The 123,452-nt window shown below is 55.8% G+C and overlaps 1 protein-coding gene across 1 annotated transcript; it reads left to right on the forward strand.

Moving 5' to 3' along the window:
* Positions 1 to 7,355: 7,355 nt before the first annotated feature.
* Positions 7,356 to 120,905, forward strand: LOC140406558 (multiple epidermal growth factor-like domains protein 8; the record flags this gene model as incomplete). Its single annotated transcript, XM_072494553.1, has 8 exons — positions 7,356 to 7,425; positions 27,969 to 28,284; positions 49,033 to 49,196; positions 49,506 to 49,712; positions 57,461 to 57,638; positions 64,528 to 64,616; positions 65,434 to 65,647; positions 120,728 to 120,905. Coding segments are annotated over exons 2-8 (1,232 nt in total), but the record flags the coding sequence as incomplete, so codon positions are not given.
* Positions 120,906 to 123,452: the final 2,547 nt, after the last annotated feature.

Consider the following 123,452-nt stretch of genomic DNA (forward strand, 5'->3'; position numbering starts at 1 on the left):
GGGGTGGAGGGGGGAGAGAGGAGGGGAGGGGAGAGAGGAGGGGGAGGGGAGAGGGAGGGGGAGGGGGAGAGGGGAGGGGGGAGGGGGAGAGGGGGGGAGGGGGGAGAGGGGAGGGGGGGAGGGGGAGAGAGGAGGGGGGTGGAGGGGGAGAGAGGAGGGGGTGGAGGGGGAGAGAGGAGGGGGGTGGAGGGGGAGAGAGGAGTGGTGGGTGGAGGGGGGGAGAGAGGAGGGGGGGTGGAGGGGGGAGAGAGGAGTGGGGTGGAGGGGGGAGAGAGGAGGGGTGGAGAGGAGGGGTGGAGAGGAGGGGTGGAGAGGGGGTACAGAGGGGGGAGAGAGGGGGGGTGGAGAGAGGGGGGTGGAGGGGGGGCGAGGGGAGGGGGGAGAGAGGGGAGAGAGGGGTGGAGGGGGGAGAGAGGGGGGGTGGAGGGGGGAAGAGAGGCGGTTGTGGGGGGAGAGAGGGGGGGAGCGAGGGGGGAGGGGGAGGGGAGAGGAGGGGGGGAAGAGGGGGGAAGAGGGGGGGAGAGGAGGGGGAAGAGGGGGGGAGAGGAGGGGGGAGAGAGGAGAGGGAGGGGGGAGAGAGGAGCGGGGTAGGGGGGAGAGGAGGGGGGAGAGAGGAGCGGGGAGGGGGGAGAGAGGGGGAGGGGGGAGAGAGGAGGGGGAGAGGTGGGGGGAGGGGGGGAGGGGAGGGGGGAGGGGGAGAGAGGAGGGGGAGGGGTGAGGGGGAGAGAGGAGGGGGGGTGGAGGGGGGAGAGAGGAGGGGGTGGAGGGGGAGAGAGGAGGGGGAGGGGGAGAGAGGAGGGGGAGGGGGGAGAGAGCAGGGGTTGGGGAGAGGGGGGAGAGAGGAGGGGGGTGGAGGGGGAGGGGGGGGGTGGAGGGGGAGGGGGGAGGGGGATGGGGGGTGGAGGGGGAGAGAGGAGGGGGGTGGAGGGGGGAGAGAGGAGTGGGGTGGAGGGGGGGAGAGAGGAGGGGTGGAGTGGGGGTACAGCGGGGGGAGAGAGGGGGGTGGAGGGGGGGAGAGAGAGGGGGGAGAGAGGGGGGTGGGGGGAGAGAGGGGGGTGGGGGGAGAGAGGGGGGTGGGGGGAGAGAGGGGGGGTGGAGGGGGGGAGAGAGGCGGTTGTGGGGGGAGAGAGGGGGGTGGAGGGGGGAGGGGGGAGAGGAGGGGGAGAGGAGAGAGGAGGGGGGAAGAGGGGGGGGGCAGGGAGCTGAGGGGGAGGGGGAGAGAGGAGGGCGGGAGGAGGGGGGAGGGTGGGAAGAGGGGGGGAGGGGGCAGGGAGCTGAGGGGGAGGGGGAGGGGGAGAGAGGAGGGCGGGAGGAGGGGGGAGCGGGAGAGAGGAGGGGGGAGAGAGGAGGGGGAGAGCGGGAGAGAGGAGGGGGAGAGGGGGAGAGAGGAGGGGGGAGAGAGGAGGAGGGGGGGGGAGAGAGGAGGAGGAGGGGGGGAGAGAGGAGGAGGAGGGGGGGAGAGAGGAGGAGGAGGGGGGGAGAGAGGAGGGGGAGTGGGGGAGAGAGGAGGGGGAGGGGGGGAGAGGGGGTGGGGGAAGAGAGGGGGTGGAGGGGGGAGAGAGGAGAGGGAGTGGGGGAGAGAGGAGGGGAGGGGGGGAGGGGGGGAGAGGGGGGTGGGGGAAGAGAGGGGGGAGGGGGAGAGAGGGGGTGGAGGGGGGAGAGAGGAGAGGGGGGAGAGAGGGGGGTGGAGGGGGAGAGTGGGGGGTGGAGGGGGAGAGTGGGGGGTGGAGGGGGAGAGAGGGGGTAGGAAGGGGGGTAGGAAGGGGGGGTAGGAAGGGGGGTAGGAAGGGGGGGTAGGGAGGGGGGAGAGAGGAGGGGGGAGGGGTGAGAGGGGAGGGGGAGAGAGGAGGAGGAGGGGAGAGAGAGGAGGGGGAGAGAGCGGGGGAGGGGAGGGAGAGGGGGGAGTGAGCGAGGGGGAGAGGGGGTGGAGGGGGAGGGGGAGAGAGGGGGGGAGGGGGACGAAGTGGGGAGGAGGGGGGAGAGGGGGGAGGGGGACGAAGTGGGGAGGGGGAGGGGGGAGAGAGGAGGGGGAGGGGGGAGAGAGGAGGGGGAGGGGGGAGAGAGGAGGGGGGAGGGGGGAGAGAGGAGGGGGAGGGGGGAGAGAGGAGGGGGAGGGGGGAGAGAGGAGGGGGAGGGGGGAGAGAGGAGGGGGAGGGGGGAGAGAGGAGGGGGGAGAGAGGAGGGGGGAGAGAGCAGGGGGAGAGGGGAGGGGGAGAGAGGAGGGGGAGGGGGGAGAGAGGAGGGGGAGGGGGGAGAGAGCAGGGAGGAGAGTGGAGGGGGAGGGGGAGGGGGGAGAGAGGACGGGGAGGGGGGTGAGAGGAGGGGGAGGGGGGAGAGAGCTGGGAGGAGGGGGAGAGAGGAGGGGGGGAGGGAGGGAATGAGGAGGGGGCGAGGGGGAGGGGAGGGTGTAGGAGGGGGAGGGGGTAGGAATGGGGAGGGGGAGAGAGGAGGGGGAGGGGGTGGGGAGGGGGAGGGGGAGAGGGAGAGAGGAGGGGGAGGGGGGAGAGAGGAGGGGGGGTGCAGGGGGGAGAGAGGAGGGGGAGAGAGGAGGGAGGGGGAGGAGGGAGAGAGGAGGGGGAGGAGGGAGAGAGGAGGGGGGACAGAGGCGGGGGAGAGAGGAGGAGGGGGCGGAGAGAGAGGGGGGAGAGAGAAGGGGGAGGGGGGAGAGAGGAGGGAGGGGGAGGGGGGGGAGAGAAGAGGGGGTGGAGTGGGAGAGGAAGGGGAGGGGGAGGGGGACAGAGGCGGGGGAGAGGGAGGGGGGAGAGAGGAGGAGGGGGCGGAGAGAGAGGGGGAGAGAGAGGGAGGGAGGGGGGGACTGGGGGAGAGGGAGGAAGGGGGAGGGAGGGAGGGGGGAGAGAGATGGGGGGAGGGGGGGAGAGAGATGGGGAGGGGGGGGGAGAGAGATGGGGGAGGGGGGGAGAGAGATGGGGGTGGAGGGGGAGAGTGGAGGGGGGTGGAGAGGGGGGAGAGAGGGGGGTGGAGAGGGGGGGCGAGGGGGGAGAGAGGGGGGTGGAGAGGGGGGAGAGAGGGGGGTGGAGGGGGAGAGAGGGGGTAGGAAGGGGGGAGGGGGGACGGGGGAGAGGGGAGGGGGGACGGGGGAGAGGGGAGGGGGAGTTGGGAGGGGGGACGGGGGAGAGGGGAGGGGAGGTGGGAGGGGGGAGAGAGAGGAGGAGGAGGGGGGGAGGGGAGGAGAGAGGAGGGGAGAGAGAGGAGGGGAGGGGGAGGGGGGAGGGAGTAAGGGGGTGGAGGGGAGAGGGAGCGGGGGAGGGGGGAGAGGGAGGAGGGGGACGAAGTGGGGAGGGGGGAGGAGGGGGGAGGGGGAGAGAGGAGGGGGGAGAGAGGAGGGGGAGAGAGGAGGGTGGGAAGAGAGGAGGGGGAGGGGGAGAGGGGAGGGGGAAGGAGGAGAGAGGGGGAGATAGGGGGGGGTGGAGGGGTGGAGGGGGTGGAGAGAGGGTGGGTGGAGGGGTGGAGGGGGGGAGAGAGGAGGGGTGGAGAGAGGAGGGTGGAGGGGGGGAGAGGAGGGGGGAGAGGAGGGGGGAGAGGAGGGGGGGAGAGGGGAGAGGGGAGAGGAGGGGGGGGAGAGGGGAGAGGGGGGGAGAGGGGGGGGAGAGGGGGGGTGAGGGGGGGGAGAGGGGAGAGGGGGGGAGAGGGGAGAGGGGGGGAGAGGGGAGAGGGGAGAGGGGGGGAGAGGTGGGGGGAGAGGGGAGAGGGGGGGAGGGGTGGGGGGAGAGGGGAGAGGGGGGGGAGAGGGGAGAGGGGGGGGAGGAGGGGGGGGAGAGGGGAGAGGGAGAGGGGGGGAGAGGGGGGGAAGAGGGGAGAGGGGGGTGGAGAGGGGGGTGTAGGGGGGGGAGGGGGGTGTAGGGGGGAGAGAGGGGAGAGAGAGGGGTGGATGGGGCGGTGAGAGTGGGAGAGAGGAGGGGGAGGGCGGTAGGGGGGAGAGGGGGAGGGGGGAGAGAGGAGGGGGAGGGGGGAGAGGGGGAGGGGGGGAGAGAGGAGGGGGAGGTGGAGGGGAGAGAGGGGGGTGGAGGGGGCGGAGGGAGGGGAGGGGGAGGGGGGAGAGAGGAGGGGGAGGGGGGAGGGCGGTGGGGGGCAGGGAGGAGGGGGAGAGAGGAGGAGAGAGAGGAGGGGGGAGGGGGGAGAGAGGAGGGCGGAGGGGGGTAGAGAGGGGGGGGAGAGGGGGGAGGAGGGAGCGGGGGGAGGGAGCGGGGGGTGGAGGGAGGGGGAGATGGGGGAGAGGGGAGGGAGAGGGAGGGGAGGGGGGAGGGGGAGAGAGGAGGAGAGGGAGGGGGGAGAGAGGAGGGGGTGTGGAGGGGGGAGAGAGGGGGGTGGAGGGGGGGTGGAGGAGGGGAGAGAGGAGGAGGGGGGAGGGAGAGGGGGGAGAGAGGAGGGGGGAGGGGAGAGAGGAGGGGGGAGGGGGGGAGAGAGGAGGGGGTAGGGGGGAGAGAGGAGGGGGAGGGGGGAGAGAGGAGGGGGAGAGAGGAGGGGGGAGGGGGGAGAGAGGAGGGGGTAGCGGGGAGAGAGGAGGGGGGAGGGGGGAGAGAGGAGGGGGAGGGGCGAGAGAGGAGGGTGGGAGGGGGAGGGGGAGAGAGGAGGGGGGAGGGGGTAGAGAGGAGGGCGGTTAGGGGGAGGGGGGAGAGAGGAGGGGGAGGGGCGAGAGAGGAGGAGGGGTTAAGGGGAGGGGGGGAGAGAGGAGGATGGGGGGGTGGAGGGGGGGAGAGAGGAGGGGGGGTGGAGGGGGGACAGAGGAGGAGGGGAAGGGGGGGGAGAGAGGAGGGGGAGGGGGGGGAGAGAGGAGGGGGAGGGGGGGGAAGAGAGGAGGGGGAGAGTCAGTGGGAAGAGTGAATCTCCTGCCGGCCAGGTAATGCCTCCAATGTTGCACAGCTTCTACTATGGCATGGGCCTCCTTTTCGACTGAGGAGTGGCGGATTTCGGAAGCAAGGAGGGTACGAGAGAAGAAGGCCACGGGTCTGCCCGCTTGATTGAGGCTGGCCGCCAGAGCTACGACGGATGCATCGCTCTCGACTTGGACCCGTTGGTCGAGAGGGTCCGTCTGCTCCATGCTAACCCCCAGTACGCCTACGTGGCATACCCCGACGGCCAACAAGACACGGTCTCCCAACGGGACCTGGCGCCCGCCGGAACCCCACGCACATTCCAGCCGCCAGTCCCACCCTCTCCTCCACCGCAGCACCTTACAGGAGGATCGGTACTTCCGCTGGCCCCGTCTAGGCCCCCCCACCCACCGACGCCCCCCGCAGGCGCTCCCTTCCCAGGTCAACCGTTTTCCCCACCAGCTGCACCAGGAGTGTCGAAGCTGCCATGGAGATCGAAGCCAGGCTCCCGGAGTCACAGATGCCCGAGCCTCCACCATAGTCACCACCGAAGCTCCGACGATCGCAGAGGACGTCCAGGGCCCCCGGTCGACTGATTGCTTCATTTTAATTGTAATCTGTAAATATAAACCATCAAATGTACATAGCTTTCAGAATTGTAAATAGTTACTAAACATTGTACGGAGGTATTACGGTAACTCCATAACGAATTATACCATGTTGCTATGTTTTGTAGTTTCAGGCCATCACCCCCGCCGGACTCTTTTAACAGGGGGTGAATGTGGTTTTATAGGTATTACGGTACCTGACAGGCTAAAGCACCATTGGTGGAAACTGTATGCTTTCTAGTGGTAGAATGTATGATAGCTCCGCCCTGATAGGCGGGGTATAAGAACCCATGCCGCCCCAGCAGCCTTCATTCTGTACCTGAGCTGCTGGTGGGGGAAACATCTAGCTTATTAAAGCCTTCAGTTGGACTACAACCTCGCTTTAGTGGTCATTGATCGTGCATCATTCAGCTATGAATGGGGCCGGGAAAAAGAGTGAGAAAGTCATTGTGATAGGGAATACTATGGTCAAGGAAACTAGAATTTCCACGGCCACAGGTGCAAATCCAAGAAGAAAAGTTGCCTGCCTCACGATGGGCAGCGATGTCACAGAGCGATGTGGAGCCTAGAGGTGGTAGAGTTTTCAAGATCATGATTAGGGTGGCACTTGCTGCTTCACAGTGCCAGAGACCCAGATTTGATTCTGGCCTTGGATGACTGTCTGTGTGGAGTTGGGCCTTCACCCTGTGTTAGTGTGGGTTTCCTCCGAGTGCTCCGGTTTCCTCCCACAATCCAAATAAGTGCAGGTTAGGTGGATTGGCCATGCTAAATTGTCTCTTAGTGTCCAAAGGTAGGTGAGATTACGGGAATAGGGTTGGGGGGGCTATGTAGGGTGCTCTTTCAGAGGGTCGGTGCAGACACAATGGGATGAATGGCCTCCCTCAACACAAGGAACTCTAGGAGGGACATAGTTAGGGTGGAGAGGTCGGAACTTTTCCCCTTAGCGGAGGGGTCAATAACTGGGGGGCATACATTTAAGGTCAGGAGCTGGAGATTTAGAGATTTGAGGAAAAGATTTTTCACCTGAACGATGGTGGGAATCTGGAACTCATTGTCTGAAAGGGTGGGAGAGATGGGAAACTTTACATTTAAGAAGCATTTAGATGAGCAGTTGAAATACCATAGCATGAAGAGTGGCACGGTGTCGCAGTGGTTAGCACTGCTGCCTTATGGCACCGAGGACCCGGGTCTGATCTCGGCCCTGGTTCACTCTGCACATGTAGATTACACATTCTCCCCGACCTGCGAGGGTCGCACCCTCACAACCTAAAGATGTACCGGTTGGTGGATTGGCCACGCTAAGTTGGTAAAATGTAAAAAACGAAACACCATGGCATGCAAGGTATGGACCAAGTGCTGTAAAATAACATTAGAATAGATGGGTGCTTGATTGCTGGCACGCACATGATGGGCCAAAGGGCCTTTCTGGATTGAGAACATGCAAAAAAGGCCCTTTGGCCCATCATGTGCATGCAGCAATCAAGCACCCCATCTATTCTAATTACTTAGTGGCAGTCATATAGATTGAGAACACGCAAATGACTCTGCCAATAAGTGTGAATGACGAGGAAAGAGCAAATCTGATGATTTGCAGAGAGCTGGCACAGGGGCGAGGTGGGGCCAGGATCTGGGCGTGCTGTTCAACTCGATGTCGACAACAACCTGAAGAGGGAAAGAACAAGATCGGGGGCAGAGCGATGAACTTGCAGAGGGCCAGCTAGCATGCGAACAATGGCCAACGGGTCTCTTGTATAACCAGGATTTGTGATGTGGATGGGTGGGAATGAATGGCTGGCCTCCAGGGGGATCCACCGCCGTCCGGTTCCTATTGGCCGCTGAGTGGATCCCTGACACCAACCAAAGGGATGGCGGATTCCTCGTTGCTCATTGGCTCAGAGGATCCGTTACCAGGCGACGGCACCTCTGACCTGCCGCCTTCGCCTCGCGAGATCCGAACAGGTCAACAAAGATGGAGTCAAACCGGAGTGAGTGAGAAAATAGAGGGGGGGGGCGGGAGAGGGAAGAGGGGACGCGGGGGGGGGGGGGGGGGGGGGAGGGAAGAGGGGACGCGGGGGGGAGGGGGGAGGGAAGAGGGTCGCGGGGGGGGGGGGGGGGAGGGAAGAGGGGACGCGGGGGGGGGGGGGGGAGGGAAGAGGGGACGCGGGGGGGGGGGGGGGAGGGAAGAGGGGACGCGGGGGGGGGGGGGAGGGAAGAGGGGACGCGGGGGGGGGGGGGAGGGAAGAGGGGACGCGGGGGGGGGGGGGAGGGAAGAGGGGACGCGGGGGGGGGGGGGGGGAGGGAAGAGGGGACGCGGGGGGGGGGGAGGGAAGAGGGGACGCGGGGGGGGGAGGGAAGAGGGGACGCGGGGGGGGGAGGGGGAGGGGACGCGGGGGGGGGGGGGGGGGAGGGAAGAGGGGACGCGGGGGGGGGGGGGGAGGGAAGAGGGACGCGGGGGGGGGGGGGGGGAGGGAAGAGGGGACGCGGGGGGGGGGGGGGGAGGGAAGAGGGGACGCGGGGGGGGGGGGGGAGGGAAGAGGGACGCGGGGGGGGGGGGGGGGAGGGAAGAGGGGACGCGGGGGGGGGGGGGGGAGGGAAGAGGGGACGCGGGGGGGGGGGGGGAGGGAAGAGGGGACGCGGGGGGGGGGGGGGGGGAGGGAAGAGGGGACGCGGGGGGGGGGAGGGAAGAGGGGACGCGGGGGGGGGGGGGAGGGAAGAGGGGGACGCGGGGGGGGGGGGGGAGGGAAGAGGGGACGCGGGGGGGGGGGGGAGGGAAGAGGGGACGCGGGGGGGGGGGGGAGGGAAGAGGGGACGCGGGGGGGGGGGGGGAGGGAAGAGGGGACGCGGGGGGGGGGGGGGAGGGAAGAGGGGACGCGGGGGGGGGGGGGGGAGGGAAGAGGGGACGCGGGGGGGGGGGGGAGGGAAGAGGGGACGCGGGGGGGGGGGGGGGAGGGAAGAGGGGACGCGGGGGGGGGGGGGGGAGGGAAGAGGGGACGCGGGGGGGGGGGGGGGGGGGAGGGAAGAGGGGACGCGGGGGGGGGGAGGGAAGAGGGGACGCGGGGGGGGGGGGGAGGGAAGAGGGGACGCGGGGGGGGGGGGGAGGGAAGAGGGGACGCGGGGGGGGGGGGGGGAGGGAAGAGGGGACGCGGGGGGGGGGGGGGGAGGGAAGAGGGGACGCGGGGGGGGGGGGGAGGGAAGAGGGGACGCGGGGGGGGGGGGGGGAGGGAAGGAGGGGACGCGGGGGGGGGGGGGGGAGGGAAGAGGGGACGCGGGGGGGGGGGAGGGAAGAGGGGACGCGGGGGGGGGGGGGGGAGGGAAGAGGGGACGCGGGGGGGGGGGAGGGAAGAGGGGACGCGGGGGGGGGGGGGAGGGAAGAGGGGACGCGGGGGGGGGGGGGGGGAGGGAAGAGGGGACGCGGGGGGGGGGGGGGAGGGAAGAGGGGACGCGGGGGGGGGGGGGGAGGGAAGAGGGGACGCGGGGGGGGGGGGGAGGGAAGAGGGACGCGGGGGGGGGGAGGGAAGAGGGGACGCGGGGGGGGGAGGGAAGAGGGGACGCGGGGGGGGGGAGGGAAGAGGGGACGCGGGGGGGGAGGGAAGAGGGGACGCGGGGTGGGGGGGGAGGGAAGAGGGGACGCGGGGGGGGGGGGGGAGGGAAGAGGGGACGCGGGGGGGGGGGGGGAGGGAAGAGGGGACGCGGGGGGGGGGGGGAGGGAAGAGGGGACGCGAGGGGGGGGGGGGGGGGGGGGGAAGAGGGGACGCGCGGGGGGGGAAGAGGGGACGCGCGGGGGGGGGGAAGAGGGGACGCGCGGGGGGGGGGGGGGGAGAGGGAAGAGGGGACGCGCGGGGGGAGGGGGAGGGGGAGGGAAGAGGGTACGCGCGGGGGGGGGGGGGGGGGGGGGGAGGGAGGGAGGAGGGAGGGAGGAGGGAAGAGGGTACGCGCGGGGGGGGGGGGGGGGGGGGGGGGAAGGGGAAGGAAGAGGGGGCGCGGGGGGGGGGGGGGGGGGAGGAGGGAAGAGGGGGGGGGAGGAGGGAAGAGGGGACGCGGGGGGGGGGGGGGAGGAGGGGGGAAGAGGGGACGCGGGGGGGGGGGGAGGAGGGAAGAGGGGACGCGGGGGGGGGAGGGAAGAGGGGACGCGGGGGGGGAGGGAAGAGGGGGGGGGGGAGGGAAGAGGGGACGCGGGGTGGGGGGAGGGAAGAGGGGACGCGGGGGGGGGGAGGGAAGAGGGGGGGGGGGAGGGAAGAGGGGACGCGGGGTGGGGGGAGGGAAGAGGGGACGCGGGGGGGGGCGGGAGAGGGAAGAGGGGACGCGGGGGGGGGCGGGAGAGGGAAGAGTGGACGCGGGGGGGGGCGGGAGAGGGAAGAGGGGACGCGGGGGGGGGCGGGAGAGGGAAGAGGGGACGCGGGGGGGGGGGGAGGGAAGAGGGGACGCGGGGGGGGGGGGGGAGGGAAGAGGGGACGCGGGGGGGGAGGGAAGAGGGGACGCGGGGGGGGGGAGGGAAGAGGGGACGCGGGGGGGGAGGGAAGAGGGGACGCGGGGGGGGGAGGGAAGAGGGGACGCGGGGGGGGGCGGGAGAGGGAAGAGGGGACGCGGGGGGGGAGCGGAGGGGGAGGGGGGGGGAGCGGAGGGGGAGGGGGGGGGAGAGGCGGAGGGGGAGGGGGGGAGAGGGGAGGGGGGGGGGAGAGGGGAGGGGGGGGAGAGGGGAGAGGGGGGGGAGAGGAGGGGGGGGGGGGAGAGGGGAGGGGGGGGGAGAGGGGAGAGGGGGGGGAGCGGGGGGGGAGAGGAGGGGGGGGGAGCGGGGGGGGGGGAGAGGCGGGGGGGGGAGAGGCGGGGGGGGGAGAGGCGGGGGGGGGAGCGGAGGGGGGGGGAGAGGAGGGGGGGAGCGGAGGGGGGGGGGAAGAGGGGACGCGGGGGGGAGGGAAGAGGGGACGCGGGGGGGAGAGGGAAGAGGGGACGCGGGGGGGGGGGGAGGGAAGAGGGGACGCGGGGGGGGGGGAGGGAAGAGGGTACGCGCGGGGGGGGGGGGAGAGGAGGAGGGAAGGAAGAGGGAAGGAAGAGGGGACGCGGGGGGGGGGGGGGGGGGAGGGGAGGGAAGAGGGGACGCGGGGGGGGGGGAGGGGAGAGGGGACGCGCGCGGGGGGGGGGGGAAAGAGGGGACGAGGGGACGCGGGGGGGGGGGAGGGAGGGAAGAGGGGGGGGGGGAGGGAGGGAAGAGGGGACGCGGGGGGGGGGGGGGGAGGGAAGAGGGGACGCGCGGGGGGGGGGGGAGGGAAGAGGGGACGCGGGGGGGAGGGAAGAGGGGACGTGGGGGGGGGGAGGGAAGAGGGGACGCGGGGGGGGGGAGGGAAGAGGGGACGCGGGGGGGGGGAGGGAAGAGGGGACGCGGGGGGGGGAGGGAAGAGGGGACGCGGGGGGGTGGGGGGGAGGGAAGAGGGGGGGGGAGGGAAGAGGGGACGCGGGGGGGAGGGAAGAGGGGACGCGGGGGGGGGAGGGAAGAGGGGGGGGGGAGGGAAGAGGGGACGCGGGGTGGGGGGAGGGACGAGGGGACGCGGGGGGGGGCGGGAGAGGGAAGAGGGGACGCGGGGGGGGGGGGGGGAGGGGGGGGGAGGGAAGAGGGGACGGGGGGAGGGAAGAGGGGACGGGGGGAGGGAAGAGGGGATGCGCGGGGGGGGGGGGGAAGAGGGGGGGGGGGGAGGGAAGAGGGGGGGGGGGGAGGGAAGAGGGGACGCGGGGGGGGGGGGAGGGAAGGGGGGGGGGAGGGAAGAGGGGACGCGGGGGGGGGAGGGAAGAGGGGACGCGGGGGGGGGGAGGGAAGAGGGGACGCGGGGGGGGGGAGGGAAGAGGGGACGGGGGGGACGGGGGGGAGGGAAGAGGGGACGCGGGGGGGGGGGAGGGAAGAGGGGACGCGGGGGGGGGGGGGGAGGGAAGAGGGGACGCGGGGGGGGGGGGGGAGGGAAGAGGGGACGCGGGGGGGGGGGAGGGAAGAGGGGACGCGGGGGGGGGGGGGAGGGAAGAGGGGACGCGGGGGGGGGGGGGAGGGAAGAGGGGACGCGGGGGGGGGGGGGGAGGGAAGAGGGGACGCGGGGGGGGGGGGAGGGAAGAGGGGACGCGGGGGGGGGGGGGGAGGGAAGAGGGGGACGCGGGGGGGGGGGAGGGAAGAGGGGACGCGGGGGGGGGGGGGGGGAGGGAAGAGGGGACGCGGGGGGGGGGGGGAAGAGGGGACGCGCGGGGGGGGGAAGAGGGGACGCGCGGGGGGGGGGGGGGGGGGGGGGAGGGAAGAGGGGACGCGCGCGGGGGGGGGGGGGGGGGGGGGGGGGGGGGGAGGGAGGGAAGAGGGGACGCGGGGGGGGGGGGGGAGGGAAGAGGGGACGCGGGGGGGGGGGGGGGGGGGGGGAGGGAAGAGGGGACGCGGGGGGGGGGGGAGGGAAGAGGGGACGCGGGGGGGGGGGAAGAGGGGACGCGGGGGGGGGGAGAGAGGGGACGGGGGAGGGAAGAGGGGACGCGGGGGGAGGGAAGAGGGGACGCGGGGGGGGGGGAGAGGGAAGAGGGGACGCGGGGGGGGGGAGAGGGAAGAGGGGACGCGGGGGGGGGGGAGGGAAGAGGGGACGCGGGGGGGGGGGAGGGAAGAGGGGACGCGGGGAGAGGGAAGAGGGGACGCGGGGGGGGGGAGGGAAGAGGGGAGGCGGGGGGGGGGGAGGGAAGAGGGGACGCGGGGGGGGGTGGAGGGAAGAGGGGACGCGGGGGGGGGGGAGGGAAGAGGGGACGCGGGGGGGGGGAGGGAAGAGGGGACGCGGGGGGGGAGGAGGGAAGAGGGGACGCGCGGGGGGGGGGGGGGGGGAGGGAAGAGGGACGGGGGGGGAGGGAAGAGGGGACGCGGGGGGGGGGGAGGGAAGAGGGGACGCGGGGGGGGGGGGGAGGGAAGAGGGGACGCGGGGGGGGAGGAGGGAAGAGGGGACGCGCGGGGGGGGGAGGGAAGAGGGGACGCGGGGGGGGGGGAGGGAAGAGGGGACGCGGGGGGGGGGAGGGAAGAGGGGACGCGGGGGGGGGGGGGAAGAGGGGACGCGCGGGGGGGGGGGAGGGAAGAGGGGACGCGGGGGGGGGGGGGAGGGAAGAGGGGATGGGGGGGGGGAGGGAAGAGGGGATGGGGGGGGGGGGGAGGGAAGTGGGGATGCGGGGGGGGGAGGGAAGAGGGGACGCGGGGGGGGGGGAGGGAAGAGGGGACGCGGGGGGGGGGGGAAGAGGGGACGCGGGGGGGGGGGGGAGGGAAGAGGGGACGCGGGGGGGGGGGGAGGGAAGAGGGGACGCGGGGGGGGGGGGGGAGAGGGAAGAGGGGACGCGCGGGGGGGGGGGGGGGAGAGAGGGAAGAGGGGACGCGGGGGGGGGGGGGGAGGGAAGAGGGGACGCGCGGGGGGGGAGGGAAGAGGGGACGCGCGCGGGGGGGGGGGGGGGGGGAGAGAGAAGAGGGGGCGCGGGGGGGGGGGGGGGGAGAGAAGAGGGGGCGCGGGGGGGGGGGGGGGGAGAAGAGGGGGCGCGGGGGGGGGAGGAGGAAGAGGGGGGGGAGGAGGGAAGAGGGGACGCGGGGGGGGGGGGGAGGAGGGAAGAGGGGACGCGGGGGGGGGGGGGGGGGAGGGAAGAGGGGACGCGCGGGGGGGGGGAGGGAAGAGGGGACGCGGGGGGGAGGGAAGAGGGGACGCGGGGGGGGGAGGGAAGAGGGGACGCGGGGGGGGGGAGGGAAGAGGGGACGCGGGGGGGTGGGGGGGAGGGAAGAGGGGGGGGGGGAGGGAAGAGGGGACGCGGGGGGGGGGGGGGGGGAGGGAAGAGGGGACGCGCGGGGGGGGGGGGGGGGGAGGGGGAGGGGGAGGGGGAGGGAAGAGGGTACGCGCGGGGGGGGGGGGGGGGGGGGGGGGGTACGCGCGGGGGGGGGGGGGGGGGGGGGGGGGGGGTGGGGGGGGGGGGGGGGGGGGGTGGGGGGGGGAGGGGAGGGGAGGGGGGGGGGGAGGGGAGAGGGGGGAGGGAAGAGGGGACACGCGCGGGGGGGGGGGGGGGGGGGGGGGGGGGAGAGAGAGGAGGGAAGAGGGGGGGGGGAGGAGGGAAGAGGGGACGCGGGGGGGGGGGGGGGGGGGAGGAGGGAAGAGGGGACGCGGGGGGGGGGGGGGGGGGGGGGAGGAGGGGACGCGCGGGGGGGAGGGAAGAGGGGACGCGGGGGGGAGGGAAGAGGGGACGCGGGGGGGGGAGGGAAGAGGGGACGCGGGGGGGGGGAGGGAAGAGGGGACGCGGGGGGGTGGGGGGGGGAGGGAAGAGGGGACGCGGGGGGGGGAGGGAAGAGGGGACGCGGGGGGGGGGAGGGAAGAGGGGACGCGGGGGGGTGGGGGGGGGGGGAGGGAAGAGGGGACGCGGGGGGGGGGAGGGAAGAGGGGACGCGGGGGGGGGAGGGAAGAGGGGGGGGAGGGAAGAGGGGACGCGGGGTGGGGGGAGGGAAGAGGGGACGCGGGGGGGGGGAGGGAAGAGGGGGGGGGAGGGAAGAGGGGACGCGGGGGTGGGGGGAGGGAAGAGGGGACGCGGGGGGGGGCGGGAGAGGGAAGAGGGGACGCGGGGGGGGGGGGCGGGAGAGGGAAGAGTGGACGCGGGGGGGGGGGGGCGGGAGAGGGAAGAGGGGACGCGGGGGGGGGGAGGGAAGAGGGGACGCGGGGGGGGAGGGAAGAGGGGACGCGGGGGGGTGGGGGGGAGGGAAGAGGGGGGGGGGGGGAGGGAAGAGGGGACGCGGGGGGGGGAGGGAAGAGGGGACGCGCGGGGGGGGGGGGAGGGGGAGGGGGAGGGAAGAGGGTACGCGCGGGGGGGGGGGGGGGGGGGGGGGGGGAGGGAGGAGGGAAGAGGGGACACGCGCGGGGGGGGGGGGGGGGGGGGGGGGGGGGGGGAGGGAAGAGGGGGGGGGGGGGGGAGGAAGAGGGGGGGGGGAGGAGGGAAGAGGGGACGCGGGGGGGGGAGGAGGGAAGAGGGGACGCGGGGGGGGGGGAGGGAAGAGGGACGCGCGGGGGGGGAGGGAAGAGGGGACGCGGGGGGGAGGGAAGAGGGGACGCGGGGGGGGGGAGGGAAGAGGGGACGCGGGGGGGGCGGAGGGAAGAGGGGACGCGGGGGGGGGGGAGGGAAGAGGGGACGCGGGGGGGGGGAGGGAAGAGGGGACGCGGGGGGGGCGGAGGGAAGAGGGGACGCGGGGGGGGGGAGGGAAGAGGGGACGCGGGGGGGGGGGAGGGAAGAGGGGGGGGAGGGAAGAGGGGGACGCGGGGTGGGGGGAGGGAAGAGGGGACGCGGGGGGGGGGAGGGAAGAGGGGGGGGGAGGGAAGAGGGGACGCGGGGTGGGGGGAGGGAAGAGGGGACGCGGGGGGGGCGGGAGAGGGAAGAGGGGACGCGGGGGGGGGGGGCGGGAGAGGGAAGAGTGGACGCGGGGGGGGGGGCGGGAGAGGGAAGAGGGGACGCGGGGGGGGCGGGAGAGGGAAGAGGGGACGCGGGGGGGGGGGCGGGAGAGGGAAGAGGGGACGCGGGGGGGGAGGGAAGAGGGGACGCGGGGGGGAGGGAAGAGGGGACGCGGGGGGGGAGGGAAGAGGGGACGCGGGGGGGGGGCGGGAGAGGGAAGAGGGGACGCGGGGGGGGGAGCGGAGGGGGAGGGGGGGGAGAGGGGGGGGGGAGAGGGGGGGGGGGAGGGGGGAGAGGGGGAGAGGGGGGGGAGCGGGGGGGGAGAGGAGGGGGGGGAGCGGGGGGGGGCGGGGGGAGAGGCGGGGGGGGAGAGGCGGGGGGGGGAGAGGCGGGGGGGGGGGGAGAGGCGGGGGGGGGAGAGGAGGGGGGGAGAGAGGAGGGGGGGGGGGAGAGGAGGGGGGAGCGGAGGGGGGGGGGAGCGGAGGGGGGGGGGGGAGAGGAGGGGGGGGGGGGAGAGGAGGGGGGAGCGGAGGGGGGGGGGGAGCGGAGGGGGGGGGGAAGAGGGGACGCGGGGGGAGGGAAGAGGGGACGCGGGGGGGGGGGAGAGGGAAGAGGGGACGCGGGGGGGGGGGGGGAGGGAAGAGGGGACGCGCGGGGGGGGGGGGGGGGTGGGGGGGGGAGAGGAGGAGGGAAGGAAGAGGGAAGGAAGAGGGGACGCGGGGGGAGGGAAGAGGGGACGCGGGGGGGGGGAGAGGGAAGAGGGGGACGCGGGGGGGGGGGAAGAGAGGGAGGAGGGGACGCGGGGGGGGGGGGAGAGAGGGAGGAGGGGACGCGGGGGGGGGGCGGGAGAGGGAAGAGGGGACGCGGGGGGGGGAGGGAAGAGGGGACGCGGGGGGGAGGGAAGAGGGGACGCGGGGGGGGGAGGGAAGAGGGGACGCGGGGGGGGGGGCGGGAGAGGGAAGAGGGGACGCGGGGGGGGAGCGGAGGGGGAGGGGAGGGGGGGGAGGGGGAGGGGGGGGAGCGGAGGGGGAGGGGGGGGGAGAGGCGGAGGGGAGGGGGGGGAGAGGGGAGGGGGGGGGAGAGGGGAGAGGGGGGGGGAGAGGGGAGAGGGGGGGGGGAGAGGGGAGAGGGGGGGGGAGAGGAGGGGGGGGGAGCGGGGGGGGAGAGGAGGGGGGAGAGGAGGGGGGGGGGAGCGGGGGTGGGGGAGAGGGGGGGGAGAGGCGGGGGGGGGAGGCGGGGGGGGAGCGGAGGGGGGGGGAGCGGGGGGGGGGGAGCGGGGGGGGGGGAGCGGAGGGGGGGGGAGGGGGGGGAGAGCGGAGGGGGGGGAGAGCGGGGGGGGGAGCGGGGGGGGGGAGCGGAGGGTGGGGGAGAGCGGAGGGGGGGGGAGAGCGGAGGGGGGGGGAGAGGAGGGGGGGGGAGAGGAGGGGGAGGGGGGGGGAGAGGAGGGGGAGGGGGGGGGAGCGGGGGGGGGGAGAGGAGGGGGAGGGGGGGGGAGAGGAGGGGGAGGGGGGGGAGAGGAGGGGGAGGGGGGGGAGAGGAGGGGGAGGGGAGGGGGGGGGAGCCGGAGGGGGGGGGGAGCAGGGGGGGGGAGAGAGAAGGGGGGGGTGCGGGGGGGGGGGAGAGAGAAGGGGGGGGGGGAGCGGGGGGGGGGGAGAGAGAAGGGGGGGAGCGGAGGGGGGGGAGGGGAGGGGAGCGGAGGGGGGGAGGGGAGCGGAGGGGGGGGAGAGGGGGGGGAGGGGAGCGGAGGGGGGGGAGAGGGGGGGAGGGGAGCGGGGGGGGGGGGAGAGAGAAGGGGGGGGAGGGAGCGGGGGGGGGAGAGAGAAGGGGGGGAGCGGCGGGGGGGGGGAGAGAGAAGGGGGGGGAGCGGAGGGGGGGGGAGAGAGAAGGGGGGGGGAGAGAGAAGGGGGGGGGAGGGGGGAGCGGGGGGGGGGAGGGAGAGAGGGGGGGAGCGGGGGGGGGGAGGGAGAGAGGGGGGGGGAGGGAGAGAGGGGGGGGGAGCGGAGGGGGGGGAGCGGAGGGGGGGGGGCGGGGGGGGAGAGAGAAGGGGGGGAGAGAGAAGGGGGGAGAAGGGGGGGGAGAGAGAAGGGGGGAGCGGGGGGGGGAGAGAGAGAGGGGGGGGGAGGGAGAGAGGAGGGGGGTGGGGGAGGGGGGGGGGAGGGAGAGAGGAGGGGAGGGGGGGAGCGGAGGGGGGGGAGAGCGGAGGGGGGGAGAGAGGTGGGGGGAGCGGAGGGGGGGGAGCGGGCGGGGAGAGAGAGAAGTGGGGGGGGAGCGAGGGGGGGAGGGAGGAGAGAGGGGGGGGGGAGGGAGAGAGGGGGGGGAGAGAGGCAGGGGGGGGGAGGGAGAGAGGGGGGGGAGGGAGAGAGAGAGGGGGGGGAGGGAGAGAGAGAGGGGGGGGGGAGGGAGAGAGGGGGGGGAGAGAGAGGGGGGGGGAGAGAGAGAGGGGGGGGGGAGAGAGAGAGGGGGGGGGAGAGAGAGAGGGGGGGGAGAGAGAGAGGGGGGGGGGAGGGAGAGAGGGGGGGGGAGCGGAGGGGGGGGAGAGGGGGGAGGGGGGGAGAGAGAGGGGGGGGAGAGAGAGGGGGGGGAGAGAGAGGGGGGGGAGAGAGAGAGGGGGGGGGGAGAGAGGGGGAGGGAGAGAGGGGGGGGAGGGAGAGGGGGGGGGGAGCGGAGGGGGGGGAGAGAGGGGGGAGGGGGGGGGAGAGAGAGGGGGGGGAGGGAGAGAGTGGGGGGGGGAGGGAGAGAGGGGGGGGAGAGAGGGGGGGGGAGCGGGGGGGGGGAGCGGAAGGGGGGGGGAGCGGAGGGGGGGGAGCGGAAGGGGGGGGGGAGCGGAAGGGGGGGAGAGAGAGGAGGGGACGGGGGGGAGAGAGAGGAGGGGACGGGGGGGGAGAGAGAGGAAGGAGGGGACGGGGGGGAGAGAGAGGAGGGGACGGGGGGGGGGAGAGGGAGGAGGGGACGGGGGGGGGGGGAGAGGGAGGAGGGGACGGGGGGGGGAGAGAGAGGAGGGGACGGGGGGGGAGAGAGAGAGAGGAGGGGGGGGGGAGAGAGAGAGAGGAGGGGGGGGGGAGAGAGAGGAGGGGACGGGGGGGGAGAGAGAGGAGGGGGGGGGGGGGGGAGAGGGAGGAGGGGACGGGGAGGGGAGAGAGAGGAGGGGACGGGGCGAGGGGAGAGAGAGGAGGGGGGGAGAGAGAGGAGGGGGGGGGGGGGAGAGAGGTCGGGGGGGAGAGAGAGGAGGGGACGGGGGGGAGGGAGAGAGAGGAGGGGGGGGGGAGAGAGAGGAGGGGACGGGGGGGGGGGAGAGAGGAGGGGACGGGGGGGGGGGAGAGAGGTCGGGGGGGGGGGAGAGAGGAGGGGACGGGGGGGGGGGGAGAGAGGATGGGGGGAGGGAAGAGAGGAGGAGACGGGGGGTGAGAGAGGAGGAGACGGGGGGGGAGAGAGGAGGAGACGGGGGGGGGAGAGAAGAGGGGACGGGGGGGGGAGAGAAGAGGGGACGGGGGGAGGGGAGAGAGGGGGGGAGAGAGGAGGGGACGGGGGGAGGGGAGAGAGTGGGGGGGAGAGAGGAGGGGGGGGGGAGAGAGGAGGGGACGGGGGGAGCGGAGAGAGGGGGGGAAGAGAGGAGGGGACGGAGGGGGGGAGAGGGAGGAGGGGACGGGGGAAGAGAGGAGGGGACGGAGGGAGGGAGAGGGAGGAGGGGACGGGGGGGAGAGGGAGGAGGGGACGGGGGGGGAGAGAGGGGGGAGAGGGAGGAGGGGACGGTGGGGGGAGAGGGAGGAGGGGACGGGGGGGGGAGAGAGGGGGGAGAGGGAGGAGGGGACGGTGGGGGGAGAGGGAGGGGGGACGGGGGGGGGGGGAGAGGAGGAGGGGACGGGGGGGGGGAGAGGGAGGAGGGGACGGGGGGAGAGGGAGGAGGGGACGGGGGGAGAGGGAGGAGGGGACGGGGGGAGAGGGAGGAGGGGACGCCGGGGGGGGGGGAGAGAGGGAGGAGGGGACGCGGGGGGGGGGGGAAGAGAGGGAGGAGGGGACGCGGGGGGGGGGGGGAGAGAGGGAGGAGGGGACGCGGGGGGGGACATAGGGAGGAGGGGACGCGGGGGAGGAGGGGACGCGGGGGGGGGGAGAGAGGGAGGAGGGGACACGCGGGGGGGGGAGAGGGAGGAGGGGACGCGGGGGGGGAGAGAGAGGGAGGAGGGGACGCGGGGAGGAGGGGACGCGGGGGGGGAGAGAGGGAGGAGGGGACACGCGGGGGGGGAGAGGGAGGAGGGGACATGCGGGGGGGGGAGAGGGAGGAGGGGACGCGAGGGGGGAGAGGGAGGAGGGGACGCGAGGGGGGGAGAGGGAGGCGGGGACGCGGGGGGGGGAGAGAGGGGAGAGGGGGGGGGAGGAGGGGGGAGAGAGGGAGGAGGGGGGGGAGGGAGGAGGGGGGGAAGAGAGGGGGAGAGAGGGAGGAGGGGGGAAGAGAGGGGGAGAGAGGGAGGAGGGGGGGAAGAGGGGGGGAGAGAGGGAGGAGGGGACGCGGGGGGGGGAGAGAGGGAGGAAGGGGACGCGGGGGGGAGAGAGGGAGGAGGGGACGCGGGGGGGGGGAGAGGGAGGAGGGGACGCGGGGGGGGGAGAGAGGGAGGAGGGGACGCGGGGGGGTGAGGGAGGAGGGGACGCGGGGGGGGAGAGAGGGAGGAGGGGACACGGGGGGGAGAGAGAGAGGAGGAGGGGACGCGGGGGGGGAGAGAGGGGACGCGGGGGGGGAGAGAGAGAGGGAGGAGGGGACGCGGGGGGGGGGAGAGAGGGAGGAGGGGACGCGGGGGGGGGAGAGAGAGGGAGGAGGGGACGAGGGGGGGGGAGAGAGGGAGGAGGGTGGGAGAGAGGGAGGAGGGGGGGGAGAGGGGGAGGGAGGGGACGAGGGGGGGGGAGAGAGGGAGGAGGTGGGAGAGAGGGAGGAGGGGGGGGAGAGGGGGAGGAGGGGGAGAGAGGGAGGAGGGTGGGAGAGGGGGAGGAGGGGGGGAGATGGAGGAGGGGACGGGGGGAGAGGGAGGAGGGGACGGGGGGAGAGGGAGGAGGGGGACGGGGGGAGAGGGAGGAGGGGACGGGGGGAGAGGGAGGAGGGGACGCCGGGGGAGAGGGAGGAGGGGACGGGGGGAGAGGGAGGAGGGGACGGGGGGAGAGGGAGGAGGGACGGGGGGAGAGGGAGGAGGGACGGGGGGAGAGGGAGGAGGGGACGGGGGGAGAGGGAGGAGGGGACGGGGGGGAGAGGGAGGAGGGACGCCGGAGGGGGGGGGGAGAGAGGGAGGAGGGGACGCGGGGGGGGGGAAGAGAGGGAGGAGGGGACGCGGGGGGGGGGGGGAGAGAGGGAGGAGGGGACGCGGGGGGGGGACATAGGGAGGAGGGGACGCGGGGGAGGAGGGGACGCGGGGGGGGGGAGAGAGGGAGGAGGGGACACGCGGGGGGGAGAGGGAGGAGGGGGACGCGGGGGGGGGAGAGAGAGGGAGGAGGGGACGCGGGGAGGAGGGGACGCGGGGGGGGAGAGAGGGAGGAGGGGACACGCGGGGGGGGAGAGGGAGGAGGGGACATGCGGGGGGGGAGAGGGAGGAGGGGACGCGAGGGTGGGGAGAGGGAGGAGGGGACGCGAGGGGGGGAGAGGGAGGCGGGGACGCGGGGGGGGGAGAGAGGGGAGAGGGGGGGGGAGGAGGGGGGGGAGAGAGGGAGGAGGGGGGGGAGGGAGGAGGGGGGGGAAGAGAGGGGGGGAGAGAGGAGGAGGGGGGGAAGAGAGGGGGGGGAGAGGGAGGAGGGGACGCGGGGGGGGGAGAGAGGGAGGAGGGGGACGCGGGGGGGGGAGAGAGGGAGGAGGGGACGCGGGGGGGGTGAGGGAGGAGGGGACGCGGGGGGGGAGAGAGGGAGGAGGGGACACGGGGGGAGAGAGAGAGGGAGGAGGGGACGCGGGGGGGGGAGAGAGGGGACGCGGGGGGGGAGAGAGGGGACGCGGGGGGGGAGAGGGGACGCGGGGGGGGGAGAGAGAGAGGGAGGAGGGGACGCGGGGGGGGGGGGGGAGAGAGGGAGGAGGGGACGCGGGGGGGGGAGAGAGAGGGAGGAGGGGACGAGGGGGGGGAGAGAGGGAGGAGGGTGGGAGAGAGGGAGGAGGGGGGGGAGAGGGGGAGGAGGGGACGAGGGGGGGGAGAGAGGGAGGAGGGTGGGAGAGAGGGAGGAGGGGGGGGAGAGGGGGAGGAGGGGGAGAGAGGGAGGAGGGTGGGAGAGAGGGAGGAGGGGGGGGAGAGGGGGAGGAGGGGGGGAGATGGAGGAGGGGACGCGGGGGGGGGGAAGAGAGGGAGGAGGGGACGCGGGGGGGGGAGAGAGGGAGGAGGGGACGCGGGGGGGGGGAGAGAGGAGGAGTGGACGCGGGGGGGGGGAGAGAGGGAGGAGGGGACGCGGGGGGGGAGAGAGTGAGGAGGGGACGCGGGGGGGGAGAGAGTGAGGAGGGGACGCGGGGGGGGGGGGGAGAGGGAGGAGGGGACGTGGGAGGAGGGGACGCGGGGGGGGGAGAGAGAGAGGGAGGAGGGGACGCGGGGGGGGGGGAGAGAGAGAGGGAGGAGGGGACGCGGGGGGGGGAGAGAGGGAGGAGGGGACGCGGGGGGGGAGAGAGTGAGGAGGGGACGCGGGGGGTAGAGAGTGAGGAGGGGACGCGGGGGGGGGGGGAGAGGGAGGAGGGGACGTGGGGAGGAGGGGACGCGGGGGGGGGGAGAGAGAGAGGGAGGAGGGGACGCGGGGGGGGGGAGAGAGAGAGGGAGGAGGGGACGCGGGGGGGGAGAGAGGGAGGAGGGGACGCGGGGGGGGGGGGGGAGAGAGGGAGGAGGGGACGCAGGGGGGGGGGGAGAGAGGGAGGAGGGGACGCGGGGGGGGGGGGAGAGAGGGAGGAGGGGACGCGGGGGAGGAGGGGACGCGGGGGGGGGAGAGAGGGAGGAGGGGACACGCGGGGGGGGAGAGGGAGGAGGGGACGCGGGGGGGGGGAGAGCGGGAGGAGGGGACCCGGGGGGGGGAGAGAGGGAGGAGGGGACACGTGGGGGGGGGAGAGGGAGGAGGGGACGCGAGGGGGGGGAGAGGGAGGGGGGGGAGAGGGAGGAGGGGACGGGGGGGGAGAGGGAGGGGGGCAGAGGGAGGGGGGGAAAAGGAAAGAGAGAGGGGGGGGAGAGAGGAGGGGGGGGAGAGAGGAGGAGGGCGGAGAGAGGAGGAGGGCGGAGAGAGGAGGAGGGCGGAGAGAGGAGGAGGTAGGGGGTGGGGGGAGAGAGAGGAGGAGGTGGGGGGTGGGGGGAGAGGGAGGAGGGGACGGGGGGGGAGGGAGGAGGGGACGGGGGGAGGGAGAGGGAGGAGGGGACGGGGGGAGAGGGAGGAGGGGACGGGGGGAGAGGGAGGAGGGGACGGGGGGGGGGAGAGGGAGGAGGGGACGGGGGGGGGGAGAGGGAGGAGGGGACGGGGGGAGAGGGAGGAGGGGACGGGGGGGAGAGGGAGGAGGGGATGGGGGGGGGAGGCAGGAGGGGATGGGGGGGGGAGAGGGAGGAGGGGACGGGGGGGAGAGGGAGGAGGGTATGGGGGGAGAGGGAGGAGGGTATGGGGGGGAGAGGGAGGAGGGGATGGGGGGGTGGAGAGGGAGGAGGGGACGGGGGGGGAGAGGGAAGAGGGGACGGGGGGGAGAGGGAGGAGGGGACGGGGGGGGGAGAGGGAGGAGAGGACGGGGGGGCGGGAGAGGGAGGAGGGGACGGGGGAGGAGGGGACGGGGAGGAGGGGACGGGGGGTAGAGGGAGGAGGGGACGGGGGGGAGAGGGAGGAGGGGACGGGGGGGGGAGGGAGGGGGGGGGAGAGGGAGGAGGGGACGGGGGGGAGAGGGAGGAGGGGACGGGGGGGGGAGAGGGAGGAGGGGACGGGGGGGGGGGGGAGGAGGGGACGGGGGGGGAGGGGGGGGAGAGGGAGGAGGGGACGGGGGAGGGAGAGAGGAGTGGGAGGGGCAGAGAGAGGAGGGGACGGGGGGGGGAGAGAGGAGGGGACGGGGGGGGTGGGAGAGGAGGGAACGGGGGGGGGAGGGAGAGAGAGGAGGGTACGGGGGGGAGGGGGGAGAGAGGAGGGGACGGGGGGGGGGAGAGAGGTCGGGGGGGAGAGAGGAGGGGACGGGGGGGCGGAGAGAGGATGGGGGGGGGAAGAGAGGAGGGGAGAGAGGAGGGGACGGGGGGGGAGAGAGGGGGGGAGGGGAGAGAGGGGGGGAGAGAGGAGGGGACGGGGGGAGGGGAGAGAGTGGGGGGGAGAGAGTGAGGGGGGGACGGGGGGAGGGGAGAGAGTGGGGGGAGAGGAGGGGACAGGGGGGGGAGGGGGGAGAGAGGAGGGGACGGGGGGAGGGGAGAGAGTGGGGGGGAGAGAGGAGGGGAGAGAGTGGGGGGGGAGAGAGGAGGGGACGGGGGGAGGGGAGAGAGGGGGGGGAAGAGAGGAGGGGACGGGGGGGGGGGAGAGTGGGGGATGAGAGGTGGGGGAAGAGAGAGGGGGGGGAAGAGAGAGGGGGGGGAAAGGAAAGAGAGAGGGGGGAGAGAGGAGGAGGGGGGAGAGAGGAGGAGGGGGGAGAGAGGAGGAGGGGGGAGAGAGGAGGGGACGGGGGGGGGAGAGAGGTCGGGGGGGAGAGAGGAGGGGACGGGGGGGGGGAGAGAGGATGGGGGGGGGAAGAGAGGAGGGGAGAGAGGAGGGGACGGGGGGGGAGAGAGGGGGGGAGAGGAGAGAGGGGGGGAGAGAGGAGGGGACGGGGGGAGGGGAGAGAGTGGGGGGGAGAGAGTGAGGGGGGGACGGGGGGAGGGGAGAGAGTGGGGGGAGAGGAGGGGACGGGGGGGGAGGGGGGGAGAGAGGAGGGGACGGGGGGAGGGGAGAGAGTGGGGGGGAGAGAGGAGGGGAGAGAGTGGGGGGGAGAGAGGAGGGGACGGGGGGAGGGGAGAGAGGGGGGGGAAGAGAGGAGGGGACGGGGGGGGAGAGTGGGGGATGAGAGAGGGGGGGAAGAGAGGGGGGGGAAGAGAGAGGGGGGGGAAAGGAAAGAGGGAGGGGGGAGAGAGGAGGAGGGGGGAGAGAGGAGGAGGGGGGTGAAGAGAAGAGGGGCGTGAAGAGAAGAGGGGGGTGAAGAGAAGAGGGGGGGGAAGAGAAGGGGGGGGGAAGAGAAGAGGGGGGGGAAGAGAGTGGGGGGGAAGAGAAGAGGGGGAGAGAGTGGGGGGGAAGAGAAGAGGGGGGGAGAGAGGAGGGGGGGGGAGGAGAGGGGTGGGAGAGGAGAGGGGTGGGAGAGGAGAGGGGTGGGAGAGGGGGTGGGAGAGGGGGGGAGAGTGGGGGGGGAAGAGAAGAGGGGAGGGGGAGAGAGGAGGGGGGGTGGGAGAGAGAGTGGGGGGGAAGAGGAGGGGGGGAAGAGGAGGGGGGCGGAAGAGGAGGGGGAGGGGGGGGAGGGGGGGGGGGTAAGAGAAGAGGGGGGGGGAGAGGAGGAGGGGTGGGGAGAGGGGGGGAGAGAGGAGGGGACGGGGGGAGGGGAGAGAGTAGGGGACGGGGGGAGGGGAGAGGGGGGGTGAGCGAGGAGGGGAGAGGGGGGGGAGAGAGGAGGGGACGGGGGGGGGAGAGAGGAGGGGACGGGGGGGGAAGAGAGGAGGGGACGGGGGGGGGGGAAGAGAGGAGGGGACGGGGGGGTGAAGAGAGAGGGGGGGAAAGAGGAGAGGGGGTAAGAGAGAGAGGGAGGGAAGAGAGGGGGGGGTGGGAGGGGGGGGAGAGAGTGGGGGGGAAGAGAGTGGGGGGGAAGAGAGTGGGGGGGAAGAGAAGAGGAGGGGGGAGGAGTGAGGGGGGGAGGAGAGGGGGGAGGAGCGGGGGTGGGAGAGGGGGGGGGTGGGAGAGAGGGGGTGTTGGGAGAGGGGGGGTTGGGAGAGGGGGAGAGGGGGGAAGAGAAGAGGGGAGGGGGAGAGAGGAGGGGGGTTGGGAGAGAGATGGGGGGGAGAGGGGTGGGGAGTGGGGGGGGAGAGGGGGGGAGGCGAGGAGGGGGGGAGGAGAGGAGGGGGGGAGAGGAGAGCGGAGGGGGGGAGAGGAGAGGAGGAGGGGGGGAGGAGAGGAGGGGGGGGCGGAAGAGGAGAGGGGGGGAAGAGGAGGGGGGAGGGAAGAGGAGAGGGGAGGGAAGAGGAGAGGAGGGGGGAGAGGGGGGGAGGGAAGAGGAGAGGAGGGGGGGGAGAGGAGGGAAGAGAGGGAGAGGAGGGGGGGAGAGGAGGGAGGGGGAGGGGGGAAGAGAGGGGGAGGGGGGGAGAGAGGAGGAGGGGGGGGGAGAGAGGGGACGGGGTGGGGGGGGAGCGACAGAGAGAGAGAGGCAGAGAGAGTGTCGTGTGAGAGTACCTTTAAGAAATGGGTGTTTATTACTGCAGTGACTGTCGCTGGCGGGCAGGGTGGAAGCAATTAAGATGATGGTCCTCCCGAGGTTCTTATTTGTATTTCAATGTCTCCCTATACTAATCACTAAGACCTTTTTTAATAAAATAGACAGGAGCATCACGAGCTTCGTGTGGGCAGGGAAAGTTCCGAGAGTAAGGAGGGGGTTCCTTCAGCGTAGTAGGGACAGAGGAGGATTGGCACTACCGAACTTGGGCGATTACTATTGGGCCGCCAATGTGGCAATGATACGTAAATGGATGATGGAGGGTGAGGGAGCGGCGTGGGAAAGACTGGAGAGAAAGTCCTGTAAAGGGACGAGTTTAGAGGCGCTGGTGACGGCGCCGCTACCGATCTCACCTAAAAAGTTTACCACGAACCCGGTGGTGGCGGCAACATTGAATATCTGGGGACAGTGGAGGCGACAGAGAGGGGTGCGGGGAGCCCTGGTGGGGTCCCCAATCAGGAACAACCATAGGTTCGCCCCAGGAAGAATGGATGGAGGATTTCAGAGCTGGTTCCAGTTGGGAATTAGGAGGGTGGGAGATTTATTTATAGATGGGACTTTTGCGAGCTTGGGAGCATTGGAGGAAAAGTATAAGTTGCCCCGGGGAAATTTCTTGAGATATATGCAGGTGAGGGCATTTACTAGACAACAGGTGAGGGAATTTCCATTGCTCCCGACACAGGGGATACAGGACAGGGTGCTTTCAGGGGTGTGGGTCGGAGAGGGCAAGGTGTCAGAGATTTACCGAGAGATGAGGGAAGAGGGGGAGGAGTCGGTGGGCGAACTAAAAGGAAAGTGGGAAGAAGAACTAGGGGAGGAGATAGAGGAGGGTATGTGGGCTGATGCCCTAAGCAGGGTAAATTCCTCTTCCTCATGCGCCAGGCTTAGCCTGATTCAATTTAAGGTGCTACATAGAGCACACATAACGGGAGCAAGATTGAGCAGGTTCTTTGGAGTGGAGGACAAATGTGGGAGGTGTGGCGGGAGCCCGGCAAACCACGCACATATGTTTTGGGCATGCCCGGCACTGGAAGGGTATTGGAAGGGAGTGACGGGAGTGATTTCGCGGGTGGTGAAGGCCCGGGTCAAACCAGGCTGGGGGTTAGCTCTATTTGGAGTTGCGGAAGAGCCGGGAGTGCAGGAGGCGAAAGAGGCCGACGTTGTGGCCTTTGCGTCCCTAGTAGCCCGGCGCAGGATCCTACTCATGTGGAAGGAGGCGAAACCCCCCGGACTGGAGGCCTGGGTAAATGATATGGCGGGGTTCATTAAACTGGAGCAGATAAAGTTTGCCCTGAGGGGATCGGCTCAAGGGTTCACCAGGCGGTGGCAGCCATTTCTCGACTACCTAGGGGAACGTTAGAGGGAAGACAGATGACCAGCAGCAGCAACCCAGGGGGAGGGGGGGGGGGGGGGGAGGGGGGGGGGTTTAGTTTAGGTCAAAGATAAAGGGGTTTTGTTACTTGTGTATTGTTTAAAATTTCTGTATTGTTATTGTTGCGTTTGCTTTGTAAGAGGGGAAAAATTGTTGTTTGGGAAAAAATTTTCAATAAAACATTTATAAAAAAAAAAAAAATTACTGCAGTGATGTCAGAGAGTGGGTGGAGCTGGGCTGTCTGTCAGCTTTTTACTTTCGCTTTCGTCTTTTTGCTGCTGAGTGGGTTTGGTTTCATTTTAGTTTTGGAGAAGGTGAAATCACAGCAGCATGTGAATGAATCTTTACATGCTTATAAATGTTCATTTGGGATTTTCAAAGTGATAGCTGCTCTCAATAGTGAATTTAAACCTGATCTTTGTGTTAAAAGGGTCTTTTGTCTTCTGGATGTTGTTTGAGAATTTATTAAGGATTACTTGGTGTTGTAGTCTTTGGGGGTGTATTTGATTTACTGGTTGCTAAGATGTTCACTGTATGTTTTAAAAAGGTTAACTTGAGTTCATAGAATAAACTTTATTTTGCTTCAAAAAAAACGTTTCCATTTCTGCTGTACCACACCTGTAGAGTGGTCTGTGTGCTCCCCATACCACAATCTATTAAAAGATGTGGGTCAGGTGAACTCCATGATACACTTTGGGTTCTCTAAAGCCTGGTGCATAACAAGAGAGATGGGCAGAGAAAGAGAGATGGGCAGAGAAAGAGAGATGGGCAGAGAGAGAGAGAGAGAGAGACGGGCAGAGAGAGTGACAGAAAGAGAGAGACAGACAGAGGGGGGAGACAGAAAGGAGAGGCAGGGAGACGGAGACACCGATTTGGAGAGGGCGGCAGGCAGGGAGGGGAAGAGGCATGGAGGGTGCAGTGAGACAGGGAGTTTGAGATGGCTGGAGTGTGACCGAGACAATGTGTGAGGCAGAGAGGAGGGAAAGCGAGGGGATCAGTTACTGTCTGGAACTTTGCACAGAGTGCATGTTGACTACTGATGTTCGTGTGAAAGGGTGTGGGAAAGGGGCTGGGAGGACTTTCAGTGTCAAACGAGCCTATTGTGCACTGTATGCATTCAGCGTGATACTACGTTACCGATGAGCTGCCCTAGGTCACGTTAGGAAATTTCCTACCTCCCAGGTCTTGGGTTTCCTTGGGCTTTGGGTGGCAATGTCCCAGGTTGTCTGGTGCAGAATGCTCACGTATACATGGCGGCTGTGTGCATGGTCAAGGGGTGTGTGGACAATGTGTGTATGTGCCAGCTGTCGCCCCCACACTCCACCACGATTAAACCTGGGTTCTTTCTGTTACAGCTTATGTTGGTGCCGACCTTTGACCCGTGCTGCCCCAGTGATTGACGGCGGTCAGTCAGCCAATTGCTTTGCAGGCTGGAAGGGCGCAGCACCCCTCACAGTGCAAAAGGCAGGATGGGCTCTGCCCCGCGGAACGAGCGGTGGAACAGGGTGAGGCTGGTGGATAGCCTGGCACTCCTGGTGCTGCTACTCTGCCCAAGAGGGCGGGCTGGCGAATGTAAAGGGCACCGGCAGCTCCTGTACCAACAGCCTGGCTATGTAACCGATGGCCCTGGCAACTATTCTGTCAATGGGAACTGTGAGTGGCTGATCCGAGGTGAGTTTCCCTGATGTACCTGTGAGAAAGGAGAACTTAATATAAGCCTACTGGCGACAATAAAGATTATTATTAACCCTGGAATGAAGTTACTGTGAAAAGCCCCTCGTCGCCACATTCCGGCGCCTGTTCGGGTACACAGAGGGGGAATTCAGAATGTCCAATTCACCTAACAGCATGTCTTTCAGGACTTGTGGGAGGAAACCGGAGCACCCGGCGGAAACCCAAGCAGACACGGGGAGAAATTGCAGACTCCACACAGACATTGACCCAAGTGGGAATCGAACCTGGGACCCTGGCACTGTGAAGGAACAATGCTAACCACTGTGCTTGCTTTATCATAAAGAACCTTTCAAAAAACTCATCCCGGCACTTCACACATCGTGGAGCGCCATTTGTACAATAGTTTCATCACCAAAGCAGGCATTTGGCCTGTCCTGTTTGCTCAATTGAGCAATTCAACTGTTCCCTGGCCTTCTCCATGTATCCCTGAACCGTCTTCCTTTTCGGACTTGCATTCATTCAATTCCCTTTCGAATGCCTCAATTGAACTAGCTGGGGCAGCGCATCACACATCCCAACCACTCGCTGGGTGAAAAACCTTTTCCTCCTGCTCTCCTGTTTTGGAACATCTCAATCTCTCAACCTTCTCGGAGGCGAAGAGTCCCAATCTATCCTCATCATCCTTGGAAACATTCCAGTCAATCTTTGCCTGGATCTCAGTTTGGGTGGATTTAGTGTTCGGTGCCAGGAGGTTGGGATACACCAGGCTGTACATAAGGTTACAGCTGAACAGAGATCTGGTTACACCCTTCTCCCCTTCTGGAGTAACCGGCTTTAGCTCTGGGTCCTGTCCTTCATAGAATCCCTACAGTGTAGAGGGAGGCAGTTTTGCCCATCAAGTCTGCACCAACCTTCCGAAACACCACCTAACGATGCTTCGCCCGACTCCCGTAACCTGAACTAACCTTTGGACAGGAAGGGGCAATTGATCATGGCCAGTTCACCTAACCTGTACATCTTTGGACTGTGGGTGGAAACCGGAGCACCTGGACAAAACCCATGTAGACAAAGAACAAAGAAATGTACAGCACAGGAACAGGCCCTTCGGCCCTCCAAGCCCGTGCCGACCATGCTGCCCGACTAAACTACAATCTTCTACACTTCCTGGGTGCGTATCCCTCTATTCCCATCCTATTCATGTATTTGTCAAGATGCCCCTTAAATGTCACTATCGTCCCTGCTTCCACCCCCCCCTCCAGTAGCGAGTTCCAGGCACCCACTACCCTCTGTGTAAAAAAAACTTGCCTCGTACATCTACTCGAAACTTTGCCCGTCTCACCTTAAACTTATGCCCCCTAGTAATTGACCCCTGTACCCTGGAGAAAAGCCTCTGACTATCCACTCTGTCTATGCCCCTCATAATTATGTGGACCTCTATCATGTCGCCCCTCAACCTCCGTCATTCCAGTGAGAACAAACCAAGTTTATTAAACCCCTCCTCAGAGCTAATGCCCTCCATACCAGGCAGCATTTTGGTAAATCACTTCTGCACCCTCTCTAAAGCCTCCACATCCTTCTGGTAGTGTGGCGACCAGAATTGAACACTATACTCCAAGTGTGGCCTAACTAAGGTTCTATACAGCTGCAACATGACTTGCCAATTCTTATACTCAATGCCCCGGCCAATGAAGGCAAGCATGCCGTATGCCTTCTTGACTACCTTCTCCACCTGTGTTGTCCCTTTCAGTGACCTGTGGACCTGTACTCCTAGATAGAACATAGAACGATACAGCGCAGTACAGGCCCTTCTGCCCACGATGTTGCACCGAAACAAAAGCCATCTAACCTACACTATGCCATTAGCATCCATATGCTTATCCAATAAACTTTTAAATGCCCTCAATGTTGGCGAGTTCCCTACTGTTGCAGGTAGGGCATTCCACGGCCTCACTACTCTTTGCGTAAAGAACCTACCTCTGACCTCTGTCCTATATCTATTACCCCTCAGTTTAAAGTTATGTCCCCTCGTGCTAGCCATTTCCATCCGCGGGAGAAGGCTCTCACTGTCCACCCTATCTAACCCCCTGATCATTTTGTATGCCTCTATTAAGTCTCCTCTTAACCTTCTCTCTAACGAAAACAACCTCAAGCCCATCAGCCTTTCCTCATAAGATTTTCCCTCCATACCAGGCAACATCCTGGTAAATCTCCTCTGCACCCGCTCCAAAGCTTCCACGTCCTTCCCATAATGCGGTGACCAGAACTGTACGCAATGCTCCAAATGCGGCCGTACCAGAGTTTTGTACAGCTGCAACATGACCTCATGACTCCGGAACTCAATCCCTCTACCAATAAAGGCCAACACTCCATAGGCCTTCTTCACAACCCTATCAACCTGGGTGGCAACTTTCAGGGATCTATGTACATGGACACCTAGATCCCTCTGCTCATCCACACTTCCAAGAACTTTACCATTAGCCAAATATTCCGCATTCCTGTTATTTCTTCCAAAGTGAATCACCTCACACTTCTCTACATTAAACTCCATTTGCCACCTCTCAGCCCACCTCTGCAGCTTATCTATGTCCCTCTGTACCCTGCTACATCCTTCCGCACTGTCGACACCACCGACTTTAGTGTCGTCTGCAAATTTACTCACCCACCCTTCTGCGCCCTCCTCTAGGTCGTTGATAAAAATGACAAACTGCAACGGCCCCAGAACAGATCCTTGTGGTACACCACTTGTAACTGAACTCCATTCTGAACATTTCCCATCAACCACCACCCTCTGTCTTTAGCTAGCCAATTTCTGATCCACCTCTCTAAATCACCCACAATCCCCAGCCTCCGTATTTTCTGCAATAGCCTACCGTTATCAAACGCTTTACTGAAATCCATATACACCACATCAACTGCTCTACCCTCGTCTACCTGTTCAGTCACCTTCTCGAAGAACTTGATAAGGTTTGTGAGGCATGACCTACCCCTCATAAAGCCATGCTGACTATCCCTGATCATATTATTCCTATCTAGATGATTATAAATCTTGTCTCTTATAATCCCCTCCAAGACTTTACCCACTACAGACGTGAGGCTCACCGGTCTATAGTTGCCGGGGTTGTATCTACTCCCCTTTTTGAACAAAGGGACCGCATTTGCTATCCTCCAGTCCTCTGGCACTATTCCTGTAGCCAATGATGACATAAAAATCAAAGCCAAAGGCCCAGCCATCTCTTCCCTGGCTTCCCAGAGAATCCTAGCAAAAATCCCATCAGGCCCTGGGGACTTATCTATTTTCAGCCTGTTCAGAATTGCCAACACCTTCCCTACGTACCTCAATGCCATCTATTCTAATAGCCTGGGTCTCAGCATTCTCCTCCACAACATTATCTTTTTCCTGAGTGAATACTGACGAAAAATATTCATTTAGTATCTCGCCTATCTCTTCAGACTCCACACACAACTTCCCATCCCTGTCCTTGACTGGCCCTACTCTTACCGTAGTCATTCTTTTATTCCTGACATACCGAGAAAGCTTTTGGGTTTTCCTTTATCCTACCTGCCAAATACTTCTCATGTCCCCTCCTTGCTCGTCTTAGCTCTCTCTTTAGATCCTTCCTCGCGAGCTTGTAATTATCAATCGCCCCAACTGAAACTTCACACCTCATCTTCACATAGGCCTCCTTCTTCTTCTTACAAGAGATTCCACTTCTTTGGTAAACCACGGTTCCCTCGCTCGATGCCTTCCTCCTTGCCTGACCGGTACATACTTATCAAGAACACGCAGTAGCTGTTCCTTGAACAAGCTCCACTTATCCAGTGTGCCCAACACTTGCAGCCTACTTCTCCAACCTATCCCCCCCAAGTCATGTCTAATGGGATCATAATTGCCCTTCCCCCAGCTATAACTCTTGCCCTGCGGTGTATACTTTTCCCTTTCCATCACTAACGTAAACGTCACCGAATTGTGGTCACTGTCCCCAAAGTGCTCTCCTACCTCCAAATCCAACACCTGGCCTGGTTCATTACCCAAAACTAAATCCAAAGTGGCCTCGCCTCTTGTTGGCCTGTCAACATATTGTGTCAGGAAACCCTCCTGCACACATTGTACAAAAAACGACCCATCTAATGTACTCGAACTATATCTTTTCCAGTCAATATTTGGAAAGTTAAAGTCTCCCATAATAACTTTTGCTCTTATCCAGAATCATCTTCGCCATCCTTTCCTCTACATCCCTAGAACTATTTGGAGGCCTATAGAAAACTCCCAACAGGGTGACCTCTCCTTTCCTGTTTCTAACCTCAGCCCATACTACCTCAGAAGAAGAGTCCCCATCTAGCATCCTCTCCGCCACCGTAATACTGCTCTTGACTAGCAGCGCCACACCTCCCCCTCTTTTGCCTCCTTCTCTGAGCTTACTAAAACACCTAAACCCCGGAACCTGCAACATCCATTCCTGTCCCTGCTCTATCCATGTCTCCGAAATGGCCACAACATCGAAGTCCCAGGTACCAACCCATGCTGCCAGTTCCCCTACCATATTTTGTATACTCAACAAAGAACAAAGAAATGTACAGCACAGGAACAGGCCCTTCGGCCCTCCAAGCCCATGCCGACCATACTTCCCGACTAAACTACAATCTTCTACACTTCCTGGGTCCGTATCCTTCTATTTCCATCCTATTCATATATTTGTCAAGATGCCCCTTAAATGTCCCTATCGTCCCTGCTTCCACTACCTCCTTCGGTAGCGAGTTCCAGGTACCCACTACCCTCTGCGTAAAAAACTTGCCTCGTACATCCACTCTAAACCTTGCCCCTCTCACCTTAAACCTATGCCCCCTAGTAATTGACCCCTCTACCCTGGGGAAAAGCATCTGACTATCCACTCTGTCTATGCCCCTCATAATTTTGTATACCTCTATCAGGTCGCCCCTCAACCTCCTTCGTTCCAGTGAGAACAAACCGAGTTTATTCAATCGCTCCTCATAGCTTATGCCCTCCATACCAGGCAACATTCTGGTAAATCTCTTCTGCACCCTCTCTAAAGCCTCCACATCCTTCTGGTAGTGTGGCGACCAGAATTGAACACTATACTCCAAGTGTGGCCTAACTAAGGTTCTATACAGCTGCAACATGACTTGCCAATTCTTATACTCAATGCCCCGGCCAATGAAGGCAAGCATGCCGTATGCCTTCTTGACTACCTTCTCCACCTGTGTTGCCCCTTTCAATGACCTGTGGACCTGTACTCCTAGATCTCTTTGACTTTCAATACTCTTGAGGGTTCTACCATTCACTGTATATTCCCTACCTGCATTAGACCTTCCAAAATGCATTACCTCACATTTGTCCGGATTAAACTCCATCTGCCATCTCTCCGTCCAAGTCTCCAGACAATCTAAATCCTGCTGTATCCTCTGACAGTCCTCATCGCTATCCGCAATTCCACCAACCTTTGTGTCGTCTGCAAACTTACTAATCAGACCAGTTACATTTTCCTCCAAATCATTTATATATACTACAAAGAGCAAAGGTCCCAGCACTGATCCCTGTGGAACACCACTGGTCACAGCCCTCCAATTAGAAAAGCATCCCTCCATTGCTACCCTCTGCCTTCTATGGCCTAGCCAGTTCTGTATCCACCTTGCCAGTTCACCCCTGATCCCGTGTGACTTCACCTTTTGTACTAGTCTACCATGAGGGACCTTGTCAAAGGCCTTACTGAAGTCCATATAGACAACATCTACTGCCCTACCTGGCATTGAAGTAGACACAGTTCAAACCACCTACCTGAACACTGGCCCCCTCCTCCGAAGTCAAATCTGTGCTCCTGACCTCTATACTCTCATTCTCCCGTACCCTAAAACTACAATCCAGGCTCCCATGCCCCTGCTGCATTAGTTTAAACCCCCCCCCCCAAAAAGAGCACTAACAAATCTCCTCCCCCCCCCAAAAGCATATTTGTGCCCCTCAGGTTCAGATGTAGACCATCCTGTCTGTAGAGGTCCCACCTTCCCCAAAAAGAGCCCCAGTTATCCAGAAATCTGAATCCCTCCTGCCTGCACCATCCCTGTAGACACGTGTTTAATTGCTCTCTCTCCCTATTCCTCATCTCATTATAACGTGGCACGGACAACAACCCAGAGATAACAACGCTGTTTGTTCTCGTTCTGAGCTTCCATCCTAGCTCCCTGAAAGCCTGCCTGACATCCTTGTCCCCTTTCCTACCTATGTCGTTAGTGCCAATGTGGACCACGACTTGGGGCTGCTCCCCCTCCCCCTTGAGGACCCGGAAAACACGATCCGATACATCACGTATCCTTGCACCTGAGAGGCAACATACCAAACGTGAGTCTCTCTCGCTCCCACAAAATCTCCTATCTGTGCCCCTGACTATCGAGTCCCCAATTACTAATGCTCTGCTCCTCTCCCCCCTTCCCTTCTGAGCAACAGGGACAGACTCCGTGCCAGAGGCCCGTACCCCATGGCTTACCCCTGGTAAGTCCCCCCCCCCCCCCCCCACAAGTATCCAAAGCGGTATACTTGTTACTCAGGGGAACGACCGCAGGGGATCCCTCCACTGACTGCTTCTTCCCAGTCCCTCTTACAGTTACCCATCTATCTCCAATCTTTGGTGTAACTAATTCCCTGAAACTGCTATCTATGACCCCCTCTGCCTCCCGAATGATCCGAAGTTCATCCAACTCCAGCTCCAGTTCCCTAACTCGGTCTTGGAGGAGCTGGAGATGGCTGCACTTCCTGCAGGTAAAATCAGCAGGGACACGAACGGCATCCCTCACCTCAAACATCCTGCAGGAGGAACATTGCACTCCCTTCCCTGCCATCCCTCTAACTTCCAACCAAGATCTGGCTAATCAGTAAATTAAAAAAAAAAGAAAAAATAATAAGATAATATGGCACTTACCTCACACCAATGGATCTTATTAGGTTAGAGGAGGAGGGTGGGTGGGAGACACTACACGTGTACTGTCTCGGGTTTCCTCTCCACCAGAATTTATTGGTTGGGAGGGGGGGGGGTGCTTCCCAGAAGTCCGCGGGTCGAAAAAAAATAAAACAGAAAAGAAGTGTTTTAATGTTTTTAAAGGAAAAATTTACCTCCCAGAAATCACTTGCGCACCGCTCCCGCCGAAATCCAATGGCCTGCTCCTCTGAAAGTAAGTGTTTTTAAAGGAGAAACTTACCTCCCAGAAATCACTTGTGCACCGCTCCCGCCGAAATCCAATGGCCTGCTCCTGTGAAAGTAAGTGTTTTTAAAGGAGAAACTTACCTCCCAGAAATCACTTATGCACCGCTCTTGCCGAAATCCAATGGCCTGCTCCTGTGAAAGTAAGTGTTTTTAAAGGAGAAACTCTCTTTTAAAGGAGATCTCTCTGACTTTCAATACTCTTGAGGGTTCTACCATTCACTGTATATAGACCAGGATACCTGCATTAGACCTTCCAAAATGCATTACCTCACATTTGTCCGGATTAAACTCCATCTGCCAGCTCTCCGCCCAAGTCTCCAAACAATCTAAATCCTGCTGTATCCTCAGACAGTCCTCATCGCTATCCGCATTCCACCAACCTTTGTGTCGTCTGCAAACTTACTAATCAGACCAGTTACATTTTCCTCCAAATCATTTATATATACTACAAACAGCAAAGGTCCCAGCACTGATACCTGCAGAACACCACTGGTCATAGCCCTCCAATTAGAAAAGCATCCTTCCATTGCTACTCTCTGCCATCTGTGACCTAGTACGAAGTCTAACAACACCAGGTTAAAGTCCAACAGGTTTGTTTCGATGTCACTAGCTTTCGGAGCGCTGCTCCTTCCTCAGGTGAATGAAGAGGTCTGTTCCAGAAACATATATATAGACAAATTCAAAGATGCCAAACAATGCTAGGAATGTGACCATTAGCAGGTGATTAAATCCTTACAGATCCAGAGATGGGGTAACCCCAGGTTAAAGAGGTGTGAATTGTATCAAGCCAGAACAGTTGGTAGGATTTCGCAGGCCAGATGGTGGGGGATGAATGTAATGCGACATGAATCCCAGGTCCCGGTTGAGGCCGCACTCATGTGTGCGGAACTTGGCTATAAGTTTCTGCTCGGCGATTCTGCGTTGTCGCGGGTCCTGAAGGCCGCCTTGGAGAACGCTTACCCGGAGATCAGAGGCTGAATGCCCTTGACTGCTGAAGTGTTCCCCGACTGGAAGGGAACATTCCTGCCTGGTGATTGTTGCGCGATGTCCGTTCATTCGTTGTCGCAGCGTCTGCATGGTCTCGCCAATGTACCACGCTTCGGGACATCCTTTCCTGCAGCGTATGAGGTAGACAACGTTGGCCGAGTCGCACGAGTATGTACCGCGTACCTGGTGGGTGGTGTTCTCACGTGTAATAGTGGTATCCATGTCGATGATCTGGCACGTCTTGCAGAGATTGCCATGACAGGGTTGTGTGGTGTCGTGGTCACTGTTCTGAAGACTGGGTAGTTTGCTGCAAACAATGGTTCGTTTGAGGTTGCGCGGTTGTTTGAAGGCAAGTAGTGGGGGTGTGGGGATGACCTTGGCAAGATGTTCATCGTCATCAATGACGTGTTGAAGGCTGTGAAGAAGATGACGTAGTTTCTCCGCTCCGGGGAAGTACTGGACGACGAAGGGTATTCTGTCGGTTGTGTCCCATGTTTGTCTTCTGAGGAGGTCGGTGCGGTTTTTCGCTGTGGCGCGTTGGAACTGTCGCTCGATGAGTCGAGTGCCATATCCTGTTCGTACGAGGGCATCTTTCAACGTCTGTAGATGTCTGTTACGCTCCTCCTCGTCTGAGCAGATCCTGTGTATACGGAGCGCTTGTCCATAGGGGATGGCTTCTTTAATGTGTTTAGGGTGGAAGCTGGAGAAGTGGAGCATCATGAGGTTATCTGTGGGTTTGCGGTAAAGCGAAGTGCTGAGGTGACCGTCCTTGATGGAGACGAGTGTGTCCAAGAATGCGACCGATTTGGGAGAGTAGTCCATGGTGAGTCTGATGGTTGGATGGAACTTATTAATGTCATCGTGTAGTTGTTTCAGTGATTCTTCGCCGTGGGTCCAAAGGAAAAAAATGTCATCGATGTATCTGGTGTATAACGTCGGTTGAAGGTCCTGTGCGGTGAGTAGGTCCTGTTCAAACTTGTGCATGAAGATGTTGGCGTACCCGGGTAAGCGTTCTCCAAGGCGGCCTTCAGGACCCGCGACAACGCAGAATCGCCGAGCAGAAACTTATAGCCAAGTTCCGCACACATGAGTGCGGCCTCAACCGGGACCTGGGATTCATGTCGCATTACATTCATCCCCCACCATCTGGCCTGCGAAATCCTACCAACTGTCCTGGCTTGATACAATTCACACCTCTTTAACCTGGGGTTACCCCATCTCTGGATCTGTAAGGATTTAATCACCTGCTAATGGTCGCATTCCTAGCATTGTGTGTCATCTTTGAATTTGTCAATATATGTGTTTCTGGAACAGACCTCTTCATTCACCTGAGGAAGGAGCAGCGCTCCGAAAGCTAGTGACATCGAAACAAACCTGTTGGACTTTAACCTGGTGTTGTAAGACTTCGTACTGTGCTCACCCCAGTCCAAAGCCGGCATCTCCACATCTATGACCTAGCCAGTTCTGTATCCACCTTGCCAGCTCACCCCTGATCCCGTGTGACTTCACCTTTTGTACTAGTCTACCATGAGGGACCTTGTCAAAGGCCTTACTGAAGTCCAGATAGACAACATCCACTACCCTACCTGCATCAATCATCTTTGTGACCTCCTCGAAAAACTCTATATCAAGTTAGTGAGACACGCCTCCCCTTCACAAAACCATGCTGCCTCTCACTAATACGTCCATTTGCTTCCAAATGGGAGTAGATCCTGTCTCGAAGAATTCTCTCCAGTAATTTCCCTACCACTGAAGTAAGGCTCACCGGCCTGTAGTTCCCTGGATTATCCTTGCTACCCTTCTTAAACAGAGGAACAACATTGGCTATTCTCCAGTCCTCCGGGACATCACCTGAAGACAGTGAGGATCCAAAGATTTCTGTCAAGGCCTCAGCAATTTCCTCTCCAGCCTCCTTCAGTATTCTGGGGTAGATCCCATCAGGCCCTGGGGACTTATCTACCTTAATATTTTTTAAGACGCCCAATACCTCGTCTTTTTGGATCTCAATGTGACCCAGGCTATCTCCACACCCTTCTCCAGACTCAACATCTACCAATTCCTTCTCTTTGGTGAATACTGATGCAAAGTATTCATTTAGTATCTCGCCCATTTCCTCTGGATCCACACATAGATTCCCTTGCCTATCCTTCAGTGGGCCAACCCTTTCCCTGGCTACCCTCTTGCTTTTTATGTACGTGTAAAAAGCCTTGGGATTTTCCTTAACCCTATTTGCCAATGACTTTTCGTGACCCCTTGTAGCCCTCCTGACTCCTTGCTTAAGTTCCTTCCTACTTTCCTTATATTCCACACAGGCTTCGTCTGTTCCCAGCCTTTTAGCCCTGACAAATGCCTCCTTTTTCTTTTTGACGACGCCTACAATATCTCTCGTTATCCAAGGTTCCCGAAAATTGCTGTATTTATCCTTCTTCCTCACAGGAACATGCCGGTCCTGAATTCCTTTCAACTGACACTTGAAAGCCTCCCACATGTCAGATGTTGATTTGCCCTCAAACATCTGCCCCCAATCTAGGTTCTTCAGTTCCCGCCTAATATTGTTATAATTAGCCTTCCCCCAATTTAGCACATTCACCCTAGGACCACTCTTATCCTTGTCCACCAGCACTTTAAAACTTACTGAATTGTGGTCACTGCTCCCGAAATGCTCCCCCACTGAAACTTCTACCACCTGGCCGGGCTCATTCCCCAATACCAGGTCCAGTACTGCCCCTTCCCTAGTTGGACTGTCTACATATTGTTTTAAGAAGCCCTCCTGGATGCTCCTTACAAACTCTGCCCCGTCTAAGCCCCTGGCACTAAGTGAGTCCCAGTCAATATTGGGGAAGTTGAAGTCTCCCATCACCACAACCCTGTTGTTTTTACTCGTTTCCAAAATCTGTCTACCTATCTGCTCCTCTATCTCCCGCTGGCTGTTGGGAGGCCTGTAGTAAACCCCAACATTGTGACTGCACCCTTCTTATTCCTGATCTCTACCCATATAGCCTCACTGCCCTCTGAGGTGTCCTCCAGTAGTACAGCTGTGATATCCTCCCTAACCAGTAGCGCAACTCCGCCACCCCTTTTACATCCCCCTCTATCCCGCCTGAAACATCTAAATCCTGGAACGTTTAGCTGCCAATCCTGCCCTTCCCTCAACCAGGTCTCTGTAATGGCAACAACATCATAGTTCCAAGTACTAATCCAAGCTCTAAGCTTTGGAGGGGAGCTGCACCTCGAAATTCCCCGGATTGATACCAGGGATAAATTACGAAGGCAGGTTGCACAATCCCAGCCTGCATTCCCTCGAGTTTAGACGGCTGAGGGGCAATCTAATCTTAAAAGGTGTTAAAACGTTTGAAGGGTTCACCGGGGTGAATTGAGGAATCCGTTCTGAAGAGCTGCTGAAGCTGGAGGTCAATTAAATCCATCAAAGCTGAGATTGATGGACTTTTTGGAAATAAAGCAGCAGTCCTGTGGTAACTGGATTGATACAGTTGGTTGGGGGTCCAGCTCCGATCTCACCTAATGAACCACAGAAAGGTTATGGGGCAGAAGGCCATTCAGTCCATCATGTCCACACCAGCCAAAAAAAAGAAAGTCGCTGCTCGTTTTAATCCCACTTTCCAGCACCTGGTCTGTGGTTTGCAAGTTCCAGCACATCAGATCTAGGTTTCTTTCAAACGAGTTGAGCATTTCAGCCTCAACCAGCAACTTAGGCAGTGAAACCGAGAAGCTCGCTACCCTCTGGGTGAAGATGTTTTTCCTCATGTCCCCACTTCTACCAATCACCTTAAGTCTGTGCCGCCTGGTATTTGACCCATCTGCTGAGGGGAAACAAGTCTTTCCTGCCTACCCTGTCTCGGACCCTCGCCATTTTGTTAACCTCAAATGGGTCACCCCTTAGCCTCCTGTTCTAAGTAAAACAATCTTTCCTCATGAGGGTAGTCATTTATTTGTTCATGGGATGTGGACTTCGCTGGTGAGTCCAGCATTTATTACCCATCTCTAATTGCCCTTTGAGAGTACCTAATTCATTTTTTCCAATTAACGGGCAATTTAGTGTGACCAATCCACCTACCCTGCACATCTTTGGGTGTGGGGGCGAAACCCAAGCAAACACTGGGAGAATGTGCAAACTCCACACGGACTGTGACCCAAAGCCGGGATCGATCCTGGGACCTCGGCGCCATGAGGCAGCAGTGCTAACCACTGTGCCACCGTGCTGCCCTGTGAGCTTTCTTCGTGAACCGCTGCAGCCCGTGTGTTGTAGGTACACCCATAGTGCTGTTCAGGAGTTCCAGGATTTTGACCCAGCCACAATGAAAAAACGGCTGATATATTTGGAGGAGAACCTCCAGGTGGTGGTGGTGTTCCTAGGTATCTGCTGCCCTTGTCCATCTAGTGGGCATGGGTTTGGAAGGTGCTGTCAAAGGGTGGCAGTGGTTCACACTGCTGCCTCACAGCGCCAGGACCCGGGTTCGATTATGACCTGGGTGACTGTGGAGTTTGCACTTTCTGCGTGGTTTCCTCCGGGTGCTCAGGTTTCCTCCCACAGATCAAAGATGTGCAGATTGGCGCATGCTAAATTGCCCCTTATGTCCAAAGTTTAGGTGGGGTTATGGGGATAGGTCTGCAGAGTTGGCTTATTTTGGATGCACTTTCAGAAGGTCGGTGTAGACTTGATGGGCCGAATGGCCACCTTCTGCAGTGTAGAGAATCTAAGCGTTCACTGGAGTTCCTGAGGGGTGTGTGCACATGCGCGCGTGCCCCTCGTAGCATCGCTCAGCATCCAGTCTATGTGCGTGTGACTGGGACAAGGGCAAAATACTTTTACATTGCTCCCTTAACATCGTGAAACTTTAACATTTTCGGAAGAGCTTTGCAGGAGCATGGTCAAACAGGTTGACACTGAGACACGGAAGGAGATGTTAGGACAGGTGACCACAATAATAGAATTCATGCAACACATTTTTGGGTGTGGGGGCTGCACGTTTATTGGGTGGGGGGGGAGGGCAGCTGTTTACTGGGTGTGGGGAATCTGGCTGTTTACTGGGTGTGGTGGGGGTGCCTGTTTACTGGGTGTGGTGGAGGGAATGGCAGTTTACTGGATATGGGTGTGGGGGATGACTTTACTGGGTGTGGCTGTTTACTGGGTGTTTGAGGGGGCTGTTTACTGGGTGTGGGGGTGCTGTTTACTGGGTGTGGGGGGGGGGCTGTTTACTGGGTGTGTGAGGGGGCTATTTACTGGGTGTGGGGAGGCTGTTTACTGGGTGTGGGCGGGCTGTTTGTTTACTGAGTATGGGGGGCTGTTTACTGGGTGTGAGGGGCTGTCTGTTTACTGGGTGTGGGGGGCTGTTTACTGGGTGTGAGGGGGTTTACTGGGTGTGGGGGGGGGCTGTTTGTTTACTGGGTGTGGGGGGGGGGTGCCTGTTTACTGGGTGTGGTGGAGGGAATGGCAGTTTACTGGATATGGGTGTGGGGGATGACTTTACTGGGTGTGGCTGTTTACTGGGTGTTTGAGGGGGCTGTTTACTGGGTGTGGGGGTGCTGTTTACTGGGTGTGTGAGGGGGCTATTTACTGGGTGTGGGGAGGCTGTTTACTGGGTGTGGGCGGGCTGTTTGTTTACTGGGTATGGGGGGCTGTTTACTGGGTGTGAGGGGCTGTCTGTTTACTGGGTGTGGGGGGCTGTTTACTGGGTGTGAGGGGGTTTACTGGGTGTGGGGGGGGCTGTTTGTTTACTGGGTGTGGGGGGGCAGTTTACTGGGTGTGCGGTGGTTTACTGGGTGTGCGGTGGTTTACTGGGTGTGGGGGGGCTGTTTCCTGGGTGTGCGGTGGTTTACTGGGTGTGCGGTGGTTTACTGGGTGTGGGGGGGCTGTTTCCTGGGTGTGGGGGGCTGTTTGTGGGGGGCTGTTTGTGTGTGGGGAAGCTGTTTACTGGGTGTGGGGCGGCTGTTTACTGGGTGTGGGGCGGCTGTTTACTGGGTGTGGGGCGGCTGTTTACTGGGTGTGGGGGGCTGTTTACTGGGTGTGGGGGGCTGTCTACTGGGTGTGGGGGGGGCTGTTTACTGGGTGTGGGGGGGCTGTTTACTGGTTGTGGGGGGGGTTCACTGGGTGTGGGGGGGCTGTTTACTGAGTGTGGGGGGCCTGTTTACTGAGTGTGGGGGGGCTGTTTGTTTACTGGGTATGGGGTGCTGTTTACTGGGTGTGGGGGGCTGTTTACTTGGTGTGAACGGGCTGTTTACTGGGTGTGAGGGCGTTTACTGGGTGTGAGGGGGCTGTTTATTTACTGGGTGTGGGGGCTGTTTACTGGGTGTGAGGGGGCTGTTTACTGGGTGTGGGGGGGCTGTTTGTTTACTGGGTGTGGGGGGCTGTTTACTGGGTGAGGGGGGCTGTTTACTGGGTGTGGGGGGGGGGTTTACTGGGTGTGGGGGGGGGGTTTACTGGGTGTGGGGGGGTTTACTGGGTGTGGGGGGGCTGTTTACGGAGTGTGGGGGGCCTGTTTACTGGGTGTGGGGGGCTGTTTGTTTACTGGGTGTGGGGGTGCTGTTTACTGGGTGTGGGGGTGCTGTTTACTGGGTGTGGGGGTGCTGTTTACTGGGTGTGGGGGGCTGTTTACTTGGTGTGAACGGGCTGTTTACTGGGTGTGAGGGCGTTTACTGGGTGTGAGGGGGCTGTTTATTTACTGGGTGTGGGGGCTGTTTACTGGGTGTGAGGGGGCTGTTTACTGGGTGTGAGGGGGCTGTTTACTGGGTGTGGGGGGGCTGTTTGTTTACTGGGTGTGGGGGGCTGTTTACTGGGTGAGGAGGGCTGTTTCCTGGGTGTGGGGGGGGTTTACTGGGTGTGGGGGGGGTTTACTGGGTGTGGGGGGGGTTTACTGGGTGTGGGGGGGGTTTACTGGGTGTGGGGGGGTTTACTGGGTGTGGGGGGGCTGTTTACGGAGTGTGGGGGGCCTGTTTACTGGGTGTGGGGGGCTGTTTGTTTACTGGGTGTGGGGGTGCTGTTTACTGGGTGTGGGGGTGCTGTTTACTGGGTGTGGGGGGCTGTTTACTTGGTGTGAACGGGCTGTTTACTGGGTGTGAGGGCGTTTACTGGGTGTGAGGGGGCTGTTTATTTACTGGGTGTGGGGGCTGTTTACTGGGTGTGAGGGGGCTGTTTACTGGGTGTGGGGGGCTGTTTACTGGGTGAGGAGGGCTGTTTACTGGGTGTGTGGGGGGGTTTACTGGGTGTGGGGGGGGTTTACTGGGTGTGGGGGGGCTGTTTACGGAGTGTGGGGGGCCTGTTTACTGGGTGTGGGGGGCTGTTTGTTTACTGGGTATGGGGGTGCTGTTTACTGGGTGTGAACGGGCTGTTTACTGGGTGTGAGGGTGTTTACTGGGTGTGAGGGGGCCGTTTTACTGGGTGTGAGGGGGGCTGTTTGTTTATTGGGTGTGGGGCTGCTGTTTACTGGGTGTGAGGGGGCTGTTTACTGGGTGTGAGGGGGCTGTTTGTTTACTGGGTGTGGGGGGCTGTTTACTGGGTGTGGGGGGGGCTGTTTACTGGTTGTGAGGGGGCTGTTTCCTGAGTGTGGGGGGGCTGTTTGTTTACTGGGTGTGGGGGGCTGTGTACTGGGTGTGGGGGGGCTGCTTACTGGGTGTGATGGGGTTTACTGGGTGTGGGGGGGCTGTTTACTGGGGGTGGGGGGGCTGTTTGGATGTGGGGGGGGGCTGTTTGGGTGTGGGGGGGCTGTTTGGGTGTGGGGGGGGCTGTTTGGGTGTGGGGGGGCTGTTTGGGTGTGGGGGGGGCTGTTTGGGTGTGGGGGGGGGCTGTTTGGGTGTGGGGGGGGGCTGTTTGGGTGTGGGGGGGGCTGTTTGGGTGTGGGGGGGCTGTTTGGGTGTGGGGGGGGCAGTTTACTGGGTGTGGGGGGGCTGTTTACTGGGTGTGGGGGGGCTGTTTACTGGGTGTGGGAGGGGCTGTCTACTGGGTGTGGGGGGGTGTTTACTGTGTGTGAGAGGGTTTACTGGGTGTGGGGGGGCTGTTTGTTTACTGGGTGTGGGGGGCTGTTTACTGGGTGTGAGGGGGTTTACTGGGTGTGGGGGGGGCTGTTTACTGGGTGCGGGGGGGCTGTTTACTGGGTGCGGGGGGGCTGTTTACTGGGTGTGGGGGGGGCTGTTTGTTTACTGGGTATGGGGTGCTGTTTACTGGGTGTGGGGGGCTGTTTACTTGGTGTGAACGGGCTGTTTACTGGGTGTGAGGGCGTTTACTGGGTGTGAGGGGGCTGTTTATTTACTGGGTGTGGGGGCTGTTTACTGGGTGTGAGGGGGCTGTTTACTGGGTGTGGGGGGGCTGTTTGTTTACTGGGTGTGGGGGGCTGTTTACTGGGTGAGGGGGGCTGTTTACTGGGTGTGGGGGGGGTGGTTTACTGGGTGTGGGGGGGGTTTACTGGGTGTGGGGGGGTTTACTGGGTGTGGGGGGGCTGTTTACGGAGTGTGGGGGGCCTGTTTACTGGGTGTGGGGGGCTGTTTGTTTACTGGGTGTGGGGGTGCTGTTTACTGGGTGTGGGGGTGCTGTTTACTGGGTGTGGGGGTGCTGTTTACTGGGTGTGGGGGGCTGTTTACTTGGTGTGAACGGGCTGTTTACTGGGTGTGAGGGCGTTTACTGGGTGTGAGGGGGCTGTTTATTTACTGGGTGTGGGGGCTGTTTACTGGGTGTGAGGGGGCTGTTTACTGGGTGTGGGGGGGCTGTTTGTTTACTGGGTGTGGGGGGCTGTTTACTGGGTGAGGAGGGCTGTTTACTGGGTGTGGGGGGGGTTTACTGGGTGTGGGGGGGGTTTACTGGGTGTGGGGGGGGTTTACTGGGTGTGGGGGGGTTTACTGGGTGTGGGGGGGCTGTTTACGGAGTGTGGGGGGCCTGTTTACTGGGTGTGGGGGGCTGTTTGTTTACTGGGTGTGGGGGTGCTGTTTACTGGGTGTGGGGGTGCTGTTTACTGGGTGTGGGGGGCTGTTTACTTGGTGTGAACGGGCTGTTTACTGGGTGTGAGGGCGTTTACTGGGTGTGAGGGGGCTGTTTATTTACTGGGTGTGGGGGCTGTTTACTGGGTGTGAGGGGGCTGTTTACTGGGTGTGGGGGGGCTGTTTGTTTACTGGGTGTGGGGGGCTGTTTACTGGGTGAGGAGGGCTGTTTACTGGGTGTGTGGGGGGGTTTACTGGGTGTGGGGGGGGTTTACTGGGTGTGGGGGGGCTGTTTACGGAGTGTGGGGGGCCTGTTTACTGGGTGTGGGGGGCTGTTTGTTTACTGGGTATGGGGGTGCTGTTTACTGGGTGTGAACGGGCTGTTTACTGGGTGTGAGGGTGTTTACTGGGTGTGAGGGGGCCGTTTTACTGGGTGTGAGGGGGGCTGTTTGTTTATTGGGTGTGGGGCTGCTGTTTACTGGGTGTGAGGGGGCTGTTTACTGGGTGTGAGGGGGCTGTTTGTTTACTGGGTGTGGGGGGCTGTTTACTGGGTGTGGGGGGGGGCTGTTTACTGGTTGTGAGGGGGCTGTTTCCTGAGTGTGGGGGGGCTGTTTGTTTACTGGGTGTGGGGGGCTGTGTACTGGGTGTGGGGGGGCTGCTTACTGGGTGTGATGGGGTTTACTGGGTGTGGGGGGGCTGTTTACTGGGGGTGGGGGGGCTGTTTGGATGTGGGGGGGGGCTGTTTGGGTGTGGGGGGGGCTGTTTGGGTGTGGGGGGGCTGTTTGGGTGTGGGGGGGCTGTTTGGGTGTGGGGGGGGCTGTTTGGGTGTGGGGGGGTGCTGTTTGGGTGTGGGGGGGGCTGTTTGGGTGTGGGGGGGGCTGTTTGGGTGTGGGGGGGCTGTTTGGGTGTGGGGGGGGCAGTTTACTGGGTGTGGGGGGGCTGTTTACTGGGTGTGGGAGGGGCTGTCTACTGGGTGTGGGGGGGTGTTTACTGTGTGTGAGAGGGTTTACTGGGTGTGGGGGGGCTGTTTGTTTACTGGGTGTGGGGGGCTGTTTACTGGGTGTGAGGGGGTTTACTGGGTGTGGGGGGGGCTGTTTACTGGGTGCGGGGGGGCTGTTTACTGGGTGCGGGGGGGCTGTTTACTGGGTGTGGGGGGGGCTGTTTGTTTACTGGGTGTGGGGGCAGTTTACTGGGTGTGAGGGGGTTTACTGGGTGTGGGGGGCTGTTTACTGGGTGTGGGGGGTTGTTTACTGGGTGTGGGGGGGCTGTTTACTGGGTGTGGGGGGGCAGTTTACTGGGTGTGGCAGGGCTGTTTACTGGGTGTGAGGTCGTTTACTGTGTGTGGGGGGGGCTGTGTGTGGGGGGGGCTGTGTGTGGGGGGGGGCTGTGTGTGGGGGGGGGCTGTGTGTGGGGGGGTCTGTGTGTGGGGGGGTCTGTTTGTGGGGGGGTCTGTTTGGGGGGGGGCTGTTTGTGGAGGGGGCTGTTTGTGGGGGGGGCTGTTTGTGTGTGGGCGAGCAGTTTGGGTGTGGGGTGGCTGTTTACTGAGTGTGAGGGGGCTGTTTACTGGGTGTGGGGGGGCAGTTTACTGGGTGTGGGGGGGCTGTTTACAGGGTAAGGGGGGGCTGTTTACAGGGTATGGGGGGCTGTTTACTGAATGTGGGTGGGCTGTTTACTGGGTGTGGGGGGTTTACTGGGTGTGGGGGGCTGTTTACTGGGTGTGGGGGCCTGTTTGTTTACTGGGTGTGGGGGTGGGCTGTTTACTGGGTGTGAGGGGGCTGCTGACTGGGTGTGGGGGGGGGGGCTGTTTGTTTACTGGGTGTGGGGGGCTGTTTACTGGGTGTGGGGGGGCTGTTTGTTTACTGGGTGTGGGGGGGGGGCTGTCTGTTTACTGGGTGTGGGGGGGGGGTTAACTGGGTGTGGAGGGGCTGTTTGTTTTCTGGGTGTGGGGGGCTGTTTACTGGGTGTGGGGGGGGCTGTCTGTTTACTGGGTGTGAGGGGGTTTACTGGGTGTGGGGGGGGCTGTTTACTGGGTGTGGGGGGGCTGTTTACTGGGTGTGGGGGGCAGTTTACTGGGTGTGGCAGGCCTGTTTACTGGGTGTGAGGTGGTTTACTGGGTGTGGGGGGGGGCTGGTTTAGGGAGGGCTGTTTGTGGGGGGAGGCTGTTTGTGGGGGGGGCTGTTTGTGGGGGGGGGCTGTCTGTGGGGGGACTGTCTGTGGGGGGGGCTGTCTGTGGGGGGGGGCTGTTTGTTGGGGGGGGCTGTTTGTTGGGGGGGGCTGTTTGTTGGGGGGGGCTGTTTGTTGGGGGGGGCTGTTTGTGGGGGGGGCTGTTTGTGGGGGGGGCTGTTTGTGGGGGGGGCTGTTTGTGGGGGGGGCTGTTTGTGGGGGGGGCTGTTTGTGGAGGGGGGCTGTTTGTGGAGGGGGGCTGTTTGTGGAGGGGGGCTGTTTGTGGAGGGGGGCTGTTTGTGGGGGCGGCTGTTTGTGGGGGGGCTGTTTACTGGGTGTGGGGGGGCTGTTTACAGGGTGTGGGGGGGCTGTTTACAGGGTGAGGGGGGGCTGTTTACAGGGTGTGGGGGGGCTTTTTACAGGGTGAGGGGGGGATGTTTACTGGGTGCAGGGGGGCTGTTTACTGGGTGTGGGTATTTTATTTACTGCTTGTGGAGGGGGCTGTTTACTAGGGTGTAGGGGGGCTGTTTACTGTGTGTGGGGGAGGCTGTTTACTGTGTGTGGGGGGGTCTGTTTACTGGGTGTGGGGGGGCTGTTTACTGGGTGTTGGGGGGGGCTGTTTACTGGGTGTGGGGGGGCTGTTTACTGGGTGTGGGGGGGCTGTTTGGATGTGGGGGTCTGTTTACAGGGTGAGGGGGGGCTGTTTACAGGGTGTGGGGGGGCTTTTTACAGGGTGAGGGGGGGATGTTTACTGGGTGCGGGGGGGCTGTTTACTGGGTGTGGGTATTTTATTTACTGCTTGTGGAGGGGGCTGTTTACTGGGGTGTAGGGGGGCTGTTTACTGTGTGTGGGGGAGGCTGTTTACTGTGTGTGGGGGGGTCTGTTTACTGGGAGTGGGGTGGCTGTTTACTGGGTGTTGGGGGGGGGCTGTTTACTGGGTGTTGGGGGGGGGCTGTTTACTGGGTGCGGGGGGGCTGTTTACTGGGTGCGGGGGGGGCTGTTTACTGGGTGCGGGGGGGGCTGTTTACTGGGTGCGGGGGTCTGTTTACTGGGTGCGGGAGGGCTGTTTACTGGGTGCGGGGGGTCTGTTTACTGGGTGCGGGGGGTCTGTTTACTGGGTGCGGGGGGTCTGTTTACTGGGTGCGGGGGGTGGCTGTTTACTGGGTGCGGGGGGGCTGTTTACTGGGTGCGGGTGGCTGTTTACTGGGTGCGGGGGGGCTGTTTACTGGGTGCGGGGGGGCTGTTTACTGGGTGCGGGTGGCTGTTTACCTGGAGTGGGGTGGGCTGTTTACTGGGTGTGGGGGGGGGGCGGGGGCGGGCTGTTTACTGGGTGTGGGGGGTGGCGGCCAGCAATGGAGCGTGGGGGCCGGCTGTTTTATGTGTGTCGTATTTTTAGTGATGACCCAGGTATTTTTCTGTGGTGTGGCAATAAGATTTTTAATGACGTTTTTGTTGATAGCCCCGAACAACAGCTTCCGCATTGTCCTGACTTTCATGTTCTTGGACACTGAGTGCACATACGACTACCTCTTCATTTATGATGGGGACTCCTACAGCAGCCCACTACTCGCAAGCCTGAGTGGGAACACACTGCCTGAGCCCATCGAAGCAAAATCGGGAAAGGTCAGTGTATACCTGGTTTTGAGATTGTCGGTCCGAGAGAGAGTGTGTGTTCGTATCTGTCTGTGCCTGAGACGTCTCGTCTGTGTGTGTGTGTGTGTGTGTGTGTGTGTGTGCGCGCTTTTGTCTGTCTGCGTTTTCCCTCCGTCTGTCTGTCCCTCCGTCCCATTGATTTGTGTGGGTGTGTGCACGCTGGCCCGCCTTTGTCGGATTCGCAGATATACGAAAGTTGCTCTGCATGTGAAGCTCTCGTGTCACTGACAGACTCTGCAACACTTGTTCCAACTTTGTTTTATCGTTGTCTCTTCTCAGATGCTCCTCCACCTGTTCAGCGATGCCAATTACAACCTGCTGGGGTTTAATGCCACGTATATCTTCACACTCTGCCCCATGGGCTGCTCTGGGCACGGGACCTGCGACCTCACTGGGGCATGCACATGTCATTGGGGTTGGAGTGGACTGGCCTGTGACATCCAGAACTGCAGTGATTATTGTGCGTCGCATGGACAGTGCATTGCGGTAAGACTCAGTTGTACCACATTTCCAAATATTAAACTACATGCCTCAGCTAGCACAATATGGCAAACATTGGGCAGTGGGTGTGCCATGGGTAAATAGCATTGCACTCTGAAATGGTGTTGGAACAATACAGAGGCTATATTTGCACCTGTAAATAAGGGTCAATTGGTGGAGAAACTGCCAGATTAATAGCAAGAGCATGAGTAAGATTGATACAGGGTATGGTGAGAGAGGGGTCAATGGAATTATTTGGGGTTAACATAGAACACAGAAAATACAGCACAGAACAGGCCCTTCGGCCCACGATGTTGTGCCGAACCTTTGTCCTAGATTAAAAATAGATTATCATTGAATTTACAGTGCAGAAGGAGGCCATTCGGCCCTTTGAGTCTGCACCGGCTCTTGGAAAGAGCACCCTACCCAAACTCAACACCTCCACCCAACACCAAGGGCAATTTGGACATTAAGGGCAATTTATCATTGGCCAATTCACCTAACCCGCACATCTTTGGACTGTGGGAGGAAACCGGAGCACCCGGAGGAAACCCACGCAGACACGGGGAGGACGTGCAGACTCCGCACAGACAATGACCCAAGCCGGAATCGAACCTGGGACCATGGATCTGTGAAGCAATTGTGCTATCCACAATGCTACCCTGCTGCCCTTAAGAACAAATAAATCTACACTATATCATTTTACCGTAATCCATGTCCCTATCCAATAGCTGCTTGAAGGTCCCTAATGTTTCCGACTCAACTACTTCCACAGGCAGTGCATTCCATGCCCCCACTACTCTCTGGGTAAAGAACCTACCTCTGATATCCCTCCTATATCTTCCACCTTTCACCTTAAATTCATGTCCCCTTGTAATGGTTTGTTCCACCCGGGGAAAAAGTCTCTGACTGTCTACTCTATCTATTCCCCTGATCATTTTATAAACCTCTATCAAGTCGCCCCTCATCCTTCTCCGCTCTAATGAGAAAAGGCCTAGCACCCTCAACCTTTCCTCGTAAGACCTACTCTCCATTCCAGGCAACATCCTGGTAAATCTTCTTTGCACCTTTTCCAGAGCTTCCACACCCTTCCTAAAATGAGGCGACCAGAACTGTACACAGTACTCCAAATGTGGCCATACCAAAGTTTTGTACAGCTGCATCATCACCTCACGGCTCTTAAATTCAAACCCTCTGTTAATGAACGCGAGCACACCATAGGCCTTCTTCACAGCTCTATCCACTTGAGTGGCAACTTTCAAAGATGTATGAACATAGACCCCAAGATCTCTCTGCTCCTCCACATTGCCAAGAACTCTACCGTTAACCCTGTATTCCGCATTCATATTTGTCCTTCCAAAATGGACAACCTCACACTTTTCAGGGTTAAATTCCATCTGCCACTTCTCAGCTCAGCTCTGCATCCTATCTATGTCTCTTTGCAGCCAACAACAGCCCTCCTTACTATCCACACCTCCACCAATCTTCGTATCGTCTGCAAATTTACTGACCCACCCTTCAACTCCCTTATCGTTAAAGAAAATCACAAACAGCAGAGGACCCAGAACTGATCCCTGTGGTACGCCACTGGTAACTGGGATCCAGGCTGAATATTTGCCATCCACCACCACTCTCTGACTTCTATCGGTTAGCCAGTTCGTTATCCAACTGGCCAAATTCCCCACTATCCCATGCCTCCTTACTTTCTGCACAAGCCTACCATGGGGAACTTTATCAAATGCCTTACTAAAATCCATGTACACTACATCCACTGCTTTACCTTCATCCACATGCTTGGTCACCTCCTCAAAGAATTCAATAAGATTTATAAGGCAAGACCTACCCCTCACAAATCCGTGCTGAGTATCCCTAATCAAGCAGTGTCTTTCCAGATGCTCCGAAATCCTATCCTTCAGTACCCTTTCCATTACTTTGCCTACCACCGAAGTAAGACTAACTGGCCTGTAATTCCCAGGGTTATCCCTAGTTCCTTTTTTGAACAGGGGCACGACATTCGCCACTCTCCAATCCCCTGGTACCACCCCTGTTGACAGTGAGGACGAAAAGATAATTGCCAACGGCTCTGCAATTTCATCTCTTGCTTCCCATAGAATCCTTGGATATATCCCGTCAGGCCCGGGGGACTTGTCTATCCTCAAGTTTTTCAAAATGCCCAACACATCTTCCTTCCTAACAAGTATTTCCTCGAGCTTACCAATCTGTTTCACACTGTCCTCTCCAACAATATCGCCCCTCTCATTTGTAAATACAGAAGAAAAGTACTCGTTCAAGACCTCTCCTATCTCTTCAGACTCAATACACAATCTCCCGCTACTGTCCTTGATCGGACCTACCCTTGCTCTAGTCATTCTCATATTTCTCACATGTGTAAAAGGCCTTGGGGTTTTCCTTGATCCTACCCGCCAAAGATTTTTCATGCCCTCTCTTCGCTCTCCTAATCCCTTTCTTCAGTTCCTTCCTGGGTATCTTGTATCCCTCCAATGCCCTGTCTGAACCTTGTTTCCTCAGCCTTACATAAGTCACCTTTTTCCTCTTAACAAGACATTCAACCTCTCTTGTCAACCATGGTTCCCTCACTCGACCATCTCTTCCCTGCCTGACAGGGACATACATATCAAGGACACGTAGCACCTGTTCCTTGAACAAGTTCCACATTTCACTTGTGTCCTTCCCTGCCAGCCTATGTTCCCAACTTATGCACTTCAATTCTTGTCTGACAACATCGTATTTACCCTTCCCCCAATTGTAAACCTTGCCCTGTAACCTATCCCTCTCCATTACGAAAGTGAAAGTCACAGAATTGTGGTCACTATCTCCAAAATGCTCCCCCACTAACAAATCTATCACTTGCCCTGGTTCATTACCCAGTACTAAATCCAATATTGCCCCTCCTCTGGTCGGACAATCTACATACTGTGTTAGAAAAGCTTCCTGGACACACTGCACAAACACCACCCCATCCAAACTATTTGATCTAAAGAGTTTCCACTCAATATTTGGGAAGTTAAAGTCGCCCATGACTACTACCCTATGACTTCTGCACCTTTCCAAAACCTAGAAAACCTCCCTCCCAGGATATTGGTGCCCCTCTGGTTCAGATGCAACCCGTCCTGCTTGTACAGTTCCCACCTTCCCCAGAATGCGCTCCAATTATCCAAATACCTGAAGCCCTCCCTCCTACACCATTCCTGCAGCCACGTGTTCAACTGCACTCTCTCCCTATTCCTAGCCTCGCTATCACGTGGCACCGGCAACAAACCAGAGATGACAACTCTGTCTGTCCTGGCTTTCAACTTCCAGCCTAACTCCCTAAACTTGTTTTACCTCCACACCCCTTTTCCTACCTATGTCGTTGGTACCAATGTGTACCACAACTTCTGGCTGCTCCCCCTCCCCCTTAAGGATCCTGAAGACACGATCCGAGACATCCCTGGCCCTGGCACCCGGGAGGCAACATACCTTCCGGGAGTCTCGCTCGCGACCACAGAATCTCCTATCTATTCCCCTAACCATTGAATCTCCTACAACTATTGCTTTTCTATTCTCCCCCCTTCCCTTCTGAGCCCCAGAGCCAGACTCAGTGCCAGAGACCTGGCCGCTAGGGCCTTCCCCCGGTAGGTCATCCCCCCCAACAGCATCCAAAACGGTATACTTGTTTTGAAGGGGAACGGCCACGAGGGATCCCTGCACTGTCTGCCTGTTTGTTTTTTTCCCCCTGACTATAACCCAGCTATTCTTGTCACTGTACCTTGGGTGTGGTTACCTCCCTGTAACTCTTCTCAATCACCCCCTCTGCCTCCCGGATGATCCGAAGTTCATCCAGCTTCAGCTCCAGTTCCCTAACACGGTCTTTGAGGAGCTGAAGTTGGGTGCACTTCCCGCAGGTATAGTCAGTGGGGACACCGGTGGTATCCCTCACCACCCACATCCTACAGGAGGAGCATGTACCTGGCCTAGCCTCCATCCCCTCTTACCTTACAGAATATAGCTGCCGTGTGGACTAACTAGATCTCCGCCCTCCGACTCTGCTCCCAATCAGCTACACTTCCTGTAAACTCCTGGCTCTCTTCGCACTCTTTGCGGGAATGTCGGAAACAAAATGAAAGGAGCACCTTACTCCCTCCTCACCTAACTCCCTCGGTCACCAAACTCTTACTATAGCACTCAAAATGCACCAAATTCAGCACTCCCTCGGTCACCAAACTCTTTACTATAGCACTCAAAATGCACCAAATTCAGCACTCCCTCGGTCACCAAACTCTTACTATAGCACTCAAAATGCACCCCCAGCACTCCCTCGGTCACCAAACTCTTACTATAGCACTCAAAATGCACCAAATTCAGCACTCCCTCGGTCACCAAACTCTTACTATAGCACTCAAAATGCACCAAATTCAGCACTCCCTCGGTCACCAAACTCTTACTATCGCACTCAAAATGCACCCCCAGCACTCCCTCGGTCACCAAACTCTTACTATAGCACTCAAAATGCACCAAATTCAGCACTCCCTCGGTCACCAAACTCTTACTATAGCACTCAAAATGCACCAAATTCAGCACTCCCTCGGTCACCAAACTCTTACTATCGCACTCAAAATACACCCCCAGCACTCCCTCGGTCACCAAACTCTTACTATAGCACTCAAAATGCACCAAATTCAGCACTCAGTGCAAACAAAGTCTGCACTGTAGGGGATCACTTTTATACTGTGAATCTAGCCTCTGAAAACCTGGCCTAATCCAATTAACTAATTAACAAGCTCCAGCTGCAAGTGCCAACAAGTAGAAGCCTGTTTAAAGCTGATTGAAAATTCACCTTCTTCTAAACCAAATAGCAACTTTTAAGTTAATTAACTAAATAAAAGAAAGACTAAACTTTAGATAAAAATGAAGCCTTATACTCCCTCGGTCACCAAACTCTCACTATCGCACTCAAAAAGCACCAAATTCAGCACTCAGGTTAGTTAGGGGATTGATACAGGCGAGAGAGTGGGACAGTGGAATTAGCTTTGGATTGAAACAGTGCTCTGGGGAGAGAGATGGGCCTTTTGATTAGGGGACGGCATGGTGGCACACTGCTGCCTCACAGCTCCAGGGTCCCGGATTCAATTCCGGCCTCGGGTGACTGTCTGTGTTGAGTTTGCACTTTCTCCCCGTGTCTGCGTGGGTTCTCTCCGGGTGCTCCGGTTTCCTCCCATAGTCCAAAGATGTGCAGGTTAGGTGGATTGGCCATGCTAAAATTGCCCCTTGTACAAAAAAGGTTAGGTGGGGTTACAGGGATAGGGTGGAGGTGTGGGTTTAAGTAGGGTGCTCTTTCCAAAGGCCTGTGCAGTCTCTATGGGCCGAATGGCCTCTTTCTGCACTGTAAATTCTATGACTCTAGTTTAGGATTGATCCAGGGCAATGAGAAGAGCTCGGCAGTGGAATTAGTTTGGGATTGATTCAGGGCTGTGGGGTGAGAGTGGGGGAGTGGGATTAGTTTGGGATTGATACAGAGCTATGAGGAGATAGAACATAGAACGATACAGCGCAGTACAGGCCCTTCGGCCCACGATGTTGCACCGAAACAAAAGCCATCTAACCTACACTATGCCATTATCATCCATATGTTTATCCAATAAACTTTTAAATGCCCTCAATGTTGGCGAGTTCACTACTGTAGCAGGTACGGCATTCCACGGCCTCGTGCCAGCCATTTCCATCCGTGGGAGAAGGCTCTCGCTGTCCACCCTATCCAACCCCCTGATCATTTTGTATGCCTCTATTAAGTCTCCTCTTAACCTTCTTCTCTCCAACGAAAACAACCTCAAGTCCATCAGCCTTTCCTCATAAGATTTTCCCTCCATACCAGGCAACATCCTGGTAAATCTCCTCTGCACCCGCTCCAAAGCCTCCACGTCCTTCCTATAATGCGGTGACCAGAACTGTACGCAATACTCCAAATGCGGCCGTACCAGAGTTCTGTACAGCTGCAACATGACCTCATGACTCCGGAACTCAATCCCTCTACCAATAAAGGCCAACACTCCATAGGCCTTCTTCACAACCCTATCAACCTGGGTGGCAACTTTCAGGGATCTATGTACATGGACACCTAGATCCCTCTGCTCATCCACACTTCCAAGAACTTTACCATTAGCCAAATATTCCGCATTCCTGTTATTCCTTCCAAAGTGAATCACCTCACACTTCTCTACATTAAACTCCATTTGCCACCTCTCAGCCCACCTCTGCAGCTTATCTATATCCCTCTGTAACCTGCTACATCCTTCCACACTATCGACAACACCACCGACTTTAGTATCGTCTGCAAATTTACTCACCCACCCTTCTGCGCCTTCCTCTAGGTCATTGATAAAAATGACAAACAGCAACGGCCCCAGAACAGATCCTTGTGGTACTCCACTTGTAACTGAACTCCATTCTGAACATTTCCCATCAAACACCACCCTCTTGTCTTCTTTCAGCTAGCCAATTTCTGATCCACATCTCTAAATCACCCTCAATCCCCAGCCTCCGGATTTTCTGCAATAGCCTACTGTGGGGAACCTTATCAAACGCTTTGCTGAAATCCATATACACCACATCAACTGCTCTACCCTCGTCTACCTGTTCAGTCACCTTCTCAAAGAACTCGATAAGGTTTGTGAGGCATGACCTACCCTTCACAAAGCCATGCTGACTATCCCTGATCATATTATTCCTATCTAGATGATTATAAATCTTGTCTCTTATAATCCCCTCCAAGACTTTACCCACTACAGACGTGAGGCTCACCGGTCTATAGTTGCCGGGGTTGTCTCTGCTCCCCTTTTTGAACAAAGGGACCACATTTGCTATCCTCCAGTCCTCTGGCACTATTCCTGTAGTCAATGATGACATAAAAATCGAAGCCAAAGGTCCAGCAATCTCTTCCCTGGCCTCCCAGAGAATCCTAGGATAAATCCCACTTATCTATTTTCAGCCTGTCCAGAATTGCCAACACCTCTTCCCTACGTACCTCAATGCCATCTATTCTATTAGCCTGGGTCTCCGCATTCTCCTCCACAACATTATCTTTTTCCTGAGTGAATACTGACGAAAAATATTCATTTAGTATCTCGCCTATCTCTTCAGACTCCACACACAACTTCACATCCCTGTCCTTGACTGGTCCTACTCTTTCCCTAGTCATTCATAGAGATTGTGGCAGTGTGATTAGTTTGGGATTGCTAGGGCAATGGGGAGAGCGCGGGGCAATGGGATTAGTTTGGGATTGCTACAGGGTTATGGGGAGAGAGCGGGGCAGTGGGATTAGTTTGGGATTGTTACAGGATTATGGGGAGAGAGCGGGACAATGGGATTCGTTTGGGATTGTTACATGGTTATGGGGAGAGAGTGGGGCAATGGGATTAGTTTGGGATTGCTACAGGCTGTGGGGAGAGAGCAGGGCAGTGGGATTGTTTCAAATTGTTACAGGGCTAGGGGAGAGCTGGGCAGTGTTAATAGTTTTGCATTAGTTTGGAGAGTGGTGCAGGGATATGGGGAGAGAGCAGGGCAGTGGATAAATTTGGGATTGGTACAGGGTTTTGGGGAGAGCAGGGCAGTGGATTAGTTTGGGATTGGTACAGGGCTTTGGGGAGAGAGCAGGGCAGTGGATTAGTTTGGGATTGATACAGGGCTATGGGGAGAGAGTGGAGCAATGGGATTATTTTTATGTGGTTCTCATATGAACAATTTTGGTCATGTTCCAGTCTCAATATTGTCAGTGCCAGCCGGGGTTCATAGGTCACAACTGTGATCTTTCGCTCAACGACAATCAAAGTGCTGGGAGCTGGTACAATGTCAGCCAATTTGATCCAGAGTTCACAGGACGCACTGCAGCTGCTGGAACATTCCTAAATACCACCAACTCACTCTACATCTTTGGCGGTAGGTTTTGCATTTCTACTTTTGCTGTCTGCATTCAGAGTTCAGCTGCCGAACTTTACTCTCCATCTGACCCCGTGCTGTACTTGCCCTGGGTGTGTTTGATGGGGGCAGTATACAGGGAGCATTATTCTGTATCTGACCGTGCTTTACCTTCCCAGGGAGTGTATGATGGGGGCAGGGTATATCATAGAATTTTTACAGTGCAGAAGGAGGCCATCGAGTCTGCAGCTCTTGGAAAGAGCACCCCACCCAAGGTTAACACCTCCACCCTATCCCCATAACCCAGTAACCTCACCCAACACCAAGGGCAATTTTGGACACTACGGGCAATTTATCATGGCCAATCCACCTAGCCTGCACATCTTTGGACTGTGGTAGGAAACCGGAGCACCCGGAGGAAACTCACGCACACACTGGGAGGATGTGCAGACTCCGCACATACAGTGACCCAAGCCGGAATCAAACCTGGGACCCTGGAGCTATGAAGCAATTGTGCTATCAACAATGCTACCGTGCTTTACTCTCTATATAACTCGGTACTGTACCTGTCCAGGGAGTGTTTAATGGGGGCAGTGTAGATGGAGCTTTACCCTGTATCTAACCCCATGCTGACCTATCCTGGGAGTGATTGATGGGGACAGTTTAGTGGGAGCTTTACTCTCTATCTAACCCTGTACTGTACCTGTCCTGGGAGTGTTCAAGGACAGTGCAGAACATAGAAATTACAGCACAGAACAGGCCATTCGGCCCATGATATTGTGTCAAACTTTTGTCCTAGATTAAGAACAAATCAATCTACACCCCAGCATTCTACCGTAATCCATGTACCTATCCAATAGCCGCTTGAAGGTCCCTGATGTTTCCGACTCAACTACTTCCACAGGCAGTGCATTCCATGCCCCCACTACTCTCTGGGTAAAGAACTTACCTCTGACATCCCCCCTATATCTTCCACCATTCACTTTAAAGTTATGTCCCCTTGTAATGGTTTGTTCCACCCGAGGAAAAAGTCTCTGACTGTCTACTCTATTTATTCCCCTGATCATCTTATAAATCTCTATCAAGCCGCCCCTCAACCTTCTCCGTTCCAATGAGAAAAGGCCTAGCACCCTCAACCTTTCCTCGTAAGACCTACTCTCCATTCCAGGCAACATCCTGGTAAATCTCCTTTGCACCTTTGCCAAAGCTTCCACATCCTTCCTAATATGAGGCGACCAAAACTGCACACAGTACTCCAAATGTGGCCTTACCAAGGTTTTGTACAGCTGCATCATCACCTCACGGCTCTTAAATTCAATCCCTCTGCTAATGAACGCTAGCACACCAGAGGCCTTCTTCACAGCTCTATCCACTTGAGTGGCAGCTTTCAAAGATGTATGAACATAGACCCCAAGATCTCTCTGCTCCTCCACATTGCCATGAACCCTACCGGTAACCCTGTATTCCGCATTCATATTTGTCCTTCCAAAATGGACAACCTCACACTTTTCAGGGTTAAACTCCATCTGCCACTTCTCAGCCCAGCTCTGCATCCTATCTATGTCTCTTTGCAGCCGACAACAGCACTCCTCACTATCCACAACTCCACCAGTCTTCGTATCGTCTGCAAATTTACTGCCCACCCTTCAACTCCCTCATCCAAGTCATTAATGAAAATCACAAACAGCCGAGGACCCAGAACTGATCCCTGCGGTACCCCACTGGTAACTGGGATCCAGGCTGAATAGTTGCCATCCACCACCACTCTCTGACTTCTATCGGTTAGCCAGTTTGTTATCCAACTGGCCAAATTCCCCACTATCCCATGCCTCCTTACTTTCTGCATAAGCCTACCATGGGGAACCTTATGGGGATTTTTCATGCCCTCTCTTTGCTCTCCTAATCCTTTTCTTCAGTTCCCTCCTGGCTATCTTGTATCCCTCCAGCACCCTGTCTGAACCTTGTTTCCTCAGCCTTACATAAGTATCCTTCTTCCTCCTAACAAGACATTCAACCTCTCTTGTCAACCATGGTTCCCTCACTCGACCATCTCTTCCCTGCCTGACAGGGACATACATATCAAGGACACGTAGTATCTGTTCCTTGAACAAGTTCCACATTTCAATTGTGTCCTTCCCTGACAGCCTATGTTCCTAACTTATGCACTTCAATTCTTGTCTGACAACATCGTATTTACCCTTCCCCCAATTGTAAACCTTGCCCTGTTGCACGCACCTATCCCTCTCCATTACTAAAGTGAAAGTCACAGAATTGTGGTCACTATCTCCAAAATGCTCCCCCACTAACAAATCTATCACTTGCCCTGGTTCATTACCAAGTACCAAATCAAATATGGCCTCCCCTTTGGTGGTACAATCTACATACTGTGTTAGAAAAGCTTCCTGGACACACTGCACAAACACCACCCCATCCAAACTATTTGATCTAAAGAGTTTCCACTCAATATTTGGGAAGTTGAAGTCACCCATCACGACTACCCTGTGACTTTGCACCTTTCCAAAATCTGTTTCCCAATCGGTTCCTACACATCTCTGCTGCTGTTGGGGGGCCTATTGAAAACTCCCAAGAAGGTGACTGCTCTCTTCCTATTTCTGACTTCAACCCATACCACCTCAGTAGGCAGATCCTCCTCGAACTGCCTTTCTGCAGCTGTTATACTATCTCTAATTAACAATGCCACCACCCTCCCTAATCTTCTTGAACATCGGGATATGGGGATAGGGTGGAGGTGTTGACCTTGGGTAGGGTGCTCTTTCCAAGAGCCGGTGCAGACTCGATGGTCTTCTACACTAAATTCTATGAAATTCTACCTTAGTTACTGGGCTACAAATCCGGTTCCCATTCCCCTGCCAAATTAGTTTAAACCCTCCCGAAGCGTAATAGAAAACCTCCCTCCCAAAATATTGGTGCCCCTCTGGTTCGGATGCAACCCGTCCTCCTTGTACAGGTCCCACCTTCCCTAGAATGCGCTCCAATTATCCAAATACCTGAAGCCCTCCCTCCTACACCATTCCTGCAGCCACGTGTTCAACTGCACTCTCTCCCTATTCCTAGCCTCGCTATCACGTGGCACCGGCAACAAATCAGAGATGACAACTCTGTCTGTCCCGGCTTTTAACTTCCAGCCTAACTCCCTAAACTCGTTTATTACATCCACACCCCTTTTCCTACCTACGTCGTTGGTACCAATGTGCACCACGACTTCTGGCTGCTCCCCCTCCCCCTTAAGGATCCTGAAGACACGATACGAGACGTCATGGACCCTGGCACCCGGGAGTCAACAAACCATGCGAGAGTGCCCACAGAACCGCCTGTCTGTACTTCTAACTATTGAGTCCCCTATAACTAGTGCTCTCCTAGTCTCCCCCCTTCCCTTCTGAGCCCCAGAGCCAGACCTCGTGCCAGAGACCCGGTCACTGCAGCCTACCCCTGCTAGGTAATCCCCCCAACAGTATCCAAAGGGGTATACTTATTGTTGAGAGGAACGACCACAGGGGATCCCTGCACTGACTGCTTCCTCCTCTTCCCACCTCTAACTGTGACCCAGCTACCTTTGTTCTCAGGTATAACTATGTCCCTGTAGCTTCTATCTATCACCCCCTCAGCTTCCCGAATGATCCTCAGTTCATCCAGCTCCAGCTCCAGTTCCCTAACACGATCTGTGAGGAGTTGGAGTTGGCTGCACTTCCCGCTGATGAAGTCAGCAAGGACACCGGTGGTCTCCCTTACCTCGAACATTCTGCAGGAGGGTCATTCCACTGCCCTAGCTGCCATCACCTCTACTTCGTCTCCCAGTAATAAAGAAAGAAAAGAAAAGTAAATAGCTTACCTGCTCACAGCACTGAGTCTTTTTTTTTAGGTTAGAGGAGGAGGGAGGGTGGGAGACGCTACACGTGTAGTGTCTCGGGTTTCCTCACCGTTCAAATTTATTGGGTAATGCAACCTTCCCAGGTCTCCCCACGGCCGACTTCCGGTTTCCTGCTCCGAAAAAGTAAGTTAAAAATCAAAAACTCGGCTTACCTTCCAGCTCTCCCTTCCAGCTCTCCCCTCCAAAAATCACTCCCCTCTCTGCCCGCTCCGCTGGAAGAATGAGGCCGAAACCTCGGAAGTAAGTGCCTTTTTAAAGAAAATACAAACCTTCCCAGGTCTCCCCACGGCCGACTTCCGCTTTCCTGCTCCGAAAAAGTAAGTTTAAAAATTAAAAACCCAGCTTACCTTCCAGCTCTCCCCTCCAAAAATCGCTCCCCTCTCTGCCCGCTCCGCTGGAAGAATGAGAGAGCTTTACTCTGTATCTAACCCTGTGCTGCACCTGTCCTGGGAGTGTTCAATGTGGACAGTGTAGATGGAGCTTTACTCTCTATCTAACCCCGTGCTGTACCTGTCCTGGGAGTGTTTGATGGGGATAGTGTAGATAGAGATTTACTCTGTATCTAACCCCGTGCTGTACCTGTCATGGGAGTGTTTGATGGGGACAGTGTAGATAGAGATTTACTCTGTATCTAACCCTGTGCTGTACCTGTTCTGGGAGTGTTTGATGGGGACAGTGTAGAGAGAACTTTACTCTGTATCTAACGCTGTACTGTACCTGCCCTGGGTGTGTTTGCTGGGGACAGTGTGGAGGGAGCTTGGTGGGGAGGGTGAAGGCTGATTTGCTGAGGTGGGACAATCTCATTCTGTCTAGGGGGGTAGGCAGGCTGATCTCCTCATTTATTTGGGCGGGGAAGGTGGCTAGGATTAAGAATGTGATACTGCAGAGGGGATAGCCTCCCAAATTTGTTGTATTATTATTGGGCGGCAAATACAGAAAAGGTTCGGGGTTGGAGCAGGGAGGAGGGGGCTTTATGAGTGAGGATGAAGGCGGGCTCTTACAGGGGGTGGAGTTCCGGACGCAGGCAATGGCACCGCTCCCTGTGGCCCCAGTGAAGTATATGGTAAGTCTGGTAGTGTTACAAAGGACAAAGAAATGTACAGCACAGGAACAGGCTCTTCGGCCCTCCAAGCCCGTGCCGACCATGCTGCCTGACTAAACTACAATCTTCTACACTTCCTGGGTCCGTATCCCTCTATTCCCATCCTATTCATGTATTTGTCAAGATGCCCCTTAAATGTTAGCCATGTTGACGATGTAGAGGCAGTTTAGACAGCATTTTCGGTTGGAAGCTGGGTCGAGGGCGATGCCGATTAGGGAGAATCATGGGTTTGAGCCGGGGAGGATGGATGCAAGGTTTTGGGGGATGGGAAGAGAGAGGGATTAAGGAAATAAAGGATTTGTTTCTGGGAGGGTGATTTGGTAGTTTGGAGGAGTTGGGCAAGAAGTTTGGGCTGTTGCGAGGCAAACGTTTTCGATAGATGCAGGTGTGGGTCTTTGCGAGGAAGGGCCTCCGGACCTTCCCGATAGCGCCTGCCACCTCGTTGCTGGAGGCGGTGCTGTCAAGGGGGGTTTGGGGAAGAGGTTGCCTTACCGATTTATGGGAGGATTTTGGAGAAGGACGGAGTGTCCATGGAGGGGATTAAGGTAAAGTGGGAGGAAGAGTTGGGCGTGGTGCTGGAGATGCTGCGGATGGTAAATGCCTCAACTTTGTGCTCGAGGCTAATACAGCGGAAGGCAGTGTAAAGGGCTCACTTCACAAAGTCTAGGATGAGCCGGCTGTTTGAGGGGGTGGAGGGTGTCTGTTGAGGTTTGTTCATCATGCATTTCCAGCAGTTGGTTACCTTTGAGGGGAGTGGGCTGGGTGGGGTGGTTTTGTATTGTGAAACTGTTGAAGATTTGTTGAATAAAAATACTTTATAAAAAAAAAAGCATTTGGCAAAACTGCAAACTACGGACAGACCTGGCTACTCCCATTAACTGCACATCTGTATCCCACTAAGATGTCCCATGACCTGCTTGGCTTGGTCCCTCATAAAATGTCTAGTCTACAAGGAATCTCCTGCAATGAAAACAATATCCCATTAGCCAACTGTGTGTAAATAAGTTAATGGTTAGAATGAATGATTATCTCACCTTTTACAACTCCTTAATTACACCTTTAGTAGACTCACTGCCACTTCACATTCCTGCCACAAATATCAAATATAATATATAACAATGTCTATGTTCATCACATAATTGCAAAAATATAAATTTGTGTTGGAGTCGTAGATTGGTCGCTGGGATGAGAGGTTCTACGATGACAGTCTGAATAAATTGGGTTTATATTCTCTGCCTTCAGAAGAATGAGAGGCAATCTCATTGAAACCTACAAGATTCTGCAGGGGGTTTGACAGGACGGCCACATTGTTTCCGCTGGTTAGTGAATCTAGAACACAGACTCAGGATAAGGGGAGGAAGGGGGCATCATTTAGGATGGAGATGAGGAGAAATGACTTCAGCCAAAATGTTGCGGATCTTTGGAATTTTCTACCTCCGAGTCCTTGTCATATCATAGATGTGATGAGAGGCATGGATAGAGTGGATATCCAGAGACTTCCCTCGGGCACAAATGGCTGTCACGAGGGGACATAATTTTAAGGTGATTGGAGGAAGGTATAGGGGAGATGTCAGAGGTAGGTTCTTTACACAGAGAGTGGTGGGTGTGTGGAATGCACTGCCTGCAGAGGTGGTGGAGTCAGAGTCATTAGGGATATTTAAGCGACTCTTGAACAGGCAGATGGACAGCATTAAATTAAAGGGGTGTAGGTTAGGTTGATCTTAGATTAGGATAAGGGCCGGCTCAACATCGTGGGCTGAAGGGCCTGTAATGTGCTGTATATGAAATGCTGGGGGATAGACAGATTTTTGATCCATCAGGGAGGGTGGCAGGCAAGTGGAGTTGAAGCCGTATTGAATGGTGCGGCAGGTGTCTACAACTGCTCCTATTTCCTGTCTTCCTTTCTGTACACTTTGCAGGGTTTGATCTGAATGATGTTCTCGGCGATCTTATTCGATACAACTTCACGAGTAATCAGTGGCATCGGAGTTCACTCAGCCCCTCTCCGGTAAGCAGCAGCCTACCCCATAATTTTGAGGCAGCGTCTGTCCCTTCAGTGTCTGGGCACCTCCGCTGCCCCCCTCGGTGCCTGGGACTCCTCCGCTGCCCCCGTGTGTCCGGGACACCTCCGCTGCCCCCCCTCTGTGTCCAGGACACCTCCGCTGCCCCCCTCTGTGTCCCGGACACCTCCGCTGCCCCCCTCTGTGTCCCGGACACCTCCGCTGCCCCCCTCTGTGTCCCGGACACCTCCGCTGCCCCCCTCTGTGTCCCGGACACCTCCGCTGCCCCCCTCTGTGTCCCGGACACCTCCGCTGCCCCCCACTGTGTCCCGGACACCTCCGCTGCCCCCCACTGTGTCCCGGACACCTCCGCTGCCCCCCTCTGTGTCCCGGACACCTCCGCTGCCCCCCTCTGTGTCCCGGACACCTCCGCTGCCCCCCTCTGTGTCCCGGACACCTCCGCTGCCCACCTCTGTGTCCCGGACACCTCCGCTGCCCCCCTCTGTGTCCCGGACACCTCCGCTGCCCCCCTCTGTTTCCCGGACACCTCCGCTGCCCCCCACTGTGTCCCGGACACCTCCGCTGCCCCCCTCTGTGTCCCGGACACCTCCGCTGCCCCCCTCTGTGTCCCGGACACCTCCGCTGCCCCCCTCTGTGTCCCGGACACCTCCGCTGCCCCCTCTGTGTCCCGGTCACCTCCGCTGCCCCCCTCGGTGTCTTGGACACGTCCGCTGAGAGACCTGACTCCTCTCCTCGCTACATTCTCCCTGCCCCTTGTGGTGTTGCTAGTCTGTGTGTTCAACTGCTTTTGCGTTCTGTTTTCAGGCTGGCCGACACTCTCACACTGTTGTTGAGTGGAAAGGACGGATGCTGCTATTTGGTGGCCAGCTGGCAAATGGCTCCCTGGCCAATGATATCTGGCTGTATGACCCACTAGCCGAGAGCTGGAAGCTGCTATCAGCAGCCAATTCACAGTGCCCACCGGGTTTGGCGGCACACACCGCTACTGTGGTGGAACAGTACCTCTATGTACATGGAGGTGAGTGTGTGTGGGGGGAGATTGGTCTGATCAGTGAGGTGTGGATGTGTCGTATCGATCAGTGAGGTATGTGTGTGATCGATCAAAGAGGTGTGTGTGATTGATCAGTGAGGTGTGCGTGTGATGGATCAGTAAGGTGTGCGTGTGTCGATCAGGTGAGGTGTGTGTGTGATCGATCAGTGAGGTGTGTGTGATCGATCAGTGAGGTGTGTGTGATCGATCAGTGAGGTGTGTGTGATCGATCAGTGAGGTGTGTGTGATCGATCAGTGAGGTGTGTGTGATCGATCAGTGAGGTGTGTGTGTGATCGATCAGTGAGGTGTGTGTGATCGATCAGTGAGGTGTGTGTGTGATCGATCAGTTAGGTGTGTGTGATCAGTGAAGTGTGTGTGATCGGTCAGTGAGATGTGTGTGTGTGATCGGTCAGTGAGGTGTGTGTGATCGATCAGTGAGGTGTGTGTGTGATCGATCAGTTAGGTGTGTGTGTGATCGATCAGTTAGGTGTGTGTGATCAGTGAGGTGTGTGTGTGATCAGTCAGTGAAGTGTGTGTATGATCGGACTTCCGGTTGCGGCTATGCGGAGCTAAGTCGCACATTCGGCGGCTCCCGCAAAAACGGACTTTTGGGCTCTTTTCAGGGCCCCCAACGGCTCTTTTGCGACGTTTCCATCTACGTTGTTCGATGGGCAGCACGGTAGCACAGTGGTTAGCACAGTTGCTTCACAGCTCCAGGGTCCCAGGTTTGATTCCCGGCTTGGGTCACTGTCTGTGCGGAGTCTGCATGTTCTCCCCGTGTGTGCGTGGGTTTCCTCCGGGTGCTCCGGTTTCCTCCCACAGTCCAAAGATGTGCAGGTTAGAACATAGAACAATACAGCGCAGTACAGGCCCTTCGGCCCACGATGTTGCACCGAAACAAAAGCCATCTAACCTACACTATGCCATTATCATCCATATGTTTATCCAATAAACTTTTAAATGCCCTCAATGTTGGCGAGTTCACTACTGTAGCAGGTAGGGCATTCCACGGCCTCACTACTCTTTGCGTAAAGAACCTACCTCTGACCTCTGTCCTATATCTATTACCCCTCAGTTTAAAGTTATGTCCCCTCGTGCCAGCCATATCCATCCGCGGGAGAAGGCTCTCACTGTCCACCCTATCCAACCCCCTGATCATTTTGTATGCGTTAGGTGGATTGAACATTCTAAATTGCCCTTAGTGACCAAAAGGTTAGGTGTGATGACTGGGTTCCGGGGATAAAGGAGATAGGGTGGAGGTGTGGGGCTGAAGTGGAATGCTCTTTCCAAGGGCCGGTGCAGACTCGATGGGCCGAATGGCCTCCTTCTGCACTGTAAATTCTATGATTCCCGGTGTGGGAAGGAGTCTACAACAGCTCCCCGTCAGTACATGGCTTCAACTAGGAGCGGGGCGACAAAAAAGGAGGTGGTGGACCCGAAGAAGGTGCGAGAGAAGAAGGACAAAATGGCGGCGGGCGGAGACCAGGCAGCGTGGAGGCAGTGGGCGGAGGAACAACAGGAGGGTATCCAGCGCTGCCTCAGAGAGATTAAAACGGACCTGCTAGAGCTGATGTAGGCGTCTATTGGTAAGCTGCTGGAGACACAGACGGCCCAGGGAGTGGCGATCCGCGAGGCTCGACAAAAGATCTCTGACAATGAGGACGAGATCTTAGGCCTGGCGGTAAAGGTGGAGGCGCACGAGGCGCTCCACAAGAAATGGCAGGAGCGGTTCGAGGAGATTGAGAATCGGTCGAGGCGGAAGAATCTGCCGATTCCAGGACTCCCGGAGGGGCTGGAGAGGCCGGACGTGGGGGCCTATGTGGTCACCATGTTGAACTCGCTGATGGGAGCGGGGTCCTTCCAGGGGCCCCTGGAGCTAGAAGGGGCCCATGGAGTGCTGGCGAGGAGGCCCAAGGCTACCGAGCCTCCGCGGGCGGTGCTGGTGAGGTTCCATCGGTTGGCTGATCGGGTGTGCTTGCTCAGGTGGGCCAAGAAGGAGAGGAGCAGCAGGTGGGAGAACGCGGAGGTTCGGATATATCAGGACTGGAGTGCGGAGGTGGCGAAGAGGAGGGCCGGGTACAATCAAGCGAAGGCGGTGCTGCACAGGAAGGGGGTGAAGTTTGGCATGTTGCAGCCGGTGCGACTGTGGGTTACCTACAAGGACCGGCACCATTATTTTGAGTCTCCGGAGGAGGAGTGGGCCTTTGTTCAGGCCGAGAAGTTGGACACAGATTGAGGGTCGGGACGGGCGATTGGGGACTGCAGCTGATATGGTATGTTTACTTTTGTTTCGAGGAGGGGGCCTTTGTATTGTGCCGGGTTTCTTTTTTTTTCTTTGTGTTTTTTCTCGTTTGGGTCGGTGAGGGTGGCTGGGGCGGGTTGGGTACTGTTTTGGTTGGGTTGGTCGGGAGGGCTCTTGGAGGTGAGATGGGGCCCGGCGGGGGAGGGGAGGCCCGAGTCAGGGGTGAGGGGACCGGACCTTTAAAATGAGTTGCGTCAGAGGTGGCGGGGCCTGGTAGGTGGAAGGCGCGGGCTTTTTCCCGTGCTGAAGACTGGAGGGGGCGGGGCTGGGGCCGGGGAGTGAGGGTTGTTTCCCATGCTTAGAACGGAAGGGGGAGGGGGAGAGCCTATGGATGGGGAACGGGAGAGGAGGGTGTGCCACACAATGGGAGGAGTCGAAGGAGAGGCGGGAGTGGCCGGGTTCAGCAGGAGTCAGCTGACTTGCGGAAGTGCAATGGGGGGAGTAAATCAGCTAGAGTGGGTCCTAGCCGGTGGGGGGGGGTGGTTTGGGTGGGGGGGAAATCGAGTTGCTGCTGCTATGGTCAAGCAGGAGCTGGAGCGAGTGGGGGGGGGCGGTCGAGACGGGGGTATGCCGCTGTGGGGAATTGGCCGGGTGTGGGGTGCGGGCGCGTGGCTGGCTGAGGAGGGGTCATGGCTAGTCGGCGGGGAGGGGGGGCGGGTAGCCCCCTGATCCGGCTGATAACCTGGAATGTAAGGGGACTGAATGGGCGTGTTCGCGCACCTGAAGGGGCTCAAGGCGGATGTGGTTATGCTTCAGGAGACACACCTGAAGGTGGCAGACCAGGTAAGATTGAGGAAAGGGTGGGTAGGTCAGGTGTTTCACTCGGGACTGGCTGCCAAAAATCGAGGGGTGGCGATTTTGGTGGGAAAGAAGCTGTCGTTTGAGGCGTCGAGCATTGTGGCAGATAATGGCGGCAGGTACAAAATGGTAAGTTGCAGGGAGAGAGGGTGGTACTGGTCAATGTGTATGCCCCGAACTGGGACGATGCGGGTTTTATGCGGCGTATGTTGGGTCGGATCCCAGACTTGGAAATGGGGGGAAACTTTAACACGGTGCTGGATCCGGCACTGGATCGCTCCAGGTCTAGGACCGGTAGGAAGCCGGCGGCGGCTAGAGTGCTGAGGGGGTTTATGGACCAGATGGGAGGGGTGGACCCTTGGAGATTTGCAAGGCCGGGGGCTAGGGAATTTTCATTCTTCTCACATGTCCAAAAGGCTTATTCCCGAAACGACTTTTTCATCTTGAGTAGGGCGCTGATAGCGAGAGTAGAGGATACTGAGTATTCGGCAATAGGCATTTCGGACCACGCCCTGCATTGGGTGGACTTGGAGATGGGGGAGGAGAGGGACCAGCGGACGAGGATGTGAGCGAGCGGGTCCGAGGAAGTATAGAGAGGTACCTGGAGACCAACGACAACGGGGACGTCCGAGTGGGGATGGTATGGGAGGCACTGAAGGCGGTGGTGAGGGGAGAGCTGATCTCCATTAGGACCCACAAGGAGCGAGGGGAGAGGGAGAAGCTGGTGGGGGTGTGTGTGATTGATCAGTGAGATGTGTGATCGGTCAGTGAGGTGTGTGTATGATCGATCAGTGAGGTGTATGATCGGTCAGTGAGGTGTGTGATCGGTCAGTGAGGTGTGTGTGATCAGTCAGTGAGGTGTGTGTGTGATCGATCAGTGAGGTGTGTGTGTGATCGATCAGTGAGGTGTGTGTGTGATCGGTCAGTGAGGTCTGTGTGTGATCGATCAGTGAGGTGTCTGTGATTGGTCAATGAGGTGTGTTTGTGATTGTCCAGTGAGGTGTGTGTGTGATCGATCAGTGAGGTGTGTGTGATGGGTCAGTGAAGTGTGTGTGTGATCGGTCAGTGAGGTGTATGTGATCGTTCAGTGAGGTGTGTGTGATTGATCAGTGAGGTGTGTGTGTGATTGATCAGTGAGGTGTGTGTGTGATTGATCAGTGAGGTGTGTGTGTGATTGATCAGTGAGGTGTGTGTGTGATCGATCAGTGAGGTGTGTGTGTGATCGATTAGTGAGGTCTGTGTGTGATCGATCAGTGAGGTGTGTGTGTGATCAATCAGTGAGGTATGTGTGTGTGTGATCGGTCAGTGAGGTGGGTGTGTGTGATCGGTCATGGTGTGTGTGTGTGTGATCGATCAGTGTGTGTGTGTGTGATCGATCAGTGAGGTGTGTGTGTGATCGGTTAGTGAGGTGTGTATGTGATCGGTTAGTGAGGTGTGTGTGTGTGATCGATCAGTGAGGTGTGTGTGTTTGATCAGTCAGTGAGGTGTGTGATCGATCAGTGTGGTATGTGTGTGTGATCGATCAGTGAGGTGTGTGTGTGATCGGTCACTGAGGTGTGTGTGATCAGTCAGTGAGGTGTGTGTGTGATCGGTCAGTGAGGTGTGTGTGTGATCGGTCAGTGAGGTGTGTGTGTGATCGGTCAGTGCGGTGTGTGTGAGATCGGTCAGTCGGGTGTGTGATCTATCAGGTGTGCGTGATCGGTCAGTGAGGTGTGTGTGTATGATCGATCAGTGAAATGTGTGTGTCGTCCGTCAGTGAGGTGTGGGATCGGTCAGTGCGGTATGTGCGATCGATCAGTGAGATGTGTGTGTGTGATCGGTTAGTGAGGTGTGTATGTGCTCGATCAGTGAGGTGGGTGTGTGATCGGTCAGTCGGGTGTGTGTGTGTGATCGGTCAGTGAGGTCTGTGTGTGATCGGTCAGTGAAGTGTGTGTCTGATCGGTCAGTGAGGTCTGTATTTGATTGATCAGTGAGGTGTGTGATTGATCAGTGAGGTGTGTGATTGATCAGTGAGGTGCGTGATTGATCAGTGAGGTCTGTGATTGATCAGTGAGGTGTGTGATTGATCAGTGAGGTGTGTGATTGATCAGTGAGGTGTGTGATTGATCAGTGAGGTGTGTGTGTGATCGGTTAGTGAGGTGTGTGTGTGATCGATCATTGAGGTGTGTGTGTGATCGGTCAGTGAGGTGTGTGTGTGATCGATCAGTGAGGTCTGTGTGTGATCGATCAGTGAGGTATGTGTGTGTGTGATCGATCAATGAGGTGTGTGTGATTGATCAGTGAGGTTGTGTGTGTGATCGATCAGTGAGATGTGTGTGATCGATCAGTGAGATGTGTGTGATCGATCAGTGAGATGTGTGTGATCGATCAGTGAGGTGTGTGTGATCGATCAGTGAGGTGTGTGTGATCGATCAGTGAGGTGTGTGTGTGTGATCGATCAGTGAGGTGTGTGTGTGATCAGTCAGTGAGGTCTGTGTGATCAGTCAGTGAGGTGTGTGGGTCAACAATCAGTGAGGTGTGTGTGATTGGTTAGTGTGGTGTGTGTGTGTGATCGGTCAGTGTGGTGTGTGTGTGATCGGTTAGTGTGGTGTGTGTGTGATCGGTTAGTGTGGTGTGTGTGTGATCGGTCAGTGTGGTGTGTGTGTGATCGGTTAGTGTGGTGTGTGTGTGATCAGTTAGTGGTGTGTGTGTCAAAGATCAGTAAGGTGTGTGTGTGTGATCGGTCAGTGTGGTGTGTGTGTGATCGGTCAGTGAAGTCTGTGTGATCGATCAGTGAGGTTTGTGTGATCGATCAGTGAGGTGTGTGTGTGATCGGTCAGTGACGTGTGTGTGTGATCAGTCAGTGAGGTGTGTGTGATCGGTCAGTGACGTGTGTGTGTGATCAGTCAGTGAGGTGTGTGTGTGATCAGTCAGTGAGGTGTGTGTGATCAATCAGTGAGGTGTGTGTGTGATTGATCAGTGAGGTGTGTGTGTGATCAGTCAGTGAGGTGTGTGTGATCGGTCAGTGACGTGTGTGTGTGATCAGTCAGTGAGGTTGTGTGATCAATCAGTGAGGTGTGTGTGTGATTGATCAGTGAGGTGTGTGTGTGATCAGTCAGTGAGGTGTGTGTGATCGGTCAGTGAGGTGTGTGTGTGATCGGTCAGTGAGGTTTGTGTGTGATCAGTCAGTGTGTGTGTGAGATAAGTCAGTGAGGTGTGTGTGTCAAAGATCAGTGTGGTGTGTGTGTGTGTGATCGGTCAGTGTGGTGTGTGTGTGATCAGTTAGTGAGGTGTGTGTGTGATCGGTCAGTCAGGTGTGTGTGTGTGTGATCGGTCAGTGAGGTCTGCGTGTGATCGATCAGTGAGGTGTGTGTGTGATCGATCAGTGAGGTGTGTGTGTGATCGATCAGTGAGGTGTGTGTGTGATCGGTCAGTGAGGTGTGTCTGATCGGTCAGTGATGTGTGTGTGTGATCAGTCAGTGAGGTGTGTTTCAACGATCAGTGAGGTGTGTGTGTATGATCGGTCAGTGAGGTGTGTGTGTGTGTGTGATCGGTCAATGAGGTGTGTGTGTCAACGATCAGTGAGGTATGTGTGATCGGTCAGTGTGGTGTGTGTGATCAGTCAGTGAGGTGTGTGTGTGATCAGTCAGTGAGGTGTGTGTGTGATCGGTCAGTGAGGTGTGTGTGATCAGTCAGTGAGGTGTGTGTGATCGGTCAGTGAGGTGTGTGTGATCAGTCAGTGAGGTTTGTGTGATCAGTCAGTGAGGTCTGTGTGATCAATCAGTGTGGTGTGTGTGTGATCGGTCAGTGTGGTGTGTGTGTGATCGGTCAGTGTGTGTGTGTGTGATCGGTCAGTGTGTGTGTGTTATCGGTCTGTGTGGTGTGTGTGATCGGTCAGTGTGGTGTGTGTGTGTGATTGGTCAGTGTGGTGTGTGTGTGATCGATCAGTGAGGTGTGTGTGTCTGATTGATCAGTGAGGGGTGTGTGTGATCGGTTAGTGAGGTGTGTGTGAGATCGATCAGTGAGGTGTGTGTGTGAGATCGGTCAGTCTGTGTGTGAGATCGGTCAGTGTGGTGTGTGTGAGATCGGTCAGTGTGGTGTGTGTGTGATCGGTTAGTGTGGTGTGTGTGATCGGGCAGTGAGGTGTGTGTGTGAGATTGGTAAGTGCAGTGTGTGTGTGATCGATCAGTGAGGTGTGTGTGTGTGATCGATCAGTGAGGTGTGTGTGTGATCGGTCACTGAGGTGTGTGTATGATCAGTCAGTGAGGTGTGTGTGTGATCGGTCAGTGAGGTGTGTGATAGGTCAGTGAGGTGTGTGTGATAGGTCAGTGAGGTGTGTGTGATAGGTCAGTGAGGTGTGTGTGTCAAAGAGCAGTGAGGTACGTGTGTGTGATCGGTCCGTGTGTGTGTGTTATCGGTCAGTGTGGTGTGTGTGTGTGATTGGTCAGTGTGGTGTGTGTGTGTGATTGGTCAGTGTGGTGTGTGTGTGATCGATCAGTGAGGTGTGTGTGTCTGATTGATCAGTGAGGGGTGTGTGTGATCGGTTAGTGAGGTGTGTGTGAGATCGATCAGTGAGGTGTGTGTGTGAGATCGGTCAGTGTGGTGTGTGTGTGATCGGTTAGTGTGGTGTGTGTGAGATCGGTCAGTGTGGTGTGTGTGTGATCGGTTAGTGTGGTGTGTGTGATCGGGCAGTGAGGTGTGTGTGTGAGATTGGTAAGTGCAGTGTGTGTGTGATCGATCAGTGAGGTGTGTGTGTGATCGATCAGTGAGGTGTGTGTGTGATCGATCAGTGAGGTGTGTGTGATAGGTTAGTGAGGTGTGTGTGATAGGTCAGTGAGGTGTGTGTGATAGGTCAGTGAGGTGTGTGATAGGTCAGTGAGGTGTGTGATAGGTCAGTGAGGTGTGTGTGATAGGTCAGTGAGGTGTGTGATAGGTCAGTGAGGTGTGTGTGATAGGTCAGTGAGGTGTGTGTGATAGGTCAGTGAGGTGTGTGTGATAGGTCAGTGAGGTGTGTGTGATAGGTCAGTGAGGTGTGTGTGATAGGTCAGTGAGGTGTGTGTGATAGGTCAGTGAGGTGTGTGTGATAGGTCAGTGAGGTGTGTGTGATAGGTCAGTGAGGTGTGTGTGATCAGTCAGTGAGGTGTGTGTGATAGGTCAGTGAGGTGTGTGTGATAGGTCAGTGAGGTGTGTGTGATAGGTTAGTGAGGTGTGTGTGATAGGTTAGTGAGGTGTGTGTGATAGGTCAGTGAGGTGTGTGATAGGTCAGTGAGGTGTGTGATAGGTCAGTGAGGTGTGTGTGATAGGTCAGTGAGGTGTGTGATAGGTCAGTGAGGTGTGTGTGATAGGTCAGTGAGGTGTGTGTGATAGGTCAGTGAGGTGTGTGATAGGTCAGTGAGGTGTGTGTGATAGGTCAGTGAGGTGTGTGTGATAGGTCAGTGAGGTGTGTGTGATAGGTCAGTGAGGTGTGTGATAGGTCAGTGAGGTGTGTGATCGGTCAGTGAGGTGTGTGATCGGTCAGTGAGGTGTGTGATAGGTCAGTGAGGTGTGTGTGATAGGTCAGTGAGGTGTGTGTGATCAGTCAGTGAGGTGTGTGATAGGTCAGTGAGGTGTGTGATAGGTCAGTGAGGTGTGTGATAGGTCAGTGAGGTGTGTGTGATAGGTCAGTGAGGTGTGTGATAGGTCAGTGAGGTGTGTGATAGGTCAGTGAGGTGTGTGATAGGTTAGTGAGGTGTGTGTGATAGGTCAGTGAGGTGTGTGATAGGTCAGTGAGTGTGTGATAGGTCAGTGAGGTGTGTGATAGGTTAGTGAGGTGTGTGTGATAGGTCAGTGAGGTGTGTGATAGGTCAGTGAGGTGTGTGATAGGTCAGTGAGGTGTGTGATAGGTCAGTGAGGTGTGTGATAGGTTAGTGAGGTGTGTGTGATAGGTCAGTGAGGTGTGTGATAGGTCAGTGAGGTGTGTGATAGGTCAGTGAGGTGTGTGTGATAGGTCAGTGAGGTGTGTGATAGGTCAGTGAGGTGTGTGTGATAGGTCAGTGAGGTGTGTGTGATAGGTCAGTGAGGTGTGTGTGATAGGTCAGTGAGGTGTGTGTGATAGGTCAGTGAGGTGTGTGTGATAGGTCAGTGAGGTGTGTGTGATAGGTCAGTGAGGTGTGTGTGTGATAGGTCAGTGAGGTGTGTGTGATGGGTCAGTGAGGTGTGTGTGATAGGTCAGTGAGGTGTGTGTGATCAGTCAGTGAGGTGTGTGTGATAGGTCAGTGAGGTGTGTGTGATAGGTCAGTGAGGTGTGTGTGATAGGTTAGTGAGGTGTGTGTGATAGGTTAGTGAGGTGTGTGTGATAGGTCAGTGAGGTGTGTGATCAGTCAGTGAGGTGTGTGTGATAGGTCAGTGAGGTGTGTGATAGGTCAGTGAGGTGTGTGATAGGTCAGTGAGGTGTGTGTGATAGGTCAGTGAGGTGTGTGATAGGTCAGTGAGGTGTGTGTGATAGGTCAGTGAGGTGTGTGATAGGTCAGTGAGGTGTGTGTGATAGGTCAGTGAGGTGTGTGATAGGTCAGTGAGGTGTGTGTGATAGGTCAGTGAGGTGTGTGTGATAGGTCAGTGAGGTGTGTGTGATAGGTCAGTGAGGTGTGTGTGATAGGTCAGTGAGGTGTGTGATAGGTCAGTGAGGTGTGTGATCGGTCAGTGAGGTGTGTGATCGGTCAGTGAGGTGTGTGATAGGTCAGTGAGGTGTGTGTGATAGGTCAGTGAGGTGTGTGTGATCAGTCAGTGAGGTGTGTGATAGGTCAGTGAGGTGTGTGATAGGTCAGTGAGGTGTGTGATAGGTCAGTGAGGTGTGTGATAGGTCAGTGAGGTGTGTGTGATAGGTTAGTGAGGTGTGTGATAGGTCAGTGAGGTGTGTGATAGGTCAGTGAGGTGTGTGTGATAGGTTAGTGAGTGTGTGTGATAGGTCAGTGAGGTGTGTGTGATAGGTCAGTGAGGTGTGTGTGATAGGTTAGTGAGGTGTGTGATAGGTCAGTGAGGTGTGTGTGATAGGTTAGTGAGGTGTGTGATAGGTCAGTGAGGTGTGTGATAGGTCAGTGAGGTGTGTGTGATAGGTTAGTGAGGTGTGTGATAGGTCAGTGAGGTGTGTGATAGGTTAGTGAGGTGTGTGATAGGTCAGTGAGTGTGTGTGATAGGTCAGTGAGGTGTGTGTGATAGGTCAGTGAGGTGTGTGATAGGTCAGTGAGGTGTGTGTGATAGGTTAGTGAGGTGTGTGATAGGTCAGTGAGGTGTGTGTGATAGGTCAGTGAGGTGTGTGATAGGTCAGTGAGGTGTGTGATAGGTTAGTGAGGTGTGTGATAGGTCAGTGAGTGTGTGTGATAGGTCAGTGAGGTGTGTGTGATAGGTCAGTGAGGTGTGTGATAGGTCAGTGAGTGTGTGTGATCAGTCAGTGAGGTGTGTGTGATAGGTCAGTGAGGTGTGTGATAGGTCAGTGAGGTGTGTGATAGGTCAGTGAGGTGTGTGTGATAGGTCAGTGAGGTGTGTGTGATAGGTCAGTGAGGTGTGTGATAGGTCAGTGAGTGTGTGTGATAGGTCAGTGAGGTGTGTGTGATAGGTCAGTGAGGTGTGTGATAGGTCAGTGAGGTGTGTGATAGGTCAGTGAGGTGTGTGATAGGTCAGTGAGGTGTGTGTGATAGGTCAGTGAGGTGTGTGATAGGTCAGTGAGGTGTGTGATAGGTCAGTGAGGTGTGTGATAGGTCAGTGAGGTGTGTGTGATAGGTCAGTGAGGTGTGTGATAGGTCAGTGAGGTGTGTGTGATAGGTCAGTGAGGTGTGTGTGATAGGTCAGTGAGGTGTGTGTGATAGGTCAGTGAGGTGTGTGATAGGTCAGTGAGGTGTGTGTGATAGGTCAGTGAGGTGTGTGATAGGTCAGTGAGGTGTGTGTGATAGGTCAGTGAGGTGTGTGATAGGTCAGTGAGGTGTGTGATAGGTCAGTGAGGTGTGTGTGATAGGTCAGTGAGGTGTGTGTGATAGGTCAGTGAGGTGTGTGTGATAGGTCAGTGAGGTGTGTGTGATAGGTCAGTGAGGTGTGTGATAGGTCAGTGAGGTGTGTGTGATAGGTCAGTGAGGTGTGTGATAGGTCAGTGAGGTGTGTGTGATAGGTCAGTGAGGTGTGTGATAGGTCAGTGAGGTGTGTGTGATAGGTCAGTGAGGTGTGTGTGATAGGTCAGTGAGGTGTGTGATAGGTCAGTGAGGTGTGTGTGATAGGTCAGTGAGGTGTGTGATAGGTCAGTGAGGTGTGTGTGATAGGTCAGTGAGGTGTGTGATAGGTCAGTGAGGTGTGTGATAGGTCAGTGAGGTGTGTGTGATAGGTCAGTGAGGTGTGTGTGATAGGTCAGTGAGGTGTGTGATAGGTCAGTGAGGTGTGTGTGATAGGTCAGTGAGGTGTGTGTGATAGGTCAGTGAGGTGTGTGTGATAGGTCAGTGAGGTGTGTGTGATAGGTCAGTGAGGTGTGTGATAGGTCAGTGAGGTGTGTGTGATAGGTCAGTGAGGTGTGTGTGATAGGTCAGTGAGGTGTGTGTGATAGGTCAGTGAGGTGTGTGATAGGTCAGTGAGGTGTGTGTGATAGGTCAGTGAGGTGTGTGATAGGTCAGTGAGGTGTGTGTGATAGGTCAGTGAGGTGTGTGATAGGTCAGTGAGGTGTGTGATAGGTCAGTGAGGTGTGTGTGATAGGTCAGTGAGGTGTGTGATAGGTCAGTGAGGTGTGTGATAGGTCAGTGAGGTGTGTGTGATAGGTCAGTGAGGTGTGTGATAGGTCAGTGAGGTGTGTGTGATAGGTCAGTGAGGTGTGTGATAGGTCAGTGAGGTGTGTGATAGGTCAGTGAGGTGTGTGTGATAGGTCAGTGAGGTGTGTGATAGGTCAGTGAGGTGTGTGTGATAGGTCAGTGAGGTGTGTGATAGGTCAGTGAGGTGTGTGATAGGTCAGTGAGTGTGTGTGTGATAGGTCAGTGAGTGTGTGTGATAGGTCAGTGAGGTGTGTGATAGGTCAGTGAGGTGTGTGATAGGTCAGTGAGTGTGTGTGTGATAGGTCAGTGAGGTGTGTGATAGGTCAGTGAGGTGTGTGTGATAGGTCAGTGAGGTGTGTGATAGGTCAGTGAGGTGTGTGTGATCAGTCAGTGAGGTGTGTGATAGGTCAGTGAGGTGTGTGATAGGTCAGTGAGGTGTGTGATAGGTCAGTGAGGTGTGTGATAGGTCAGTGAGGTGTGTGTGATAGGTCAGTGAGGTGTGTGTGATAGGTCAGTGAGGTGTGTGTGATAGGTCAGTGAGGTGTGTGATAGGTCAGTGAGGTGTGTGTGATAGGTCAGTGAGGTGTGTGTGATAGGTCAGTGAGGTGTGTGATAGGTCAGTGAGGTGTGTGTGATAGGTCAGTGAGGTGTGTGATAGGTCAGTGAGGTGTGTGTGATAGGTCAGTGAGGTGTGTGATAGGTCAGTGAGGTGTGTGTGATAGGTCAGTGAGGTGTGTGATAGGTCAGTGAGGTGTGTGTGATAGGTCAGTGAGGTGTGTGTGATAGGTCAGTGAGGTGTGTGTGATAGGTCAGTGAGGTGTGTGTGATAGGTCAGTGAGGTGTGTGATAGGTCAGTGAGGTGTGTGTGATAGGTCAGTGAGGTGTGTGTGATAGGTCAGTGAGGTGTGTGATAGGTCAGTGAGGTGTGTGATAGGTCAGTGAGGTGTGTGTGATAGGTCAGTGAGGTGTGTGTGATAGGTCAGTGAGTGTGTGTGATAGGTCAGTGAGGTGTGTGTGATAGGTCAGTGAGGTGTGTGTGATAGGTCAGTGAGGTGTGTGATAGGTCAGTGAGGTGTGTGTGATAGGTCAGTGAGGTGTGTGTGATAGGTCAGTGAGGTGTGTGTGATAGGTCAGTGAGGTGTGTGATAGGTCAGTGAGGTGTGTGATAGGTCAGTGAGGTGTGTGTGATCAGTCAGTGAGGTGTGATAGGTCAGTGAGGTGTGTGTGATAGGTCAGTGAGGTGTGTGATAGGTCAGTGAGGTGTGTGTGATCAGTCAGTGAGGTGTGATAGGTCAGTGAGGTGTGTGTGATAGGTCAGTGAGGTGTGTGTGATAGGTCAGTGAGGTGTGTGATAGGTCAGTGAGGTGTGTGTGATAGGTCAGTGAGGTGTGTGTGATAGGTCAGTGAGGTGTGTGATAGGTCAGTGAGGTGTGTGATCGGTCAGTGAGGTGTGTGATCGGTCAGTGAGGTGTGTGATAGGTCAGTGAGGTGTGTGTGATAGGTCAGTGAGGTGTGTGTGATAGGTCAGTGAGGTGTGTGATCGGTCAGTGAGGTGTGTGATAGGTCAGTGAGGTGTGTGTGATCAGTCAGTGAGGTGTGTGATAGGTCAGTGAGGTGTGTGATAGGTCAGTGAGTGTGTGTGATAGGTCAGTGAGGTGTGTGTGATAGGTCAGTGAGGTGTGTGTGATAGGTCAGTGAGGTGTGTGATAGGTCAGTGAGGTGTGTGTGATAGGTCAGTGAGGTGTGTGTGATCAGTCAGTGAGGTGTGTGATAGGTCAGTGAGGTGTGTGTGATAGGTCAGTGAGGTGTGTGTGTGATAAGTCAGTGAGTGTGTGTGATAGGTCAGTGAGGTGTGTGTGATAGGTCAGTGAGGTGTGTGTGTGATAGGTCAGTGAGTGTGTGTGATAGGTCAGTGAGGTGTGTGTGATAGGTCAGTGAGGTGTGTGTGATAGGTCAGTGAGGTGTGTGTGATCAGTCAGTGAGGTGTGTGATAGGTCAGTGAGGTGTGTGTGATAGGTCAGTGAGGTGTGTGTGATCGGTCAGTGAGGTGTGTGATAGGTCAGTGAGGTGTGTGTGATAGGTCAGTGAGGTGTGTGTGATAGGTCAGTGAGGTGTGTGTGATAGGTCAGTGAGGTGTGTGTGATCAGTCAGTGAGGTGTGTGTGATAGGTCAGTGAGGTGTGTGATAGGTCAGTGAGTGTGTGTGATAGGTCAGTGAGGTGTGTGTGATAGGTCAGTGAGGTGTGTGTGATAGGTCAGTGAGGTGTGTGTGATAGGTCAGTGAGGTGTGTGTGATCAGTCAGTGAGGTGTGTGTGATAGGTCAGTGAGGTGTGTGTGATAGGTCAGTGAGGTGTGTGTGATAGGTCAGTGAGGTGTGTGTGATAGGTCAGTGAGGTGTGTGTGATAGGTCAGTGAGGTGTGTGTGATAGGTCAGTGAGGTGTGTGTGATAGGTCAGTGAGGTGTGTGTGATAGGTCAGTGAGGTGTGTGTGATAGGTCAGTGAGGTGTGTGTGATAGGTCAGTGAGGTGTGTGTGATAGGTTAGTGAGGTGTGTGTGATAGGTTAGTGAGGTGTGTGTGATAGGTCAGTGAGGTGTGTGATAGGTCAGTGAGGTGTGTGATAGGTCAGTGAGGTGTGTGTGATAGGTCAGTGAGGTGTGTGATAGGTCAGTGAGGTGTGTGTGATAGGTCAGTGAGGTGTGTGATAGGTCAGTGAGGTGTGTGTGATAGGTCAGTGAGGTGTGTGTGATAGGTCAGTGAGGTGTGTGATAGGTCAGTGAGGTGTGTGTGATAGGTCAGTGAGGTGTGTGTGATAGGTCAGTGAGTGTGTGTGATAGGTTAGTGAGGTGTGTGTGATAGGTTAGTGAGGTGTGTGTGATAGGTCAGTGAGGTGTGTGATAGGTCAGTGAGGTGTGTGTGATAGGTCAGTGAGGTGTGTGTGATAGGTCAGTGAGGTGTGTGTGATAGGTCAGTGAGGTGTGTGATCGGTCAGTGAGGTGTGTGATCGGTCAGTGAGGTGTGTGATAGGTCAGTGAGGTGTGTGTGATAGGTCAGTGAGGTGTGTGTGATAGGTCAGTGAGGTGTGTGTGATCGGTCAGTGAGTGTGTGTGATCAGTCAGTGAGGTGTGTGTGTGTGATCGGTCAGTGATGTGTGTGTGTGATCAGTCAATGAGGTGGGTGTGATCAGTCAGTGAGGTGTGTGTGATCAGTCAGTGAGGTGTGTGTGTGATCGGTCAGTGAGGTGTGTGTGATAGGTGAGTGAGGTGTGTGTGATTGATCAGTGAGGTGTGTGTGTGATCAGTCAGTGAGGTGTGTGTGATCGGTCAGTGACGTGTGTGTGTGATCAGTCAGTGAGGTTGTGTGATCAATCAGTGAGGTGTGTGTGATTGATCAGTGAGGTGTGTGTGTGATCAGTCAGTGAGGTGTGTGTGATCGGTCAGTGAGGTGTGTGTGTGATCGGTCAGTGAGGTGTGTGTGTGATCAGTCAGTGTGTGTGTGAGATAAGTCAGTGAGGTGTGTGTGTCAAAGATCAGTGTGGTGTGTGTGTGTGATCGGTCAGTGTGGTGTGTGTGTGATCAGTTAGTGAGGTGTGTGTGTGATCGGTCAGTCAGGTGTGTGTGTTTGTGATCGGTCAGTGAGGTCTGCGTGTGATCGATCAGTGAGGTGTGTGTGTGATCGATCAGTGAGGTGTGTGTGTGATCGATCAGTGATGTGTGTGTGTGATCAGTCAGTGAGGTGTGTTTCAACGATCAGTGAGGTGTGTGTGTGTGATCGGTCAGTGAGGTGTGTGTGTGTCAACGATCAGTGAGGTATGTGTGATCGGTCAGTGTGGTGTGTGTGATCAGTCAGTGAGGTGTGTGTGATCAGTCAGTGTGGTGTGTGTGTGATCGGTCAGTGAGGTGTGTGTGATCAGTCAGTGAGGTGTGTGTGATCGGTCAGTGAGGTGTGTGTGATCAGTCTGTGAGGTTTGTGTGATCAGTCAGTGAGGTGCGTGTGATCAATCAGTGTGGTGTGTGTGTGATCGGTCAGTGTGGTGTGTGTGTGATCGGTCAGTGTGTGTGTGTTATCGGTCAGTGTGGTGTGTGTGATCGGTCAGTGTGGTGTGTGTGTGTGATTGGTCAGTGTGGTGTGTGTGTGATCGATCAGTGAGGTGTGTGTGTCTGATTGATCAGTGAGGGGTGTGTGTGATCGGTTAGTGAGGTGTGTGTGAGATCGATCAGTGAGGTGTGTGTGTGAGATCGGTCAGTGTGGTGTGTGTGAGATCGGTCAGTGTGGTGTGTGTGAGATCGGTCAGTGTGGTGTGTGTGTGATCGGTTAGTGTGGTGTGTGTGATCGGGCAGTGAGGTGTGTGTGTGAGATTGGTAAGTGCAGTGTGTGTGTGATCGATCAGTGAGGTGTGTGTGTGTGATCGATCAGTGAGGTGTGTGTATGATCAGTCAGTGAGGTGTGTGTGTGATCGGTCAGTGAGGTGTGTGATAGGTCAGTGAGGTGTGTGTGATAGGTCAGTGAGCTGTGTGTGATAGGTCAGTGAGGTGTGTGTGTCAAAGAGCAGTGAGGTGCGTGTGTGTGATCGGTCCGTGTGTGTTATCGGTCAGTGTGGTGTGTGTGTGTGATTGGTCAGTGTGGTGTGTGTGTGATCGATCAGTGAGGTGTGTGTGTCTGATTGATCAGTGAGGGGTGTGTGTGATCGGTTAGTGAGGTGTGTGTGAGATCGATCAGTGAGGTGTGTGTGTGAGATCGGTCAGTGTGGTGTGTGAGAGATCGGTCAGTGTGGTGTGTGTGAGATCGGTCAGTGTGGTGTGTGTGTGATCGGTTAGTGTGGTGTGTGTGTGTGATCGGTCAGTGTGGTGTGTGTGATCGGTTAGTGTGTGTGTGATCGGGCAGTGAGGTGTGTGTGTGAGATTGGTAAGTGCAGTGTGTGTGTGATCGATCAGTGAGGTGTGTGTGTGTGATCGATCAGTGAGGTGTGTGTGTGATCGGTCAGTGAGGTGTGTGATAGGTCAGTGAGGTGTGTGTGATAGGTCAGTGAGGTGTGTGTGATCGGTCAGTGAGTGTGTGTGATCGGTCAGTGAGGTGTGTGTGTGATCGATCAGTGAGGTGTGTGTGTGATCGGTCAGTGAGGTGTGTGTGATAGGTCAGTGAGGTGTGTGTGATAGGTCAGTGAGGTGTGTGTGATCGGTCAGTGAGGTGTGTGTGATCGGTCAGTGAGTGTGTGTGATCGGTCAGTGAGGTGTGTGTGATAGATCAGTGAGGGGTGTGTGTGATCGGTCAGTGAGGTGTGTGTGTGATCAGTCAGTGTGTGTGTGAGATAAGTCAGTGTGGTGTGTGTGTGTGTGATCGGTCAGTGTGGTGTGTGTGTGATCAGTTAGTGAGGTGTGTGTGTGATCGGTCAGTCAGGTGTGTGTGTGTGTGTGTGATCGGTCAGTGAGGTCTGCGTGTGATCGATCAGTGAGGTGTGTGTGTGATCGATCAGTGAGGTGTGTGTGTGATCGATCAGTGAGGTGTGTGTGTGATCGATCAGTGAGGTGTGTGTGTGATCGATCAGTGAGGTGTGTGTGTGATCGGTCAGTGAGGTGTGTCTGATCGGTCAGTGATGTGTGTGTGTGATCAGTCAGTGAGGTGTGTTTCAACGATCAGTGAGGTGTGTGTGTGTGATCGGTCAGTGAGGTGTGTGTGTGTGATCGGTCAGTGAGGTGTGTGTGATCAGTCGGTGAGGTGTGTGTGATCAGTCAGTGAGGTGTGTGTGTCAACGATCAGTGAGGTATGTGTGATCGGTCAGTGTGGTGTGTGTGATGATCAGTCAGTGAGGTGTGTGTGATCAGTCAGTGAGGTGTGTGTGTGATCGGTCAGTGAGGTGTGTGTGATCAGTCAGTGAGGTGTGTGTGATCAGTTAGTGAGGTTTGTGTGATCAGTCAGTGAGGTGTGTGTGATCGGTCAGTGTGGTGTGTGTGTGATCGGTCAGTGTGGTGTGTGTGTGATCGGTCAGTGTGGTGTGTGTGTGATCGGTCAGTGTGGTGTGTGTGTGATCGGTTAGTGTGGTGTGTGTGATCAGTCAGTGAGGTGTGTGTGTCAAAGAGCAGTGAGATGCGTGTGTGTGATCGGTCCGTGTGTGTGTGTTATCGGTCAGTGTGGTGTATGTGATCGGTCAGTGTGTGTGTGTGTGATTGGTCAGTGTGGTGTGTGTGTGATCGATCAGTGAGGTGTGTGTGTCTGATTGATCAGTGAGGGGTGTGTGTGATCGGTTAGTGAGGTGTGTGTGAGATCGATCAGTGAGGTGTGTGTGTGAGATGGGTCAGTGTGGTGTGTGTGAGATGGGTCAGTGTGGTGTGTGTGAGATCGGTCAGTGTGGTGTGTGTGTGATCGGTTAGTGTGGTGTGTGTGATCGGGCAGTGAGGTGTGTGTGTGAGATTGGTAAGTGCAGTGTGTGTGTGATCGATCAGTGAGGTGTGTGTGTGTGATCGATCAGTGAGGTGTGTGTGTGATCGATCAGTGAGGTGTGTGTGTGTGATCGATCAGTGAGGTGTGTGTGTGATCGGTCACTGAGGTGTGTGTGTGATCAGTCAGTGAGGTGTGTGTGTGATCGGTCAGTGAGGTGTGTGATAGGTCAGTGAGGTGTGTGTGATAGGTCAGTGAGGTGTGTGTGATAGGTCAGTGAGGTGTGTGTGATAGGTCAGTGAGGTGTGTGTGATAGGTCAGTGAGGTGTGTGTGATAGGTCAGTGAGGTGTGTGTGATCGGCCAGTGAGTGTGTGTGATCGGTCAGTGAGTGTGTGTGATCGGTCAGTGAGGTGTGTGTGTGTGATCGGTCAGTGATGTGTGTGTGTGATCAGTCAATGAGGTGTGTGTGATCAGTCAGTGAGGTGTGTGTGATCAGTCAGTGAGGTGTGTGTCTCAATGATCAGTGAGGTATGTGTGATCGGTCAGTGTGGTGTGTGTGATCAGTCAGTGAGGTGTGTGTGATCAGTCAGTGAGGCGTGTGTGTGATCGGTCAGTGAGGTGTGTGTGATCAGTCAGTGAGGTGTGTGTGATCAGTCAGTGAGGTGTGTGTGATCAGTCAGTGAGGTGTGTGTGATCAGTCAGTGAGGTGTGTGTGATCGGTCAGTGTGGTGTATGTGTGATCGATCAGTGATGTATGTGTGTGATTGGTTAGTGTGGTGTGTGTGATCAGTCAGTGAGGTGTGTGTGTCTGATTGATCAGTGAGGTTTGTGTGAGATCGATCAGTGAGGTGTGTGTGTGTGATCGGTCAGTGTGGTGTGTGAGAGATCGGTCAGTGTGGTGTGTGTGTGATCGGTTAGTGTGGTGTGTGTGATCGGGCAGTGAGGTGTGTGTGTGATCGATCAGTGATGTATGTGTGTGATCGGTTAGTGTGGTGTGTGTGATCAGTCAGTGAGGTGTGTGTGTCTGATTGATCAGTGAGGGGTGTGTGTGATCGGTTAGTGAGGTGTGTGTGAGATCGATCAGTGATGTGTGTGTGTGAGATCGGTCAGTGTGGTGTGTGTGAGATCGGTCAGTGTGGTGTGTGTGTGTGATCGGTTAGTGAGGTGTGTGTGTGAGATTGGTAAGTGCAGTGTGTGTGTGATCGATCAGTGAGGTGTGTGTGTGATCGATCAGTGAGGTGTGTGTGTGATCGGTCACTGAGGTGTGTGTGTGATCAGTCAGTGAGGTGTGTGTGTGATCGGTCAGTGAGGTGTGTGATAGGTCAGTGAGGTGTGTGTGATAGGTCAGTGAGGTGTGCGTGATCGGTCAGTGAGGTGTGTGTGTATGATCGATCAGTGAAATGTGTGTGTCGTCCGTCAGTGAGGTGTGGGATCGGTCAGTGCGGTATGTGCGATCGATCAGTGAGATGTGTGTGTGTGATCGGTTAGTGAGGTGTGTATGTGCTCGATCAGTGAGGTGGGTGTGTGATCGGTCAGTCGGGTGTGTGTGTGTGATCGGTCAGTGAGGTCTGTGTGTGATCGGTCAGTGAAGTGTGTGTCTGATCGGTCAGTGAGGTCTGTATTTGATTGATCAGTGAGGTGTGTGATTGATCAGTGAGGTGTGTGATTGATCAGTGAGGTGTGTGATTGATCAGTGAGGTGTGTGTGTGATCAGTTAGTGAGGTGTGTGTGTGATCGGTTAGTGAGGTGTGTGTGTGTGATCGATCATTGAGGTGTGTGTGTGATCGGTCAGTGAGGTGTGTGTGTGATCGGTCAGTGAGGTGTGTGTGTGATCGGTCAGTGAGGTGTGTGTGTGATCGGTCAGTGAGGTGTGTGTGTGATCGATCAGTGAGGTCTGTGTGTGATCGATCAGTGAGGTATGTGTGTGTGTGATCGATCAATGAGGTGTGTGTGATTGATCAGTGAGGTTGTGTGTGTGATCGATCAGTGAGATGTGTGTGATCGATCAGTGAGATGTGTGTGATCGATCAGTGAGGTGTGTGTGTGATCGATCAGTGAGGTGTGTGTGTGTGATCGGTCAGTGAGGTGTGTGTGTGTGATCGATCAGTGAGGTGTGTGTGTGATCAGTCAGTGAGGTCTGTGTGATCAGTCAGTGAGGTGTGTGGGTCAACAATCAGTGAGGTGTGTGTGATTGGTTAGAATGGTGTGTGTGTGTGATCGGTCAGTGTGGTGTGTGTGTGATCGGTTAGTGTGGTGTGTGTGTGATCAGTTAGTGGTGTGTGTGTCAAAGATCAGTAAGGTGTGTGTGTGTGATCGGTCAGTGTGGTGTGTGTGTGATCGGTCAGTGTGGTGTGTGTGTGATCGGTCAGTGAAGTCTGTGTGATCGATCAGTGAGGTTTGTGTGATCGATCAGTGAGGTGTGTGTGTGATCGGTCAGTGACGTGTGTGTGTGTGATCAGTCAGTGAGGTGTGTGTGATCGGTCAGTGACGTGTGTGTGTGATTGATCAGTGAGGTGTGTGTGTGATCAGTCAGTGAGGTGTGTGTGATCGGTCAGTGACGTGTGTGTGTGATCAGTCAGTGAGGTTGTGTGATCAATCAGTGAGGTGTGTGTGTGATTGATCAGTGAGGTGTGTGTGTGATCAGTCAGTGAGGTGTGTGTGATCGGTCAGTGAGGTGTGTGTGTGATCGGTCAGTGAGGTGTGTGTGTGATCGATCAGTGAGGTGTGTGTGTGATCGGTCAGTGAGGTGTGTGTGATAGGTCAGTGAGGTGTGTGTGATAGGTCAGTGAGGTGTGTGTGATCGGTCAGTGAGGTGTGTGTGATCGGTCAGTGAGGTGTGTGTGATAGATCAGTGAGGGGTGTGTGTGATCGGTCAGTGAGGTGTGTGTGTGATCAGTCAGTGTGTGTGTGAGATAAGTCAGTGTGGTGTGTGTGTGTGTGATCGGTCAGTGTGGTGTGTGTGTGATCAGTTAGTGAGGTGTGTGTGTGATCGGTCAGTCAGGTGTGTGTGTGTGTGTGTGATCGGTCAGTGAGGTGTGTGTGTGATCGATCAGTGAGGTGTGTGTGTGATCGGTCAGTGAGGTGTGTGTGATAGGTCAGTGAGGTGTGTGTGATAGGTCAGTGAGGTGTGTGTGATCGGTCAGTGAGGTGTGTGTGATCGGTCAGTGAGTGTGTGTGATCGGTCAGTGAGGTGTGTGTGATAGATCAGTGAGGGGTGTGTGTGATCGGTCAGTGAGGTGTGTGTGTGATCAGTCAGTGTGTGTGTGAGATAAGTCAGTGTGGTGTGTGTGTGTGTGATCGGTCAGTGTGGTGTGTGTGTGATCAGTTAGTGAGGTGTGTGTGTGATCGGTCAGTCAGGTGTGTGTGTGTGTGTGTGATCGGTCAGTGAGGTCTGCGTGTGATCGATCAGTGAGGTGTGTGTGTGATCGATCAGTGAGGTGTGTGTGTGATCGATCAGTGAGATGTGTGTGTGATCGATCAGTGAGGTGTGTGTGTGATCGATCAGTGAGGTGTGTGTGTGATCGGTCAGTGAGGTGTGTCTGATCGGTCAGTGATGTGTGTGTGTGATCAGTCAGTGAGGTGTGTTTCAACGATCAGTGAGGTGTGTGTGTGTGATCGGTCAGTGAGGTGTGTGTGTGTGATCGGTCAGTGAGGTGTGTGTGATCAGTCGGTGAGGTGTGTGTGATCAGTCAGTGAGGTGTGTGTGTCAACGATCAGTGAGGTATGTGTGATCGGTCAGTGTGGTGTGTGTGATGATCAGTCAGTGAGGTGTGTGTGATCAGTCAGTGAGGTGTGTGTGTGATCGGTCAGAGAGGTGTGTGTGATCAGTCAGTGAGGTGTGTGTGATCAGTTAGTGAGGTTTGTGTGATCAGTCAGTGAGGTGTGTGTGATCGGTCAGTGTGGTGTGTGTGTGATCGGTCAGTGTGGTGTGTGTGTGATCGGTCAGTGTGGTGTGTGTGTGATCGGTCAGTGTGGTGTGTGTGTGATCGGTTAGTGTGGTGTGTGTGATCAGTCAGTGAGGTGTGTGTGTCAAAGAGCAGTGAGATGCGTGTGTGTGATCGGTCCGTGTGTGTGTGTTATCGGTCAGTGTGGTGTATGTGATCGGTCAGTGTGTGTGTGTGTGATTGGTCAGTGTGGTGTGTGTGTGATCGATCAGTGAGGTGTGTGTGTCTGATTGATCAGTGAGGGGTGTGTGTGATCGGTTAGTGAGGTGTGTGTGAGATCGATCAGTGAGGTGTGTGTGTGAGATGGGTCAGTGTGGTGTGTGTGAGATGGGTCAGTGTGGTGTGTGTGAGATCGGTCAGTGTGGTGTGTGTGTGATCGGTTAGTGTGGTGTGTGTGATCGGGCAGTGAGGTGTGTGTGTGAGATTGGTAAGTGCAGTGTGTGTGTGATCGATCAGTGAGGTGTGTGTGTGTGATCGATCAGTGAGGTGTGTGTGTGATCGATCAGTGAGGTGTGTGTGTGTGATCGATCAGTGAGGTGTGTGTGTGATCGGTCACTGAGGTGTGTGTGTGATCAGTCAGTGAGGTGTGTGTGTGATCGGTCAGTGAGGTGTGTGATAGGTCAGTGAGGTGTGTGTGATAGGTCAGTGAGGTGTGTGTGATAGGTCAGTGAGGTGTGTGTGATAGGTCAGTGAGGTGTGTGTGATAGGTCAGTGAGGTGTGTGTGATAGGTCAGTGAGGTGTGTGTGATCGGCCAGTGAGTGTGTGTGATCGGTCAGTGAGTGTGTGTGATCGGTCAGTGAGGTGTGTGTGTGTGATCGGTCAGTGATGTGTGTGTGTGATCAGTCAATGAGGTGTGTGTGATCAGTCAGTGAGGTGTGTGTGATCAGTCAGTGAGGTGTGTGTGTCAATGATCAGTGAGGTATGTGTGATCGGTCAGTGTGGTGTGTGTGATCAGTCAGTGAGGTGTGTGTGATCAGTCAGTGAGGCGTGTGTGTGATCGGTCAGTGAGGTGTGTGTGATCAGTCAGTGAGGTGTGTGTGATCAGTCAGTGAGGTGTGTGTGATCAGTCAGTGAGGTGTGTGTGATCAGTCAGTGAGGTGTGTGTGATCGGTCAGTGTGGTGTATGTGTGATCGATCAGTGAGGTGTGTGTGTGTGATCGATCAGTGAGGTGTGTGTGTGATCGGTCAGTGAGGTGTGTGTGTGATCGATCAGTGATGTATGTGTGTGATTGGTTAGTGTGGTGTGTGTGATCAGTCAGTGAGGTGTGTGTGTCTGATTGATCAGTGAGGTGTGTGTGAGATCGATCAGTGAGGTGTGTGTGTGTGATCGGTCAGTGTGGTGTGTGAGAGATCGGTCAGTGTGGTGTGTGTGTGATCGGTTAGTGTGGTGTGTGTGATCGGGCAGTGAGGTGTGTGTGTGATCGATCAGTGATGTATGTGTGTGATCGGTTAGTGTGGTGTGTGTGATCAGTCAGTGAGGTGTGTGTGTCTGATTGATCAGTGAGGGGTGTGTGTGATCGGTTAGTGAGGTGTGTGTGAGATCGATCAGTGATGTGTGTGTGTGAGATCGGTCAGTGTGGTGTGTGTGAGATCGGTCAGTGTGGTGTGTGTGTGTGATCGGTTAGTGAGGTGTGTGTGTGAGATTGGTAAGTGCAGTGTGTGTGTGATCGATCAGTGAGGTGTGTGTGTGATCGATCAGTGAGGTGTGTGTGTGATCGGTCACTGAGGTGTGTGTGTGATCAGTCAGTGAGGTGTGTGTGTGATCGGTCAGTGAGGTGTGTGATAGGTCAGTGAGGTGTGTGTGATAGGTCAGTGAGGTGTGTGTGATAGGTCAGTGAGGTGTGTGTGATAGGTCAGTGAGGTGTGTGTGATAGGTCAGTGAGGTGTGTGTGATCGGTCAGTGAGGTGTGTGTGATCGGTCAGTGAGGTGTGTGTGTGATCGGTCAGTGAGGTGTGTGTGTGATCGGTCAGTGCGGTGTGTGTGAGATCGGTCAGTCGGGTGTGTGATCTATCAGGTGTGCGTGATCGGTCAGTGAGGTGTGTGTGTATGATCGATCAGTGAAATGTGTGTGTCGTCCGTCAGTGAGGTGTGGGATCGGTCAGTGCGGTATGTGCGATCGATCAGTGAGATGTGTGTGTGTGATCGGTTAGTGAGGTGTGTATGTGCTCGATCAGTGAGGTGGGTGTGTGATCGGTCAGTCGGGTGTGTGTGTGTGATCGGTCAGTGAGGTCTGTGTGTGATCGGTCAGTGAAGTGTGTGTCTGATCGGTCAGTGAGGTCTGTATTTGATTGATCAGTGAGGTGTGTGATTGATCAGTGAGGTGTGTGATTGATCAGTGAGGTGTGTGATTGATCAGTGAGGTGTGTGTGTGATCAGTTAGTGAGGTGTGTGTGTGATCGGTTAGTGAGGTGTGTGTGTGTGATCGATCATTGAGGTGTGTGTGTGATCGGTCAGTGAGGTGTGTGTGTGATCGGTCAGTGAGGTGTGTGTGTGATCGGTCAGTGAGGTGTGTGTGTGATCGGTCAGTGAGGTGTGTGTGTGATCGATCAGTGAGGTCTGTGTGTGATCGATCAGTGAGGTATGTGTGTGTGTGATCGATCAATGAGGTGTGTGTGATTGATCAGTGAGGTTGTGTGTGTGATCGATCAGTGAGATGTGTGTGATCGATCAGTGAGATGTGTGTGATCGATCAGTGAGGTGTGTGTGTGATCGATCAGTGAGGTGTGTGTGTGTGATCGGTCAGTGAGGTGTGTGTGATTGATCAGTGAGGTTGTGTGTGTGATCGATCAGTGAGGTGTGTGTGTGATCAGTCAGTGAGGTCTGTGTGATCAGTCAGTGAGGTGTGTGGGTCAACAATCAGTGAGGTGTGTGTGATTGGTTAGAATGGTGTGTGTGTGTGATCGGTCAGTGTGGTGTGTGTGTGATCGGTTAGTGTGGTGTGTGTGTGATCAGTTAGTGGTGTGTGTGTCAAAGATCAGTAAGGTGTGTGTGTGTGATCGGTCAGTGTGGTGTGTGTGTGATCGGTCAGTGAAGTCTGTGTGATCGATCAGTGAGGTTTGTGTGATCGATCAGTGAGGTGTGTGTGTGATCGGTCAGTGACGTGTGTGTGTGTGATCAGTCAGTGAGGTGTGTGTGATCGGTCAGTGACGTGTGTGTGTGATTGATCAGTGAGGTGTGTGTGTGATCAGTCAGTGAGGTGTGTGTGATCGGTCAGTGACGTGTGTGTGTGATCAGTCAGTGAGGTTGTGTGATCAATCAGTGAGGTGTGTGTGTGATTGATCAGTGAGGTGTGTGTGTGATCAGTCAGTGAGGTGTGTGTGATCGGTCAGTGAGGTGTGTGTGTGATCGGTCAGTGAGGTGTGTGTGTGATCAGTCAGTGTGTGTGTGAGATAAGTCAGTGAGGTGTGTGTGTCAAAGATCAGTGTGGTGTGTGTGTGTGTGATCGGTCAGTGTGGTGTGTGTGTGATCAGTTAGTGAGGTGTGTGTGTGATCGGTCAGTCAGGTGTGTGTGTGTGTGATCGGTCAGTGAGGTCTGCGTGTGATCGATCAGTGAGGTGTGTGTGTGATCGATCAGTGAGGTGTGTGTGTGATCGATCAGTGAGGTGTGTGTGTGATCGGTCAGTGAGGTGTGTCTGATCGGTCAGTGATGTGTGTGTGTCATCAGTCAGTGAGGTGTGTTTCAACGATCAGTGAGGTGTGTGTGTGTGATCGGTCAGTGAGGTGTGTGTGTGTGATCGGTCAGTGATGTGTGTGTGTGATCAGTCAATGAGGTGTGTGTGATCAGTCGGTGAGGTGTGTGTGATCAGTCAGTGAGGTGTGTGTGTCAACGATCAGTGAGGTATGTGTGATCGGTCAGTGTGGTGTGTGTGATCAGTCAGTGAGGTGTGTGTGATCAGTCAGTGAGGTGTGTGTGTGATCGGTCAGTGAGGTGTGTGTGATCGGTCAGTGAGGTGTGTGTGATCAGTCAGTGAGGTGTGTGTGATCGGTCAGTGAGGTGTGTGTGATCAGTCAGTGAGGTTTGTGTGATCAGTCAGTGAGGTGTGTGTGATCAATCAGTGTGGTGTGTGTGTGTTCGGTCAGTGTGTGTGTGTTATCGGTCAGTGTGGTGTGTGTGATCGGTCAGTGTGGTGTGTGTGTGTGATTGGTCAGTGTGGTGTGTGTGTGATCGATCAGTGAGGTGTGTGTGTCTGATTGATCAGTGAGGGGTGTGTGTGATCGGTTAGTGAGGTGTGTGTGAGATCGATCAGTGAGGTGTGTGTGTGAGATCGGTCAGTGTGGTGTGTGTGAGATCGGTCAGTGTGGTGTGTGTGAGATCGGTCAGTGTGGTGTGTGTGAGATCGGTCAGTGTGGTGTGTGTGTGATCGGTTAGTGTGGTGTGTGTGATCGGGCAGTGAGGTGTGTGTGTGAGATTGGTAAGTGCAGTGTGTGTGTGATCCATCAGTGAGGTGTGTGTGTGTGATCGATCAGTGAGGTGTGTGTGTGATCGGTCACTGAGGTGTGTGTATGATCAGTCAGTGAGGTGTGTGTGTGATCGGTCAGTGAGGTGTGTGTGATAGGTCAGTGAGGTGTGTGTGATAGGTCAGTGAGGTGTGTGTGATAGGTCAGTGAGGTGTGTGTGTCAAAGAGCAGTGAGGTGCGTGTGTGTGATCGGTCAGTGTGCTGTGTGTGTGATCGGTCCGTGTGTGTGTGTTATCGGTCAGTGTGGTGTGTGTGTGATTGGTCAGTGTGGTGTGTGTGTGATCGATCAGTGAGGTGTGTGTGTCTGATTGATCAGTGAGGGGTGTGTGTGATCGGTTAGTGAGGTGTGTGTGAGATCGATCAGTGAGGTGTGTGTGTGAGATCGGTCAGTGAGGTGTGTGTGAGATCGGTCAGTGTGGTGTGTGTGAGATCGGTTGGTGTGGTGTGTGTGATCGGGCAGTGAGGTGTGTGTGTGAGATTGGTAAGTGCAGTGTGTGTGTGATCGATCAGTGAGGTGTGTGTGTGTGATCGGTCACTGAGGTGTGTGTGTGATCAGTCAGTGAGGTGTGTGTGTGATCGGTCAGTGAGGTGTGTGATAGGTCAGTGAGGTGTGTGATAGGTCAGTGTGGTGTGTGTGTGATCAGTCAGTGAGGTGTGTGTGTGATAGGTCAGTGAGGTGTGTGATAGGTCAGTGAGGTGTGTGTGTGTTTGGTCAGTGATGTGTGTGTGTGTGTGATCAGTCAGTGAGGTGTGTGTGTGATAGGTCAGTGAGTGTGTGTGATCGGTCAGTGAGTGTGTGTGATCAGTCAGTGAGGTGTGTGTGTGTGATCGGTCAGTGATGGTAGTGTGTGATCAGTCAATGAGGTGTGTGTGATCAGTCAGTGAGGTGTGTGTGATCAGTCAGTGAGGTGTGTGTGTCAACGATCAGTGAGGTATGTGTGATCGGTCAGTGTCGTGTGTGTGATCAGTCAGTGAGGTGTGTGTGATCAGTCAGTGAGGTGTGTGTGTGATCGGTCAGTGAGGTGTGTGTGATCAGTCAGTGAGGTGTGTGTGATCAGTCAGTGAGGTTTGTGTGATCAGTCAGTGAGGTGTGTGTGATCAATCAGTGTGGTGTGTGTGTGATCGGTCAGTGTGTGTGTTATCGGTCAGTGTGGTGTGTGTGATCGGTCAGTGTGGTGTGTGTGTGTGATTGGTCAGTGTGGTGTGTGTGTGATCGATCAGTGAGGTGTGTGTGTCTGATTGATCAGTGAGGGGTGTGTGTGATCGGTTAGTGAGGTGTGTGTGAGATCGATCAGTGAGGTGTGTGTGAGGGATCGGTCAGTGTGGTGTGTGAGAGATCGGTCAGTGTGGTGTGTGTGAGATGGGTCAGTGTGGTGTGTGTGTGATCGGTTAGTGTGGTGTGTGTGATCGGGCAGTGAGGTGTGTGAGTGAGATTGGTAAGTGCAGTGTGTGTGTGATCCATCAGTGAGGTGTGTGTGTGTGATCGATCAGTGAGGTGTGTGTGTGATCGGTCACTGAGGTGTGTGTATGATCAGTCAGTGAGGTGTGTGTGTGATCGGTCAGTGAGGTGTGTGTGATAGGTCAGTGAGGTGTGTGTGATAGGTCAGTGAGGTGTGTGTGATAGGTCAGTGAGGTGTGTGTGATAGGTCAGTGAGGTGTGTGTGTGATCGGTCAGTGAGGTGTGTGTGATAGGTCAGTGAGGTGTGTGTGATAGGTCAGTGAGGTGTGTGTGATAGGTCAGTGAGGTGTGTGTGATAGGTCAGTGAGGTGTGTGTGTGATCGGTCAGTGAGGTGTGTGTGATAGGTCAGTGAGGTGTGTGTGATAGGTCAGTGAGGTGTGTGTGTCAAAGAGCAGTGAGGTGCGTGTGTGTGATCGGTCAGTGTGCTGTGTGTGTGATCGGTCCGTGTGTGTGTTATCGGTCAGTGTGGTGTGTGTGTGTGATTGGTCAGTGTGGTGTGTGTGTGATCGATCAGTGAGGTGTGTGTGTCTGATTGATCAGTGAGGGGTGTGTGTGATCGATCAGTGAGGTGTGTATGAGATCGATCAGTGAGGTGTGTGTGTGAGATCGGTCAGTGAGGTGTGTGTGAGATCGGTCAGTGTGGTGTGTGTGAGATCGGTCAGTGTGGTGTGTGTGATCGGGCAGTGAGGTGTGTGTGAGATTGGTAAGTGCAGTGTGTGTGTGATCGATCAGTGAGGTGTGTGTGTGTGATCAGTCACTGAGGTGTGTGTGTGATCGGTCACTGAGGTGTGTGTGTGATCAGTCAGTGAGGTGTGTGATAGGTCAGTGAGCTGTGTGTGATAGGTCAGTGTGGTCTGTGTGTGATCAGTCAGTGAGGTGTGTGTGTGTGATCGGTCAGTGAGGTGTGTGTGATAGGTCAGTGAGGTGTGTGTGATAGGTCAGTGAGGTGTGTGTGATCGGTCAGTGAGTGTGTGTGATCGGTCAGTGAGTGTGTGTGATCAGTCAGTGAGGTGTGTGTGTGTGATCGGTCAGTGATGTGTGTGTGTGATCAGTCAATGAGGTGTGTGTGATCAGTCAGTGAGGTGTGTGTGATCAGTCAGTGAGGTGTGTGTGTCAACGATCAGTGAGGTATGTGTGATCGGTCAGTGTCGTGTGTGTGATCAGTCAGTGAGGTGTGTGTGATCAGTCAGTGAGGTGTGTGTGTGATCAGTCAGTGAGGTGTGTGTGATCAGTCAGTGAGGTGTGTGTGATCAGTCAGTGAGGTGTGTGTGTGATCAGTCTGTGTGTGTGTGAGATAAGTCAGTGAGGTGTGTGTGTCAAAGATCAGTGTGGTGTGTGTGTGTGTGATCGGTCAGTGTGGTGTGTGTGTGATCGGTCAGTGAGGTGTGTGTGTGTGTGATCGGTCAGTGAGGTCTGCGTGTGATCGGTCAGTCAGGTGTGTGTGATCAGTCAGTGAGGTGTGTGTGTTTGTGATCGGTCAGTGAGGTGTGTGTGTGATCAGTCAGTGAGGTCTGTGTGATCAGTCAGTGACGTGTGTGGGTCAACGATCAGTGAGGTGTGTGTGATTGGTTAGTGTGGTGTGTGTGTGTGATCGGTCAGTGGTGTGTGTGTGATCGGTTAGTGTGCTGTGTGTGTGATCGGTTAGTGGTGTGTGTGTCAAAGATCAGTGAGGTGTGTGTGTGTGTGATCGGTCAGTGTGGTGTGTGTGTGATCGGTCAGTGAAGTCTGTGTGATCGATCAGTGAGGTTTGTGTGATCGATCAGTGAGGTGTGTGTGTGATCGGTCAGTGAGGTGTGTGTGTGATCAGTCTGTGTGTGTGTGAGATAAGTCAGTGAGGTGTGTGTGTCAAAGATCAGTGTGGTGTGTGTGTGTGTGATCGGTCAGTGTGGTGTGTGTGTGATCGGTCAGTGTGGTGTGTGTGTGATCAGTTTGTGAGGTGTGTGTGTGATCGGTCAGTCAGGTGTGTGTGATCGGTCAGTGAGGTCTGCGTGTGATCGATCAGTGAGGTGTGTGTGATCGATCAGTGAGGTGTGTGTGATTGATCAGTGAGGTGTGTGTGTGATTGGTCAGTGAGGTGTGTGTGTGATCGATCAGTGAGGTGTGTGTGTGATCGATTAGTGAGGTCTGTGTGTGATCGATCAGTGAGGTGTGTGTGTGATCAATCAGTGAGGTATGTGTGTGTGTGATCGGTCAGTGAGGTGGGTGTGTGTGATCGGTCATGGTGTGTGTGTGTGTGATCGATCAGTGTGGTGTGTGTGTGTGATCGATCAGTGAGGTGTGTGTGTGATCGGTTAGTGAGGTGTGTATGTGATCGGTTAGTGAGGTGTGTGTGTGTGATCGATCAGTGAGGTGTGTGTGTTTGATCAGTCAGTGGTGTGTGTGATCGATCAGTGAGGTGTGTGTGTGATCGGTCACTGAGGTGTGTGTGATCAGTCAGTGAGGTGTGTGTGTGATCGGTCAGTGAGGTGTGTGTGTGATCGGTCAGTGAGGTGTGTGTGTGATCGGTCAGTGCGGTATGTGCGATCGATCAGTGAGATGTGTGTGTGTGATCGGTTAGTGAGGTGTGTATGTGCTCGATCAGTGAGGTGGGTGTGTGATCGGTCAGTCGGGTGTGTGTGTGTGATCGGTCAGTGAGGTGTGTGTGATCGGTCAGTGAGGTGTGTGTGTGATCGGTCAGTGCGGTGTGTGTGAGATCGGTCAGTCGGGTGTGTGATCTATCAGGTGTGCGTGATCGGTCAGTGAGGTGTGTGTATGATCGATCAGTGAAATGTGTGTGTCGTCCGTCAGTGAGGTGTGGGATCGGTCAGTGCGGTATGTGCGATCGATCAGTGAGATGTGTGTGTGTGATCGGTTAGTGAGGTGTGTATGTGCTCGATCAGTGAGGTGGGTGTGTGATCGGTCAGTCGGGTGTGTGTGTGTGATCGGTCAGTGAGGTCTGTGTGTGATCGGTCAGTGAAGTGTGTGTCTGATCGGTCAGTGAGGTCTGTATTTGATTGATCAGTGAGGTGTGTGATTGATCAGTGAGGTGTGTGATTGATCAGTGAGGTCTGTGATTGATCAGTGAGATGTGTGATTGATCAGTGAGGTGTGTGATTGATCAGTGAGGTGTGTGATTGATCAGTGAGGTGTGTGTGTGATCGGTTAGTGAGGTGTGTGTGTGATCGGTTAGTGAGGTGTGTGTGTGTGATCGATCATTGAGGTGTGTGTGTGATCGGTCAGTGAGGTGTGTGTGATCGGTCAGTGAGGTGTGTGTGTGATCGGTCAGTGAGGTGTGTGTGTGATCGATCAGTGAGGTCTGTGTGTGATCGATCAGTGAGGTATGTGTGTGTGTGATCGATCAATGAGGTGTGTGTGATTGATCAGTGAGGTTGTGTGTGTGATCGATCAGTGAGATGTGTGTGATCGATCAGTGAGATGTGTGTGACCGATCAGTGAGGTGTGTGTGATCGATCAGTGAGGTGTGTGTGTGTGTGATCGATCAGTGAGGTGTGAGTGTGTGATCGGTCAGTGAGGTGTGTGTGTGTGATCGATCAGTAAGGTGTGTGTGTGATCAGTCAGTGAGGTCTGTGTGATCAGTCAGTGAGGTGTGTGGGTCAACAATCAGTGAGGTGTGTGTGATTGGTTAGTGTGGTGTGTGTGTGTGATCGGTCAGTGTGGTGTGTGTGTGATCGGTTAGTGTGGTGTGTGTGTGATCAGTTAGTGGTGTGTGTGTCAAAGATCAGTAAGGTGTGTGTGTGATCGGTCAGTGTGGTGTGTGTGTGATCGGTCAGTGAAGTCTGTGTGATCGATCAGTGAGGTTTGTGTGATCGATCAGTGAGGTGTGTGTGTGATCGGTCAGTGACGTGTGTGTGTGATCAGTCAGTGAGGTGTGTGTGATCGGTCAGTGACGTGTGTGTGTGATCAGTCAGTGAGGTGTGTGTGTGATCAGTCAGTGAGGTGTGTGTGATCAATCAGTGAGGTGTGTGTGTGATTGATCAGTGAGTTGTGTGTGTGATCAGTCAGTGAGGTGTGTCTGATCGGTCAGTGACGTGTGTGTGTGATCAGTCAGTGAGGTTGTGTGATCAATCAGTGAGGTGTGTGTGTGATTGATCAGTGAGGTGTGTGTGTGATCGATCAGTGAGGTGTGTGTGTGATCGATCAGTGAGGTGTGTGTGTGATCGGTCAGTGAGGTGTGTCTGATCGGTCAGTGATGTGTGTGTGTGATCAGTCAGTGAGGTGTGTTTCAACGATCAGTGAGGTGTGTGTGTGTGATCGGTCAGTGAGGTGTGTGTGTGTGATCGGTCAGTGATGTGTGTGTGTGATCAGTCAATGAGGTGTGTGTTATCAGTCGGTGAGGTGTGTGTGATCAGTCAGTGAGGTGTGTGTGTCAACGATCAGTGAGGTATGTGTGATCGGTCAGTGTGGTGTGTGTGATCAGTCAGTGAGGTGTGTGTGATCAGTCAGTGAGGTGTGTGTGTGATCGGTCAGTGAGGTGTGTGTGATCAGTCAGTGAGGTGTGTGTGATCGGTCAGTGAGGTGTGTGTGATCAGTCAGTGAGGTTTGTGTGATCAGTCAGTGAGGTGTGTGTGATCAATCAGTGTGGTGTGTGTGTGATCAATCAGTGTGGTGTGTGTGTGATCGGTCAGTGTGGTGTGTGTGTGATCGGTCAGTGTGTGTGTGTTATCGGTCAGTGTGCTGTGTGTGATCGGTCAGTGGTGTGTGTGTGTGATTGGTCAGTGTGGTGTGTGTGTGATCGATCAGTGAGGTGTGTGTGTCTGATTGATCAGTGAGGGGTGTGTGTGATCGGTTAGTGAGGTGTGTGTGAGATCGATCAGTGAGGTGTGTGTGTGAGATCGGTCAGTGTGGTGTGTGTGAGATCGGTCAGTGTGGTGTGTGTGAGATCGGTCAGTGTGGTGTGTGTGTGATCGGTTAGTGTGGTGTGTGTGATCGGGCAGTGAGGTGTGTGTGTGAGATTGGTAAGTGCAGTGTGTGTGTGATCCATCAGTGAGGTGTGTGTGTGTGATCGATCAGTGAGGTGTGTGTGTGATCGGTCACTGAGGTGTGTGTATAATCAGTCAGTGAGGTGTGTGTGTGATCGGTCAGTGAGGTGTGTGTGATAGGTCAGTGAGGTGTGTGTGATAGGTCAGTGAGGTGTGTGTGTCAAAGAGCAGTGAGGTGCGTGTGTGTGATCGGTCAGTGTGCTGTGTGTGTGATCGGTCTGTGTGTGTGTGTTATCGGTCAGTGTGGTGTGTGTGTGTGATTGGTCAGTGTGGTGTGTGTGTGATCGATCAGTGAGGTGTGTGTGTCTGATTGATCAGTGAGGGGTGTGTGTGATCGGTTAGTGAGGTGTGTGTGAGATCGATCAGTGAGGTGTGTGTGTGAGATCGGTCAGTGTGGTGTGTGTGAGATCGGTCAGTGTGGTGTGTGTGAGATCGGTCAGTGTGGTGTGTGTGTGATCGGTTAGTGTGGTGTGTGTGATCGGGCAGTGAGGTGTGTGTGTGAGATTGGTAAGTGCAGTGTGTGTGTGATCGATCAGTGAGGTGTGTGTGTGATCGGTCACTGAGGTGTGTGTGTGATCAGTCAGTGAGGTGTGTGTGTGATCGGTCAGTGAGGTGTGTGTGTGATCAGTCAGTGAGGTGTGTGTGTGATCGGTCAGTGAGGTGTGTGATAGGTCAGTGAGGTGTGTGATAGGTCAGTGTGGTGTGTGTGATCGGTCAGTGAGTGTGTGAGATCGGTCAGTGAGTGTGTGTGATCAGTCAGTGAGGTGTGTGTGTGTGATCGGTCAGTGATGTGTGTGTGTGATCAGTCAATGAGGTGTGTGTGATCAGTCAGTGAGGTGTGTGTGATCAGTCAGTGAGGTGTGTGTGTCAACGATCAGTGAGGTATGTGTGATCGGTCAGTGTCGTGTGTGTGATCAGTCAGTGAGGTGTGTGTGATCAGTCAGTGAGGTGTGTGTGTGATCGGTCAGTGAGGTGTGTGTGATCAGTCAGTGAGGTGTGTGTGATCAGTCAGTGAGGTGTGTGTGATCAGTCAGTGAGGTTTGTGTGATCAGTCAGTGAGGTGTGTGTGATCAGTCAGTGAGGTGTGTATGATCGGTCAGTGTGGCGTGTGTGTGATCGGTCAGTGTGGTGTGTGTGTGATCGGTTAGTGTGGTGTGTGTGATCAGTCAGTGAGGTGTGTGTGTCAAAGAGCAGTGAGGTGTGTGTGTGTGATCGGTCAGTGTGCTGTGTGTGTGATCGGTCCGTGTGTGTGTTATCGGTCAGTGTGGTGTATGTGTGATCGATCATTGAGGTGTGTGTGTGTGATCGATCAGTGAGGTGTGTGTGTGATCGGTCAGTGTGGTGTGTGTGATCGGGCAGTGAGGTGTGTGTGTGAGATTGGTAAGTGCAGTGTGTGTGTGATCGATCAGTGAGGTGTGTGTGTGATCGATCAGTGAGGTGTGTGTGTGATCGATCAGTGAGGTGTGTGTGATAGGTTAGTGAGGTGTGTGTGATAGGTCAGTGAGGTGTGTGTGATAGGTCAGTGAGGTGTGTGATAGGTCAGTGAGGTGTGTGATAGGTCAGTGAGGTGTGTGTGATAGGTCAGTGAGGTGTGTGATAGGTCAGTGAGGTGTGTGTGATAGGTCAGTGAGGTGTGTGTGATAGGTCAGTGAGGTGTGTGATAGGTCAGTGAGGTGTGTGTGATAGGTCAGTGAGGTGTGTGTGATAGGTCAGTGAGGTGTGTGTGATAGGTCAGTGAGGTGTGTGATAGGTCAGTGAGGTGTGTGTGATAGGTCAGTGAGGTGTGTGATAGGTCAGTGAGGTGTGTGTGATAGGTCAGTGAGGTGTGTTAGGTCAGTGAGGTGTGTGTGATAGGTCAGTGAGGTGTGTGTGATAGGTCAGTGAGGTGTGTGATAGGTCAGTGAGGTGTGTGATAGGTCAGTGAGGTGTGTGATAGGTCAGTGAGGTGTGTGATAGGTCAGTGAGGTGTGTGTGTGATAGGTCAGTGAGGTGTGTGTGATAGGTCAGTGAGTGTGTGTGTGTGATAGGTCAGTGAGGTGTGTGTGATAGGTCAGTGAGGTGTGTGTGATCGGTCAGTGAGGTGTGTGTGATCAGTCAGTGAGGTGTGTGATAGGTCAGTGAGGTGTGTGTGATAGGTCAGTGAGGTGTGTGATAGGTCAGTGAGGTGTGTGTGATAGGTCAGTGAGGTGTGTGTGATAGGTCAGTGAGGTGTGTGTGATAGGTCAGTGAGGTGTGTGTGATAGGTCAGTGAGGTGTGTGTGATAGGTCAGTGAGGTGTGTGATAGGTCAGTGAGGTGTGTGTGATAGGTCAGTGAGGTGTGTGATAGGTCAGTGAGGTGTGTGATAGGTCAGTGAGGTGTGTGATAGGTCAGTGAGGTGTGTGTGTGATAGGTCAGTGAGGTGTGTGTGATAGGTCAGTGAGTGTGTGTGTGTGATAGGTCAGTGAGGTGTGTGTGATAGGTTAGTGAGGTGTGTGATAGGTCAGTGAGGTGTGTGATAGGTCAGTGAGGTGTGTGTGTGATAGGTCAGTGAGGTGTGTGTGATAGGTCAGTGAGTGTGTGTGTGTGATAGGTCAGTGAGGTGTGTGTGATAGGTCAGTGAGGTGTGTGATAGGTCAGTGAGGTGTGTGATAGGTCAGTGAGTGTGTGTGATAGGTCAGTGAGGTGTGTGTGATAGGTCAGTGAGGTGTGTGTGATCGGTCAGTGAGGTGTGTGTGATCAGTCAGTGAGGTGTGTGTGATAGGTCAGTGAGGTGTGTGTGATCAGTCAGTGAGGTGTGTGTGATCAGTCAGTGAGGTGTGTGTGATCGGTCAGTGAGGTGTGTGTGATAGGTCAGTGAGGTGTGTGTGATAGGTCAGTGAGGTGTGTGTGATCGGTCAGTGAGGTGTGTGTGATCAGTCAGTGAGGTGTGTGTGATAGGTCAGTGAGGTGTGTGTGATCAGTCAGTGAGGTGTGTGTGATCAGTCAGTGAGGTGTGTGATAGGTCAGTGAGGTGTGTGTGATAGGTCAGTGAGGTGTGTGTGATCAGTCAGTGAGGTGTGTGTGATAGGTCAGTGAGGTGTGTGTGATAGGTCAGTGAGGTGTGTGTGATAGGTCAGTGAGGTGTGTGATAGGTCAGTGAGTGTGTGTGATAGGTCAGTGAGTGTGTGTGTGATAGGTCAGTGAGGTGTGTGTGATAGGTCAGTGAGGTGTGTGTGATAGGTCAGTGAGGTGTGTGATAGGTCAGTGAGTGTGTGTGATAGGTCAGTGAGGTGTGTGTGATAGGTCAGTGAGGTGTGTGTGATAGGTCAGTGAGGTGTGTGTGATAGGTCAGTGAGATGTGTGTGATAGGTCAGTGAGGTGTGTGATAGGTCAGTGAGTGTGTGTGATAGGTCAGTGAGGTGTGTGTGATAGGTCAGTGAGGTGTGTGTGTGATAGGTCAGTGAGGTGTGTGTGATAGGTCAGTGAGGTGTGTGTGATAGGTCAGTGAGGTGTGTGTGATAGGTCAGTGAGGTGTGTGTGATAGGTCAGTGAGGTGTGTGTGATAGGTCAGTGAGGTGTGTGTGATAGGTCAGTGAGGTGTGTGATAGGTCAGTGAGTGTGTGTGATAGGTCAGTGAGGTGTGTGTGATAGGTCAGTGAGGTGTGTGTGATAGGTCAGTGAGGTGTGTGTGATAGGTCAGTGAGGTGTGTGTGATAGGTCAGTGAGGTGTGTGATATGTCAGTGAGTGTGTGTGATAGGTCAGTGAGGTGTGTGTGATAGGTCAGTGAGGTGTGTGATAGGTCAGTGAGGTGTGTGATAGGTCAGTGAGGTGTGTGTGATAGGTCAGTGAGGTGTGTGATAGGTCAGTGAGGTGTGTGATAGGTCAGTGAGGTGTGTGATAGGTCAGTGAGGTGTGTGTGATAGGTCAGTGAGGTGTGTGATAGGTCAGTGAGGTGTGTGTGATAGGTCAGTGAGGTGTGTGATAGGTCAGTGAGGTGTGTGTGATAGGTCAGTGAGGTGTGTGATAGGTCAGTGAGGTGTGTGTGATAGGTCAGTGAGGTGTGTGTGATAGGTCAGTGAGGTGTGTGATAGGTCAGTGAGTGTGTGTGATAGGTCAGTGAGGTGTGTGATAGGTCAGTGAGGTGTGTGTGATAGGTCAGTGAGGTGTGTGTGATAGGTCAGTGAGGTGTGTGTGATAGGTCAGTGAGGTGTGTGTGATAGGTCAGTGAGGTGTGTGTGATAGGTCAGTGAGGTGTGTGTGATAGGTCAGTGAGGTGTGTGATAGGTCAGTGAGTGTGTGTGATAGGTCAGTGAGGTGTGATAGGTCAGTGAGGTGTGTGTGATAGGTCAGTGAGGTGTGTGATAGGTCAGTGAGGTGTGTGATAGGTCAGTGAGGTGTGTGATAGGTCAGTGAGGTGTGTGTGATAGGTCAGTGAGGTGTGTGATTGGTCAGTGAGGTGTGTGATAGGTCAGTGAGGTGTGTGATAGGTCAGTGAGGTGTGTGATAGGTCAGTGAGGTGTGTGATAGGTCAGTGAGGTGTGTGTGATAGGTCAGTGAGGTGTGTGATAGGTCAGTGAGGTGTGTGATAGGTCAGTGAGGTGTGTGATAGGTCAGTGAGGTGTGTGTGATAGGTCAGTGAGGTGTGTGTGATAGGTCAGTGAGGTGTGTGATAGGTCAGTGAGGTGTGTGTGATAGGTCAGTGAGGTGTGTGTGATAGGTCAGTGAGTGTGTGTGATAGGTCAGTGAGGTGTGATAGGTCAGTGAGGTGTGTGTGATAGGTCAGTGAGGTGTGTGTGATAGGTCAGTGAGGTGTGTGTGATAGGTCAGTGAGTGTGTGTGATAGGTCAGTGAGGTGTGTGTGATAGGTCAGTGAGTGTGTGTGATAGGTCAGTGAGGTGTGTGTGATAGGTCAGTGAGTGTGTGTGATAGGTCAGTGAGGTGTGATAGGTCAGTGAGGTGTGTGATAGGTCAGTGAGGTGTGTGTGATAGGTCAGTGAGTGTGTGTGATAGGTCAGTGAGGTGTGTGATAGGTCAGTGAGGTGTGTGATAGGTCAGTGAGGTGTGTGTGTGATAGGTCAGTGAGGTGTGTGATAGGTCAGTGAGGTGTGTGTGATAGGTCAGTGAGGTGTGTGATAGGTCAGTGAGGTGTGTGTGATAGGTCAGTGAGGTGTGTGTGATAGGTCAGTGAGGTGTGTGATAGGTCAGTGAGTGTGTGTGATAGGTCAGTGAGGTGTGTGTGATAGGTCAGTGAGGTGTGTGATAGGTCAGTGAGGTGTGTGTGATAGGTCAGTGAGGTGTGTGATAGGTCAGTGAGGTGTGTGATAGGTCAGTGAGGTGTGTGATAGGTCAGTGAGGTGTGTGTGATAGGTCAGTGAGGTGTGTGTGATAGGTCAGTGATGTGTGTGATAGGTCAGTGAGGTGTGTGTGATAGGTCAGTGAGGTGTGTGTGATAGGTCAGTGAGGTGTGTGATAGGTCAGTGAGTGTGTGTGATAGGTCAGTGAGGTGTGTGATAGGTCAGTGAGGTGTGTGTGATAGGTCAGTGAGGTGTGTGATAGGTCAGTGAGGTGTGTGTGATAGGTCAGTGAGGTGTGTGATAGGTCAGTGAGGTGTGTGTGATAGGTCAGTGAGGTGTGTGATAGGTCAGTGAGGTGTGTGTGATAGGTCAGTGAGGTGTGTGTGATAGGTCAGTGAGGTGTGTGATAGGTCAGTGAGGTGTGTGTGATAGGTCAGTGAGGTGTGTGTGATAGGTCAGTGAGGTGTGTGTGATAGGTCAGTGAGGTGTGTGATAGGTCAGTGAGGTGTGTGTGATAGGTCAGTGAGGTGTGTGATAGGTCAGTGAGGTGTGTGTGATCAGTCAGTGAGGTGTGTGATAGGTTAGTGAGGTGTGTGATAGGTCAGTGAGGTGTGTGTGATAGGTCAGTGAGGTGTGTGATAGGTTAGTGAGGTGTGTGATAGGTCAGTGAGGTGTGTGTGATAGGTCAGTGAGGTGTGTGATAGGTCAGTGAGGTGTGTGTGATAGGTCAGTGAGGTGTGTGATCAGTCAGTGAGGTGTGTGATAGGTCAGTGAGGTGTGTGATAGGTCAGTGAGGTGTGTGTGATAGGTCAGTGAGGTGTGTGATAGGTTAGTGAGGTGTGTGTGATCAGTCAGTGAGGTGTGTGATAGGTCAGTGAGGTGTGTGATAGGTCAGTGAGGTGTGTGTGATCAGTCAGTGAGGTGTGTGATAGGTCAGTGAGGTGTGTGTGATAGGTCAGTGAGGTGTGTGTGATAGGTCAGTGAGGTGTGTGATAGGTCAGTGAGGTGTGTGATAGGTCAGTGAGGTGTGTGTGATAGGTCAGTGAGGTGTGTGTGTGATAGGTCAGTGAGGTGTGTGATAGGTCAGTGAGGTGTGTGTGATCAGTCAGTGAGGTGTGTGATAGGTCAGTGAGGTGTGTGATAGGTTAGTGAGGTGTGTGTGATCAGTCAGTGAGGTGTGTGATAGGTCAGTGAGGTGTGTGATAGGTTAGTGAGGTGTGTGTGATCAGTCAGTGAGGTGTGTGATAGGTCAGTGAGGTGTGTGATAGGTCAGTGAGGTGTGTGATAGGTTAGTGAGGTGTGTGTGATCAGTCAGTGAGGTGTGTGATAGGTCAGTGAGGTGTGTGATAGGTCAGTGAGGTGTGTGTGATAGGTCAGTGAGGTGTGTGATAGGTCAGTGAGGTGTGTGTGATAGGTCAGTGAGGTGTGTGTGTGATAGGTCAGTGAGGTGTGTGTGATCAGTCAGTGAGGTGTGTGATAGGTCAGTGAGGTGTGTGATAGGTCAGTGAGTGTGTGTGATAGGTCAGTGAGGTGTGTGTGATAGGTCAGTGAGGTGTGTGATAGGTCAGTGAGGTGTGTGATAGGTCAGTGAGTGTGTGTGATAGGTCAGTGAGGTGTGTGTGATAGGTCAGTGAGGTGTGTGATAGGTCAGTGAGGTGTGTGATAGGTCAGTGAGGTGTGTGTGCTAGGTCAGTGAGGTGTGTGTGATAGGTCAGTGAGGTGTGTGTGATAGGTCAGTGAGGTGTGTGATAGGTCAGTGAGGTGTGTGTGATAGGTCAGTGAGGTGTGTGATAGGTCAGTGAGGTGTGTGTGATAGGTCAGTGAGGTGTGTGATAGGTCAGTGAGTGTGTGTGATAGGTCAGTGAGGTGTGTGATAGGTCAGTGAGGTGTGTGTGATAGGTCAGTGAGGTGTGTGATAGGTCAGTGAGGTGTGTGTGATAGGTCAGTGAGGTGTGTGATAGGTCAGTGAGGTGTGTGTGATAGGTCAGTGAGGTGTGTGATAGGTCAGTGAGGTGTGTGTGATAGGTCAGTGAGGTGTGTGATAGGTCAGTGAGGTGTGTGTGATAGGTCAGTGAGGTGTGTGATAGGTCAGTGAGGTGTGTGTGATCAGTCAGTGAGGTGTGTGTGATAGGTCAGTGAGGTGTGTGATAGGTCAGTGAGGTGTGTGTGATAGGTCAGTGAGGTGTGTGTGATAGGTCAGTGAGGTGTGTGTGATAGGTCAGTGAGGTGTGTGTGATAGGTCAGTGAGGTGTGTGTGATAGGTCAGTGAGGTGTGTGTGATAGGTCAGTGAGGTGTGTGTGATAGGTCAGTGAGGTGTGTGATAGGTCAGTGAGGTGTGTGTGATAGGTCAGTGAGGTGTGTGATAGGTCAGTGAGTGTGTGTGATAGGTCAGTGAGGTGTGTGTGATCAGTCAGTGAGGTGTGTGTGATAGGTCAGTGAGGTGTGTGATAGGTCAGTGAGGTGTGTGTGATAGGTCAGTGAGGTGTGTGATAGGTCAGTGAGGTGTGTGATAGGTCAGTGAGGTGTGTGTGATAGGTCAGTGAGGTGTGTGTGATAGGTCAGTGAGGTGTGTGATAGGTCAGTGAGGTGTGTGTGATCGGTCAGTGAGGTGTGTGATAGGTCAGTGAGGTGTGTGTGATCGGTCAGTGGTGTGTGTGTGATCGGTTAGTGTGCTGTGTGTGTGATCGGTTAGTGGTGTGTGTGTCAAAGATCAGTGAGGTGTGTGTGTGTGTGATCGGTCAGTGTGGTGTGTGTGTGATCGGTCAGTGAAGTCTGTGTGATCGATCAGTGAGGTTTGTGTGATCGATCAGTGAGGTGTGTGTGTGATCGGTCAGTGAGGTGTGTGTGTGATCAGTCTGTGTGTGTGTGAGATAAGTCAGTGAGGTGTGTGTGTCAAAGATCAGTGTGGTGTGTGTGTGTGTGATCGGTCAGTGTGGTGTGTGTGTGATCGGTCAGTGTGGTGTGTGTGTGATCAGTTTGTGAGGTGTGTGTGTGATCGGTCAGTCAGGTGTGTGTGATCGGTCAGTGAGGTCTGCGTGTGATCGATCAGTGAGGTGTGTGTGATCGATCAGTGAGGTGTGTGTGATTGATCAGTGAGGTGTGTGTGTGATTGGTCAGTGAGGTGTGTGTGTGATCATTCAGTGAGGTGTGTGTGTGATCGATTAGTGAGGTCTGTGTGTGATCGATCAGTGAGGTGTGTGTGTGATCAATCAGTGAGGTATGTGTGTGTGTGATCGGTCAGTGAGGTGGGTGTGTGTGATCGGTCATGGTGTGTGTGTGTGTGATCGATCAGTGTGGTGTGTGTGTGTGATCGATCAGTGAGGTGTGTGTGTGATCGGTTAGTGAGGTGTGTATGTGATCGGTTAGTGAGGTGTGTGTGTGTGATCGATCAGTGAGGTGTGTGTGTTTGATCAGTCAGTGGTGTGTGTGATCGATCAGTGAGGTGTGTGTGTGATCGGTCACTGAGGTGTGTGTGATCAGTCAGTGAGGTGTGTGTGTGATCGGTCAGTGAGGTGTGTGTGTGATCGGTCAGTGAGGTGTGTGTGTGATCGGTCAGTGCGGTATGTGCGATCGATCAGTGAGATGTGTGTGTGTGATCGGTTAGTGAGGTGTGTATGTGCTCGATCAGTGAGGTGGGTGTGTGATCGGTCAGTCGGGTGTGTGTGTGTGATCGGTCAGTGAGGTGTGTGTGATCGGTCAGTGAGGTGTGTGTGTGATCGGTCAGTGCGGTGTGTGTGAGATCGGTCAGTCGGGTGTGTGATCTATCAGGTGTGCGTGATCGGTCAGTGAGGTGTGTGTATGATCGATCAGTGAAATGTGTGTGTCGTCCGTCAGTGAGGTGTGGGATCGGTCAGTGCGGTATGTGCGATCGATCAGTGAGATGTGTGTGTGTGATCGGTTAGTGAGGTGTGTATGTGCTCGATCAGTGAGGTGGGTGTGTGATCGGTCAGTCGGGTGTGTGTGTGTGATCGGTCAGTGAGGTCTGTGTGTGATCGGTCAGTGAAGTGTGTGTCTGATCGGTCAGTGAGGTCTGTATTTGATTGATCAGTGAGGTGTGTGATTGATCAGTGAGGTGTGTGATTGATCAGTGAGGTCTGTGATTGATCAGTGAGATGTGTGATTGATCAGTGAGGTGTGTGATTGATCAGTGAGGTGTGTGATTGATCAGTGAGGTGTGTGTGTGATCGGTTAGTGAGGTGTGTGTGTGATCGGTTAGTGAGGTGTGTGTGTGTGATCGATCATTGAGGTGTGTGTGTGATCGGTCAGTGAGGTGTGTGTGATCGGTCAGTGAGGTGTGTGTGTGATCGGTCAGTGAGGTGTGTGTGTGATCGATCAGTGAGGTCTGTGTGTGATCGATCAGTGAGGTATGTGTGTGTGTGATCGATCAATGAGGTGTGTGTGATTGATCAGTGAGGTTGTGTGTGTGATCGATCAGTGAGATGTGTGTGATCGATCAGTGAGATGTGTGTGACCGATCAGTGAGGTGTGTGTGATCGATCAGTGAGGTGTGTGTGTGTGTGATCGATCAGTGAGGTGTGAGTGTGTGATCGGTCAGTGAGGTGTGTGTGTGTGATCGATCAGTGAGGTGTGTGTGTGATCAGTCAGTGAGGTCTGTGTGATCAGTCAGTGAGGTGTGTGGGTCAACAATCAGTGAGGTGTGTGTGATTGGTTAGTGTGGTGTGTGTGTGTGATCGGTCAGTGTGGTGTGTGTGTGATCGGTTAGTGTGGTGTGTGTGTGATCAGTTAGTGGTGTGTGTGTCAAAGATCAGTAAGGTGTGTGTGTGATCGGTCAGTGTGGTGTGTGTGTGATCGGTCAGTGAAGTCTGTGTGATCGATCAGTGAGGTTTGTGTGATCGATCAGTGAGGTGTGTGTGTGATCGGTCAGTGACGTGTGTGTGTGATCAGTCAGTGAGGTGTGTGTGATCGGTCAGTGACGTGTGTGTGTGATCAGTCAGTGAGGTGTGTGTGTGATCAGTCAGTGAGGTGTGTGTGATCAATCAGTGAGGTGTGTGTGTGATTGATCAGTGAGTTGTGTGTGTGATCAGTCAGTGAGGTGTGTCTGATCGGTCAGTGACGTGTGTGTGTGATCAGTCAGTGAGGTTGTGTGATCAATCAGTGAGGTGTGTGTGTGATTGATCAGTGAGGTGTGTGTGTGATCGATCAGTGAGGTGTGTGTGTGATCGATCAGTGAGGTGTGTGTGTGATCGGTCAGTGAGGTGTGTCTGATCGGTCAGTGATGTGTGTGTGTGATCAGTCAGTGAGGTGTGTTTCAACGATCAGTGAGGTGTGTGTGTGTGATCGGTCAGTGAGGTGTGTGTGTGTGATCGGTCAGTGATGTGTGTGTGTGATCAGTCAATGAGGTGTGTGTTATCAGTCGGTGAGGTGTGTGTGATCAGTCAGTGAGGTGTGTGTGTCAACGATCAGTGAGGTATGTGTGATCGGTCAGTGTGGTGTGTGTGATCAGTCAGTGAGGTGTGTGTGATCAGTCAGTGAGGTGTGTGTGTGATCGGTCAGTGAGGTGTGTGTGATCAGTCAGTGAGGTGTGTGTGATCGGTCAGTGAGGTGTGTGTGATCAGTCAGTGAGGTTTGTGTGATCAGTCAGTGAGGTGTGTGTGATCAATCAGTGTGGTGTGTGTGTGATCAATCAGTGTGGTGTGTGTGTGATCGGTCAGTGTGGTGTGTGTGTGATCGGTCAGTGTGTGTGTGTTATCGGTCAGTGTGCTGTGTGTGATCGGTCAGTGGTGTGTGTGTGTGATTGGTCAGTGTGGTGTGTGTGTGATCGATCAGTGAGGTGTGTGTGTCTGATTGATCAGTGAGGGGTGTGTGTGATCGGTTAGTGAGGTGTGTGTGAGATCGATCAGTGAGGTGTGTGTGTGAGATCGGTCAGTGTGGTGTGTGTGAGATCGGTCAGTGTGGTGTGTGTGAGATCGGTCAGTGTGGTGTGTGTGTGATCGGTTAGTGTGGTGTGTGTGATCGGGCAGTGAGGTGTGTGTGTGAGATTGGTAAGTGCAGTGTGTGTGTGATCCATCAGTGAGGTGTGTGTGTGTGATCGATCAGTGAGGTGTGTGTGTGATCGGTCACTGAGGTGTGTGTATAATCAGTCAGTGAGGTGTGTGTGTGATCGGTCAGTGAGGTGTGTGTGATAGGTCAGTGAGGTGTGTGTGATAGGTCAGTGAGGTGTGTGTGTCAAAGAGCAGTGAGGTGCGTGTGTGTGATCGGTCAGTGTGCTGTGTGTGTGATCGGTCTGTGTGTGTGTGTTATCGGTCAGTGTGGTGTGTGTGTGTGATTGGTCAGTGTGGTGTGTGTGTGATCGATCAGTGAGGTGTGTGTGTCTGATTGATCAGTGAGGGGTGTGTGTGATCGGTTAGTGAGGTGTGTGTGAGATCGATCAGTGAGGTGTGTGTGTGAGATCGGTCAGTGTGGTGTGTGTGAGATCGGTCAGTGTGGTGTGTGTGAGATCGGTCAGTGTGGTGTGTGTGTGATCGGTTAGTGTGGTGTGTGTGATCGGGCAGTGAGGTGTGTGTGTGAGATTGGTAAGTGCAGTGTGTGTGTGATCGATCAGTGAGGTGTGTGTGTGATCGGTCACTGAGGTGTGTGTGTGATCAGTCAGTGAGGTGTGTGTGTGATCGGTCAGTGAGGTGTGTGTGTGATCAGTCAGTGAGGTGTGTGTGTGATCGGTCAGTGAGGTGTGTGATAGGTCAGTGAGGTGTGTGATAGGTCAGTGTGGTGTGTGTGATCGGTCAGTGAGTGTGTGAGATCGGTCAGTGAGTGTGTGTGATCAGTCAGTGAGGTGTGTGTGTGTGATCGGTCAGTGATGTGTGTGTGTGATCAGTCAATGAGGTGTGTGTGATCAGTCAGTGAGGTGTGTGTGATCAGTCAGTGAGGTGTGTGTGTCAACGATCAGTGAGGTATGTGTGATCGGTCAGTGTCGTGTGTGTGATCAGTCAGTGAGGTGTGTGTGATCAGTCAGTGAGGTGTGTGTGTGATCGGTCAGTGAGGTGTGTGTGATCAGTCAGTGAGGTGTGTGTGATCAGTCAGTGAGGTGTGTGTGATCAGTCAGTGAGGTTTGTGTGATCAGTCAGTGAGGTGTGTGTGATCAGTCAGTGAGGTGTGTATGATCGGTCAGTGTGGCGTGTGTGTGATCGGTCAGTGTGGTGTGTGTGTGATCGGTTAGTGTGGTGTGTGTGATCAGTCAGTGAGGTGTGTGTGTCAAAGAGCAGTGAGGTGTGTGTGTGTGATCGGTCAGTGTGCTGTGTGTGTGATCGGTCCGTGTGTGTGTTATCGGTCAGTGTGGTGTATGTGTGATCGATCATTGAGGTGTGTGTGTGTGATCGATCAGTGAGGTGTGTGTGTGATCGGTCAGTGTGGTGTGTGTGATCGGGCAGTGAGGTGTGTGTGTGAGATTGGTAAGTGCAGTGTGTGTGTGATCGATCAGTGAGGTGTGTGTGTGATCGATCAGTGAGGTGTGTGTGTGATCGATCAGTGAGGTGTGTGTGATAGGTTAGTGAGGTGTGTGTGATAGGTCAGTGAGGTGTGTGTGATAGGTCAGTGAGGTGTGTGATAGGTCAGTGAGGTGTGTGATAGGTCAGTGAGGTGTGTGTGATAGGTCAGTGAGGTGTGTGATAGGTCAGTGAGGTGTGTGTGATAGGTCAGTGAGGTGTGTGTGATAGGTCAGTGAGGTGTGTGATAGGTCAGTGAGGTGTGTGTGATAGGTCAGTGAGGTGTGTGTGATAGGTCAGTGAGGTGTGTGTGATAGGTCAGTGAGGTGTGTGATAGGTCAGTGAGGTGTGTGTGATAGGTCAGTGAGGTGTGTGATAGGTCAGTGAGGTGTGTGTGATAGGTCAGTGAGGTGTGTGTGATAGGTCAGTGAGGTGTGTGTGATAGGTCAGTGAGGTGTGTGATAGGTCAGTGAGGTGTGTGATAGGTCAGTGAGGTGTGTGATAGGTCAGTGAGGTGTGTGATAGGTCAGTGAGGTGTGTGTGTGATAGGTCAGTGAGGTGTGTGTGATAGGTCAGTGAGTGTGTGTGTGTGATAGGTCAGTGAGGTGTGTGTGATAGGTCAGTGAGGTGTGTGTGATCGGTCAGTGAGGTGTGTGTGATCAGTCAGTGAGGTGTGTGATAGGTCAGTGAGGTGTGTGTGATAGGTCAGTGAGGTGTGTGATAGGTCAGTGAGGTGTGTGTGATAGGTCAGTGAGGTGTGTGATAGATCAGTGAGGTGTGTGTGATAGGTCAGTGAGGTGTGTGTGATAGGTCAGTGAGGTGTGTGTGATAGGTCAGTGAGGTGTGTGTGATAGGTCAGTGAGGTGTGTGTGATAGGTCAGTGAGGTGTGTGTGATAGGTCAGTGAGGTGTGTGATAGGTCAGTGAGGTGTGTGTGATAGGTCAGTGAGGTGTGTGATAGGTCAGTGAGGTGTGTGATAGGTCAGTGAGGTGTGTGATAGGTCAGTGAGGTGTGTGTGTGATAGGTCAGTGAGGTGTGTGTGATAGGTCAGTGAGTGTGTGTGTGTGATAGGTCAGTGAGGTGTGTGTGATAGGTCAGTGAGGTGTGTGTGATCAGTCAGTGAGGTGTGTGTGATCAGTCAGTGAGGTGTGTGTGATCGGTCAGTGAGGTGTGTGTGATAGGTCAGTGAGGTGTGTGTGATAGGTCAGTGAGGTGTGTGTGATCGGTCAGTGAGGTGTGTGTGATCAGTCAGTGAGGTGTGTGTGATCAGTCAGTGAGGTGTGTGTGATAGGTCAGTGAGGTGTGTGTGATAGGTCAGTGAGGTGTGTGATAGGTCAGTGAGTGTGTGTGATAGGTCAGTGAGGTGTGTGTGATAGGTCAGTGAGGTGTGTGTGATAGGTCAGTGAGGTGTGTGTGATAGGTCAGTGAGGTGTGTGTGATAGGTCAGTGAGGTGTGTGTGATAGGTCAGTGAGGTGTGTGATAGGTCAGTGAGGTGTGTGTGATAGGTCAGTGAGGTGTGTGATAGGTCAGTGAGTGTGTGTGATAGGTCAGTGAGGTGTGTGTGATAGGTCAGTGAGGTGTGTGTGATAGGTCAGTGAGGTGTGTGTGATAGGTCAGTGAGGTGTGTGATAGGTCAGTGAGGTGTGTGTGATAGGTCAGTGAGGTGTGTGATAGGTCAGTGAGGTGTGTGTGATAGGTCAGTGAGGTGTGTGTGATAGGTCAGTGAGGTGTGTGTGATAGGTCAGTGAGGTGTGTGTGATAGGTCAGTGAGGTGTGTGTGATAGGTCAGTGAGGTGTGTGTGATAGGTCAGTGAGGTGTGTGTGATCAGTCAGTGAGGTGTGTGTGATAGGTCAGTGAGTGTGTGTGATAGGTCAGTGAGGTGTGTGATAGGTCAGTGAGGTGTGTGTGATAGGTCAGTGAGATGTGTGTGATCGGTCAGTGAGGTGTGTGATAGGTCAGTGAGGTGTGTGTGATCAGTCAGTGAGGTGTGTGATAGGTCAGTGAGGTGTGTGATAGGTCAGTGAGGTGTGTGATAGGTCAGTGAGTGTGTGTGATAGGTCAGTGAGGTGTGTGTGTGATAGGTCAGTGAGTGTGTGTGATCGGTCAGTGAGTGTGTGTGATAGGTCAGTGAGGTGTGTGTGATAGGTCAGTGAGGTGTGTGATAGGTCAGTGAGGTGTGTGTGATAGGTCAGTGAGGTGTGTGATAGGTCAGTGAGGTGTGTGTGATAGGTCAGTGAGGTGTGTGTGATAGGTCAGTGAGGTGTGTGATAGGTCAGTGAGGTGTGTGATAGGTCAGTGAGGTGTGTGTGATAGGTCAGTGAGGTGTGTGTGATAGGTCAGTGAGGTGTGTGTGATAGGTCAGTGAGGTGTGTGTGATAGGTCAGTGAGGTGTGTGTGATAGGTCAGTGAGGTGTGTGATAGGTCAGTGAGTGTGTGTGATAGGTCAGTGAGGTGTGTGATAGGTCAGTGAGGTGTGTGTGATAGGTCAGTGAGGTGTGTGTGATAGGTCAGTGAGGTGTGTGATAGGTCAGTGAGGTGTGTGATAGGTCAGTGAGGTTTGTGATAGGTCAGTGAGTGTGTGTGATCGGTCAGTGAGTGTGTGTGATAGGTCAGTGAGGTGTGTGTGATAGGTCAGTGAGGTGTGTGATAGGTCAGTGAGTGTGTGTGATAGGTCAGTGAGGTGTGTGATAGGTCAGTGAGGTGTGTGTGATAGGTCAGTGAGGTGTGTGTGATAGGTCAGTGAGGTGTGTGATAGGTCAGTGAGGTGTGTGATAGGTCAGTGAGTGTGTGTGATCGGTCAGTGAGTGTGTGTGATAGGTCAGTGAGGTGTGTGATAGGTCAGTGAGGTGTGTGATAGGTCAGTGAGGTGTGTGTGATAGGTCAGTGAGGTGTGTGATAGGTCAGTGAGGTGTGTGATAGGTCAGTGAGGTGTGTGTGATAGGTCAGTGAGGTGTGTGTGATAGGTCAGTGAGGTGTGTGATAGGTCAGTGAGGTGTGTGATAGGTCAGTGAGGTGTGTGATAGGTCAGTGAGGTGTGTGTGATAGGTCAGTGAGGTGTGTGTGATCAGTCAGTGAGGTGTGTGATAGGTCAGTGAGGTGTGTGATAGGTCAGTGAGGTGTGTGTGATAGGTCAGTGAGGTGTGTGATAGGTCAGTGAGGTGTGTGATAGGTCAGTGAGGTGTGTGTGATAGGTCAGTGAGGTGTGTGTGATAGGTCAGTGAGGTGTGTGTGATAGGTCAGTGAGGTGTGTGATAGGTCAGTGAGGTGTGTGTGATAGGTCAGTGAGGTGTGTGATAGGTCAGTGAGGTGTGTGTGATAGGTCAGTGAGGTGTGTGATAGGTCAGTGAGTGTGTGTGATAGGTCAGTGAGGTGTGTGATAGGTCAGTGAGGTGTGTGTGATAGGTCAGTGAGGTGTGTGATAGGTCAGTGAGGTGTGTGTGATAGGTCAGTGAGGTGTGTGATAGGTCAGTGAGGTGTGTGTGATAGGTTAGTGAGGTGTGTGTGATAGGTCAGTGAGGTGTGTGTGATAGGTTAGTGAGGTGTGTGTGATAGGTCAGTGAGGTGTGTGTGTGTGATAGGTCAGTGAGGTGTGTGATAGGTCAGTGAGGTGTGTGTGATAGGTCAGTGAGGTGTGTGTGATAGGTCAGTGAGGTGTGTGATAGGTCAGTGAGGTGTGTGTGATAGGTCAGTGAGGTGTGTGTGATAGGTCAGTGAGGTGTGTGTGATAGGTCAGTGAGGTGTGTGTGATAGGTCAGTGAGGTGTGTGTGATAGGTCAGTGAGGTGTGTGTGATAGGTCAGTGAGGTGTGTGTGATAGGTCAGTGAGGTGTGTGTGATAGGTCAGTGAGGTGTGTGTGATAGGTCAGTGAGGTGTGTGTGATAGGTCAGTGAGGTGTGTGATAGGTCAGTGAGGTGTGTGTGATAGGTCAGTGAGGTGTGTGATAGGTCAGTGAGTGTGTGTGATAGGTCAGTGAGGTGTGATAGGTCAGTGAGGTGTGTGTGATAGGTCAGTGAGGTGTGTGATAGGTCAGTGAGTGTGTGTGATAGGTCAGTGAGGTGTGTGTGATAGGTCAGTGAGGTGTGTGTGATAGGTCAGTGAGGTGTGTGTGTGTGATAGGTCAGTGAGGTGTGTGATAGGTCAGTGAGGTGTGTGTGATAGGTCAGTGAGGTGTGTGTGATAGGTCAGTGAGGTGTGTGATAGGTCAGTGAGGTGTGTGTGATAGGTCAGTGAGGTGTGTGTGATAGGTCAGTGAGGTGTGTGTGATAGGTCAGTGAGGTGTGTGTGATAGGTCAGTGAGGTGTGTGTGATAGGTCAGTGAGGTGTGTGATAGGTCAGTGAGGTGTGTGATAGGTCAGTGAGTGTGTGTGATAGGTCAGTGAGGTGTGTGATAGGTCAGTGAGGTGTGTGTGATAGGTCAGTGAGGTGTGTGATAGGTCAGTGAGGTGTGTGATCAGTCAGTGAGGTGTGTGTGATAGGTCAGTGAGGTGTGTGATAGGTCAGTGAGGTGTGTGATAGGTCAGTGAGGTGTGTGATAGGTTAGTGAGGTGTGTGTGATAGGTCAGTGAGGTGTGTGTGATAGGTCAGTGAGGTGTGTGATAGGTCAGTGAGGTGTGTGTGATAGGTCAGTGAGGTGTGTGATAGGTCAGTGAGGTGTGTGATAGGTCAGTGAGGTGTGTGTGATAGGTCAGTGAGGTGTGTGATAGGTCAGTGAGGTGTGTGTGATAGGTCAGTGAGGTGTGTGATAGGTCAGTGAGGTGTGTGATAGGTCAGTGAGGTGTGTGTGATCAGTCAGTGAGGTGTGTGTGATAGGTCAGTGAGGTGTGTGATAGGTCAGTGAGGTGTGTGTGATAGGTCAGTGAGGTGTGTGATAGGTCAGTGAGGTGTGTGATAGGTCAGTGAGGTGTGTGTGATCAGTCAGTGAGGTGTGTGTGATCAGTCAGTGAGGTGTGTGATAGGTCAGTGAGGTGTGTGTGATAGGTCAGTGAGGTGTGTGTGATATGTCAGTGAGGTGTGTGATAGGTCAGTGAGGTGTGTGTGATAGGTCAGTGAGGTGTGTGATAGGTCAGTGAGGTGTGTGTGATAGGTCAGTGAGGTGTGTGATAGGTCAGTGAGGTGTGTGTGATAGGTCAGTGAGGTGTGTGATAGGTCAGTGAGGTGTGTGTGATAGGTCAGTGAGGTGTGTTAGGTCAGTGAGGTGTGTGTGATAGGTCAGTGAGGTGTGTGTGATAGGTCAGTGAGGTGTGTGTGATAGGTCAGTGAGGTGTGTTAGGTCAGTGAGGTGTGTGTGATAGGTCAGTGAGGTGTGTGTGATAGGTCAGTGAGGTGTGTGTGATAGGTCAGTGAGGTGTGTGTGATAGGTCAGTGAGGTGTGTTAGGTCAGTGAGGTGTGTGTGATAGGTCAGTGAGGTGTGTGTGATAGGTCAGTGAGGTGTGTGATAGGTCAGTGAGGTGTGTGTGATAGGTCAGTGAGTGTGTGTGATAGGTCAGTGAGGTGTGTGTGATCAGTCAGTGAGGTGTGTGATAGGTCAGTGAGGTGTGTGATAGGTCAGTGAGGTGTGTGATAGGTCAGTGAGGTGTGTGATAGGTCAGTGAGTGTGTGTGATAGGTCAGTGAGGTGTGTGATAGGTCAGTGAGGTGTGTGTGATAGGTCAGTGAGGTGTGTGATAGGTCAGTGAGGTGTGTGTGATAGGTCAGTGAGGTGTGTGTGATAGGTCAGTGAGGTGTGTGTGATAGGTCAGTGAGGTGTGTGTGATAGGTCAGTGAGGTGTGTGATAGGTCAGTGAGTGTGTGTGATCGGTCAGTGAGGTGTGTGATAGGTCAGTGAGGTGTGTGATAGGTCAGTGAGTGTGTGTGATCGGTCAGTGAGGTGTGTGATAGGTCAGTGAGGTGTGTGTGATAGGTCAGTGAGGTGTGTGTGATAGGTCAGTGAGGTGTGTGATAGGTCAGTGAGGTGTGTGATAGGTCAGTGAGGTGTGTGTGATAGGTCAGTGAGGTGTGTGTGATAGGTCAGTGAGGTGTGTGATAGGTCAGTGAGGTGTGTGATAGGTCAGTGAGGTGTGTGATAGGTCAGTGAGGTGTGTGTGATAGGTCAGTGAGGTGTGTGTGATAGGTCAGTGAGGTGTGTGATAGGTCAGTGAGGTGTGTGATAGGTCAGTGAGGTGTGTGATAGGTCAGTGAGGTGTGTGATAGGTCAGTGAGGTGTGTGTGATAGGTCAGTGAGGTGTGTGATAGGTCAGTGAGGTGTGTGTGTGATAGGTCAGTGAGGTGTGTGATAGGTCAGTGAGGTGTGTGTGATAGGTCAGTGAGGTGTGTGATAGGTCAGTGAGGTGTGTGTGTGATAGGTCAGTGAGGTGTGTGATAGGTCAGTGAGGTGTGTGTGATAGGTCAGTGAGGTGTGTGATAGGTCAGTGAGGTGTGTGTGATAGGTCAGTGAGGTGTGTGTGATAGGTCAGTGAGGTGTGTGTGATAGGTCAGTGAGTGTGTGTGATAGGTCAGTGAGGTGTGTGTGATAGGTCAGTGAGGTGTGTGTGATCAGTCAGTGAGGTGTGTGATAGGTCAGTGAGGTGTGTGATAGGTCAGTGAGGTGTGTGTGATCAGTCAGTGAGGTGTGTGATAGGTCAGTGAGGTGTGTGTGATAGGTCAGTGAGGTGTGTGTGATAGGTCAGTGAGGTGTGTGTGATAGGTCAGTGAGGTGTGTGTGATAGGTCAGTGAGGTGTGTGATAGGTCAGTGAGGTGTGTGATAGGTCAGTGAGGTGTGTGTGATAGGTCAGTGAGGTGTGTGATCAGTCAGTGAGGTGTGTGTGATCAGTCAGTGAGGTGTGTGTGTGATAGGTCAGTGAGGTGTGTGTGATAGGTCAGTGAGGTGTGTGATCAGTCAGTGAGGTGTGTGTGATCAGTCAGTGAGGTGTGTGTGATCAGTCAGTGAGGTGTGTCTGTGATAGGTCAGTGAGGTGTGTGTGATAGGTCAGTGAGGTGTGTGTGATAGGTCAGTGAGGTGTGTGTGATCAGTCAGTGAGGTGTGTGATAGGTCAGTGAGGTGTGTGATAGGTCAGTGAGGTGTGTGATAGGTCAGTGAGGTGTGTGTGATAGGTCAGTGAGGTGTGTGATAGGTCAGTGAGGTGTGTGATCGGTCACTGAGGTGTGTGTGTGATAGGTCAGTGAGGTGTGTGATAGGTCAGTGAGTGTGTGTGATAGGTCAGTGAGGTGTGTGTGATCAGTCAGTGAGGTGTGTGATAGGTCAGTGAGGTGTGTGTGATCAGTCAGTGAGGTGTGTGATCGGTCAGTGAGGTGTGTGTGTGATAGGTCAGTGAGGTGTGTGTGATCAGTCAGTGAGGTGTGTGATAGGTCAGTGAGGTGTGTGTGATCGGTCAGTGAGGTGTGTGATAGGTCAGTGAGGTGTGTGATAGGTCAGTGAGGTGTGTGATCGATCAGTGAGGTGTGTGTGTGATCAGTCAGTGAGGTGTGTGTGTGATTGGTCAGTGAGGTGTGTGTCTGATTTGTCAGTGAGGTGTGTGTGTGATTGGTCAGTTAGGTGTGTGTGTGTTTGGTCAGTGAGGTATGTGATCGGTCAGTGAGGTATGTGATCGGCCAGTGAGGTGTGTGTGTGTGATCGGATAGTGAGGTGTGTGTGTGATTGGTCAGTGAGGTCTGTGTGTGATCGGTCAGTGAGGTATGTGTGTGATCGATCAGTGAGGTGTGTGTGTGATCGGTCAGTGAGGTGTGTGTGTGATCGATCAGTGAGGTGTGTGTGTGATCGGTCAGTGTGGTGTGTGTCTGATCAGTCAGTGAGGTGTGTGTGTCAAAGAGCAGTGAGGTGTGTGTGTGTGATCGGTCAGTGAGGTGTATGTGTCAAAGATCCGTGAGGTGTGTGTGTGTGATTGGTCAGTGTGGTGTGTTTGTGATCGGTCAGTGTGGTGTGTGTGTGTGATCGGTCAGTGAGTTGTGTGTGTCAAAGATCAGTGAGGTGTGTGTGTGTGATCGACAATGAGGTGTGTGTGTGATCGGTTAGTGTGGTGTGTTTGTGATCGGTCAGTGAGGTGTGTGTGTGTGATCGACAATGAGGTGTGTGTGTGATCGGTTAGTGTGGTGTGTTTGTGATCGGTCAGTGAGGTGTGTGTCAAAGAACAGTGAGGTGTGTGTGTGTGATCGGTCAGTGTGGTGTGTTTGTGATTGGTCAGTGAGGTGTGTGTGTCAAAGATCAGTGAGGTGTGTGTGTGATTGGTCAGTGTGGTGTGTGTGCGATCGGTCAGTGTGGTGTGTATCTGATCGGTCAGTGAGTTGTGTGTGTCAAAGATCAGTGAGGTGTGTGTGTGATTGGTCAGTGTGTTGCGTGTGTGATCGGTCAGTGAGGTGTGCGTGTCTGATTGATCAGTGAGGTGTGTGTGTGATTGGTCAGTGAGGTATGTGATCGGTCAGTGAAATATGTGATCGGTCAGTGCGGTGTGTGTGTGATCGATCAGTGATGTGTGTGTGATCGGTCAGTGAGGTGTGTGTGATCGATAAGTGAGGCGTGTGTGATCGATCAGTGAGGTGTGTGTGTGATCAGTCAGTGAGGTGTGTGTGTGATTGGTCAGTGAGGTGTGTGTGTGATTTGTCAGTGAGGTGTGTGTGTGATTGGTCAGTTAGGTGTGTGTGTGTTTGGTCAGTGAGGTATGTGATCGGTCAGTGAGGTATGTGATCGGCCAGTGAGGTGTGTGTGTGTGATCGGATAGTGAGGTGTGTGTGTGATTGGTCAGTGAGGTCTGTGTGTGATCGGTCAGTGAGGTATGTGTGTGATCGATCAGTGAGGTGTGTGTGTGATCGGTCAGTGAGGTGCGTGTGTGATCGATCAGTGAGGTGTGTGTGTGATCGATCAGTGAGGTGTGTGTGATCGATCAGTGTGGTGTGTGTGTGATCGATCAGTGTGGTGTGTGTGTGATCGATCAGTGAGGTGTGTGTGCGATCGATCAGTGAAGTGTGTGTGTGCGATCGATCAGTGAGGTGTGTGTGATTGATCAGTGAGGTGTGTGATCGATCAGTGAGGTGTGTGTGTGATCGATCAGTGAGGTGTGTGTGTGATCGATCAGTGAGGTGTGTGTGTGATCGATCAGTGAGGTGTGTGTGTGATCGATCAGTGAGGTGTGCGAGGTGAGATATATGTGATCAGTCAGTGGAGTGTGCATGTGTTCAATGTGATGAGGATGATCTGTAAGGTATGTGTGTGCATGTGCCCACGAATCCTCTCTGTGTGCACGTGCTTGGCAATGTGTGTGTTAGTATGCTCAGCACCATCCTCCCCACATATTGTAACATGTTCTGTCGAATCCATTAGGTCGGACAACCTTTGACCAGTTTAGTGCTGGGATGTTTCGATTTAACCTACAAGATCTGATCTGGCAGGAGGTCATTCCTACTGGAGGGACGAGTCCGGCAGTGGCTGCTCACTCCATGGTTTTTCATCCAGCATCACGCACGCTGATTGTCCATGGTGGGCATCGTGTCTCACCCAGGTAAGTGAGGTGGGTAGTATAATGGGCGAGGGTTTGGAGAACACCAAAGTATATCATGGAGTTCACCTGACCCAAAACCTTTACTAGATTTTGTTTATGGGGAGCACAAGGACCTACTTTAGCAGAGGGCAGTAGAGCGGAGCTGCTGATTGGTGTTGCACGGGAAATTTGCATACCTCCGTCGTGGAGATTTACAAAGACCGGGAGCTGTGAGTTGTAGCAGAGATTTAAAAAGAGCGGGAGCTGCGAGTCGGAGCGGAGATTTAAAAAGCGCGGGAGCTGCGAGTCGGAGCGGAGATTTAAAAAGCGCGGGAGCTGCGAGTCGGAGCGGAGATTTCAAAAGCGCGGGATCTGCGAGTAGGAGAGGAGTTTTAAAAAGAGCGGGAGCTGCGAGTCGGAGCATAGATTTAAAAAGATCGCGGCCTAGTTTCGGGAGCCGTTCGGAGGAGGAGGATCAGGCTCTGTCAGGGACAGGACCTGAGAACATCTAAGACCCTCAGAAGGTAAGTGAGTGATTTTTACTCATTTTTGCTTTCATTACCTTTTCAAATTGTGTGTGTGTGTGGGGGGAGAAACTGAAGTGACATCACAGAAAAGCTGTGACCTGAGTGGCTGGTTGGAAATCTACACTAATTTAAAAAATTAAGCATTGGTAACGAATTAAACATAATTACTTAATTATAATTTAGAGGGGTATCTAAGCCAGAGATCAGAGAGTACTATATTTAGCTTTCACATTTATAGTAGAAATCTAGTGCTAGGAAACAGATAGTTAACAGTAACTTAAAAAACATTTTAAAAAAAAACTTTTAATTTTAATTTACTAATTAATTGACGCAATGTCAGTAAGAGGGGTGCAGTGCTCTGACTGTGAGATGTGGCATGTCCGGGAGGCTTCCAGCGTCCCGGATGGCTTCATCTGCAGAAAGTGCACCCAACTGGAGCTCCTCACAGACCGCATGGTTCGGTTGGAGCAGCAATTGGATGCACTTAGGAGCATGCAGGTGGCAGAAAGCGTCATAGATCGCAGTTACATAAATGTGGTCACACCCAAGGTGCAGGCAGAGAAATGGGTGACCACCAGAAAGGACAGGCAGTCAGTGCAGGAATCCCCTGTGGTTGTCCCCCTCTCGAATAGGTATACCTCTTTGGATACAGTTGGGAGGGGGATAGCCTATCAGGGGAAAGCAGCAGCGAGAGCAGTGGCACCACGGCTGGCTCTGATGTTCAGAGGGGAGGGTCAAAGCGCAGAAGAGCAATAGTAATAGGGGACTCTATAGTCAGGGGCACAGATAGGCGCTTCTGTGGACGTGAAAGAGACTCCAGGATGGTATGTTGCCTCCCTGGTGCCAGGGTCCAGGATGTCTCCGAATGGGTAGAGGGCATCCTGAAGGGGGAGGGCAAACAGGCAAAGGTCGTTGTACATGTCGTTGGTACTAACGACATAGGCAGGAAGGGGCATGAGGTCCTGCAGCAGGAGTTCAGGGAGCTAGGCAGAAAGTTAAAAGACAGGACCTCCAGGGTTGTAATCTCGGGATTACTCCCTGCGCCACGTGCCAGTGAGGCTAGAAATAGGAAGATAGAGCAGCTAAACACGTGGCTAAACAGCTGGTGTCGGAGGGAGGGTTTCTGTTATCTGGACCACTGGGAGCTCTTCCGGGGCAGGTGTGACCTATATAAGAAGGACGGGTTGCATCTAAACTGGAGAGGCATAAATATCCTGGCCGCGAGGTTTGCTAGTGTCACACGGGAGGGTTTAAACTAGTATGGCAGGGGGGTGGGCACGGGAGCAATAGGTCAGAAGGTGAGAGCATTGAGGGGGAACTAGGGAATAGGGACAGTGTGGCTCTGAGGCAGAGCAGACAGGGAGAAGTTGCTGAACACAGCGGGTCACGTGGCCTGAAGTGCATATGTTTTAATGCAAAAAGTATTACGGGTAAGGCAGATGAACTTAGAGCTTGGATGAGTGCTTGGAACTATGATGTTGTTGCCATTACAGAGACCTGGTTGAGGGAAGGGCAGGATTGGCAGCTAAACGGTCCAGGATTTAGATGTTTCAGGCGGGATGTAAAAGGGGTGGCGGAGTTGCGCTACTGGTTAGGGAGAATATCACAGCTGTACTGTGGGAGGACACCTCAGAGGGCAGTGAGGCTATATGGGTCGAGATCAGGAATAAGAAGGGTGCAGTCACAATGTTGGGGGTTTACTACAGGCCTCCCAACAGCCAGCGGGAGATAGAGGAGCAGATAGGTAGACAGATTTTGGAAAAGAGTAAAAACAACAGGGTTGTGGTGATGGGAGACTTTAACTTTCCAATATTGACTGGGACTCACTTAGTGCCAGGGGCTTAGACGGGGCAGAGTTAGTAAGGAGCATCCAAGAGGGCTTCTTAAAACTAGATGTAGACAGTCCAACTAGAGAAGGGGCGGTACTAGACCTGGTATTGGGGAATGAGCCAGGCCAGGTGGTAGAAGTTTCAGTCGGGGAGCATTTTGGGAACAGTGACCACAATTCAGTAAGGTTTAAAGTGCTGGTGGACAAGGATAA

This window comes from Scyliorhinus torazame, unplaced genomic scaffold, assembly GCF_047496885.1.
Source record: "Scyliorhinus torazame isolate Kashiwa2021f unplaced genomic scaffold, sScyTor2.1 scaffold_613, whole genome shotgun sequence".
Lineage (NCBI taxonomy): Eukaryota > Metazoa > Chordata > Chondrichthyes > Carcharhiniformes > Scyliorhinidae > Scyliorhinus > Scyliorhinus torazame.